The sequence below is a fragment of the Schistosoma haematobium genome, chromosome 6 (assembly GCF_000699445.3).
Source record: "Schistosoma haematobium chromosome 6, whole genome shotgun sequence".
NCBI classification, from domain to species: Eukaryota; Metazoa; Platyhelminthes; class Trematoda; order Strigeidida; family Schistosomatidae; genus Schistosoma; species Schistosoma haematobium.
Window position 1 is genome coordinate 21,376,330 of NC_067201.1, and position 128,522 is coordinate 21,504,851.

At 36.1% G+C, this 128,522-nt stretch overlaps 4 protein-coding genes across 5 annotated transcripts; 2 read left to right on the forward strand and 2 right to left on the reverse strand.

Moving 5' to 3' along the window:
- Nucleotides 1-11,947: 11,947 nt before the first annotated feature.
- On the reverse strand, nucleotides 11,948-24,792 carry MS3_00000625 (uncharacterized protein). The gene is made up of 3 exons (XM_051208322.1): nucleotides 14,386-24,792; nucleotides 12,393-14,267; nucleotides 11,948-12,129 (listed from the first exon to the last, which is right to left on the reverse strand). The coding sequence occupies exon 1, from the start codon at nucleotides 22,855-22,857 to the stop codon at nucleotides 22,531-22,533; it is 327 nt and encodes a 108-aa protein (XP_051065747.1). The 5' UTR covers nucleotides 22,858-24,792; the 3' UTR covers nucleotides 11,948-12,129; nucleotides 12,393-14,267; nucleotides 14,386-22,530.
- Nucleotides 24,793-33,777: 8,985 nt separating this feature from the next.
- MS3_00008771 (uncharacterized protein) lies at nucleotides 33,778-48,780 on the forward strand. The gene is made up of 2 exons (XM_051217114.1): nucleotides 33,778-37,560; nucleotides 47,975-48,780. Exons 1-2 carry the CDS (start codon nucleotides 37,249-37,251, stop codon nucleotides 48,341-48,343), a joined length of 681 nt encoding a protein of 226 aa, XP_051065748.1. The 5' UTR covers nucleotides 33,778-37,248; the 3' UTR covers nucleotides 48,344-48,780.
- A 7,231-nt stretch (nucleotides 48,781-56,011) lies between these two features.
- On the forward strand, nucleotides 56,012-86,554 carry RFX3_1 (Transcription factor rfx3). 2 transcript variants are annotated; one of them, XM_035733026.2, is made up of 14 exons: nucleotides 56,012-56,096; nucleotides 58,323-58,463; nucleotides 58,509-58,662; nucleotides 59,428-59,499; nucleotides 60,932-61,010; nucleotides 62,066-62,281; nucleotides 65,544-66,336; nucleotides 68,648-68,841; nucleotides 69,948-70,142; nucleotides 71,832-72,035; nucleotides 73,876-74,087; nucleotides 77,739-77,901; nucleotides 80,388-81,326; nucleotides 84,376-86,554. In XM_035733026.2, the coding sequence occupies exons 2-14, from the start codon at nucleotides 58,361-58,363 to the stop codon at nucleotides 84,754-84,756; spliced, it is 3,705 nt and encodes a 1,234-aa protein (XP_035589844.1). In that variant the 5' UTR covers nucleotides 56,012-56,096; nucleotides 58,323-58,360; the 3' UTR covers nucleotides 84,757-86,554. The 2 variants fall into 2 exon arrangements, with proteins under 2 accessions (XP_035589844.1, XP_051065749.1); XM_051217115.1 differs by lacking the exon at nucleotides 59,428-59,499 and having other exon boundaries at nucleotides 56,043-56,096.
- A 171-nt stretch (nucleotides 86,555-86,725) lies between these two features.
- Nucleotides 86,726-116,429, reverse strand: CTNNBL1_2 (Beta-catenin-like protein 1). The gene is made up of 11 exons (XM_051217116.1): nucleotides 116,367-116,429; nucleotides 116,187-116,331; nucleotides 115,162-115,388; nucleotides 112,973-113,261; nucleotides 110,161-110,533; nucleotides 108,980-109,294; nucleotides 106,601-106,769; nucleotides 105,584-105,721; nucleotides 102,472-102,544; nucleotides 98,550-100,069; nucleotides 86,726-97,060 (listed from the first exon to the last, which is right to left on the reverse strand). The coding sequence occupies exons 1-10, from the start codon at nucleotides 116,394-116,396 to the stop codon at nucleotides 99,963-99,965; spliced, it is 1,866 nt and encodes a 621-aa protein (XP_051065750.1). The 5' UTR covers nucleotides 116,397-116,429; the 3' UTR covers nucleotides 86,726-97,060; nucleotides 98,550-99,962.
- Between the last annotated feature and the right edge of the window lie 12,093 nt (nucleotides 116,430-128,522).

The following is a 128,522-nucleotide window of genomic DNA, read 5'->3' on the forward strand; positions in this document are numbered from 1 at the left end:
AAACCGAAAATAGAATTAAAATGACTGTCGTGTAATAAGGAAATCGAGCCATGATTTACCGTGTGAATTATTAGCAAATACAAGGGGTATAATAAACATTAATTAAAATGGTAACCACCAATGTAACTAAGGTTTAGAGGGTCCAGGTAACGTGGCCATTTCGTAAAAGGCTGATACAAAGAGCTTATTACCTAGCGTTAAGTGACATATTAAGTACGACAACATGTGTACTTGGGACATGGACTAAGCGTGCTCGTGTACATGCAATATGTTTTACCACAGTATGTCGACTAACGAGTCATAAATGTACATGATTTCGACTAAAACTTGACGGCAGTGACAGAATATATGACTAGTTTACATGAAAGCAACTACGAAATGTTATCACGCATCATAAATATAGTACGAAATAATCTAATGAAATTATGAAACTCGCCTGGGTTACCCTTGCCTTTAAGTAATGAAGTAGGCAGTAGTTTGAATCTGGATTATGTACGAGGTACTGTTGATTAAATTTTTCGATTAACACAGCGTTGTAGACGTGAATTTCTAGCATTCGTATCCTCTGTTTGGCCATGGAACTCAGCAATTGGAAATTAGGCAGGCAGTGGTAAAAAAGCAGAACATTCTAGTGGATAGTGGTTAAGCAGAAAGATGAATTTATAGTCGATAGTTAATCTTGTCTTATTTATACCAGTGGATAAGGTACAAAGAGATATGCGTTCGTGTTGCCTTGTGGCTATACTCACGAGTGGTTGATATTTTAACAGACATATTACACAGGAGCATTTACATGCTGCTAATGCTTGTTAAAGAACCACGATAGCCGATTATAATCGTAGTTGATTGGTTAGTTTTGTCGATTGAACGAATTATTTAGGTTTAAATGCTAATCAACATTGACATGAAGCAACGAAAGTTCACAGTAACAGATTAACATAGGCGATGATAAAAATGAAAAAGAATAAGTATAGAATACAATAATAAAGATTATAGTGATAGGTTGCGTTATTCGAAGTCTTGCTCACCAGTGTAGATCACCAACGTAGATGATCTATGTCGAAATGATTGGAGGCCTACTCGAGTTAGACGTGAATAGTGTGACGAACCAACTAACGTCGAAGTCACACCTCGTGGTCAGCACCTTACGTGGACTACCCCCATTGACGTAACAAGGTACTATAGATGCTTTGAAGACTGTACAACACAAAGGACGTTATTACAGAAATATATTAGTTAAAGTAGATACAAGCCAAAGTAAGACCACTGCCGCATGGGCCAGTCCATGACATACAATTAACTAATGCGCGTCGGTTGTACATGACCTTGGCAGGGAGCGACGATCTGTTCGACATTCAGTGATCCAACTGCCGGATGATTTGGCTGGGGCTCAGTGACATTTCACTGGCCCTACAATACTCCCCACCAGATTCAGCGGCCGTTTGAATCGGTACCAAACATGTTGGGAGCAGTCGCGCGCCGGAGAGTGCCAAACGAATATTATAAATTCTCCAGGTATTGCTTATCTGTAAAACAAATGGAAAGGAGGCGGCAGAAACTGGTCGGGAAACAGCGAGTCATAATATGTTAGTAGGTCGTTGCTTAAACGTAAATTGATTAACCATAGAAATAATGAAAAGAACAAAACGTTTTATTGTTCTATCAAGTCGCGCTGAAATATATAGCCTTGACAAGTAATTCAGTTCCTCCGATGACAAACGTTAAGTCTGCCGCAAGAGTAATGATGCTATAGCGATAGTAGGATAAGTGTATTATCAATCGATATCCATATTTGTACTGTCATTAGTTTAAAGTTGTAAGTCGGGCAGTGTCGTTGACAGCCATTAATTAGTGTCGAATTCTAGTTATATCTATATCTAACAGACTAACCGTAAGTACAGAAGTATAACAGTGAAGAGTGGTCGTTATTTCGTTGTGCGAAGCTATTGACCAACTTGTAGTCACAGTTTGAAAAGTCGATGACTGCTGTTACAGTCAGTAAGGGTTGAAGGCTACAAATCCACAGCAAAGGTGGCACGATGAAGTCTCTAAAAGATGATAAACGGTGAATGCTGCGTGTTTGTTCGGTTAGTGAACAGAAAAATATCGAAAAGAACATAAGAAACCAAGAGTGTCACTCTGGACTCATGTCAATGATACCCGTGAAAAACTCTGTCAGTGTTGGGATAGAGGCGACAATATCGTTTTCAGTTTGCAGGAGATTCGCTCGACTGCATAAACTGATGATTCGCGCGAATGATATTGTCGTCAGACCACCAATTGAACTGGACAGGTTGTAAATCGTCGAGTAGTTGAACAGCCGATTGATGTACCGGAATCATCTGTTAAATAACAGCCACGAGGAAACAATACTTCATAAAATGAAGTACGACATCGAAGTAGAACAACTACAATAGTTCAGATGTGTTACAATGTCAAGTCTAAATAACATCGTTCTTACGTATATTGACAGTTGCACTGAACGTTCGCTTAGGTATGATTAGCGTAACAGTTGGATGTGTGAATAAAAACATATACGAAACTATGGTTGGGTTCGTGGAGAATTTTCGAGGACGTTTAGATATTTTCCAAACCCGTATCGCATGTAAATAAACCGAAAATAGAATTAAAATGACTGTCGTGTAATAAGGAAATCGAGCCATGATTTACCGTGTGAATTATTAGCAAATACAAGGGGTATAATAAACATTAATTAAAATGGTAACCACCAATGTAACTAAGGTTTAGAGGGTCCAGGTAACGTGGCCATTTCGTAAAAGGCTGATACAAAGAGCTTATTACCTAGCGTTAAGTGACATATTAAGTACGACAACATGTGTACTTGGGACATGGACTAAGCGTGCTCGTGTACATGCAATATGTTTTACCACAGTATGTCGACTAACGAGTCATAAATGTACATGATTTCGACTAAAACTTGACGGCAGTGACAGAATATATGACTAGTTTACATGAAAGCAACTACGAAATGTTATCACGCATCATAAATATAGTACGAAATAATCTAATGAAATTATGAAACTCGCCTGGGTTACCCTTGCCTTTAAGTAATGAAGTAGGCAGTAGTTTGAATCTGGATTATGTACGAGGTACTGTTGATTAAATTTTTCGATTAACACAGCGTTGTAGACGTGAATTTCTAGCATTCGTATCCTCTGTTTGGCCATGGAACTCAGCAATTGGAAATTAGGCAGGCAGTGGTAAAAAAGCAGAACATTCTAGTGGATAGTGGTTAAGCAGAAAGATGAATTTATAGTCGATAGTTAATCTTGTCTTATTTATACCAGTGGATAAGGTACAAAGAGATATGCGTTCGTGTTGCCTTGTGGCTATACTCACGAGTGGTTGATATTTTAACAGACATATTACACAGGAGCATTTACATGCTGCTAATGCTTGTTAAAGAACCACGATAGCCGATTATAATCGTAGTTGATTGGTTAGTTTTGTCGATTGAACGAATTATTTAGGTTTAAATGCTAATCAACATTGACATGAAGCAACGAAAGTTCACAGTAACAGATTAACATAGGCGATGATAAAAATGAAAAAGAATAAGTATAGAATACAATAATAAAGATTATAGTGATAGGTTGCGTTATTCGAAGTCTTGCTCACCAGTGTAGATCACCAACGTAGATGATCTATGTCGAAATGATTGGAGGCCTACTCGAGTTAGACGTGAATAGTGTGACGAACCAACTAACGTCGAAGTCACACCTCGTGGTCAGCACCTTACGTGGACTACCCCCATTGACGTAACAAGGTACTATAGATGCTTTGAAGACTGTACAACACAAAGGACGTTATTACAGAAATATATTAGTTAAAGTAGATACAAGCCAAAGTAAGACCACTGCCGCATGGGCCAGTCCATGACATACAATTAACTAATGCGCGTCGGTTGTACATGACCTTGGCAGGGAGCGACGATCTGTTCGACATTCAGTGATCCAACTGCCGGATGATTTGGCTGGGGCTCAGTGACATTTCACTGGCCCTACAATACTCCCCACCAGATTCAGCGGCCGTTTGAATCGGTACCAAACATGTTGGGAGCAGTCGCGCGCCGGAGAGTGCCAAACGAATATTATAAATTCTCCAGGTATTGCTTATCTGTAAAACAAATGGAAAGGAGGCGGCAGAAACTGGTCGGGAAACAGCGAGTCATAATATGTTAGTAGGTCGTTGCTTAAACGTAAATTGATTAACCATAGAAATAATGAAAAGAACAAAACGTTTTATTGTTCTATCAAGTCGCGCTGAAATATATAGCCTTGACAAGTAATTCAGTTCCTCCGATGACAAACGTTAAGTCTGCCGCAAGAGTAATGATGCTATAGCGATAGTAGGATAAGTGTATTATCAATCGATATCCATATTTGTACTGTCATTAGTTTAAAGTTGTAAGTCGGGCAGTGTCGTTGACAGCCATTAATTAGTGTCGAATTCTAGTTATATCTATATCTAACAGACTAACCGTAAGTACAGAAGTATAACAGTGAAGAGTGGTCGTTATTTCGTTGTGCGAAGCTATTGACCAACTTGTAGTCACAGTTTGAAAAGTCGATGACTGCTGTTACAGTCAGTAAGGGTTGAAGGCTACAAATCCACAGCAAAGGTGGCACGATGAAGTCTCTAAAAGATGATAAACGGTGAATGCTGCGTGTTTGTTCGGTTAGTGAACAGAAAAATATCGAAAAGAACATAAGAAACCAAGAGTGTCACTCTGGACTCATGTCAATGATACCCGTGAAAAACTCTGTCAGTGTTGGGATAGAGGCGACAATATCGTTTTCAGTTTGCAGGAGATTCGCTCGACTGCATAAACTGATGATTCGCGCGAATGATATTGTCGTCAGACCACCAATTGAACTGGACAGGTTGTAAATCGTCGAGTAGTTGAACAGCCGATTGATGTACCGGAATCATCTGTTAAATAACAGCCACGAGGAAACAATACTTCATAAAATGAAGTACGACATCGAAGTAGAACAACTACAATAGTTCAGATGTGTTACAATGTCAAGTCTAAATAACATCGTTCTTACGTATATTGACAGTTGCACTGAACGTTCGCTTAGGTATGATTAGCGTAACAGTTGGATGTGTGAATAAAAACATATACGAAACTATGGTTGGGTTCGTGGAGAATTTTCGAGGACGTTTAGATATTTTCCAAACCCGTATCGCATGTAAATAAACCGAAAATAGAATTAAAATGACTGTCGTGTAATAAGGAAATCGAGCCATGATTTACCGTGTGAATTATTAGCAAATACAAGGGGTATAATAAACATTAATTAAAATGGTAACCACCAATGTAACTAAGGTTTAGAGGGTCCAGGTAACGTGGCCATTTCGTAAAAGGCTGATACAAAGAGCTTATTACCTAGCGTTAAGTGACATATTAAGTACGACAACATGTGTACTTGGGACATGGACTAAGCGTGCTCGTGTACATGCAATATGTTTTACCACAGTATGTCGACTAACGAGTCATAAATGTACATGATTTCGACTAAAACTTGACGGCAGTGACAGAATATATGACTAGTTTACATGAAAGCAACTACGAAATGTTATCACGCATCATAAATATAGTACGAAATAATCTAATGAAATTATGAAACTCGCCTGGGTTACCCTTGCCTTTAAGTAATGAAGTAGGCAGTAGTTTGAATCTGGATTATGTACGAGGTACTGTTGATTAAATTTTTCGATTAACACAGCGTTGTAGACGTGAATTTCTAGCATTCGTATCCTCTGTTTGGCCATGGAACTCAGCAATTGGAAATTAGGCAGGCAGTGGTAAAAAAGCAGAACATTCTAGTGGATAGTGGTTAAGCAGAAAGATGAATTTATAGTCGATAGTTAATCTTGTCTTATTTATACCAGTGGATAAGGTACAAAGAGATATGCGTTCGTGTTGCCTTGTGGCTATACTCACGAGTGGTTGATATTTTAACAGACATATTACACAGGAGCATTTACATGCTGCTAATGCTTGTTAAAGAACCACGATAGCCGATTATAATCGTAGTTGATTGGTTAGTTTTGTCGATTGAACGAATTATTTAGGTTTAAATGCTAATCAACATTGACATGAAGCAACGAAAGTTCACAGTAACAGATTAACATAGGCGATGATAAAAATGAAAAAGAATAAGTATAGAATACAATAATAAAGATTATAGTGATAGGTTGCGTTATTCGAAGTCTTGCTCACCAGTGTAGATCACCAACGTAGATGATCTATGTCGAAATGATTGGAGGCCTACTCGAGTTAGACGTGAATAGTGTGACGAACCAACTAACGTCGAAGTCACACCTCGTGGTCAGCACCTTACGTGGACTACCCCCATTGACGTAACAAGGTACTATAGATGCTTTGAAGACTGTACAACACAAAGGACGTTATTACAGAAATATATTAGTTAAAGTAGATACAAGCCAAAGTAAGACCACTGCCGCATGGGCCAGTCCATGACATACAATTAACTAATGCGCGTCGGTTGTACATGACCTTGGCAGGGAGCGACGATCTGTTCGACATTCAGTGATCCAACTGCCGGATGATTTGGCTGGGGCTCAGTGACATTTCACTGGCCCTACAATACTCCCCACCAGATTCAGCGGCCGTTTGAATCGGTACCAAACATGTTGGGAGCAGTCGCGCGCCGGAGAGTGCCAAACGAATATTATAAATTCTCCAGGTATTGCTTATCTGTAAAACAAATGGAAAGGAGGCGGCAGAAACTGGTCGGGAAACAGCGAGTCATAATATGTTAGTAGGTCGTTGCTTAAACGTAAATTGATTAACCATAGAAATAATGAAAAGAACAAAACGTTTTATTGTTCTATCAAGTCGCGCTGAAATATATAGCCTTGACAAGTAATTCAGTTCCTCCGATGACAAACGTTAAGTCTGCCGCAAGAGTAATGATGCTATAGCGATAGTAGGATAAGTGTATTATCAATCGATATCCATATTTGTACTGTCATTAGTTTAAAGTTGTAAGTCGGGCAGTGTCGTTGACAGCCATTAATTAGTGTCGAATTCTAGTTATATCTATATCTAACAGACTAACCGTAAGTACAGAAGTATAACAGTGAAGAGTGGTCGTTATTTCGTTGTGCGAAGCTATTGACCAACTTGTAGTCACAGTTTGAAAAGTCGATGACTGCTGTTACAGTCAGTAAGGGTTGAAGGCTACAAATCCACAGCAAAGGTGGCACGATGAAGTCTCTAAAAGATGATAAACGGTGAATGCTGCGTGTTTGTTCGGTTAGTGAACAGAAAAATATCGAAAAGAACATAAGAAACCAAGAGTGTCACTCTGGACTCATGTCAATGATACCCGTGAAAAACTCTGTCAGTGTTGGGATAGAGGCGACAATATCGTTTTCAGTTTGCAGGAGATTCGCTCGACTGCATAAACTGATGATTCGCGCGAATGATATTGTCGTCAGACCACCAATTGAACTGGACAGGTTGTAAATCGTCGAGTAGTTGAACAGCCGATTGATGTACCGGAATCATCTGTTAAATAACAGCCACGAGGAAACAATACTTCATAAAATGAAGTACGACATCGAAGTAGAACAACTACAATAGTTCAGATGTGTTACAATGTCAAGTCTAAATAACATCGTTCTTACGTATATTGACAGTTGCACTGAACGTTCGCTTAGGTATGATTAGCGTAACAGTTGGATGTGTGAATAAAAACATATACGAAACTATGGTTGGGTTCGTGGAGAATTTTCGAGGACGTTTAGATATTTTCCAAACCCGTATCGCATGTAAATAAACCGAAAATAGAATTAAAATGACTGTCGTGTAATAAGGAAATCGAGCCATGATTTACCGTGTGAATTATTAGCAAATACAAGGGGTATAATAAACATTAATTAAAATGGTAACCACCAATGTAACTAAGGTTTAGAGGGTCCAGGTAACGTGGCCATTTCGTAAAAGGCTGATACAAAGAGCTTATTACCTAGCGTTAAGTGACATATTAAGTACGACAACATGTGTACTTGGGACATGGACTAAGCGTGCTCGTGTACATGCAATATGTTTTACCACAGTATGTCGACTAACGAGTCATAAATGTACATGATTTCGACTAAAACTTGACGGCAGTGACAGAATATATGACTAGTTTACATGAAAGCAACTACGAAATGTTATCACGCATCATAAATATAGTACGAAATAATCTAATGAAATTATGAAACTCGCCTGGGTTACCCTTGCCTTTAAGTAATGAAGTAGGCAGTAGTTTGAATCTGGATTATGTACGAGGTACTGTTGATTAAATTTTTCGATTAACACAGCGTTGTAGACGTGAATTTCTAGCATTCGTATCCTCTGTTTGGCCATGGAACTCAGCAATTGGAAATTAGGCAGGCAGTGGTAAAAAAGCAGAACATTCTAGTGGATAGTGGTTAAGCAGAAAGATGAATTTATAGTCGATAGTTAATCTTGTCTTATTTATACCAGTGGATAAGGTACAAAGAGATATGCGTTCGTGTTGCCTTGTGGCTATACTCACGAGTGGTTGATATTTTAACAGACATATTACACAGGAGCATTTACATGCTGCTAATGCTTGTTAAAGAACCACGATAGCCGATTATAATCGTAGTTGATTGGTTAGTTTTGTCGATTGAACGAATTATTTAGGTTTAAATGCTAATCAACATTGACATGAAGCAACGAAAGTTCACAGTAACAGATTAACATAGGCGATGATAAAAATGAAAAAGAATAAGTATAGAATACAATAATAAAGATTATAGTGATAGGTTGCGTTATTCGAAGTCTTGCTCACCAGTGTAGATCACCAACGTAGATGATCTATGTCGAAATGATTGGAGGCCTACTCGAGTTAGACGTGAATAGTGTGACGAACCAACTAACGTCGAAGTCACACCTCGTGGTCAGCACCTTACGTGGACTACCCCCATTGACGTAACAAGGTACTATAGATGCTTTGAAGACTGTACAACACAAAGGACGTTATTACAGAAATATATTAGTTAAAGTAGATACAAGCCAAAGTAAGACCACTGCCGCATGGGCCAGTCCATGACATACAATTAACTAATGCGCGTCGGTTGTACATGACCTTGGCAGGGCGACGATCTGTTCGACATTCAGTGATCCAACTGCCGGATGATTTGGCTGGGGCTCAGTGACATTTCACTGGCCCTACAGTCTGTCCCAACACAGTGTGTCCTCAGAGATAGTGTGCAGTCTGCGGTCACGTAGATGTTGCTAAAATAAACATATTTGTACTTACTCAGCTGTTTCTGACGGAATCTTGAAGTTAAACAGTCAATAAAGTTATTTTAAAACTTGAAACATACAAAAGTTTACCGAAACCAGCTACAAACGTATCCACACTGACGCCACAGATCTTTTAGTCGTTCTGTTGATCCTGACGATAGATAGTGAAATCACGTGGTGATACCAAGAAATCGCCTCGCAAATCACTAAACCAAGATTCTTGAATTGTGATTACACCACAATTACGATACGTCCCAAGCTGCCAACTTTGGGGAAAATTTGGGGAAGTCGCTATAGCAAATTTTGAGGAAATTTTGTGGAAATGAGACGAAAAACCAAAATTTCCCCAGACCTGAGGATTTCCCCAAAATTTCCCCAAAGCTGGCAGCTTCGGTAGTAGGAATCGAAAATAGTCCACCTTGTAAATTAATGATCGGCAGTTGGAATTTAGCAGCTCAAGAATCGACATACGATTAATGTTCATTCTCTTCAACGCAGATTGCTAACATGCGCGATGTCTCTCATTGTACTTCATCTCAACATGTGCAGCGAAAGGTTGTAAGCTTTTCATAAACGCGCCTGGATAGGTTATACGATTATCAGGCATAATGAGGCAATAAAACAAAACAAAAAACAGATGACTCGTTGAAATAACTAGATGTTAGTGACAAGAAATAAAAATTTCGAAGCATAAGAGGTTGAATAAGTTTCCCGACTGTGTTCCTGGTGTAATGAAAGTTCACGTGGAAAGGGAAAATCGGTTGAACAACGTATAATTACAGTATCTTTACAAAATGTGAAAACGATACATTAAATGTACCATATTAACATCTTTCTTAAATTGCTTCTCTAGAACACTAACGTCCTTCCATGTCCGTTATTTAACCAGTTGTTCTCTGTTTTACATTTCTTTCTCTTCATTTACTTTTCCGTCAGTACGACTTCTAACTACATACTACATATATCTATCCGTATAAGTTGTATACATTACACTACGATCCTATGGCTGAGAGGGAATTAACTCATCACAGGTACAATTACCTGACAACTTTTGAATGGTGGACATGAAGTGAATGTAAGTAATCCATACAAAATAATCAACAAATAGCCCAACACCAATCCTACTGCATTTCGCATATACAGACAGCCTGTATCAAACATTTCCTATTCGAACTATATATACGAGAAGAAAACAACGTGTGATTAGACTTCTCATGTCATGATAACTGAGCGCTTATTCCATAACATTTATTAAGCTTTAATTTTTCAAATTACTTTGCAGCCATGCAATCTCTTTTTATGTATTTGTCATCTTCTTAGATTTATTCATGTTTACATATTTTAATAATTAAGGTCACGAGTCGATTGAAACTAGACCACCATGGAAAACCAGGAAGCACTAGATGGCCGTTTCGACATATTGTGGGATTCCTCGTTGACAGTACACATCTATGATCCAGCCCTGCGAGAACCGAATCAAGGACCTACACAACTCTTCATTTTAATCACTATTGAGTGATTATTTATTCATTTCACTAACTTTATACAATCTCCATGACTCGCAATACAATTAATTGCAACCAGAATACTCATTCTACTCCTAATTATTACTTTTCAGCATGTTTTAACGATGCTTATTCACATGCGGTGTTTCCTGTAATTCTTGATATGATGAGTTTGGCTGCGATCTATTACAATATAGAATTCTCAGAACACAGTTCCCTTTTCCCGTATCTTGATCAATCCTAACGAGTCAGTTATCACTAGCTGAATGTTAGTAGTTCAAGAATATAAATTCAAATAATGTTCATTCTTATTGAATGCATATTGTCTGCCAGCCACGACGATGTCGCGGGATGCACTTTGTACGGAGAAAGTTCGTGAACTTATCAGAAACGCAACTGAATAGTTTGCGTGATTTATCGACATAATGATGTGTTAAAACAATCAAAATCAGATAACTTGACGAAATGTCTTGATGTCGTGAACAGGTATTCCACATATTCGAACAGGCCACCAAATCATGTAGTTCTTACTATGCTAACCATTATCAAGGAATCTTCATTTATGAAACGATAATATTTGAACTATTTGTTCTATTCATTAGACGTCCATTGTATCAAACAAGTGGTCATCTGTATTTTGACTCTCATGAATATGATTTTATACAAGATTCATCATAAATGAAGAGATTTAATATGAATACAGTTTTTCTCTGCATCGTCTGGAAATAATTCACATCATGGTTTCAATTCAATATGACGGCATTGCACTCCATACAAGAATCGTCAACATCGACTAATGCATTCAACGTGAATTATCGTAAACTGATGCTCATCAGGTTAGGAGTAGAAGATGACATGTGTGAAATAAAACAATTGGAATCACAGTCACTATCTACTAATCACAATAATCTTCAACACAAATATTTACTCGAACATCTTACATGACACAATTCAATTCAGATACTATTCAATGAGAACCTCAATCGTCGGTTAAACTGCACCTTCTCTCAATACTAAATATAAACATTAAGTCCATGTTTAACCTAGAAGAAGATTACACTTCTATTCGAATAAAACCATATATAGTAACTATCTGAATAATTTACAAAAACACCGAACAATGTTTACACCAAAGTATTTCTGTATTTTTCAAAGAATACTAGTAATGTAACATACAAAATAAGCTTCTGTTGCAATCAATATTTGTCATATCCTAGAAGATGAATCTTCTTAAATGACCATTGATCAGTCCAATCACTATCATGGAGATTGATGAAATGGTTATCCAAGACACTTTCATGGAGTCTAAATTGTTTGAGAACAATAAAACACGTTTAGGTATATGATGAACATAAAACAAACATTTTGATTAATCAAAGTACAATTGGTTAAATGAATGTCATTGTTTATGGATATGTTTACTATATTTGAATGATCAACTACTAATCTATCGATGGGTTTGTATACTCTCAAAGTGTTCACAAAAGTTATTTCTAACCACAGAATTATGTAATGCATTGAAGAGAGAGTAAATGATCAACTGAATAATTTCTGACACAATCACTTACTGGCTGAACCCGTAGCTGTGGATAGAATTGTATTAAGGACGAGGAGAGTTTATATTTAATTCATGCTTTGGAAACGTTTCATGAAACTTCAAATTATATAAAATGAGTAATGATCCATATTTATGAAGTGTGCATGATTCTCTGTGCTGTTAGTCTGGAAATGGAACAGATACTCTTTGTCTTATTTGATAGTCGTCTGTTGGGTATGCGTAGTTGGGGATGTTGGTTTTTACACACTAGGATTCGAACGCGGTATCTTTCACTTTAAATGCCAGAGAGTTGTGTATTCATTGATCTACTCAGTTCAGTTAGTCACTTACTTGTTTTGAGATATAGTGTTTATATCACTTTAAGTGAAAGTGTGAATTATTCGATTTGTATTATTGAAGATTGAATATTGGTCGATCAACACACACCTTTACCAATAATCATATGAGTGAAGACTCATTGATTTACACATAGGCGATTATTCGATTTAGCATGCATTTTGCACACACACACACATTCGCATAATCAACTAACCGTTCAATCAATCAAGATAGACTAGTCTGAAATAACGTGTTCATCTGACAGAGGGAAATTCACAGGATCCTCGTTCGTGTAATAGTTCAAAATACTTGCTTTATGATGTCCTGAATACAAACAACACAAGATCAGATCTCTTTGTTAACTCTTCACTTAAAACTCTTTATCAATAACTCCAATATTGATTAACAAAACAGAACGTTGACAATTCCCATAGGTAGAAATGGTAAGGACTTAAAACTTACGCGTTGTTGAAGCTGTAATTAAAATAGACTTTCGCTTTTTACTCTATTAATCATAAATAAATGATGAGTAATTATGTAATTTATTCAAAACTGTGGTAAATACAGATGTCACATTAAATGCATCATGAACGAGTGGACAAATCTTTGATAAGATCTGCATAACTCGACATTATGATTCATTTCAGATGTTTACTTATCTTGGAAAACCTTGATGATCGGTAGTCGTAGGAACTTCATCTCTATCGGTAATCTTCTCGGTTTAAAGTCTCAAATGTGTTATTATCAAACAAAGAAAATTTGAATTTAGTTAACAGTGAATGGGTTTTTACAACTTACGTATACGTGCTTCATTAGTACGTTCTGTTTCTTAAGATGATGTTTTACTGAGATTTGGCTACCTCATTACGCCTTCGGATATCTATTGACAAGGACGAACGGATTATTTTAAGCACAACATATGCCCATGACTCGCATCCAATTGAATCCAAACCACTCGTTAATCAGTCATATAGGAATCTCAGCTTAACTAATTATATTGTGAATATAATTGCATAAATAATCAGTTATAAGACACATTCACATTAGAACTCACTTGTAGCTGAAACACAATTTCAATTATCATGTTCAGTGGTAGTTAATTTAACCACGATCAAATGTTATGTGAAAGACAACTACAAAGTATCATTCACTGAACGATTGTCAGTGGCAATGTATGTTACATTATGAAGTGAACTATAGATATGTGTGTGTTAGAATGTTTCCTGTGATAGAAATATAAATGGATTAGGAATTGATGAGTTCCTTCTTTGTCATTGAAGATCATACAGATCAATTATTGATAGACATTTATCAACCTACACAATCATGATTGTGTTTTAGAGGGATACTTGTTTAAGTTAAGAAGACTGTGAAGTGAATTATAAGTGAGTCAAGTTGATGACTTCGGGAAGATACGAAACAAGATTATCTGATTACACTGTTAGACACAATTCAACTTCATTACAACTCGTATTCAAATGACAATATCAGGGTGATTTATTCAAGATGTAAATAGGAAGTAAATGTCAGTCAAGCTTACTAGTTTCCTCTTCCCAGAAACCAGAACCTGAATGTGAGAAAAGAGAAATATTCACAATTACAATAACCGTCATTATTCTTCTCCTTCAATGTATTTACATTAACAATAAAACATTCATATTATTCATTAGATGATACATAATTACCTGTTACATCATGTACGATTGTCAGTAATACAATTGTACCCATAAAAGTTACTAGACACTGATGATAATGCATGATTGTTGTGTATATGAATCTCTAATCTTCGAACGGATAGTTCGTTGGTAGTTGTAAATGTTCGTTCATTTACTTTTTATAATGAAGAAGAAGGATATTCGAATTGTTTACTTTTGTTATGTAATCTTTATGTAAATAAAATGAAGGAGAAGAGAAAAAAAGCGATTGTATTATGAGATAATGAGACGAATGTAAGACTGATTAATTAAATTTACATTAGATGTGGAAAGTAAATTTTCGACAGGAGTAATTCTATGCTATTCTCTGGACCGTTGAGCACACAGTTTTGGTTTAGCCAGTCAGAACATATAAGCTACTTGGCTTGATAAACCTGATCTGTTTCTAATACATAAGTTAACACTGTTAATATACAAATAAACTGTACAGTCTATTAAACAGAAAAAAGGAGAGACATAAATAACATACGAAACAGTAACCAGAGGATAGGGAATATTAGTCAACGAAGCGAATAATGTTTTTTAATGAACATAAAATTGTGATTTTTCAATAAACAGGGCATAGTCATACAAGGTCAAAGAAAGTTAATGTGGTGGTAGGCGTTTCATATTATCATTGCTGGGATGGATAGTAGCTATCAGTGGAAACCAGGACGCGTGTTCCGCCCTATTTAGGACTCGTCAAGCTGGATGTACATGTATCCCAGAGTTGATGTTCACTCCTCTTTGTTTAAAAAGCTTGTGACTTAAGGCTATATCCAGGCAATCCGCATAGGATGCACATATGCCAACATGAGACTGATCAGTTGCAGTCCTAAATAACAATGGGAAGATACAAGTAAAACAACATCAAGTGAATTTATCATTGGTGGGTCTGCTTATCGATCACACTTTACATTAGATGACCCATTAATTAATACCAGAAGGGAATTTCGTGGATATTATTCTGATTTTTACATATCTCAATAGTTGAGATCATGAGTCAATTGAAGCTAGACTACCATGGAAAACCTGGCAGCACTAGATGGCCGTTTCATCCTATTGTCGGACTCCTCGTTGGCAGTACGCATCCACGATCTCGCCTGGCAACATTCAAAACCAGGATCAATCAGTCTCCCGCGCGAAGGCTTAACCTCTAGACCACTGAGCCTGCATCCAATGGTGTCAATGTCTAACTTCAACCAATCCACGAAATTCAACCACCATCAACCAATGTCTTCAGTGAGTTACTACTTCACAACAAACTCGATTCAACTCCACTGGTCACTGCTTCTCACTAGAACTCCAGGAAATACCTCTTGAAGATAGTCACTAGTTAGCACATGTTGATTAATATCAGAAGGATTTTTCGTGGATATTATAGTCCCACAACAGGACGAAATGGCCGTCCAGTGCTTACAAGTTTCCCATGATGGTCGAACTTCAATTGACTCAAGACTCATTAATTGTTTTCTCAAATTTTAATATATATACTACTTAATATAGAAAAAAACAATTATTTTCAGGATAGTGATTAATGAGGGATTATTGATTATGATTGATATTATGAAGTGAACTAAGTTAGAAGTCTATTGAAAACTAGAAAGCACAATATAGATGTATTGAACACTTGATCGTTTCTTGTAGTGGCACTCGAATATTTGATTCCAGATAGATCATATGTTTGATTGTTATGGCAATATACATATAGTCCATCCTTATGTAAAATTATTTACGTAATCCGTTTTAGTGTATAACGGAATTAAAACAAGTCGAATAGGAGAATGAAGTTTTGACCATGTATATTCTGTACATTGATTGATCTAGACAGACAATTAGAAAGACGTAGCGAAATGACGCGCGATGGAGATGGCGCATTAGCCAACTCGATTTAATCAAGCGTTAATCAATATTTATAATCACACAGATGTAAGCAATAGACATGTGATTAGTAGGATAAGAAGTGCACACACACATACGCTCATATTAGAAGAGTCAAAGTTAATAAGCAAGTAATTAACAAGGTCAAAATGTAACTCATGAAGAATGGATAAATTGGCCTGTCCAGAAGCTAGAATAAGTTATAAGGGCTTAACATAGTAACCGACACTACATTCTTATCCAGAATCCTAACACTGAGGTTTGATCGCAGGAACTTTAATCTCTCGCAAGAAAGCTTATCATCGAAATTACTGATTCGGAATCTAGTGGTTTATATGTTTAACTTCAATGGTAATGTAAAACCATGTTTAATTATCTTCACTAGGTTACTTCATCACATATAACATGGTTGAACTTCACTAATCACAGCTTTTCACTACAGTTCTAGAATGAAATCCGCAAATCGATCATTGAAGATCAAGGTACAATTATTATTAATCAGGTGGTTTATGGAGATTTTCATATGTTATAAATAATATGAACAAACCTAAGTTATCTATAGGTATCATTACCAAGGTTTAATATGATAATTTCGAATAATCATTTAAGGTGTTGTTAAGATTGTTAAGTTTTTGATTGAAATCACGAGTCACTTGAAGCTAGACCACCATGGAAAACCTGGAAGCACTGAACGTCTGTCTCGTCCTATTGTGGGACTCCTCAACAGTGAGCACCCACGGACACGTTAGCGGGACTCGAACTCAGGGCCTATCAGTCTCGCGCGAGGCGCTTAACCAACTAGACCACTGAGCCAGCATCCAGTGGTGTTATTGTCTAACCTCAACCAATCCACGAAATTGTGCGACCATCTTCCATTGTACTGAGGTAGACACCTGTTTCTACCCGAAACGGATTAGCTCCACTGGTCACGGTTTCTCACCAGAACTCCGAGAATTTTCTCACGAAGCTAGTCACTAGTGAGAACATGGTAATTATCAGTTTAGGTGTTGTGGAGATTGTTGGCATTGTAGGCCCTGGGTTCGAATCTCGCGGGGTGCAGGATCGTGGATGCGCATCGCTGAGGCGTCCCATACTAGGACGAAACGGCCGTCCAGTGCTTCCAGGTTTTCTATGGTGGTCTGGTTTCAATTGACTCATGATTTCAATCAAAAAATTTCGAATAAATTGAGCTTTGGGTAGATTGTTATGAATAAATGTATATTATATTCTCTGAAGAAGTGACTTACATTAAGTTACGAAACATCAGAAAATCTCATTTTTCTACTTATTGGGATATCTACAAATATATCATCTAAATTATTTATGTCCACCTTCATCATCACTACACAATCTCCATCGGACATTGGTTCAATTCATTGATTGTCTATTTATTCTACGTTGATTTTGAGGCGGCCAAACCAAAACGTGGCATCAGTCCATAAAGTCACCAACTTCTAGTCTTAGCTATGTCGGTAGATACAAAATACTAGGTTGGGATCGGTGTGACTATCGTAACCAATTACTGGAGACTGTGTGATATGGCCTAGAATCGATCACAATGGCGTCGGTGTATACACTCTCTGTCTTCCCTTAAACTAAGAGATTAAAATTGCTTCATATCTTTCTTTCTTCCTTTGCTATATCCTTATATACAATCTTTCTTTTATATATTAACACCACTGAACTAACTTCTTCTATGAATTTGGTATTCATGTTGTTATGCTAATGAGGTATGGCAACTTGGACTGATGCATATATGTGCCTGGTCCTACGTTGTAGCTGACTGACTGACTGACTGACTGACTACGTTGATTAATGCATAGTGATAATGTTATTTTTTATCATAATCAGTAGTATAGATGGGATACTGAAATATAAGAAATGAATAATACTTTTTTTCATAAAAGGCATACTAAAACTAATTCAATAAAGTATTATGTTCTAATTTTATACATGGGTAATTATGATAGAAAACATCTTTCATCATTTTTTGGTTGTTTACATAAAACTATTAGTAATATGATACATTTGAGCTTAAATCTTTTTTTGGAAGAAAAAAGATCAAAGTCTTGCATAATAAACAATCAATTAGTAAATGATCATATACTGAGAACGATCTGTTCATAGAATACTTTATGAATAGTGGAAGTTTCCAAATGAATGAATGAATGAATGAATGAATGAATGAAGAAGAAGAAGAAGAAGAAGAAGAAGAAGAAATAGAACTTAATGAAATCTATGGAATGGGACATAAACTGGAATCATCAATTGGTTGATCACTGAAAGCTTTACAATTTGACCTATTCATTCACAAAGAGAGAGAGTTATGTTGTGACTTTAAGTTTGACTAATTATCATATGATTTATTCGTCAATCGAAATATGACTTATGTAATCTTAGTACTGTGCTAAACCAATGACATTCGACTGATATAATAAGCCTAACATTCTTATTGGTCCTTTATCCTCCTAACTCGTCCACTTGAGTCCAGAACCCCAGCAACAGCTTCCACTATGTAAATCGTTTATTTCAAACATACTCGGTTTATATATCAGATAAACAGGCCGCATCACATCATAAAATAGGAAACAACATTTATACAAGATCAAGCCAAAAAGTAGCTGCGAACCTGGGAGACTGTCATTAATAAACTGAGTATAACTTAAGAACCGTGAATCTTACCATGATAATCTGTAGTTCTAAATGAAGCTTATAATAAGAGGAATATAGATATACATAATCTAATTACTGAATAGTTATACAATAAGAATATGTATATAATATTGGCTCATTAATAGTCCTCATAATGTACCCATAGTTTAATCTTCACTAGAATATAGCACGTTATAATACTAATATATGCAATACAATCCAATTTCGTCTTAGTTTCAATAACTAATGAAGTCGTGGATGTACATAGGCAAGGAAGGAACGAGTTGAAAACTCACTAGACAATTCTGTTTCAACGTAAATTTAACTGACAGAATCAACTTAACTGTTTCATTATTGATAAAGTCTTCAGGTTGGTTATGTATCTGAAAATGGATGCTAATTATCTGAAGAGAACAAATTCATTCTTAATTTGCATAAGAGATCTGGTTTTGTGAGGCTCTTAAATAAACGATTCCTGAATAGTCGATCAAATCACTGAGCTAGATTATGACGTCACGGTGTAGAATATCATGATAGTCGATGAGAGTGAAGTTTGATGAAACACATTTAAAATTGAGTTATTTTTCATGTCAACTCTTCAAACTACCTCATTCGACTAAACCTCCACTTTCTCAGAAGAATCTTCGTCGAATAACCAAGTCTCATATTGAACCATTTAATAAGTATATTTTATTTCTGTAATTTGAAATGTTCATATCCAATGGTGTGATTGATAAACTAAACATTATTTTATCAGAAGAGGGTTTTGTGAAGATTTTTGTAATTTAATAGTTGAATGTATGAGTCGGTTGAAATAAGACCATCGTGGAAAATCTGGAATCACTGGTGATTTAGCTTCAGCTGACACATGAATTCAATTATTAGGTTAACAAAATCTACACAAATCCCTCTTCTGATAATAATCATCATGAGCTCACTAGTGATTAGCTTCAAGTGGTGTTTCCTGGAGATCTAGTAAGAAGCAGAGACCAGTGGAGTTGAACCAGGTTTGTTGTGAGGCAGTTACTTGCTGAAGACACTGGCGGACGGTCGAGCAATATCGTTGATTGGTTGAAGTTAAGCATTAAAGCCGTTGAATAACGGCTAAGTGGTCAAGAGGTTAAGCGTCCGCACTCGAGACCGAAGGTCTTGTATTCGAATCCCGCGGTACGATTTTGGTTGCTCACTGCTGAGGGGTCTCATGCTACGACGAAACGGCCGTCCAGTGCTTTCGAATTTTCCATGGCAGTCTAGCTTCAATTGATTCATTAATTCAACTATTAGGAATCATTTGCCAAATTACATCGGCGAAATTCATTCAAGACCTACAACGTAACACGTCCAAATCATTTTACAATTCATTAATGAAATACATAGTGAAAGAAATAACACATGAAGAATTCCATGAATCCCCGGAGAAATATTTTCATAATCTGTTAAGCATATGGCTAAACAAAAACGAAGTTGGAGCTCTCTCTTTCTCTCTCTTAAAACTAATTTTCATGTTCTATATGATATACAAATGTAATTTGAAAGCAGATACCATCAATTTACTGACCTGAAACCTGTAGGTGAAGACAGAAATGATTGGATTAAATACAAACCGAGTGATATTACAAATCAATACAAATCTATACTTGTGCGACTCCACATTGAGAACTTTCAACAAAAGTATATACGTCATCGTTGAAGAACTTAAGATGTTTAAAGTAGGACCAGATAAGTATACCGGTGTTATGACAACGAGGTGACGAATTGATGTGTTCGAAATGTTCCAAATTCTCAACGATATATCAAAGTTTAAACGTTACAAATCAAGAAAAGATATCATTACGACAATCGAAAACCGAGTCACTAAACATCGTGAGAATCGTTTGAAACATTGAAACTCATTGATAATGGAACTTACAACAATCTGAAAGTAAAAGGATCACTACTGTCTTTTGAGGGTGTGTGTGTGTGTGTGTTCTACCTAAGCAACACAAACCCAGCTTATAGTGTATATGGTAAACTTACCATATCATAAGTTAGATCAGTGATTAACTGAATTATTAGAACCGATTCGTAGAAAAATGACGGTCCATAGTTTAAGATACACATTTGAGTTTTCCAAAACTAAATTTGGATCAATTGAATATATCAGATATATTAATGGTATCTCTTGATGTTTGCTCATTATTTACGAGTATCCCATCAGAAAAAACTATCGATGTACTACGCAAACAATCTGGATTACTACCTTTCACGAAAAGTGAACTGAGAAAATTACCAGTACGGAGTTGTGGAGATTATTACATTTTCGATTGATATTATGAACTGGTTGATGTTAGACCACCATTGAAAACCTGGAAGCACTGAATGGCCGTTTCATCCTATTGTGGGAGTCCTCAGAAGTGCGCATCCACGATCCCTCTAGCAGGATTCGAAACAGGACGAAAAGGCTGTACAGTGTTTGCACGTTTTCAATGGTGCTCAAACACCAGTCGGTTCAGTAAGAAAATTATCATTACTTCCCATGAAAACAGTTCATTTCCAAATCGAAAGTCAGTAATACAAATAAACAATTATAGTGATCATGAGATCACCGCTGGCGTCTATCTTGATCAATATCATCATCTAGATCATTCTAGAACAAACGAAATTCAAACACGAAATCTAGACGATGAAATACAACTCCATTTATGTCGATGAGTTATACGTTATCTGTCATCATAATTCTCGGCTGCTTTGACACTTCAGTAACTCTCATACAAAATTTACAATGAAATATGAGAGAAATAATCAACTCAACTTTTTAGATCTCAGTTTAAACAAGGAAAACGATGGAACTCTTGAGGAAGGTATGCATGGGAAGAAAACATGAACTGCAAGGTAATTAAGATATAACAGATTTTGCTCTATCTCATATAAAAGATGTCTAGCTGAAACGTTCTTTTGTATAGTCAGAATGTTATGCTCTAGTGATAAACTAAATAACGAATTGACTATTCTGGAAAAACGCAATAAATAGTGGACATCCAAAGAAATTCATTGTGAAATTCAACAATTTCAACAAGTTTCTTTTACAAAAAACAAAAAAAGAGAAAAGAAAAAGATGATAAAAAGATATGAATTAGTACAAATTCTCAATTAGACATATGCTTACGAATTCGTGTTATTGATCAGGTCAACTCTAATAACCTGTTCATCACAGAGTATATTTGCTAAGTAATGTATTACAGAACTTCCATACCTTCGCTTGCGTGCATGGGCTTTGATGTATTGACCTCTCGTTTTACCAGAAGATATACAAAGCGAAAGATGTAAACGAACGAGATGGTTAGTATCTGACAAGACAACACCTGAAAGGAATTTGCAAGAATTTAGATGTCTATCCACAAACACATTAATAATGATAGCGAAAGATTCACCACACGCCTTGCTAACTGCCTTCAGCACTCTCCACAATACAGCAAAGTCTTTTCTCAAAAGCCCGAGAAAGAATAATGTAGAACAGTGAAGAGTAATAGGCAATATGCAGGGATTGACAAATTGTAACAGTAAATGACGAGTAATCTCAAAAGCACACAACCTCTTTAAATAGTATGTCACGATAAACGTCCTTCAATAACAGTGAAACATGAGACGACCAACAGAGGGAGAGGTATCACCATGATAATTGACCTTCAACACAGTGTTTATCAAAGAGTCTCCAATGACACAAGCATTATGGGACCCAAAAATGGTGTTTGGGTGCTGTTCATGTCTCATGACAAAGTTAACAGCTTGACATTTAGACGTATTAGGTATGAGACCTTTAACAACAGACCACCATTCAATACGAGACAAAAACTCACTCATTTCTATGGGATGTGAAGAGGTAGAAATCGGCATACATACAGTGAGACCGTCTGCATATTTCACAAAAGTGTTTTCTGTGGAAGATGACATCGTGCAGAAAAATGAGAAAAGAGGTGATGAAGGAACGGCTCCTTGTGGTACACCTTCATGAGACAATAGAGACGTCGAACTCTTCCCTCTGAACACAGTGTACTGTTCTGTCTTAGAGAGGTAGGAACATAGCCAGCTGTCAGTGTTGACGCTGATTAACTTGTCAAGCAAAAGTTGTCTTGAGATAGAATCAAAAGCAGAAGAATAGTCCGAAAAAGCGCATCAAACATACTTCTTACCTTTTTCCAAGCTGAACACTACAGTGTGGTGCAGAACAAGAACGGCATCCAAGGTGTTTCTTTTGCATTTGTAAGCAAACGCATGCAGATCAACGTGCTCTTTTAGTGGAGACTGAAGTGGGAGTAATAATAATTTATCCATTGTTTTGAGGAAGGTGAAGTTATTGCCATATTCTTATCACCAGATACTTTCCTAGGTATAAGGAGTATCTTTATATTTTTTCATATTTTCAGTATGATATTAGTTGAGTAGGATCTGTTGAAGATACTCGTGAATGAACAACATAGAACGTCAGCACATTTTTAAAAAAGGGAGTTTGGGATATCATCAATTCCTAAACACTGGAATGATTTAAGTGACCGGAGACATTTTCCGACATCAGTTTGAGTAAAAATACGAACACAATTATTCTTTACACCTTTGGATATAGGGAGTATCACATCAGATGACTGACGTACAAAAGACTTATTTCAGTCACAAATATTCAGCTGAAAATCTCTCCGAATGTGCCTGTCACCTGTATGTTCTTTAAAGATTCTCCATTTAGCATTTAAACGAGTAGGATATTCTACTACATTTGGGTGACCTAGTGATGAATTGAAAGCACCACATACAACAGAAAGTGAACCACTGAATGTAGTAACAGCGAATTCAGTGAATTCATAAGAGAAAACAGATTGCGCAGATAGTGAGGCTGTAATTTATGGATGACGTCTGAGCAACGCAAACGTGACCTGAGAGAGTCTACCTAATTGTAAGGGCTAAACGAAGGTTATTAAGCAGTTCTGAAGAATAAAGACAATGATTTACAGTTAATGGTAAGGGTTAAAATTTAGATCTATGGTTTTCATCACGAAATGACATCAGCTAAAATGCCAAGACGCTATATGGACGAATGAGTGAGTGAATTTCGAGCCAAAATTTAAGACGTGTTATCCTAAATCTGATTGGTTCGTCTATAAATTATAGTCTCACTGCGCAGATGGTGTGCAGTCTGGAGTCATGTAGATGTTGTTAAAATAAACATATTTGTACTTACTCAGCTGTTTCTAACGGAGTCTTGAAGTTAGACAGTCAATAAAGTCATTTTAAAACTTGAAACATACAAAAGTTTATCGAAACCAGCTACAAACGTATCCACACTGACGCCACAGATCTTTTTGTCGTTCGGTCGATCCTGACGATAGATAGTGAAATCACGTGGTGATACCAAGCAATCGCCTCGCAAATCACTCAACCAAGATTCTTGAATTGCGATGACACCACAATTACGACATATATTTTGTCTTATAAGACAAAATATATGTCGTAATCTTCGATTCCTACTATAGTAGGAATCGAAGATAGTCCACATTGTAAACTAGTGATCGGCAGTTGGAATTTAGCAGCTCAAGAATCGACATACGATTAATGTTCATTCTCTTCAACGCAGATTGCTAACATGCGCGATGTCTCTCATTGTACTTCATCTCAACATGTGCAGCGAAAGGTTGTAAGCTTTTCATAAACGCGCCTGGATAGGTTATACGATTATCAGGCATAATGAGGCAATAAAACAAAACAAAAAACAGATGACTCGTTGAAATAACTAGATGTTAGTGACAAGAAATAAAAATTTCGAAGCATAAGAGGTTGAATAAGTTTCCCGACTGTGTTCCTGGTGTAATGAAAGTTCACGTGGAAAGGGAAAATCGGTTGAACAACGTATAATTACAGTATCTTTACAAAATGTGAAAACGATACATTAAATGTACCATATTAACATCTTTCTTAAATTGCTTCTCTAGAACACTAACGTCCTTCCATGTCCGTTATTTAACCAGTTGTTCTCTGTTTTACATTTCTTTCTCTTCATTTACTTTTCCGTCAGTACGACTTCTAACTACATACTACATATATCTATCCGTATAAGTTGTATACATTACACTACGATCCTATGGCTGAGAGGGAATTAACTCATCACAGGTACAATTACCTGACAACTTTTGAATGGTGGACATGAAGTGAATGTAAGTAATCCATACAAAATAATCAACAAATAGCCCAACACCAATCCTACTGCATTTCGCATATACAGACAGCCTGTATCAAACATTTCCTATTCGAACTATATATACGAGAAGAAAACAACGTGTGATTAGACTTCTCATGTCATGATAACTGAGCGCTTATTCCATAACATTTATTAAGCTTTAATTTTTCAAATTACTTTGCAGCCATGCAATCTCTTTTTATGTATTTGTCATCTTCTTAGATTTATTCATGTTTACATATTTTAATAATTAAGGTCACGAGTCGATTGAAACTAGACCACCATGGAAAACCAGGAAGCACTAGATGGCCGTTTCGACATATTGTGGGATTCCTCGTTGACAGTACACATCTATGATCCAGCCCTGCGAGAACCGAATCAAGGACCTACACAACTCTTCATTTTAATCACTATTGAGTGATTATTTATTCATTTCACTAACTTTATACAATCTCCATGACTCGCAATACAATTAATTGCAACCAGAATACTCATTCTACTCCTAATTATTACTTTTCAGCATGTTTTAACGATGCTTATTCACATGCGGTGTTTCCTGTAATTCTTGATATGATGAGTTTGGCTGCGATCTATTACAATATAGAATTCTCAGAACACAGTTCCCTTTTCCCGTATCTTGATCAATCCTAACGAGTCAGTTATCACTAGCTGAATGTTAGTAGTTCAAGAATATAAATTCAAATAATGTTCATTCTTATTGAATGCATATTGTCTGCCAGCCACGACGATGTCGCGGGATGCACTTTGTACGGAGAAAGTTCGTGAACTTATCAGAAACGCAACTGAATAGTTTGCGTGATTTATCGACATAATGATGTGTTAAAACAATCAAAATCAGATAACTTGACGAAATGTCTTGATGTCGTGAACAGGTATTCCACATATTCGAACAGGCCACCAAATCATGTAGTTCTTACTATGCTAACCATTATCAAGGAATCTTCATTTATGAAACGATAATATTTGAACTATTTGTTCTATTCATTAGACGTCCATTGTATCAAACAAGTGGTCATCTGTATTTTGACTCTCATGAATATGATTTTATACAAGATTCATCATAAATGAAGAGATTTAATATGAATACAGTTTTTCTCTGCATCGTCTGGAAATAATTCACATCATGGTTTCAATTCAATATGACGGCATTGCACTCCATACAAGAATCGTCAACATCGACTAATGCATTCAACGTGAATTATCGTAAACTGATGCTCATCAGGTTAGGAGTAGAAGATGACATGTGTGAAATAAAACAATTGGAATCACAGTCACTATCTACTAATCACAATAATCTTCAACACAAATATTTACTCGAACATCTTACATGACACAATTCAATTCAGATACTATTCAATGAGAACCTCAATCGTCGGTTAAACTGCACCTTCTCTCAATACTAAATATAAACATTAAGTCCATGTTTAACCTAGAAGAAGATTACACTTCTATTCGAATAAAACCATATATAGTAACTATCTGAATAATTTACAAAAACACCGAACAATGTTTACACCAAAGTATTTCTGTATTTTTCAAAGAATACTAGTAATGTAACATACAAAATAAGCTTCTGTTGCAATCAATATTTGTCATATCCTAGAAGATGAATCTTCTTAAATGACCATTGATCAGTCCAATCACTATCATGGAGATTGATGAAATGGTTATCCAAGACACTTTCATGGAGTCTAAATTGTTTGAGAACAATAAAACACGTTTAGGTATATGATGAACATAAAACAAACATTTTGATTAATCAAAGTACAATTGGTTAAATGAATGTCATTGTTTATGGATATGTTTACTATATTTGAATGATCAACTACTAATCTATCGATGGGTTTGTATACTCTCAAAGTGTTCACAAAAGTTATTTCTAACCACAGAATTATGTAATGCATTGAAGAGAGAGAGTAAATGATCAACTGAATAATTTCTGACACAATCACTTACTGGCTGAACCCGTAGCTGTGGATAGAATTGTATTAAGGACGAGGAGAGTTTATATTTAATTCATGCTTTGGAAACGTTTCATGAAACTTCAAATTATATAAAATGTGTAATGATCCATATGCATGTAATATGTATGATTCTCTGTCCTATTTGACAATCGTCTTTTGGATATACGTAGTTGATGATGTTGGTATTTACACACTAGGATTCGAAAGCAGTATCTTTCGCTTTAAACGTCAAGGAGTTGTGTATTCACCGTTCTACTTAGTTCAGTTATTCATTTACTTGTTTAGTAGGAATAATGTTAATGTCATTTAGAGTGAACGTGTGAATTCTTCGGTTTGTTCTATTGAGGATTGAATACTGGTCGATCAACTCATACCTTAACCAATAATCAAATGAGTGAAGACCCATTGATTTGCACATAGGAGATTATTCAAGTTAGCATTCATTTTGCACACACACTCACACACACCCGCATACTCAACTATCTGTTTCATCAATCAAGACAGATTAGTCTGAAAAAAAGTTTTCACTTAGTAGAAGGAAAATCACACGATTCTCGTTCGTGTAATAGTTCAAAATATTTTCTTTGTGATGTCCTGACTACAGAAAAAACAAGATCAGATCTCTTTGTTAACTCTTCACTTAAAACTCCTCATTAATAACTCCAATATTGATTAACTAAATAGAACATAAACAATTTCGATGGACATAAATGGTAAGGATTTAAAACTTACTCGTTGTTAGGGCTGTAATTAAAATAGACTTTCGCTTTTTACTCTATTATTCATAGATAGATGTTGAGTAATTGTGTAATTTATTCAAAACTGTGGTAAATACAGATAACACGTTAAATGCATCATGAACGAGTGGACAGATCGTTGATAAGACCTGCATAACTCGACATTATGATTCATTTCAGATGTTTACTTATCTTGGAAAACCTTGATGATCGGTAGTCGTAGGAACTTCATCTCTATCGGTAATCTTCTCGGTTTAAAGTCTCAAATGTGTTATTATCAAACAAAGAAAATTTGAATTTAGTTAACAGTGAATGGGTTTTTACAACTTACGTATACGTGCTTCATTAGTACGTTCTGTTTCTTAAGATGATGTTTTACTGAGATTTGGCTACCTCATTACGCCTTCGGATATCTATTGACAAGGACGAACGGATTATTCTAGGCACAACATATGCCCATAGAACCAACACTTTTTCTTCAGTTTAAAACCAAGTCACCATCACACCACATCACCATCACTCATAAATCATTTTAATACATATGTGTCATTAGTTCTGTGTAAAAGTATCTTGTCATGTTGGTTGTTGTCTCTCACTGATATGTTCACACAAATTCAGTGGTGTAATGAAATTCTTCAGTCGAGACAATCTGTGTGTTAATGATAATTATTCAGCAGCCCAATATATTGATCCATCACAATCATCATCTGTCATAGACATTCATATTCACTGCGAAAGTGATTCGATTACTAAGACTGCTGATCATTTCAGTTCAAACATCAGCGAACATTAAGAGTTGATTGGTAAGCCACGATTCTTCCTATGGGAATCTCGTTGTACGTTAAATTGGTTATCCACGTTCATCTCAAAATGTTATCCAGCATTGTCATATTGATTTACAGAAAATTGAGTTCGGCTGTCAGTTATTGACAAGTTAACTTATCAATGATTCCATCTACTGTGAAATGACAATTTGATTTGTTCAGGGATTTAATCGAATCCAAACGACTGACAAATCAGTCATGTAGGAATCTCAGCTAAACTAAATATATTGTGAATATAATTGCATAAATAATCAGTCATAAAACACATTCACATAAGAACTCACTTGTAGCTGAAACACAATTTCAATTATCATGTTCAGTGGTAGTTAATTTAACCATGATCAAATGTTATGTGAAAGACAACTACAAAGTATCATTCACTGAACGATTGTCAGTGGCAATGTATGTTACATTATGAAGTGAACTATAGATATGTGTGTGTTAGAATGTTTCCTGTGATAGAAATATAAATGGATTAGGAATTGATGAGTTCCTTCTTTGTCATTGAAGATCATACAGATCAATTATTGATAGACATTTATCAACCTACACAATCATGATTGTGTTTTAGAGGGATACTTGTTTAAGTTAAGAAGACTGTGAAGTGAATTATAAGTGAGTCAAGTTGATGACTTCGGGAAGATACGAAACAAGATTATCTGATTACACTGTTAGACACAATTCAACTTCATTACAACTCGTATTCAAATGACAATATCAGGGTGATTTATTCAAGATGTAAATAGGAAGTAAATGTCAGTCAAGCTTACTAGTTTCCTCTTCCCAGAAACCAGAACCTGAATGTGAGAAAACAGAATTGTTCACAAATACAATAACCGTCATTATTCTTCTCCTTCAATGTATTTACATTAACAATAAAACATTCATATTATTCATTAGATGATACATAATTACCTGTTACATCATGTACAATTGTCAGTAATACAATTGTACCCATAAAAGTTACTAGACACTGATGATAATGCATGATTGTTGTGTATACGAATCTCCTAACTTCCAATGGATAACTCGTTAGTAGTTGTAAATGTTCGTTCATTTACTTTTTATAATGAAATTTCTATTTAAGAAGGAGAAAAAGAAAAAGAAGAAGGATATTCGAACTGTTTACTTTTGTTATGTAATCTTTGTGTAAATAAAATGAAGGAGAAGAGAAAAAAGCGATTGTAATATGAGGTAATGAAATGAAAGTAAAACTGATTAATTAAATATACATTTACATTGATACTTTATATACTACTTAAATTAGTATAATCATTCCATTAATGTTTCTATGATGCTTTGATGAAGTAATAAACCTTAAAGTATACTGAAAAGATAAGCTAAATGAATTGTGTCAAACAAGAGTGTTCTTTTTTTCAACAAAGAATGTTATAGAGATTTAATGGTCTCAGGATCTGACTATCATTCGATTGTATGCTGATTGTCATCAAAATACCCATATTGCTTAGCCTCGTATATTTCATTGATTTAAATTGCGTTGCTGTGAATAACGGAATCAAATAAATCGAATTTGACAATGGATTCATGAATACACATAATTTGTATACTCATCGATCTGGATAAACAATCAAAAGGACGAGGCGAATAGAAGAGAGCGAAACAAGATGACGCGTAGTAAAGATGACATGTGAACCAACTTCATTTAAACAAGCGTTAATCAATATTTATAGCCAGATAAAAATAAGTTACAGATATGTGATGAATAGGATAAGGAGTGTACATAAATACGCTCATACAAAAGCAGTCATGGTTGATAAGTGAATAATTACCAAGGCTGAAACGTGACTCAGGAAGAATGGACAAATTGGCTTGTCCGAAAGCTAGAATAAGGTATATGGGCTTAACATAGTAACTTACACTACAGATTAGATACTATTCAGGCCTAATTCAGTTAAGGTACCTATGATGATTAAGAGTATTTGAATTATAGTACGAACTAAGAATCCCAGAAATGACGTGATCGGATCATGAAGTACTAGATAAGCACGAACGAATGTACTGTATTTGGAATTCGAAATCAAGCATTCAACAAGTACAAAGGAATCGTTAGTTCATTCAAACACCACAGCACCTCAAAAGCTATACCAAATTTCACGTATATATAGAGTAAGTTGAAATATAATTCAGTAGATTAGTTCCCGACATATGAACACCATGGGGAATGAAGTTCGAATACAGTGCAGTATTTATATATCTATATATAAAACCAAATGTTGACATTTGACTAGTAGATTCAATTTTTACCAATGATAGTCATGTGTTTAGACGCTGCTATAATCTGACTTGGTTTGATCGTCTCGAAAGTGTCACATACAAATAATTTAGTTGATAACATGAATCAGTAGATCAGTAAAGTAGCTGTAACCATGATGTAACGATAGGGTTTGCCTATCATGATGACTGAAATGAGTTATATTGGCTGGAACACATATTTCTTTAGGTCAGACCTCGCCAGGCAGATCAGTTACAGAACAGTTAGACTAAAAGCTATCACTTGAGATCCGACACCAAAGTCATACTGCTGAATGTAGAGGGTTGTGGCAGCATTAAGGTGTTTCCCTTGTACAACCAGCATCTTGTATGATTCTGTCTTCTCATAACAGGAGGAAAATGGTAGAAAATGTCGACCCTAAAACTGTTACAACTCGCATTACCCTAGAGACTTTATTCTCCGGTGGAAAAGCCTCTTGAACTAAAGAGCCAGTATATCAAAAATTCCCATAAAATTGTCGAGTAACCATTCTCAAGTTGTTGTCTGTCAGGCTCTGTGGTCATGCTTCCTGGTTTCTAAGACCACCACTAACCCGGCTTTTTTTTCAGGTCTCTCAAGAATAAATATCTTTTCAGGTTATGATGAGTTCGGAAGTGACAATCATCCTGATACCTCTGACAGAACTCAGGATCATCTTTCTCACGATTAAATCCCTCCTTAGCTTCTTGATAATTCTCTCATTCCCATGACTAACCCTTCTTGTATACCTTTATCACCATGCGCCACCTATGCAAATCATTTAAGTTCATGAAACATTGTCCCTGGTCCCCTGAAACCATGCTCTAAACTACATGTTGGAGCTTTTAATGTTCAAACTTTATACCAAGTAAAACAACAGGCTTCTTTAGCTAGGACTCTAGAATTCTTTGGCCATCACTAAAATGCACATACTGGATCTAAGTACAATCAGTCACTTGAACTCACCTTGTCAATACAACGAACCGGCTTAGTTTACCCTTCGAGTATCTGGAGACGCCACTGATACTTCTCGTAGCCTTGATAGTGTAAGTATGGCATTGAGTTCAGAACCATGACAGACTCTATTGAACTGAATTTTAGTAGAAAGTCGCTTGTGCACTGCCCGACTAAACAGGACAGTAAGAACACAAAAAGATGGAGACATATGCCAACGCCATTTAGTTATCTCTGCTAACTCTCCCGCTGATTCTGCATCGGATGAAGTTAAGAATCAGTTTTGATAGAAAGTTATTCAACCTCTTCTAAAAGGCTAAACGCTCTGATTTAATAATCGTGGCAGGTGATTTTAATGCTCTAAAAGGTAAACTAAACCATATCAAAACGAAAGGCACTTAGGCGAATCTTGAGATATTGCAGCTTGATAAATATATCATGATGACTGCCTTTTGCAGCTATGCCCAGAATATCATCTATTTTTGGCACACACCAGCTTTAAATATTAGGAGAAACATCGTCTGACATGACGACCGCAGTAATCAACTAACTTATAGACCTAAATTGATCACATTATCATTAACCACAGTTGGAAGGACTCGATTGTAGGCTGTCGCTTATTCTAGAGCATGTGTTTAGATTCAGATCACACTCTAGTTTTAGCACACATTCATCTGAGTCTTACTAGACATAGTAAAGTCACAGCCAGAAAATCCCTTAATGATGAAAAAGTTAAGAATATATACTATTTATTTCATGAGGTCAATGTTTTCTGATCTGAACAAATAATCACATATTATTATATGAAAATCCATTGTATTCTACCGTAAAAACGTGATTATCTAAACACTAGAGCATTAAACTGAAAACTAGATGAATCTGTCCTTCCTATTGTTAATTGATTGTACTATTATTATACTACTATTAATAGCATTATTCAGTATTATGTTTTAGGTAGAAAATAGTGTAGTGACCTACTTTTATCAAGAGAACGCGATTAGTTCAATGGAAACAAATGTTATTATAACCAATTGTACCGGTGATTGTTTTACTGTACTTGTTTGTTTAACTGTACCAAAGACATTCTTCCTTTCGTTGATTGTGACCTTGCACGACCTTACGTATGCTCAGTAGTTCCGCTTGTACTCCTTTGGCATGATCTCGGTATTCTTTCGATACTACGGGATCTCCAACAAATACATCTCGACGCCACCCAACAATAGGATTCTCAGCACAAAGTATTTCATCAAGTTTCTGTTTCTTATTTCTTAATCAATCTTGACGATAACTATTCAGTGATCACTAGTTAGATGTTAACAATTCAAGAATCAACATCTAAATAATGTCCACTCTTTTCTATGTATATTGCTAGCCATCGTGATGTCTCTAATTATACTTGTTTGTAACTTGTGTAGCAAGAGGTCGTAAACGTTTCATAGTCGCACATGAATAGGTTATGTGATTAATAGACATAATGATGTATTAAAACAAACAAAAGTAAAGAAACTTGTTAAAATATCTGGATGACAGGAAAAAGTAGCCTAGATATTCAAATAGACCGCTTTCAAACAGGTGCTCTAATTCATACCTAATGAGCTAAATCAATGTTTATCCATTTGTATGGTTCAGTTTATTTGTGATCACCATTTGAGAGATACATTACGCAGTTAGATGTATCCCTTCAAATGTTGATAAAATTAGGATAATATTCTCTAAGTTGCTCTTAAATCAGATGTTTAGTTGTTTGTATTCAACTTTTAATGGCCTCACTTTAATTATAGTCATTCTTTGAACCGATCAAGGTCCTTAGTATAGTATACTTTACCCTCACTTGTAACTGTAATATATATATATATATATATATATACCCCTTTCATTGTACAGACTCATTGAGATTGTGCACTTTAGCCTCACTTTGATCATTATATGTGCAAGTAACATTTTTGAACACCATATGAATGACTTGATGTCTATAAAATATAACTATTTTCCAGCTATCAAGCAGGATTTCCGATTGCCATGAGTCTATAGATTTGTTGTAAATTGACCTCAGTGCAAGATGAGGTTAAACACAAGCTAAATAGATCATTGATAACAGCTCAAATCATCATGGTAAATAAATTATTATCAGAAAGGGGGTTTTGTGGAGATTTTAGTAATTTAATAGTTGAATTATTGAGTCAATTAAAACTAGACCACCATGGAAAACTTGGAAACACTGGACGGTCTTTTCGTTCTATTGTGAGACTTCTCAGCAGTGCGCATTTGCGATCACACATAGCGAGATTCGAACCCTGGATCTATCGACCTCGCGCGAAAACGCTTAATCTTCAGACCACTGAGCCAGCCAGCATCAACCAATCCGCGAGATTGAGTCAATGTCCATCATTATCTTCAATGAGTTACTATCTTACAACAGACCTGATTGAACTCCATTGGTCACTGCTTCTCAGTAGAACTCCAAGAAATACCTCTTGAAGACCGTCACTAGTGAATATATGATGATCAGAAACAGATAGGGGTTTTGTGGATACTATAGTAATTTAATAGTTGAGATCATGAGTCAACTAAAACTAGACCATCATGGAAAACCTGAGAGCACTAGATGGTCTTTTTGTTCTGATATGGGACTCCTCCTTGACAGTGCGAATCTACGATCCTGACCCGTGGGGTTCGGACCCGAAACCTATCGATCTCGTGCGCAAACGTTTAACCTTTAGACCACTGAGTCTTCATTTAACAGTAATGACGTTTAACTTCAACCAATCCACGAAAGTAAATTAGAAAACAAAGTCGAACACTTTTTTCAAACTATAATCCATTCATTTGGTATTGTTTTACTTGTATCTTCCCATTGTTGTTTAAGACTGAAGTTGATCAATCTCATGTCAGCATATGTACATCCTGTGTGGATTGCCTCGATATAGCCTTTAATCACAAGCTACATGGAAACATCCAGTTGACGAGTCCTAAATAGGACGAAACGCACGTCTTGGATTTCATTACTAGCTAATATCCATATTTGTTTATAATCCATTCTTTTACATTATACTATTCCAATATCATATCAACTCAATGAATCTATTATGAAAAATCCCTATCAACTATTTCATTTCTATAAAATGAAAGAAGAAAAGAAAGGAAGAAAGGAACCCAGTTACACTTATGTACTTACTTAGAGTTTAGTGAGTTGATTTCCTCTTTTTTGTTGTTGTAAAGTTACCTATTTGCACTTATCAACTAAATTTTTTTATTTATTCTCTTTGATTAGAATAATCAATATCAGATTGTACCTTTATCACTGATTAATCTTATTGTTCAGAATGACAATTATATTTTGTACTTATGTATACAATAACAAACTATAAATAGGAACAAAATTATTACTTAAATTAGTAGTAAATAATCAATCTCAAAGTGAACATCAACTCTGAGATGCAAGTACATTAAGTTGACGAGTCCTAAATAGGACGAAATGCACATCTTGGATTCCACTGCTAATCATTATCCATCTTTGTATAATAATAAAATTTTTTTAAATGCTGAATTTTCATCTACCTAATTAATTTATATTATGATTAGAATGGGGTTTGTGAAGATTGAAGTAGTTTTTCTTTCTTTTAATAGTTGAATTCATGAACCAGTATAAGCTAGATTGCCGTTGAAAATTTGGAAGCACTGGATAGCTGTTTCGTTCTAGTATGAGATTTCTTAGAAATTAGACATTAACATCATTAAATGCCAGAACATTGGTCTAAAGGTTAAGCGTTCGCGCGCAAGGCCGAAGATTCAAAGTTTGAATCCCAAGTACGGGATCGCGGTTGCGAAATGCTGAGAAGTGTCGTATTAGGACGAAACAGCCATTTAGTGCTTTTAGGTTTTCAACGATGATCTAGCTTACATCGATTCATGAATTCAACTATTATAATTCATATTAAGCATGAATTTATGATTTTATATTATATAATGACTACTGATCCATTGATAATTAATTGTTGAATTATTATCCATCATTTAAACTGTAAGCAATTTTCAGTTGATCGTGCTTTATTAACTATACTACTATTTTAATAGTTGAATTCACTTGTTGATCTAAGCTAGACCAACAGTGAAAACCTGAAAGCACTGAACGACAGTTTCTTACCAGTATAGGACTACTCAATAGTGTGTATCCACGATTCTGCTTGTAGGGCTCGGACCCAGGACTTTCATTCTTGCACGCATACAGATAACCTCCAGATCACTCAGCCGGTATCCAACGATGTTAATGTTTGAGTAGTTCATCTGAAACTTTTATTCATACACTTAATAGTATTTATATCAACCAAATGAAAACCATATGTTTATAAGATCTTATAAAGAACAGTTTTTGTCGATTTAAAATATCTTATTAGAAATATCATATGTAACTTGAATACTTATATGATCAAGCAATAAATTTATTTTTTTGATTGAGATCGTTTAACGATTGATGTAAGACCACCATGGAAAACCTGAAAACACTGGACGGCCTTTTTGTGCTATTATGGAACTCCTCAGCAGTACGCATCCACGATCCCACCCGCAAGATTCGAACCCAAGGCCGCAACACCATACTAATAATTACCATGTGCTGATTAATGACTAACTTCGTGAGGGAATTCTCGGAGTTCTAGTGAGAAGCCGTGACCAGTGTAGCTAATCCATGTCTGGTAAAGACAGGTATCTACCTTAGTACAATAGATGGTCGCGCAATTTCATGGATTGGTTGAGGTTAGACATTTATACCGCTGTATGTCAGCTGGCCAAGTGATGTAGAAGTTAAGCGTTCGTGCGCGCGACCAATAGGCTCTGGGTTTGAACCCCGCCAGGCGGGATCGTGGATGCGCACTGTTGAGGTGTCCCGACAATCGGACGAAGAGGCTATCCAGTCCTTCCAGATTTTCCATGGTAGTCTAGCTGCAATTGACTCATGATTTCAACTATTAAGTTACTAAAATCTTCACAAAACCCCCTTTCTGATAATAATTTACTTACCTTGATGATCACTAATAGTCTATTTAGCTTGTGGATTGTGGATTCGCACTGCCAAGGAGGAGTCCCACAATAGAACGAAACGTCTGTCCAGTGCTTCCAGATTTTCAATGATGGTTTAAACATCGATCGGTTCATGATTTTAATCAACAACAAAAAAACTTAACAATCCACACAACCTTATACTGATCATAAATTCTTATTTTTTTTATAATCTACTTTACATAATCATTCATAATTATCATGATCAGTGAACTATTGAACTAAAATATCCTTCATCTAATGAGTATATAAGTAGTATCTTTTCATTTCATTTCATTATACATCTCTCATATATTTGTTTAGTATTATATATATGTCAAATTCATCAAATGAATTATTAGTTATTGGAGCTGGTCTACCAAGAACTGGTACAAAAAGTTTAAAGAATGCATTAGAAATTATTTATCATAAACCATGTTATCATATGACTGAAATTATTACAAAACAACATGATGATATTGAGAAATGGCAAAGATTATTTAATGAAGCATTAAACAATAAACCATCAAATGAAATGATAATTCATCAAGGTTTAAAAAATATATTGAATAATTATGGAACAGTGACAGATGTACCAGCATGTGGATTCTATAAAGAATTGATGGAGATCTATCCAAATGCTAAGGTAATCATAAATAAGAATTTTTTGTTTTCATTACTTATAAATTTTATCAGAAGGGGTTTGTGGAGATGTTAGACGATTCACTGATTGAAATCATGAGTCGATTGAAGTTAGGCCACCATGGAAAACCTGCTCACTAGTGACTGAGTTCAAGAAATACTCCTGGAGTTCTAGTGAGAAACTGTTACCAGTGGAGTTCAACTAGATCTGTTGTAAGATATCAACTCACTGAAGACAATGGTGTTTGGTGGCGCAACTTCGTGGATTGGTTGAAGTTAGACATTAACAGCGTTGGATGCCGGCCAGCTCAGTGGTCTATTTGGTTAAGCGTCTGGCGCGAAACTGATAGGTCCTGAGTTCGAATCTTGCGGTGTGCGGGATCATGGATGTGCACTGCTGAGGAGTCCCATAATAGCACGAAACGGCTATCCAGAGCTTTCAGGTTTACCATGGTGGTCTAGCTTCAACTGACTCATGATCTTAACCATTGAAATTACTAATAAATTTGTTAATGTTTTGGTGGATTGTTATTTTCTGAGCTGAATGGTTTGATCATGGAGCTATCATTGTTCCTCTTAACAACATCATCAGCAGAGACTTTAAGTAGAAGTCTATCATCTCTAAAGTTAAGAAACAATATCATCCTATAACAGATAGGGGTTTTGTAGAGAATATAGTTGAATTCATAAGTTTGTTATGTGGCGGTAACTCATAGAAGACAATGATGGTGGGGTGGCATAGTTTCGTGAATTAATTGAAGTTAGACATTAACACCGTTGGATACCGGTCGGCTAATCGTTCTAAATGTTAGGTGTTTGCTCGCAAGACCGAAGGTACTGCTTTCGGATCCCATGAGCAGGATCGTGAATGCGTACTGGTCAGGAGTCCGATACTAGGACGAAACGGCCATTTAATACTTTCAGGTTTACCATGATGGTCTAGCTTTAACCGACTCATGAATTGAACTATCAATTGTCATCAATAACTTCTTAGAACTTTCAAAATTGATACATGACAATTCATTGTGTATTTTAATAAGGTTTGTAAGCTTGAGAATTTTGTATTAGATATGAATTAGAACTACTGAATAGTCCTACACTACAATAAAATGGCTTTTCAGTATCTCTTCACTTTCACTGGTTATATATATACACAGTGTAAAAATTACATTCTTTTGTATCAAACTGAGAACTTGTAATTTTCCTTTTGTTGTTACTTAAAACCATAATTAACCGGTTTCCATTCCCATATTTGGATTCTAAGAGGATTGACTTGATATATCATTTACTTATTTACTTATTGACGCCTGTTACCTCGCATCAAGGAGTATAAACCGCTCACCAGCATTCTCTATTCAACTCTGTCCTGGACAATCCTTCCTAGTTGTTTTCAGTTGATGTTCATCCTTTTCTTGTCTGCTTCCGATTCTCGACTCAGGGTAATCTTTGACTTTTGTCTTTTCCGTTTGCATTCAGGTATATAGTCAGCAGTGGAATCCAGAAAGTGAGTTTCGTCTTATTTGAGACTCATCTGCTGGATGTACCAGCATCCTGACCTTTGTTAGTCACACTGAGATTTGAATAAATTTCCCATTGTTTTAAACAACAACACATTATCCACCAAATTAATGAGTTCAGATAGCCACCGATTGTAAACCTTTACAAATATCTTCATATACATTGGATAAATTTATGGCCGCCTGAACTCAAAAGCACAGTGGATAATGTATTGCCAGGATCTACGTCTGTAGGATGGAAGTGTAACCATTTAACAGGTCCACATTATAACAAAATGCACATCTTGAATCTGACTACTGGACAAATATCAAATAAAAAAAGATATACATATCGTCGTTTCTTTTTAGTCAAATTATTCATGAAACACAACATTTTGATAATTTCTTCATATTCTTATTTGAAATACACATTGTATATACTCCCTAGTATTAAAAGCCTTAGGATAACTAAAACTTATGGCAACTATGATCTGTCTGCTTATTGAGCAATATGTAACCTGTCTGACCTTACCTTATCGATGATAAGGAAGGCCTCATTAATGTCAAATAATGATCACTTATTTACTTTCTTAAGTCTGTTACTCCTCGTGGAGGAGCATAGACCGCCCACCAGCACTCTCCATCCAAACCTGTCCTGGGAAATTCTTTCCAGCTCTTTCCAGTTGTTATTCGTCCTTATCATATCTGATTCTATTTCCCGACCTAATGTGTTCTTTGGCCCTCCTATTTTTCGCTTCCCTTCAAGATTCCAAGTTAGGGCTTGTCTTGTGATGTAGTTTGTTGACATCCGTAATGTATGTCCTATTCATTTCCATCGTCCTTTCTTAGTTTCCTTTTCAGCTGGAAGCTGGTTTATTCTCTCCTACAGTAGGCTGTTACTGATGATATCTGGCCAATGGATGTTGAGTATCTTGCATAGACAACTATTTATAAATACTTGTACCTTGATGATCACAGTACTATATTATTTATTATCTATGGTTACAAAATGCACACAACTAAATACTGACAAAGATTTGAAGGAAACATTATCATCAGAAGTCCTAAAGGTCGTAGGTGTGATCCTTGTTTACATCTTCAGCGATCATACTAGTGAAAGGTAACAAAAAAAGGTGGAAAAAATGTAATTCATTATACGTAGTTCGAATATTCAACAAAATAAAAATGATCTTTTATTGATCTAAATGACAAGGTCCATGTCAATTCATGAAAGAATCTATACATTTACTTGAATGGTCAATGGTCCACATAGAATAGTTTCAAATAAAATACAACTAATATTTAGTTGGTTAGGGTTTCTTTTCTAGCAAGATTCTTTTCTACAGGATGGAGTTTCTTACTCCATGCCCAATCCTCCTCCTTTATTAAAGCTTGAAAGAGCAACAGGCGGATTGCTCAGAACAGAGTTCGATGGAGAATGCTGGTGAGTGGCTTATGCTCCTCCACGAAAAGTAACAGGTAAAAGCAAGCAATATTTACTTAGAATAAGTGATCAGTCAATATTTGTATATAATATAGAAGTAATTAATATAATGTATATTCAATAATCCTTGATGTATATTTAAAACGTTAGTGACATAGATAGTAGCCGACAGTTCACCTTTATCTACTAATCTATAGAATTCAGTCATACAAAGCATAAGACAAGCATTATACATGACGCTTTTTTTTTCTCCTTTCTTAGAACTACATTCAAAGTATGAAAGATACTTCTGTGATAACCTATATTCATGTTAATTAGAATGAATGAGAGATTAAAACATTAGATCATTCTTTAAGTATCTACATTGTCAATTTCCATATGAACTTATCATGTATAATAATCATACCAGTTTGTTTTTTTCGAATCATATGGATTAAATCATAATCTATTCAAGTAATTTAAACATGATCGAATAACTGGCATAATAATCTGTTTAAATTGAGGCCACTGGATTAGTGGTCTAGAGGTTAAGCGTTGGAGTGCGAAACTGAAGGCTTTGGGTACGCTTTTCTGAGGAGTCCTATAATAGGACGAAACGGCTGTCCAGTGCTTCAAGGTTTTCAATGGTAGTCTAACATCAAGAAACTCATGATATTATTCAAAAACTTGATAATCTCTACAACCTCATATTGATTTTTACAATCTAGTAGAATATAGATTATTTTAGGCTACGGTTACTGATTGAGCATATATTGCAAGATAAGTCATTAGAAACAAAGATGGAAAATGGCTAGTAGTGGAATCAAGAATATGCATTTCATTCTATTTGGGACTAGTCAGCTCGATGTACCTGCATCTCATAGTTGATGTCCACTCCGAGACTCGAATCTAGTACCGTTCGCTTCAAACATCACTACGTTATCCATTTACATACTGAGTCCTGATAGTCACTTGCTTGTGTGATGGGGTGAAATTTAAATTCACTTGATGTTGTTTACTTGAATGTTCCCATGGATATTTAGTACTGCAAATGATTAATCTCTTATTAGCATATGTGCATCCTGTAAGGATTGCCTCGATATTGCCTTAATCAGAAGCAGGCGGCAATCAGGACTTAGTAACTAAGCGAATAACGTAATGGCGTTTGAAGTGGGCAGTACTGAGTTCCAGTCTCAGGGTGAAAGTCATTTCTGACATGCAGATACATCCAGCCGACAAGTCCCAAATAGGACGGAACCCGCGCTGTGGGTTCCAGTGCTAGTCACTATCCATGTTTGCTTATAATGCTTGTGAATTAAGGCAATATCGTGGCCATATGTACAGTATGCACATGTACTAATAAGAGACTGATCAAATGCACTCCTAAACATCAATGGGAAGATTCAAGTAAACAATACCAAGTCAATAAGTCATCAGATTTTAACGGTTGGTTAATCTTTAACAGTCATTGACATTATGTTGCAGGCAAGAAATGTGTCATCAATATATCTCTTTAGTAGAGTGTAGTACTTCGATTGCATCCTTGAGCTTCCTCTGTTCCAGGTTTTCCATAAATATATCAGCCAGAATCGAACCCAGAGGGCTACCCATGGCTACTTTATCAGTTTGGCAGTGTATCAATCATAAGCATTTTGTGTGCCCACTCAATCTGTTTAATAAAGCACATAAGGATATAGATTTCATTATGGAACATGAAGTGGAAGATAAATTCCATTTGTTAGATATTGGAATCAAATAAACCTCAAACGGTTAATTACAAAGACACATCCACCGCAAAAATATTTGGAGTGGAGGTTACCACAATTACAACAGTTTCTGTCAATAGATTACAAAAAGGAACTGGTACGAACCCTTTTTGTTCGCGCTCGAAAACTTTTGTCGAAGGAAAGACCGGAAGGAGAGTGTGTCTTCATTAAAAATTGCCTAAGTGAAAATGAATATCCAGCGAAATTCATAGAAAGGTATGGCAAAACCAACGTCTGTGTTAAACACGATACAGTGAGAAAGAAAATCTGCTTCCTATACTTTCTCTTCAAATGAGATGAAATCATTGGAATAAATAACCACAGAATAAATACCGTATTGAAGGTTACTTATCTATCAGCAAGACTGAAAACTTTATGTTAAACGAACCGTTCACTCAAATAAACAAAAATTGACAAATCCTCTTTTCTCAGTACCTCCAACTTATATGTTGGTGCCAGGGCACATACATTGGAAGAACAGAGAGAGTAGTATGTGTTCGCATTTCCTAGCACGTACCAGGAAACTTAAAACTGAGAGGTGAAATGTCCCTAAAGAGTTTTATAGCTCTGTATTTACTTAACACCAAGCATACCATTAACATTCTACAAGCCTTCAAAATTCTTAACAGATAAAACAATGCAGAATCTCTTCAGTTTTCCAAAGCAACAGCAATCAATAAACTCAAACCTGATTTATGTATCCAGGATGAGACAATATTAAACTTATCAATACCTTGGTAAATTATTTTTATCATTATCATCATTCTATTAGTGGTTATTTTGTTATATAATCTTATTTCATATACACCAGAACCACCCCTTCACCCTTATGTGTTCATTCACTTAATTCTCTTGACACTTCAAATCCTATTTCAATTATTACGTAAGGTATCAATCTTTGATTCTAGTAATCTTATGTAAATCCTTCATAATCTTATTCGATTAATGCATGACCCATCTCTTATGTTACTTAATCCAACTTCATATGACCTCTAACCTGTTCTTCAATACATATGTATACATTCACAATATATAACTTTCGATACATATCAATGAGTGGACATACGCACAGGATGCACAAATGCTAATAAGAGATTGATCATTTTCAGTACTAAATATCCATGGGAGCATTCAAGTAAACACCATCAAGTGAATTTAAATTTCACCCCATCACACAAGCAAGTGACTATCAGGACTCAGTATGTAAATGGATGACGCGATGATGTTTGAAGCGAACGGTACTAGATTCGAGTCTCGGAGTGAACATCAACTATGAGATGCAGGTACATCGAGCTGACTAGTCCCAAATAGGATGAAACGCGTGTCAAAGTGGATTCCACTACTAACCACCATTCATCTTTGCCTAATAATATATACCAATGGCTGTAAGCAACTGATAAGAAACCACAAAATATGATGAATTCATATTATTCTGTATCATTGTTTATTCTAGCCTTATTCGAATTCATAATGGAAACTAATTGTATGAAATAAATAATGGGTTCCAAATTTTACAATTTCATACTTCCCTCATTCAAACAACAAGTAACATCAATTTTCAATATAATTAAACTTTAAGTCAATAATCCGTCACATTATTCATCATTCAATTTAGTATTATCATGTCCATTACTATAGAATGTTTGGATCAGAAAGCTTTTCATGATAATAAATAGTTAATAGTTTGATGATTAAATAGTTGAATTCATGAGTCGATTAAAGCCAGACTACCATGGAAAAACCTGGAAGTACTGGATGTCTAGTTCGTCCTAGTATGGGACTCCTCAGGAGTGCGCATTCACGATCCCGCACCCCGCGAGATTCCATGGTGGTCTAGCTTCAATTGACTCATGATTTCAATCAATATAATTTATAGACAAACTGTGGTTCGTACTATTCATATCAACATAGGTAGTATATAACGTTAGTCAGGAATAGAATAGTTGGCAGCAGAAGGTTAAGAAGATCAAGGAGGAAAGAACTAGAACAGAAAGCAATTGTTATGTAAATGTAGGAACAATGAAGTCTGAGATGATTAATGAACATTTTGCAAATAAACTATTAGAGTATGGTTTTTATTATTTTTTATCAATTAACCCTGCAATTTTGTGCTGAATATAGCTGGTTGTCCTAACACCTGTGTTCCCCTTCACTATAGAACCAAGCATATTTAAGATAGCAGGTTTTGAGTTTTGGTGTGAAATTCATTCACTCATTTAATTAAATATCATTTTAACATTATAGCTTATGTCAATTCGTGATGAAAAGATCAAATCTAATTCCTGACCCTAACGTTCAACCGTAAATACTAATCCTAATTCTTCACATTAATCTATGATCCTCATTTAATCCCAGTAATCAGCTGTACATTTCAAGGTCATTTAAACGTTGCTCAAAGGTTATCCATAAAGTATAATCTCACCGTATGCTTTAATGTTAGATAATTACATCCTTGCTTGTGTTACTATATACATCATAGTAAGTTGATAAAACGATGAAAATATGTTGGTGGCAAATATTTCATCAAGTTTAGTTACTATAAGACATAAGAATAACAGATAATATCTGACCTGTAATTGTAAAGACACTTCATCATCATACATCTCAAATCAACTGTATAATCTTCTTCTTATGTATTTGTATGTATATGGATAAGAGTAAGAAGATCTTTCCCATATACATGGGATATGATAGTGTCATTGGTTTTCCCCTTGATTAATAAGTTTCTTATTTCATCTATTTCACTTGTTTGTATATCGTGATTAATCTTTAATTCATGATGAAGCGAATATCGATATTCATATACAATTCTATTCCTCCCATTGTATTATATCTCTGTTTACCACGAATTTTGATTGAATTGACCTTGACTATGGTGCCTGTTATTATTAATCCATCGCTTTTTAATTGTATTTGCTTAAATTATTCCTTATTTCAGATGAAGTATGTACGTTTCAGTTTGTTGGTAAAGCTTTTTATTTATTAACAAGCTAATTTCCCATATGACGTTTAACTTACGCCTGTTATCCCCGATGGAACATAGGCCACTGATCAGCAATCTCCAACCCATTCTGTTCTGGGCTTTCCTTTCTAGTTCTATCCAATTGTTATTCATTCTTCTTATGTCTGTCTCCATTTCTCGACGTACTGTGTTCTTTGGTCTTTCTCTCTTCCTTTGGCATTGAGAATTCCAAATGAGGAATTGCCTTGTGACACAGTTGGATGCTTTCTTCAATGTGTATCCTATCCAATTCCAATGCTTCTTCCTGATTTCTTCCCTCGCTGGCATCTGGTTTGTTCTCTCTTACAGTAGGTTGTTGCTGATAATGTTTGACCAACGGATCCGAAGTATTTTGCATAGGCAACTGTTAGTAAATACTTGTATCTTCTTCATGATAGCTTTTGTAGTTCTTCAACTTTAATGACATTCAAGGTTTCATTTAATTGTTGTCTTAAAGTTTTACCATTCATTTTCGAGTAAATTAAACTGAAATGTTCCATAGAATCGGATTATATTTTTAACTTTACAGAAACATCATTATTCTCTGAAAAGTGATTATTTTTATAGTTATTCATGTCCTAGTAACTGATATATTTATAGATTGGTTATATCCAATTTCAGAAATGTAAATTAAGAAAGGGTTTTGTGGAGATTTTAGAAATTTCACTGATTGAAATTATGAGTCAATTGACGTTAGACCACCATGGAAAACCTGGAAGCACTGGACGGCCGTTTCGTCCTAGCATGGGACTCCTCATTAGTGCGCATCCACGATCCCGCACCCCACGAGATTCGAACCCAGGACCTATCAGTCTCAGCCAGGCGCTTAACCAACTAATTATCTGCTCACTAGTGACTAACTTCAAGAGATACTCCTAGAGTTCTAGTGAGAGGCCGTAATCAGTGGAGTTCAATCAGGTCTGTTGTGAGATATCAACCCACTGAAGATAATGGTGTACAGTGGCGCAACTTCTTGGATTGGTTGAAGTTAGACATTAACACCATTGGATGCCGGCCAGCTCAGTGGTCTATTTGGTTAAGCGTCTGGCGCGAGACTGATAGGTCCTGAGTTTGAATCTCGCGGGGTGAAGGATCATGGATGCGCACTGCTGAGGAGTCCCATACTAGGATGAAACGGCCGTCCAGTGCTTCCAAGTTTTCCATGGTGGTCTAACTTCAATTCACTCATGATTTCAATCAGTGAAATGTAAATGGACTCTATATAACATTTCCTATGGCTGTTCAAGTATATCATACTACTTATTTCTTTATAATTATTTTAGATCAAATTATTACCAATCTATTTTGCTGAACCATTATATTTTGCCTATATTAACCGATGTACTGCACTAACTAGTAAATTAAGGTTTTTTAACTAATAATTTGTGAACTTGAGAGTTCCTCGTCGTTACAACAGTTTCAGATGGAGTGAATGAGAACAGAAAATGGGACAATTGAATGTATTTGAATACAAAATCACAGAACATCTTAGTAAAATCTGTGAACTATACAGTAAATACTTCATTCAGAAAATGCCAATCAATTGTCTCAGACTTAACTGTTTCTTTTGAAAATATTAGTTGGTCTCTCGGACTTCATTGTTCCTACATTTCCATACCAATTGCTTTCTGATCCTATTCTTTCCTTCTCGATCTTCTATTTCTGACTAGAGTTATATACTACTTATGTCAATATAAGCAACACACTACACACCAACTAGCACCCCAGTTCCAGGCCCTCATCCATGTCCGCAGCACAGCACCCTTCTCCCTCCTAATTGGCAGTAACACCAAATGTAGTGAACAAGAACACAAGTTTGTGGTAAGCAAATGTGTCTGAACACAAAATTACAGAACATCTTAGCAAAAATATGAGAACCATACAGTAAATGCTTGATTTGTAAAATATCCATCAATTGTCTCATATTTCATTGTTCCTGCATTTCCATACCGATTGCTTTCTGTTCCAGTTCTTTCCTCGCTGATCTTCTTGACCTTCTACTGTTAAACATTCTATTCATGACAAGCGTTATATACTACTTATTTCGATATATATAGATATAGCACATACCACACAGACCATATTGTAGATATAATCAAATGATTTACTCCGATTGATCAACTGGCAGAACAAATTGTTCGACTAGATTATCTACGGATTGAGTTACATTACAAGTCAAAATCTTAATTATTAACACTCTCTATCCTTTCTGAAAACATAATGAAAATGTTAAGTTATTTTAAGATTATTTAAGAATGATGCATTGCTCAAATTGTATTAGTCACTTATATAGATTGTAGTGTGGTGTCGAGTCGCGTTTCACTATTGACACCACTACAAGAAATCAGAAGGCGGTTTCAGGTTGTAACGAGATATATTCATTGGCGACCTCGTGGTATCTAAAGAAAACCGAGATAGTTCCAAAAAAATACAAGTGGAATCAGTGGGCGAACGTAAGAGCGTACAAGGTCACAATCAACGGAAGGATAATGGAAGATTAATGGATGTCTTTAGTACAGTTAAACAAACAAGTACAGTAAAACAATCACTGGTACAATTGGTTATAATCATAATTGTTTCCATTAAACCATTCGCATTCTCTTGATAAAAGTACGTCACTACAAGATAACACAAGTATAGATGTATGGCTAATTTTACAACGAATCACTTATACATGTTTCCTCAATACATTCTACACTGAATAACTTCATTTCTTTCGTTATGTTAACCAGGTTATATTAACAATACGTGATAAAAATGATTGGTTATCAAGTTTTCGGCAAACATTAATGCCAAAATCAATTGATTCATTTAATAGAACCATAGATGAAGCTGATCAAATATTGGAACTTGGTCCAAAATTCATTCAAATGGCTGTTGATTCAATGAAATTATCATTTCGTAAACTTGATTTTGATATAGATAATGATGAAGAAATGCTTAGATGTTTTGATGAATATAATAAAATTGTAAAAGAAACTGTACCACCTGAACGTCTTTTAATACATCAACTTGGAGATGGATGGGAACCTTTGTGTAAATTTTTAAATGTTGATATACCAGAAGGTATATCCTATCCATTTATAAATGTTCGTAAATAGATGAGAAGATTCGGACATCATAAATCTTTCTACTTTATCATGATATTAAAATATTCAAGCTAATGAAAGCATTACAAAACGGTTGTATTCTTTAATATTCTGTAGCCTTTTTCAACATGTACGCTTCCAATATTTTTACTAACATTGAACAAACTATTGCTATTCGTATTGCTTTATAGATAATACATTTGAATAACAGACTTTTGAAAGTTTCCTTCTATTTTCATTTCTCTTATTGTCAATAACCTTGTTGTGTGGCGTCGAGTCGCGGTTGACTATGATCACCACTACAGGAAGACTACATGCCAATTAACCGATAAGATCCCCCGTAAGTCAAATATCATAAGGCAGTCGATGGCTGTAGTCGAGATGTATTTGTTGGCGATCTCGTGGTATCGAAAGAATACCGAGATCATGCCAAAAGAGTACAAGCGGAACTACTGAGCATAGGTAAGTTCGTGCAAGGTCACAATCAACGGAAGGAAGAATGTCTTTAGTACAGTTAAACAGACAAGTACAGTAAAACAATCACCGGTACAATTGGTTATAATAATAATTGTTTCTATTCAACCAGTCGCGTTCTCTTAATAAAAGTAGGTCACTACAACCTTATCCCGATAGAGCTTAACAACTTACTTACTTAAGTCTGTTACTCCTCGTAAAGGAGCATAAGCCTCCCCCCAACACTCACCAACCAGATTAAATCCTATTAGAACGATAGGTTGATTTTACTTATATGTTCGTTATTCAGTTGACAATCTTCCATTGACGACGACATACTCGTCTCGAAAATCCAAGATTCTATAACAAAATCAAAAATCTTACAATCATGCTAGTAAACCATATCTACAAATGACATATTTTATACCCAAAATGATAGAATAAATGAGATTCGTAATAAAAAGTGGATCTTTAAGGTCTGTAGCAAATTCCCTCTAGGAATAATATAAAACTCAATGTGACCAGTGACAAATCTTAAGGATTAACGGTTGATAAATGAACTAATTATTAGTTATGAGGCTTTACTTCTTACATTTATAAGTAACTATAATAAAACAATACAACTATTCATGTTGTTATTCATTTCAACATTTACAATGTTGACACAAACAAATTGCCATATCACGCTAAGGTGTTTGCTGATAAGTCTGACTATCTGATCTTATTTCGAGGACTTTAAATATATCGATCATTTGTAGTGATCCTGAAATAAAACTGAATCCTCACCACAAATCATCCTTGAAGCTGGATATGCACTAACATGAAGGATTCACAGAGCCTATCGAATACTTGATAAATAATAATAGGTCAACTTGGTAAAATGACCATAGCCCGTTCATGAATAAGGTGCATGTAATTGCATAATACAGTTTTCTTGATTCATTGAGAGTAGATATTATTATTTTCGAAAAATAAATATTCGTCCAACCGACTTCTCTTAGAATATAGCAAAGAAAATATTTGTAGCCAGGTTATCCTATATGTTGACAGATAGATACTGTTGGTTTGTTCTCTCACAAAGTAGGTTGTTTTTAATGGTGTCCAGCCAGAGTATATATTGCTTTGAGTCCCATATGCTCTTCAAATGTAGGTATGCTGTTCTTGATTTGCCAGTCCGTGCATTTATATCTGTATCTGATCCTTCTCGTTTATCAATGGTGATGCTCGTATACGTAAAACTTTCCAAATCTAACAGGGCTTCTCCATCAAGTGTCCTCCGATCAGTATCCTCCATGTTGTACATCAGGATCTTGCTTTTGCTCTGGTGTATATTGAGACCAGTAGCTTCAGGGGTTGATGCTGCACTAGCTGTCCTCACCTGCACTTGTCGCTGTGTATGTGGTAAAATATCTAGATCATCTGCGTACTCCAAATCCTCTGGCCCCATTCAAACTGATCTGCTTCCTCGTAAATATGGAGAAAGTTAGCAGTCTTGCCTGGCACAAGTGCTAACTTAAAATGCATCTGTCAGAGGTTCTTTAAACACGACTTTTCAGTGTAGTCCATCTTATGATTTAGTTATGATGTTGACGATCTTATCACGTACACCACACTATCGAATAAATGCCCATAAGGCTCTCTTATCCACACTGTCCAAATCTTTCTCGTTGTCAAGGAAGTTGATGTACAGTGACGAGTTTTGTTCAAATGATTGTTCAACGATGATCCTTGGTGTCAAAGCTTGGTTTGTGCATGACCGACTCTTACGGAATCCCTCCTGTCGACCTCCACGTTAGGCGTCTACTGAGTCTTTCATCTGGTTCAGCAACACGGTTGAGAACATTTTCTGGTACCGATATTAGTGTGCTGACTCTGTAGTTCCCACACTTTCTGAAATCTTTCTTTGGTATCTTGATGAGGTTTCCTCCAACAAGTCCATCGGCGCTTGTTCGTCCTTTTGAATCCTCTTGAATATAACGTGGGGCATCTTGATAGTTAACTCTCTGCCCACCTTCAGTGCTTCATTTGGTATATCATCTGGTCTTACAGATTTTACATTGTTGGTTTGTCTGATAACTATGCTTATTTCTTCCCGTACTGATGAGGTAAAATGTATGGGAAGGTTTGTGAGTGCTTCTACGACATCTGGTGCGGTCAGTGGGGCTGATCGACACCACCCGTTCTGGTATCCTTGAATCTCAGTTATTGGTTCGCTTTCTTTGTTTTGACTGATCGTTCTGAGTTAATGCGTTTTCCTGCTAACGTCTTCGTTGTATCATATAGTTGTTTCAAATTTCCTTCCTCTGCAGCTTTTTTCACAGTCACTGCCAGGCCTTCCACATACTTCCGCTCATTAGCTGTAATTCTTTTCTACACTTCTTTGTCTACTTCTGTGCATTAGGTCTGTTCTTTGGCTTCCTCCGCGCTAGTTCGACTACTGTTAATTGTTGTCTTTTTGTTCTTCCTTTTTTTGTGTTCGGCCCAGGGTTTCTCTACAGATCCATGCCTTATGATGATGCTTGTTGCGGTCGAGTACCTCGTGACACATTGAATTTAGTTCTTCTCTAGTCACTTTCCGGCTTTCCCCCATATTAGTTTCATCTAGTTTCACCAGATATTGTAAGACTTAAGTCTGTTACTCAGAGCTATCCATTCCGACCTTAGTGTTTAGGTCTCCTATTAAGATTGTCAGTCCGTTTCCTGAGCATATTTTTACGATTGACTGAAGTCTCTAATAAAACTGATCTTTATCGTCTCCACCGCAGTTATTGATGGTTGCTTAACACTGGATAACATTCGTGTATTCCTTTTCTGAATTGTTTTAAGGAACGTTTTGATCGCCCTGAATACGTCAGACCCTACCCCATGAATGCTTTCAGTACAACCCATATATGAAAGCATTTTCTTCTTCAAAACCAGAGTCCAACGGCGCCTCTGCCTCATACCTCTCTCGGGTGAAAATGCCTACACTTCAAAGGCATATTCTCAGCGACTCATATTGTTTTTATCGTTTGAGTCCCTTAATAATGGTCGTTTTATTTGGAATAGGGTTGCAAATACAATGGTCAACCTTTATCCTCTATCAGGGTTCGAGACAAGCTCTAGTTGAAATCGATTCTGAACATAGCTTTCTAAAAAGGATCAAAATAATGATAAATGCAACCAAAAATCCACACGCAATTTGAAAGTTAACTCAACATAATACGATTGGGGAAATGAACTAGGTTACATTACTCTGAAAGTTCGATCTCCCGAGTACTCATCAAGTAGTGGCTATTTACTGCTTCATATAATCGTTCGAATATTGATATGATTAACACAAAACAAATGCCAGGAGGCCAAGGCAACAGTCGAATAATTATTGTGGAATTGTATATTAAGGAAAGTCACTAAGAACAGGCTAATGTTGAAGAACCGTGGAAAAATGATTCTTTGTGACATTTCAGATGGGCACACATTCAAAACAATCCTTCATCCTGTAAGCCATATAGAGTAGAGAACAATCTGAAGAAGAACATACTAGTGTGTTTCGCCTAAGGCCAAAATTAGATGAACTTTGATTTCTCACTAAACCCTACATCTCGCTTGTTAACGCCAGATAAAATTATTTATACCCTTATCCAACAAAATGCCGCTTGTCGCAGTTACTAGAATTTCCACAGAACTTGAGATATACCGTGCCAGTGCAGTCTATAATATCTTAACGAATCAACCAACCCATCACACTTAACTGTAACTATAAGATGAAAAGTCCCTCAGACTGACATCCCACCGAGATGGTATAGCTCTGTCATGCAGACATAGTCATCCTATATAACCTCTTTCTTTATAAATTTTATTCTGCCCCCAGCCTTAATGTGTTATGTAAAGGTTCGTAAAACCTATATATCTGACTATCACGATAGGACGAGTCTGTATAGACAGTGATATGACTACGACGTAAGATTATGTGGTTAAGTAGTCAAATCATGGCAAATCCACACTGCTAAATTAGATTCAATGTTCTAGTGACATAGATATATTCATTAATATTAGCCTAGACCTACGTTTCACGTCATTGTGGTAAACTCTAACGGATTACAAGGATGCCTGTTGGTCAGTAAATCCACTTCATGATTTTCAGGTTAAATGTTAAGTTCTGCTCAAAACTCTACGATCTACATTCTGGCGGAAAACAACATTTTTAGAGGCACTATTTTGCCAGCATACCAGACAGTTAAGACTTATGAACCATGGATTAAACATCGATGCATTATTATACAATAGTATAATGTGTGAGTTTCCAAACGAAGTATCAACAGTGCGGTGTTTATCGATGCAGACTGATGCATGTGAGAATATAAGTTACAACTATTCTTCAACGTTAACTAGGCAAGAGTTAACAACAAAATAACGTCTAGTCACGAACTAAACACACCGTAAACATACAGCTTCTGATGACTCTGTACAACATTAATAGATACAGTGGTTCATAAATTAATCTCCATTCACATTAGGTTCTAAGTTATAATGCTAGTGGACAGTTGGACCCTGAATTGTGTAGACCTCCGTAGATTCAGACTGTTAGATTATCCTCGAATTTTCAATTTCCATCATGATGATCCCATGCTCCCAGTATCTCCATTTCTTACTTACCCATCAATAACTTCAACAACTCTGGTCGCTTACCATCTCAGAGATAGCGGATCCTACCTTCTAGTATGGTTTATAGGCATTTGTGGATCTACTCATTGGTAGTTTTCTATCCGTGATTATCAGCTCGCATGTTATTGAAGAGTCATGTAACAACAGTCTGGAGTATTATCGCTACTTAACTGCCTTCCTTATTCCTCATGGCCAGTTCTTCCATCGATATTTGTCTGCACAGTTATATATGGAACTAAGCATTATCTAGTGGACGTAATATTGACTCCTGATGACGACGGATATTCATTTGCTTATAAACCATGGTTTAATGATTGTCAGAGCATTTAGTGTTTTTTGATGTGTTTTTCAAAAGATGCTTGAAAAGTGCTAGGCGCGAGTGTTATTAGTGACACCTGATCACAAATTTGTCCATATCAAGCCAGCAAAAATTCTGTGAGGTTAGCATCATTGGTAGTTCCAAATACAGCAGAAGGATCGGCTAACTCTGATAAGAGCAAGACAGGTGAAAAAAATCATGGTTATAAGAGGGAATAAAGCCTCACATCTCAGACGTAGATTTTAAGCATCCATATTGGACGATTCAGAATACAATATTCATAAGTTAGGAGAAATGTCAGTTAGCCGGTATCATGAAGCATAGGACTGCGCGCTCCATCGTCGGCCAGAAGTCACCGCCATTTTATTGTTATCTCCTTGTTTGATTTGGTTTTACTTCAAGCATTAAAAAATTTAGTCACTATCTATATATAATAGTGCTGGTGACTACACAAATTATTTGTTCACTTACGCCTGTTACCCCTCAGAGAGGAGCAAAAGCCGATCACCACCATTCTCCATTCATCTCTGTCTCAGGCAACCCTTCTCAGTTGTTTCCAGTTGTTATTCACTCTTTCGATGTCTGCAGTGTGCAGTGTCTTCTTAGCCCTTCCTCTTTTTTATTTGCCATCAGGGTTCCAAGTTCGTGCTTGCCTCGCGATGTGATTTGATGATTTCCGTCATGTATGTCCTATCCGCTTCCAAGGTCGTTTCCAAATTAACTCCAGCATGAAGATTGTTTATCCTCTCCCACAAAAGGCTGATGGTATCCGACCAATGGAAATCGAGTATCTTGTGTAGACAATTTTTTGGAAATACTTGTACGTTTTCGATGACGGTTGTGGTATTTGTCGAAGTTTCGGCTCCATACGGTAGAACTGTCTTGACGCTTGCATTGAAGATTTTGACTTTGATATTGGTCGACAGAGAGTTTTTTAGTTCGAAATGTTCTTCAACTGTAAGAGTACTGTACTTGCTTTGTCGATCCTCGCTTTTACGTTTGCATTGGATCCTCCTCCTTCATGGATGATGCTTCTCAGTTACAAGAAAGATTTCACATCTTCCAGAGTTTTCACATCATGTGTGGTTGGGTCGGTGTTCTCTGTGTTGTGTTTGAGGATCTTTCTTTTTCCCTTGTATATGTTGAGGCCTACTGATGCAGAGGCTTCTGCCACAATTACTGTGTTGACCCTCATTTGTCCGTGTGCAAAGGAGACTACACAGATACTTAGTAGATAAAGTTGTATTTCACTAAAAAATTGACAATACAGAAATAAGTACGAATGGGGTGAAAACTTTTACTGATAGCCAGTTAGAAAGTCATATAATGCAGCTTCAAATATCTGCGACCTAACTTTCCGAAGCAACCATTGATAAAAAAGTTGAAGTTTTGAGGCACTAATTCTTTTCAGCATTATCTATGTAGAAAAAGATGAATCATTAAACCAATATCTCGAAAGCTAGACGTTTAAAAACCTGTCGCATTCCCTGTGGACTTTTATGCTCCTCTCTATGTCAGACTTCGTGTTCTCTAGTCGACAAAAGTTCTTGAGACTTTGTTTTCTATATGTTGATATGAAATCCTATGTTCAAAATGAAGTTCGAAATTTTTCCGATTATTTGTCTACTATGGTTTGATCGGCTCCATATTGATTATTAATTATAATCCCGGAAATGATCGATATGACTGTATACCTACTTACAAACCCATATTAAAGCTTTTAGATATAAGGGATTGGTAATGTTTTGGGCCAGAGTTTTGAACTTTAAAGGCTCTAGCTGTTCGCTAATATGACTCAGAAATTTTAACCATGAATTAGCACTTTTTGATTTCTTCTCCTTAATATCAACGTTTGACAGGCCGATATTGTGATATTTGTATGCTGACGTCTTCGCCCTATTTTCATTACATGTTGAAAACTAGTTGCTCCTTGCATTTAGATATTAATCTAACATTAAAGTCTACAAAAAACATGTGTAGCTTCTGTTTTTAAGCACAATGAGACAATAGTGTTGACAGAAATTATATTTTAGCACCACCAAGTTGCCAAGAAAACTCATCAATAACCACCAAGCTATTATTTTCATGTCCATATGAGAGTTTTTGCAATTGTACACTGTACATTATCAATAAAAGTATGGTGTCTTAAATGGTATTTTAGCTTTCACTTATATATCTTAATGTTATTTGTGTTCCGAAAGATACTCAATGATCATCAGGAGTTTGTATGACTTGTTCGTTAAAACAAGTCATATTTTGTGACGCTGGCAACCGTTGACATAACGCTTTACCGCCATAGTGAGCGCCATAGTCACCGTAGCTGTTGGCGACTGTTTCCTGTCAACTGAGGTGGGATTTTCATTTTATGATTTAAATAGTAGTTTGCGGCCTTAATGGTGTAATCCTAGTAATAAAAGTCCAAGCAACATGTAATAAGTCAGATAGATGTTATTTTATATTTCGAGCTATTGTAGTCATATAATCAGTCCAGTCCTTCCAATATATTTGTGACTGTTGACCAGGACGGTGAATGACGAGTCTCATTATTGTAGCCTGGTTTCAAAGTATACCCGGTTTATAGAAAGCTCCTAAAGTTCCATAGAATTCTCTGTGCCTAGTTAAACATCACGAATAGCTTTTTCTGCAATAATCCGTGTTGCACTCCTCGACCTGAAATTCGTTCTCAAACAACACTCCAAGTACTTTAGTTACAATAATACAAGAACAAAGGAAGATTCATGTGCTTCGTCTGATTATCTTACTCGAAGTTTACCTAGGAATTCACCTTTTATCATATCTTGATGAAAATCAATCCGCTTGCAAGTCGACTTGGGTACTGTTGTTGTTATGGTGGTTGGTATACCACTATCCCTGGGTATTTATCCATCAGTAGATAGTATAAATGGTTATCCATACTACAATCATGTGCAGATTCGGCGGTCTAGAGTTTTGTAAAAGTATATTTTGTCAGTTGACAAACTGGAATAATAATATTTCGGTTTCGTTATCAACCATACAAATTAGTGAGTGTTGCTTAAGCACTTTGCTCCTGTTAGCTCTCAGTCTAGAGAACCTGCAGTTTCCTGTAAAGCTCGTATTCAGAGAATTAGTCGTTTCTAAGACACTAATACTGTTCTACTCCAGTTCGTGACACATTCTCCGTGTTTATTTGTTCAAAGAACTTCCCCATCTTTTTTTTTCAAGTAATGTTAGTCAAACAAGGCTGCTTGTCGTCCACTCATTACCCTTATCATTTTGAACCAATTAAGTTTTGAGTTTAGAGTCTTCATTGTAATAATATACTTCATTTGTATAACTTTCGCTAATAGTTATGGAAATAATGGCTTCAATCGATAGTCTAACATTACCTTCAAGTCAAAGAGCATAGCTACAGATGAGTGTCAAAATCTAGATATAACATTGTTCAAATGACACATTATGCTCCGAAATAGGCCTAGTTTTATGGGTTAATTGTTATCGAGCACTACTAAAGCGTAGGATTGTACTTCAGAAAAAGTGGAAATCTTTGACTATCTTTAACCGTATATAGTGATTAATATATTTTATTTACATCCATCGTACGGAGTTATCTAGTTTGATTTTCTCTTTATACATTTCCCGAGTTGTCACTTGATAAAAATAAACTATCTACAATGTGCATTTGCTGTAAATAGTTTACACTATGTTGTCGGGTGGAATCCTAGAAGACCTAGTTGTTTATCTTTTTGCGTAAATACGTCTACTTGGTTGTTAGTTACCCATTACGGTAACTATGATTAGGCCACGGTCATCCATTTAGTGCTGGTAACTTCTAAGTTCAAAGACAAATAACTATCAGATCCTTGGTTGTCTTATGACTTTCTGCACGGAATTACATTTGTAAGGATATTAACATAACATCATAGTTTACACATTGTGCGACTTCGTAAATTAACCAACAATTCGGAACGTAGTTAAATAAAATTTCTTGTATTCTGACTAATTTCTAACCATTACATAACAAATTGATCCTTTATTTCATGAAAACTGGATTATGATGTGAGAATCATCATGTTTCTGTTGGCTATTATGTTGTGGGCGTTGCTATAGCTAAGTAGTTATAGACAATCGACTCATCAGTTTAGGCGCACCTCACCGAAATGTTTGACATGTGATACACCTAAAGGTGTGCACTAGAAGCAGGTCAAGTAAAAGTTTATGGAAATCATAAAAATTTGTAACAGTCTCCATCATGTCCACTAGTTATTAGTGACTATAAGTATATTTTCATGAATAGTAATGGATCAAACCTAAACTCACCCGTGTTTAGAAAAGAGACTGTCTTTTCAATATAGTATGATTAGATTACTTTAAAACTGCTTTTATTGTATTTTTCACATGGTAGCTTCCATACCCTGTAATTTATTTCCGTCGTAATCTACTTCAGCGTAACTATTAAGTATCCTTTTATTTTGGCGTAATAGGATTGCCCAGATTCATTTTCTGTCCACATAACTTCATCTAATTCCGATCTACTTTTCACTAGTATATCCTCTTGGGGGAGATTACTCGATTTAATTTATTTTCATGTTTTAGGTGCACAAATTTTCACATTTTCACTTACAATCAAGACCATGCAATCAGCGTCTGGTCCAGGTACCACCATTGTTCATCTATCTCCGAAAAATCATACAATTTTACAACAAGGTGGTCAACACGTCCTACTTAGTAAAATTGGTAAAGTGAAATATACTGACAATTAATATTTCATTTTAACGATAGCTTCCGACTCTACTAGTAATCGTCCACCAACAAGTGGAGTGGAAACTAGTTTATTACAAACAGCACATTCAAATAACTCACAAACTATATATCCAGCACATTATATTGAAGCTATCGCTGAACAAACTGTTTATACTGCAAATGGAGAAGGCGGGTAAGTATGTTCTTTGATTGTATTTGTATGTTTATTAAACGGTTAATGCACTTTGTACTATGTAAACAGTTACAGTGTCAAAGGCTTTCATTTCGTTACGAAAAATACCCTGAAAATATTAACAAATGGATTATCCATTTTCAGTCTGTATTTCCATTCCTCAGAAGGTTTTGTATTGTTCAGTAAATATACTCTGATGGGGAATTATTTTAGCTATCAGTAATATTAACCTTGTTTGTAAAAATCGTTCCATCTGTTGTTGTAATTGGCTTACTCGACTGACTTCAGCCAGTGAAGTATTATAAACGAAGAATGGAACTTAGGATCTCCAGGTCTTGTGGTGATTCTATCACCTTTAGACCCACCAAGTCGGAGTCCAGCTGTCAACATATCCGACTTTCATGGTTTCACAATAAATTGTACTATTTATGAAAATTGTCTTAATTCTGATATGAACGAGCACCGGTTGTGACTTCTTGCCACCACATCTGAAATCCGTTTCAAAGTTAGTTACTAGCGACCATGCTATTGGTATTTGGTCTAGTAGATTGTGGAGATATTTCCAAAGTTTTATATCAGATGGAATATGAATTAACTTTTATGTGAACGGGTGTATATATATACCAGATACCTCATTTTTACACTGATCACAACAATAAAAATCCTCTCCAGTTTTATGTATTTTAATTTACATCACAGTTTTCTATGCTTCTACTGCTCTTCTTTCATTCTCTTTGGGTTCTTATCAAATTTCTTGATTTTCAGTGGGATTCTCGAAATTAAGTCTGGTACGCCATTAAGAAAACTATTTGCATCAGTCACGAAATCTTTGTCTGGGTAATTTATGCTTGATCCATCTCTCTAGAGTTTCGTTTGTTGTTATAAAATAATTGAGTGGTTGATTTGGACAATGGAATGAGGAAATTATACTGCTATCGCTAACCCTTTTTCTCTCCCCCAAATCATCATTATTTACTCGTTTTAAATTAATCTAATTTTACCCTCTTAACCCCCCCCGTGCTTGTGTGTGTGTGCTTTTTGGTACTCCTAACCCCCGTTTTAAAGTGCTATGTATTCTATATTGTATGTTTGAATATTATGGAATGACATTTAAGTGCATGTTTTTTGATAATTAGTTTGTTAATTGGAATGGTTTATTAACAAAATGACAGTAGTTTTGTTTGAGGTATAATTGGTAATGAATTGATATTAACATGTATTATTTTATAGGCATGTTGGTCGGTGGTATATGTCGACTTGCATGAATTTTACTGATCCGATTGGGTACAGTCAAGTCTTTATTATATTGCCTTTATTTTTTAAATTTGTTGGCTATTTAATTAGTTTGCTTTTAAGCTGTTCAGTTATTTTATTGAGCTATAGTTATAGTTATGCATGATCTGTCCAATATACATATATATTTACAGAAACTGATCTATTAATAGTCTTTAATGAAACCGAATGGTGCACATGGGCTCCAGTATCCTGAGGGAACAAATGGCGTATGAACCAATTGTTGGTCACCGGCTTCCATGGGACTGCATCTCCTTACGATGCTCCACTGCCTTGCGGATCAGATCTTCAGGTCGGAGGCTCGGGGAGTGGCCCCCTAAGAAAACTACCTGCTTCGGTTTGGGCACCCGAGCAGTATCACAGCTCTCACACATCGAATGAGATTTGTGTGGCGCATATGTATTTGGTGCCTCCTTGTACCAATATCTATGTGCCTCCTTTAATGAAACATAAGAAGTACTCTTAGAAAATGTATCAAATACTATAGATCATTTATTGAGAAAAGAAAAAACAGCTGTTTACAAAGACTGGATCAGGTAATTGTGAACGAAAACTACAAAACACTTCAATTTTAACTGAAACCCAGAAATAAATCATTGGTGTATACAATTCTATAAAACATGAAATGATAAAATAACTGGAGAGTTTAACTTCTATGAACATCCAGGAATATATATATATATATTTTAACGAATCAATTGTGAATGTATTTTCATGAAATAAAGGAAATGTCAAACAAAACAATATTATTGACTTTAAATTGGATCAAATCATCATAAATTGTTTGAACAACCGCTTCAGTTCATCTATTCCATTGAACAGACTGTACAACAGTAATATGATTTTGTTTGAGTTTATCTTATTGGTTTTCGTTTGTTTTTCTTTTCTTTATTAAATATCTAAATAATATTTTACATTGTATTATTACTAACAACGTATTTGTTGAATTTTTTTCTCCATTTATTTCCTTTATTAGACAATATCAAGAATATACACCGATTATTTATGCTCCTGTTTCAGGCGGACCAACATATTATCAAACAGCTAATGGACAAGTTAGTATTTTCTTCATTATTATGACTGTTTTGAATAGTCATCAAAAGTGATTTTCATTTTGATCTAATGTAGTGGTTTCGTCGGTCAGTAGTGAACATTCATTTACGACTCTCTGAGACATTCTCAAATCTTGTAGTGATAATTATTTTTAGTGTGTTCAACTTCAATTTTTATACTGTTGTACAATTCTTATCTGAAGTTATTAATGATATGTCTCTCTGATTGGATTTCATTGATCACAATTTCTCATTAATGTATTCAGAAATCTATTTTGAAGTTACCCACGGATAATCAAATGATTATTAATATTTTTATTATTTCAGTTGACATTGCTCAAACAATTTCGAGGTTAAATGCTACGTAAAAAAGTGCTGAATCAGTCAATAAGATTCTAAATTATTATCGACTGAGACCACTTGGATATGTGTTATATATTCCCAACCACCGCCTACGTATCTAAACGCTCAGTATTGTCAGGGCTAGGAGTGATTGGTACGTTGAATGAAAGTTAAAGGCGGTTATATAAACACAGGATTTCCGTCCATTAACCGCTTGTCAGTGTGAATAGGCTTAGACTAACTAGCTGGGGTTCACGTGATGACTGTATTTTTGATTTACGTAAACATGTGAACGTTGGTACAAAGGGGCCCGATTTCGTAAGCAAAACCTCTATAGTATGAAGACAGTGAATAGAAGAGAGTGAGATTTAAATCCATCCACCCTTGGTTGTACTTGGAAATATCGGGGCATTTGAACATCACTAGTTATTGGTGATCTTGAGCTGTTAAATGGTTAATAATCAGTCACAGTGGTATAAATGCATTCTGTATCATCTTCCCATGCATTCCAGTTTCGGCTATCCTCCTTCCCTCGAATCTTAAGGCACTATGCAGTTTTTGGGGATGTAGGGTTTTATCCATTGTTCCCTTGTTGAACTGTATACTTTTTCCTTTCTGTTCCAAAATATGATGAATTACTGCGTCATAGTTTAATACGAAATTTTACACCATCTTTATGTATTGTATCTGTCTAATTTATTTTGGAATTTTTTTAGGTTTTAGCTACTGCGTTTGGTGCAGCGAATAGTGCAACAGGTCATGTTGGTGCCTTACATACTGCTGCGGCGGCACATGCAAATTTAACTGCCACAGCTGGTGTTGGTCACGCTCAATTAGTTACACATCAAGGTGCAACATATTTAGTACAAAGTGGTCAATTAGATGATGACGGATCCTCCATATCCCATACAGCAAAAGCTAGTCCTGTCACTGTAAGTAGATATTGAGTACTTGGTAGTGATTTCATTATTTATGTGTCTATATTTAAACACAGAAATATTGGTACTAGTCCTAAGCGATAAGAAAATGAGTTTTTTAAGAGGTGGAGAAAAAGTGAGTATAATTGAGTCAAAAGAAACACCAATTGATAAAAATGTGAATAGGTGAAAAAATCAATGAAATAAGCAGTTCATTTAAGAAAAAAATATAACCAGAAAGGTTTCTCCTAGTTGAAGTTCTTCACCCTCATATAAAGGAAGTAAGAGGAAATCACAACACAATCGCCAGTGACTTCTATTTCGAGCCAAGTTACTGTGTTGTATTGTCTCTAAGACCCCGACCAAGAAGTCGTGAAGGTCTGACGGATGTCACTTCTGTACAGCCTTTCATGCCACGACACCATATCATAAACTGACCACTTCTTCGCTTTTTGCAGTTAATCCTAGCGTCGGCAAATAATTCACGATGTGAAATCAGCTGAAGCGATATTGGTAGCATACGTCTAAGCCATTGAGGCTGGTGTTTTTTTTGGGGTGATGACAGTAACTAGATTATTGCCACTTTACCCGAATAAATGTTGGTGAACCTCTGCAGCACTAAAATGGTGTCACCATTGAGTGTCAGTAGTCGTTCGGATACAACGATGGTTGAACACAAAGACTTGCCTAACGTTCTCAACTCGGAGAGGCTAGTTTTCACAAACATACAGCAAGCCTCTCATCGACGCGTTGTAAACCTGACCTTTTACAGGCAAACTAATATCACAAAGGCACTAAAGATGGCTCAGACTGTCATAAGCCGCTCTGGCTTTCACTATACGTAAGTTGACCTCATCAGTTACGCCACCACCAGCACTTACACAGCTACCCAAATACACAAACTCTTCAACTGATTCTAACTGCTCACCATCAATAATTGGTTTTATTCCATTGTTTAATCGTTAACTTTTTGTTCAATATACCTGTAACTCAATTTCGTAAGCTCTATGGACTCTTACGATGGGATTGTCTTTTAAAGAATGCTACGCTCATGAAAATTTTACCAACATTTTGAAGTCTATACAGAAAAAAACAAACTTAGGCAGAATTAAGGCACACCAATACGTCTTCTCATTATTACAGTCGAAAAATGGAGTTGAACAAACAAGTTTACTTAATTTCACCATCCCCTTTTAATCTTACAACTAGTTATGATCTCTTATTGCTTAGTATTCCTGGACACTACTTCACTTGACAAGTCGCCAAACCAGAACACGGTTGAACAGGAACGTAATAATATTCAAAATAAACAAGGTTGAATGGGAGTAAGAATCGCAATAAGAAAAATGTTAGTATATTTATAATTTTGCACGATATTCTAGAGTCTTCTTCAAGTATCCGCTAACGTTGATTGACTAATAAATGATCAATCGACGTACTCCAACTCAATCCTGCCCCCAAATGCCCTGGTATGTCCGAGAGTGGGGTGGGCCCTCCCTCCCTCTTGAAATGCTCTCACACGGCCACGCGTATACAGCCTCTGCCAGGGAAGTCCTACCCGCTGCCTTCTCGTGGCGGGGGGTGTTGTTTACGAAATTGAAAGGACGAAAAGCGAATGTCCGGCGCTTTAACCGGATTCCAAACCAATGATGCACATGGGCTCCAGTATCCTGTGGGGACAAACGGCGTATGAACCAATTGTTGGTCACCGGCTACCATGGGACTGCATCTGTTTATGATGCTCCACTGCCTTGTGGGTCAGACCTTTAGGTCAAAGGCTCGAGGTGTGGTCCCCTAAGAAAATCACCTGCTTCGGTCTGAGCACCCGGGCACTATCTCAGCCCTCACACAAACTTAATGATTTATGTAGCGTATATGTATTTGGTGCCTCCTTGTACCAATGTTTATGTGTTTAAATGAATAAATAAATAAACAATCCTGCACGGAATATTCTTTAATCCAATCAATATCTTGCTAACACGATTGATGTTACAGGAGATTGCTCTACATATAATGGAGTTTGAAGTAGTTTATGTGTTAATGTAGGCCATCTCTAATGCCGTCATAATATCAGTTTATCTGTAAGAGGTTGAATATACAATGCCTCACCGACCTTTGTTCTGCTATATGCTTGTAAAACTTGCTCCCTCCGATCTGATGATATATATTGTTTTGTGTGATTGTTTACATTCAATGACAAGAGCGTGGAAATAATGTCGAGGTCCAACATTGAGCATTTTCGCAAACTGATTATGATAATGCACTTAATTTCATTATCTACAAACAACAGCTTTAGTATTTCGAACATGTTTTACGAATTTTGTTTCAGCAGCTTCACTGTGTATTCTTTACCAATATTGGAACAATGTAATTCGAGAAGTAAGAATAAGAGGTATAAAATAATCTTAAAACTCAAAACCTAAAGGGTTAACAAACAATGAATACATCTGTGGCACTGCGACTGACTTTTAATCATTTCCCCCAACGTCTACAACCTCAGACCATAGTTACCACTCGGATCCCAACCACATCTGCCTCAGAATACCGTTCGATAAATTCATGCACTAATCCTATGTTCTAGTTCAACCACCCTTTGCTATCTTCGCACTTAACCCCTTACTCTGCCAAACCAAATATCAGGGTAGGCGGTAGTAGGTTATATATAATGCATTTATTAAATACCAATCTAGTTCACTGATACAGATGTTGATAATACAATCAATTCCATCTCTTGTTTCTTTACAAAATTTTGTGTGACACCTTATTGTTATTACCTTACTGTATCATAATGTCTTTTGTCTGTTTTATTCACACAAAAATAAACTCTTACTCGATAAATCTTAGATCTGGTACATCTTACATAATCTTCAGTTAGTTAATCAATGAACAAGATGATCTTAAACGGTGTTCAAAATGTCGGTAGCTGATTATCGTTTCCCAGCTGTATACACACTATTCTTAAGGGATCTGAAAATGAGACTAGGTTACTAGTAGTAGTAGTGGTCTTACTGATCTAGGAGAATGATAACAGAGCTCAGACGACAACAGCTGCTGAAACCCAGCTACATACAACTTTTTCGTCAATAGTACTTAATGTGTTAGCTTCGTATATTGATATACATTACAGCTGGCGACTGAAATCCATATGATGTACTATTTATAAAGCTTACAATCTAATGGTATATGTATGTTGCATTTGTTCCTTGACCTATATTAAACTTGTTTTTTTTTCAACATTATTCACTAATAAAGCAAATTGTTTCTTATCATATTTTAGGTTCAATGGCTTGTTGATAATTACGAGACAGCTGATGGTGTTAGTCTTCCACGTAGTACATTATATTTTCATTATTTACAACATTGTAATGAACATAAATTAGAGCCAATGAATCCAGCATCATTTGGTAAATTAATACGTTCAGTATTTTTTGGCCTACGTACACGACGACTAGGTACACGTGGAAATTCTAAATATCATTATTATGGTATTCGTATTAAGCCAAACTCACCTTTAAATCATTTTATCGAAGATGCTGGTTTCTCACTTCGACATTATCCTAATTATCATCGTCAAACAATGGAAGCTGCAGCTGAATGGAAAAATTTCACAAATTCTTCGTTAAATCGATTGAAATCTTTAAGTACAAATGGGAATGGAGTCAATAGTGGAGGTGTTGGAGTTGGGAACACTTCTTTTGGATTAAATAATTTAGCATCTCATGTTCATTCAACATCACATATCTCATGCAGTAATGCCAGTAGTAATATTAGTAGTAGTAATTCTCAGTTATCATCTCATTACGGTACCAGTACGACAGTGACAACATTCCGTTCTTCAGATAAATCAATGTTAAATAATAATCTTTATGTTGGTAGTGGAAGTGTTTCTTCACATTCCACTAGTCAAAATGTTGATAGTGTTACGACAAATTCAGTAACAAGTCCTTTATTATCTTCTAGTGGTGTTGGCAATGGTCAACATCATGCACATTTTCTTGGTGAAGCTAGTTCCGCATTGCCTAATCTAGATGAAATATGCCGATCATCTGGTCTTCCTGTGCCAAGTGAAGGTAAGAAACACAATCTTGTTTATCTATTTATATATAAATTCATAATTGATTCATTTCATCAAAAGAACTAACTTATATTTAGTAGACTCGATGAATGTTCGTGCGACATTTTTCCATCAGGATCCTGGATCACATGTACACCATTAGTTTAGAATTGTGGTTTTCCAACCCCTAAGTGGATCCTCCACATACACCAACCCGGTTAAAGCGTTAGACATTCACTTTTTGTCCTCTCAATTTCGTAAAAAACCCTCATGCCGCGAGAAGGCAGTGAGTTAGACTTCCCTAATAGTGGCCGTGTGAGGGCATTTTGAGAGGAAGAGTGGATTCTCCTCACCTTCGACCGTACCAGGATATCTGGAGGAACGATGATCACAATGTTCTATCAAATCAATTCTTCCGTCATAACACTAGGTTAGAATTGATTTGAATATGCGATTACTCATTCCTGACCGCTGACAATACCGTGACTTAATCAAGATACATCCACACCTTTTTGAAATTTATAACCCCCCCCCTAAATAGTCTTATTTAACAAAATTTCACAGTCTTATCAATCGATCCACCTTCCGTACGTTTTATTATTCTAATCAAAACCTAACCATTTAGTCACCCAATGTGTTCCACTATACGTAGTCAGTATTTTGTAGATACGTATATTAAAAGGAGTTAATAGCATTCTCATCACACCTTCCCAAAGCATATTCCACAGCAGTTCTGTGGACACCGCCCTCGTTACAACCAGTTAGTCGCAACGTAAAACCTGGTACGTATGCACATCAAGTTGCCGTACCTTATTAGCACAGCGAGATGAAATCCTGTAGGTAAGCTCCAGAGTAGTGGGGGTAGTAATAATTGTAATAGAAGAGATCAGAGATCAGAAAAATTATGCGGAATCTCGAAGCTTAGAAGACAAAAAATTGATACAACGGCGCCTTTGCAAATAATTTTGAGTGATTTCATTGAGTCTCTAACCATTCATTACGATAATCATGCGGAACCCAACCAGGTAGCCTACACATATTAACATCACTCAGTCCAGCTTCTAGTGGCTTTATGGATCGATGCTACGTTTTGAATTATCTGCCCCTAGCTTACTCTTACAACGTACAGCATCGCCCATCTAAGTAGGTGGTGGTTGAGCGTACGTAACACGTATCCAAGGGATCGCATTTGATGAAGATTTACTGCTTCACTAGTCGATTTGTTATCCCTACCCAGTACCCCATGCCTAACCTCGGGGTTGCCAACTCAGTGGTCTCGAAATGCTCGACCAAGATACCTATGATCGAATACTAGTAATCTACAATTATGTTGATGGCGGTTTCACACCCATAAAGTAGAACGGAGCGAAATGCTGGGCAGTAAATTCGTCCTTCGGTTGGTAGATGTATATCTCGCTTACATTACAAGTAACGCAAGTTGGCAAAGTTTAATCGAGCTTTCATGATCCGAGATGAGATTTCGTCAAACACCAGCCCATCAGGATTGATGAGATTTCCAATTTAAGTGAAGCATTCGACACCCTCAACTACTTCACTCCCTATCATTAATTCAGGTGCTGACACAAGCTAATCCTGAAATAATATTTTGTATTTGGCGCGAGAGAATCGCATTCTAAACATGCTTGCATTCCTGCTTCAATTGTTTATGAGACTGGATTTTTGAGCATCTTCACCCAACAGAACTATTTCATCTGCGTATTCCAAGTCAACAAATAAGTCTCCTGATAAGAGATCAACCCATTGAAAAATCTGACAATGAATGTCGAAAATATATAACAAAAACCAAAACGTGTATGTGTGTCCCCTACTTAAATTTATTCAGTCATCATCTACTAAGGTGTGATTTAAATCACAATATTGATAGTGATCACCGATCACCATGTGACCAACTACTTTATTTTCTGTGATCAAATTAGGCATTGGCACATATCTATTCCAAAGTAATGTTTTTCATTTGAGAAAAAACATAGGAGCACAGATCTTGGATGTCCTTGAGGTATTCGGAAGGTAGTGGATTTCATCTCCATACTTTAAATCTTTCTTTCCCTATGTGTGTATCTGAAAGTGTCTATATAGAAGATCAATCTTTGGAAAGTTTAACATAAATTATTCACCTTCAGAACCACGTATTGAGGATAATTTTTGAATATAAAAATAAAAGGGAAATTAATTGACAGTTTACCTTTATCTTTAATTCATCATTGTTAGTTGAAAATGTTCAATGACAAGTACATTACTACATAGAATGAATATTCTTCTAAATGATGTTTCTTATGTTTTATTTTTGTTTTCTTACAATCTATCAGTTGATTTGCCAGAGAATAAAAGTCGTTTAAAAACAGTTGAAACATCGAATAATTTATCAACAAATGAAGATGTAATTACATTTTGTCGTCTTTACGCTTTATCCGCTGGTTATATGCTTGATGCTGTAGTAAATTTAGATTTTACTTCAATTGAAACAGTATGGAAAGCATTTTGGTGCACTGAAGAAGTACGAGTAAGTATTAAAAATACTATCGATTTTTTTTTCGACTATTCAATTGTATTTATATATATTCATGTATTCACAATATTCTCAATCATCAATAGGGTAGTATCGTTAAAAAAGCAAATTTCTCAGAGACTGTGGTACATTTGAATTTCAATCACTAGCACGTTATGTTCAAACCCCAGCTCAGGTGCTTTAGACTAAGCAATTCTCACACATAAAAGTATACGTTAAAGTCAAGTCTATGAGTATATAAAACTTCATCGACTGAGGGATGCATCACAGTTACATCAGCCTTCAAGTTCTCCGACGAGCAATATTGGGTTGAAAAGAGCCAGAATGGTAATATCATGTCAGCGACTTTTGATATAAAATTCTTGGTTGGGCCCCATGCGTTTCCTGTAATCAGTGATTGATGACTGACTGAATTGCATTATCTCAAATCTTTCACAACTGCTTGGTTGGGACTAAGTAGGTTTACTTCGCTTTTCTGTACACGTGATAGCGATGGCTTCTAAAAAGCAGAGTAAAGGCTGGATGCATTGCTAATCAATTGTTATGAACACCTTTGAGATATTTCATATCCATTATCTGTTAGATCCTTGATAATTGTATATGCAAAGATCTGACGTCAATTACACTTGATTGCTTATTGAGCAGTTAACTATGTTATATATGTATGAGATGTAAGGTGATGATGATTGGAGGTAGACGATAGGAAATTTAACCTAGATTTCGTGCCATTAGGTACTTATCACCAAGGTGTATCTGTAACGTCTCTTACTGAGGCTGAGTGACATGGGGTCGAACCCTCCAGGAAGTTCCCTTAGGATTATAAGTACAATTTTCTTGTCATTCCCAACTAGCACGAAACCTAAGTCGTGCAGGGTTTCCTGTCAACTACCTGCAACCACCGCCATACATGACTACCTTTCAGTCGCACATTCCCCTCTACAAGTACGATTGACCAAGACAGTTTCTTCGTTTGAGGATTTTAGTCTTTACAATCTTCGGAATACTCTTTCATCTAGTTCACCTAATTATTATTTAAATAATTTCAAAGTCTAATATTTATGTTAGTTTTGTTTATTGTGTTTATTTTTTGTTATTGGTAGGATTCTCGGTTAAAACAAAGTTTATCACAAGAACGATTATATTCACTCGTGTCCGATCCGGCCATTTTACAATTTATTCGACTTTATGATCATACATTCTATCAATCATTAGCTGAAGTTTTAATACCAAATGTACTTCGACCTATTCCGCCAACTCTTACACAAGCAATTCGTAATTTTGCAAAATCTCTTGAAGTGAGCCAATTTTTTTAGAAGGAAGACTATTATTACTTCATATTACGATAAATTAGCAGTCCAATGTTCCCTCCCTCTTCTCTTGGCATCTAATATTCCTTAACAAATTGACATCAGCTTGTGATGAAAATCCACTGAATCTGTCGACTAGATAACTATTGAAAACTAGGAAACGCTAACTTTTGTTTTGCCCTAATATGAGGCTCTTCATAATTGCCGACGCAAAATCCTACCAGAGATTCGAACTAATCACTTTCAGGCTTCTTGGCGAGTATATGTTAGACCGCTCACTGAGTTGGGATTAATTGATGTTAGTTAAAGTCATTTCGTAATGTAGTCTACAATTTTATTTAGGATATATTCTACAGAACACTTAATGCAAATGTTTATCAAAAGTAATGTAATTAAATAGTAGTCCAAGAAAAGTTCCTTTTTAAAGGAAAAGATCGTCTACATTAGCTAGGGTTCCAAGAGCAACTCATTGCTCTCCATAACTTACATCCTGAAGTTCCTTCCTTTTTTTAAGTGAATGAAGAAAGACACTTTTGATCTTGTTATTCGAATAACCCCACCAGATACCTCTGAAAAAAAACTTTAAGGCTAGACACACGATGTTTTTATATTATCTCCATAGTTTTCAAACCTTGTCATCTAGACTAGGAATCTGTTAAGTATTAATAAGTTTTTTTTCAGCACAGATATGTTTTATCTTCTGTTCGTATAGAAAAACACCATCGCTGAAAATGTTAATGCTGCTACACTCTTCATTATAGTCAACAGCGATACATCATTATTCCTATTCGCTGTTTAATTTACTACTTTCTAATGGACTTACCTACATCTTTTACTAATAGGGAACCTCAAACAACATGTGTTCAATTCATTCACATATGTACCATTTTCTACATTGCATATGATTCACTAAATTATCTGGTACATTCAGATACTGTAATTTGTATGTTGCTAAGTTATGAACTTTTTATTGGTTGTTAATAATAATCACCTACTCCACGGGGGTTAATTTCAAGAGATAATTCTCAAATTTCTAGTGAGAATCGACGCAACCAATGGAGACAGTTATCTATTAATGGTTTGTTTCAGAGAACAACTGAGCTATATCACGAATAAACTTAAGTTAGGAATATAAATTGTAATGAGTGACTCAGGTGGGGACGACCAATTGTATTTTGATACAAAATTACAGAGTTTATTAGTAAAATATAAGAACCATACACTCAATACTTCATTTGCAAATTTTCATCATTTACCCTTCACATTCTGTATGATTCTTTCAGTCCGCAATTCCTTTCTATTTTCCCTTCTTTTCTCTTTCACTCGATTTTCTTAGCCTCCTGCTGCCAGGTTTTCCACTTCACATTAGTCTTACGTACTACTTATATTGAAAGACATAAGTAACATACACCACTAAACCTTTGAATACTGACTCAGTGATATAAAGGTTAAACGTTAATTATAAGACTTGGAGATTCTGGGTTCAATTCCCGGTGAGTTTGTAGATGCTCACTTATAAAAAACCCCATGCTATGACAAAACAGCTGCCCAATGCTTTTTGGGTTTTAGTATTTGTTTAACTAAATTGAATCTGTGATGCAAGCGATACGATTCATTAATCTTCACAAACTTTATACACTAATACAATTTGTTCTCTCCTATATATTTTTTTACAAGGGTTGGATGCGTCAAGCTATACAAGGTTTAGATACAGATCTTGTTAATTTAAAAATATCCGCTGTGTGTGCATTAGCACAAACTCTTCGACGTTACACTAGTTTAAATCATTTAGCTCAAGCTGCTCGTGCTGTACTAAAAAATGCTAATCAAATTAATCAAATGTTGGCCGATTTAAATCGTGTCGATTTCAATAATGTACAAGTGAGTATTTCATTTGTTGTCGTAGTATGTGGTATCATAGTAAAAAATGTGTTTCATTAATCATCAGTTTATGCGTCTTCATTATTTAATTCATGAAATTTATAGTAGTAATAATCGTTCTTATGTAAGGGATATTATTCAGTTGAATTCACTAATCCACCTAAGCTAGACTACCACTGAAATCCTGGAAGCATCGGACATCCGTTACATCCTAATATGGAACTCAGCGTTGCGCATCCACGATCCTGCACGCGGGAATCCAGCCCAGGGTCTTCGGTCTCGCGCGCGAACGCCTAACCTCTAGACTACTTAGCCGGCGCCCAACGCTGTTAATTTCACTACAAATTATCATCCATCAGAATACCATTGAGAAAAAGAAGACTAGAGGACACTGTTTTTTGTCATTCTAGTTTAGGAGATTCATTAGAAGTAAACAAATTGATTACAGTTGAATATATGAAATCATTGTGATTTCGATGCACTGCTAAGGATTCTCAAGCTATGGCACAAAACATCCAATATTTCATACTTTTCAATATTATCTGTAATTTAATGTTCATCTTCGACAATTACAACGTACATAGGTTTCTGTCAATGGTCTTCAATCATGCAGCATGATTGAAATCTTGGTGAAGATTTATAGTTACAGTGGTTGCTTTCAGTGTTATTAAGTTCTCTGAGATTAGACGATTGATATATGGAGCTTTCATTTCTGTCCTGGATATAAACATTATCAGCTTCCTATTTATTTCACAAGCGTTAAATCAGTTCTTTCTGTTGGCTTTGCTTGTGATGGGTTAACAGAATCATTAGTTATAGGAAATAATGGGCATAGAAAACTGTATGAATTCGTGGAACAAAGGATATAAGATAACTCTAAAACTTAAGATTGTCCTTTGTTTGCCTACATCACAAGTGACGTAATTTGTAAAAAGCCAACCATGCTTTTTAAATTCGTGTTGAGATTCTATACAACAATTAGCTCCGTTCTACTTTATATGTGTTAAATCTGGCCATTAAAATTAAAAGATATCTGTAAATTTCTTGTATTCGATCATAGATGCCTTCGAAGTATTGCTCGTACATTTTTGAAACACTGATTGAGCAACTCTCGCGTTAGACAGTACTAGGTAGGGATAGCAAATCGATTGATAAAATAATGGGTTATTATCAACTGAGATATTTGTGACATGTATTGCGTTTGGACATCAACGGACCTAATGCCTAATAATGGCCGATTCAGGAGTTTGCTGGAAGAAGTTGGAGATAGTCAAACGATGGTATGACATCAGTCCATCAAAATACTAATTGTTGAACGGAGTCTTGTAGGTAGGTCCAGACCACCAGGTTGAGGTGGGCGTGATTATCGTGAGCAATGTTTTGGGTGACATGGCTTGAAATTGTTCACAATCACTTGGATGAATTCTTCCAGAACCTGATCCCGAAATATTATACCCTATATTTTGTTTTTCTCCACTACTACTACTCTGGAGTTTTTCTTGTGGTAGTTTTTATCTCTCTGTGTTAATTTGGCATGGCAACTTGAACCGACACACATACGTGTCAGGTTCTACATTTTGTATGACTGACTGAGTTGAATACATATACGTAATTGTCTACATGTATCTGTATTATCATATTAATGACATATCATGCGAAATAACTAAAAACTCTCATTTCCATATGAGATAAGCGCTAATGATAAAGTTTATTTTGTTGTAAACTACAACTCCACCAAAGTACAGCATATTTTACCGGAAATGTTATCTTCACTTTTCCTCCATAATATCTCTCCTATCAAATGTTATTTACTTTTCTTTCTTCCTCTCTCTATCTACAGGAACAAGCTTCATGGGTATGTCAATGCAGTGATTCTACTGTTAGTCAGTTAGAGCATGATTTTAAACGTATTTTACAAAAGCATGCATCACTGGAAGAATGGGCTCAATGGTTAGATACAGTAGTGACTAGCATCTTACAACCACTTGAAGGCAATAGTTTGGCTTATACAAGAGCTGCACATCAACTAGTATTGAAATGGTCTTTTTACAGGTAAGTTTTTAATAATGGAATTAAGAAATCCGAAAATTTTCATAGTTTAAATTACAAAGTAATCTTCTTGGTAAGCGACCATTGGAGACCTGAAATCACTGAACAATTGTTTGATACCTAATATAGAACTCTTTAAAAGTGCTCATCCACAATCCTAACCACAAGGAATCGAGCCTAAATCGTAAATGCTTGACCTCTAAACCACTGAAACGGCATCCAATAAAGGCAACCCTTATTCATTGCCTTCAATAGATAATTAATCGTTTCTTGCATGTCAGAGCTGAACTGCGTTGGTTACGGCCTCACCAGAACTCCAGAAGTTCCATCTTGAAGCTAGTTCGTGATTTAAACTATGAAAATTCTTCTATACTAGTAAAAATCTGAAAACATTGATTATGCGACTCAAATGTTTTGCATAATCTGTGAATCGTATCTAGTTTGATTGATTCATCAATGGAATGATGATTTTGCATAAAATCCTTGTATTTAACCCCACTCTCTTAGAAATTGGATGATAAGTAACCAAAAAAACCTGAGCTATGTTAGTTTTCTCCTTAGTAGTAGTAGAACCTCGTATCCAAGCTATTCTTAAATCACTAACATCCCGATTTTCATATGCCTCAAATTAGCCAATAAATAAAAGGTGGACAAAGTACACACTTTACTTGACAACTTTCAATAGCTTATAAAATGACTCTAAGAAAGTGAATAATTTATTACATAAAAAACCCCTTTAAAATGCTTTGGTTAAAGTTATAAGGCTTTCGAGTTTAGATGTTAGGATTATTGCTATGTTTGAAGTGATTACGAAATCACCTAAAACCGGCAAACGGAACAAAAGTCAGAAACACAACAACAGGATAAATTAAATTATTCCATCCCCCCCCCTTAGTTATAAAAACTAGAGGGAAAATACCAGATTCAGTATATTCCACAAACAGTCAGAAGCACGAAAGAATAAACACACAACTCATACGTATATATATACAGTACCAAAATGTCCTCGAAAAACGTTACAAAATAGCATACTAAAATAGGAGACGAACCAATTATATTTAAAGTCAGTCCAAGTGATAAATACAAATTGAAGGTAAAAGCGGGCGCTTTTGGCGCGAAAATGAGAAGTCCTAATTCCCAAAATAAGATTGCAAAAATGAAATGTTTACCTAGTGATTTCTGGGGACTTAGCATCCTTAAGAAGGGTTAAAGTTGAAATATTCTTTGTAGACATATGTAAATAAACATTTAACCAGTTAGTTTTTTTTCATTTTTTAAAAAGAAAAGTACCAAGATCTCTTCTGTTGTCTTCAAGGTTTCATAAAACATGATCCTTATGCCTCACTCCCGTCATTCTTTTCAGTACTACTTATTTATTAGTTATTAATTTTATTAGTAGTATATTGTACTGGACGAGAACTAATTTATCGTTTAATGCAAAATTACAAAGTGTATTCGTAAAATATGAAAATCAGTACATTAAATGACACTATTTACACATCTTCCTTTTGTTGTCCTTTACATACTTCATAATTCTTTCAATTCTGTTGTTATTCCAATTGCTCTCTATTTCCTCTCCCATTCTCTTCAATTCAATATTCTCAATCATCTGCTGGCAACTATTCCACTTCTGATTAGTGTTAAACACTACTTATATTTGCCAGCATAAGTAGTATGCACCACAATATAACCCCATCAATTCATGACACTCTAGCTTTCATGAAAATATTTTATAACCACCATCTCAAATCTGATTAGTCAATTTAGAAAATGTATTCTTATCATAAGATCAAATTGAATTCCAATGGTATCTACTTTGAACATACGATCCATCCTAAAGAACGTGATATACATAGATGTTATCATGAAAATATTGGTGTATGAGGTGGCGTATTTCTCCTGCAAAAGAAATTCATGCATATATTTTTATTTAGATCGTTTTGTTACTTCATCCCTTTACAGGATAAGTAAGTGATAGATTAAATAGGATAGGGATGTCTTAGTCCTACAAGAAGAGATTATTCAGGTGTTGAACAGCTCAGTGTTATGCTTATGAGTTTGAACACATCCCACGAGGTGAAATAATAATATATGCCGTATGAATAAGTGTTGAATAGTATCAAACTTATGTCTTTAGGACTTATTGACGGTTGTTTTTGATCAGCCAACATACTGGTATTACGCTGGTTATATTCTTTGACTAGTGTTGTTTTCTTTACATGTGCTGCTTAAAACATACTATTTATTACTTACCCCACTCTTTCAAGTTGAAATAGTTAAGCTCCCATATACTATATGGGTCAAGTAAACGATCGGTCAATCAAAAGCAACATAAAACTTGGCATATGTGTACATCAGTTCAAGCTGCTATGTCCCCATTAGCACAACAAGATGTAATTATCAGGTCAAACAAATTCCAGAGTAGTAGCGGTAGTAACAATATTAATTGTAATAGAAGCGGTTAGGCATCGCAGATATGGTTCGGGAAATAAAACAAAATTGATGAAGTACTTAAAAACTTAGGATGTAAGGGAAGATGAAAAGCAAGTGCACCCACGCTATTCCGAAAATGCCTAGCCATGTTACCCAAAACATTGATTATAATAATCACTCTGACCCCAACCTGGTGGTATGGAACTACCCATATGGCTTAGTCCAGTTGTGAGTGTCTTCATGGACTAATGTCATGTCTTGATTTAATCATCCCTAACTTTCTTCCTATCCATTCTTGTACTACCATTAACTCGCGTCGCATTCGCAGGTGGATGTCCACACGTAATACTTATCCCAACCATCTCAATCGATAACGATTCACTAACTAGCCATTGAATTTCCCACCCTCACCTAATACTCTGGGTCTAACATGAAGGTTGCTAACTCGCTGTTTCCAAAATATATGATCGATATTTCGAGGAGACTTTTAATCAAATAATAGTAATCAACAAGTATCCTACTTTTCATACCCATAAAGTACAAGGTAGTTAAGTGCTGCACCGTATTATCATCCTTTAGCTGGTAGACGGATAACTCACTTGCACCACAATTGACACAAGTTGGCAGGGATCAGCCGAGATTTCGTCAGACATCAACATACCAAAAGTGATGAGATTCCTAAAATAAGTGAATTGGTGAACAATAGTTTACTTATCATTAATTTAGGCGTTTACTCAGGCCAAACTTGAAGTAATATTTCGAATCAGAAGGGAGAGAAACACATTGAAATCATACTTGTATTGTTGCTTAAGGTGGTCAAGAGACTGGAGTTTTTCAGCGTCTTCACCAAAAATAACTATATCAACTGAGTATTCTAAATCAACAAGAAATTCTCCTGTTAGAAGATTCATTTTTGATATGTATACTTATATGTTCTTACAAAACTTCCGTAAGTTTAATCTGAACTTTATTGAACTGTATCATTTGTTTTAAGGCTATTAATACGACACTATCTGGTTGCTGAAATAGGAGTAATTGAGCTGATGGTGTCGTAATCTGAAACTATGGTTACTGTACATAAATACATATTTACCACATCTTTAAACGACTAGTCTTATTAATCTTTTCTATATTCTTACAAGTTGTAGTTACATTTTCCTTGTGTATATATTGTCGTATTATTATTACTGTGTTTTCTTCTCTTTTTCCCTCACCAATCAGTTCAATGGTGATTAGAGATCTGACGTTGAGATCTGCATCGAGTTTTGGCAGTTTTCATTTAATTCGACTATTATATGATGAGTATATATTTTATTTAGTTGAACACAAAGTCGCTGCACATTTAGGCATGACACCGGTCGCTGTTATGGGTGAAATGGGTAGAGTAAGTATTATTATTATTGTATGCAAATTATTAGTCATCAGTACTCAATGGCTCAGTAGGTAACGTGTTGGTGTATTTGCTGCAAAAAAATCCTCATTTCTAGTCTCAATGCAAGTATCAATACTAACGAGTTTTAAGTAAGACGATACTCATACATTGTGTATTCAATAAATACGTGAACTGAATTACCATGATTGTTAGTTATATAGTGATAGGTAAATAAATCTGTTTTGTAAGTAAATCAATCATTTCATTAAAAGCCGTGGAGACTTCAAGAATAATGAAATTCACCAAGCTCATATGTTGATGTAATCATTTACCATTCAGCTATCCAGACAAAACTGTAATTTGATTGATAGAATTTGTCGGTTCTAAAGACTAGGCAAAGATAACATTGTTCACTACTTAATAACCAATCTCTATAATAAACATCTTCGTACAACAGGAAGTCAGTCATGACTTGAATGTTCCAGTGGCGACGTTTCATATTGTAAATCTGGGTGACTAAGATTTTAATCTGTTACGTAGCGTCAATTCCTTAAAGATTACAGGCGCAACGTACAGATGAATACCAACTAACAAGAAACATAGGTCCTTTGTTTTCTACCGACTGTTTGTATATGTCTTTAAGCTGCACGCTAGTCGTACTAATTAACTATCTCGACTTAAATAGAAAAAGTGTGATTTCCCAATTAGATAATTGGAAACTGTTTCCTTTTACTATTAACTTACATAAACGTCTGAGATTTTGATTCGACCAAATACTACTACTACTTAGAGATATAAGTAGTCGAATACTACTCACTATTTTGCTTTCTTGAGCCTCAGAATCATTATTGATGTTTGTAGAAATTCGTTGATGGCGGTATGGGCAGTATACATTGTTGAGTTTGATTGATAACAACGTAATCTCCGGTGGATAAAGTTGTAAGGGCAGTTTTTAACTCCTGAAGGTTCACATCGTGAAAAGATATTATTGAGCTACCTGAAAAAAGAACTAGATTCTTAGCAGTGGAATGGTCTTGTCACCCTGGGAGCATAACTGAGGCTTCCAAAAACAACTTCTTGAAACTAGTCACACGTGGTCGTTTCGGGATTAGTTTTTGATATGTTAGCTCTATATATCTCAAACTTTCTGGTAATAGGAATTTATGAGGCAAAGTGAAGTGTATTCTTTTTAGGTTTGATTTTTCTAACCTCCTTACTTTATGGTATTGTTAAGTCGTTACAGCTCTAAGCCATCTAAGTGAAATTTTTGTAACTTATTTATAATGATGATGTTTTCATAATAGACAGAGAGTTTTAATCAGCTCTGGGATTCATTATTACTTCTAATGGGATTTTTTATTCTCTCGTTACTACCGACATCCAGAATTTGATTTTATTTTGTTTAAATTAAGCAATATTACTTCTATACTACCTACATTTTGAAGTTTTACTATGATCTGTTCAAAACGAATAGCGGATAGTGGAATCCAAAATGTTTCATTCAGTTAATTAGGATACATCACTTGGTTATCTTAATGTAGTACTTCTCATACACTGAGAGATTCAATGTTTGAAAATTGTAAACATTCTACAATGAATACTCGTAAATTAAATTGTATTGGCCTGTGTGATTCTGTTATGGTTCAGCATTTGAAACCCCCATGGATCAGTCACTCAAATTCAATCTAGAACCTGGTACATGTTGAATTTGCCATACCACATTAGCGCAACGAGATGAAGTTTTCAGGGTGAATCCCAATTTAATGCAGGTAGTAACGGTATTAATGGTTAGGCATTGGAGATTCGATCAAAAAAACTGATGATGAATATGGAAACTTAGGATCCAAGAAAAGATAAAGAGTAATTGCGCTTGTGCCATTGCGAACGATTTTGAGCCATGTTACCTACCTCTACTCGTTGGTTACGATAACCAGGCGGAGCTCATCCAGATTGTCTGCATCTACCTACATGACTCGGGCCGATTGTTACAGACTTCATGGACTGATGTAATGTCTTGCTTCGGTCACTCTTAGATTTCTTCTGACTTACTCGTACACTAGACAGCATCACGTGTTGAGGTAATCGGGGGATGGTTGTATGTGATACGTGTTCTAAGCATCTCAGTCGATAACGACTCACTACCTAGTCAATGGATTTGCCACACTCACCTAGTACTTTGGGTCTATAGTGAAGGTTACTAACTCTGAGCTTTGTCATTCAACTTGTCCAACCACCAATCGCGGTTATCACACGCAGTTCAACCACATAATCTGTGCCTATCAATATGTTACTGACTAAGTAAATTGATGTCATCTCTTGGTTTATTCACCCCTAGTTTTCTTTCAACTCCTTACTTTACCCAACATTGTATCATAAAGTTCTGGAGTTTTTATGCTTTACACTTCTGATCATTAATCTCTGACTGATAAGATCCTTAATATGTTAAACCTAAGTCAAAATAACTGCTTTTTTATCTTTTAAATGTTATTACCCTACAGGATATTACTCAACAACATTGTGCTCAAAATCGATTACATTTGGACAATCGTAATGTTCCTGGGAAATCTAAATCTATTCACAATAATAATAATAGTAATACAACAGTACATGATTCTCCACAACATGATAATTCGAATTATTTGCCGTTTGTTAATGATGATAATAATAATGATAACAATAATAATGTAGATCATACAAATCCTATATTTCATCAACAAAAACACTCAATTAATTTAACTAAAGACCGTGTTGTTGTTGTAGGCAATGATGATTGTAATCCGGACACTAACACTAATAATGTTATTAGTCGCGAGAAAAATAGACGGGAACAACAACAATTAGACAGTGACGGTGTCATTGTTGACGAAGATGTCATGGATCATCATCATGACGATGACGAAGAAGTGGATGATTTCGATGAAGAAGTTGATGAGTACTTAGACGATGAAGATGAAGTGGATGATTCATTAGGTGATGAAAATGCCATGTTAAAAGAGGCACATGCTTCAGCACAAGCTTATTGTCGAAACTCTTCAATCGCTGCGACTTCTACTTCTACTGTCCTGATACCTCAATCATTAGATTCAACTGATGGTATGCCCAATACTACTGGCATGAAGAAAGATACTTTGAAAATGGAAGATGAAGCAAGCCATGAAAAACAGTCAAACATTCAAGATGTTATTGTCAATGATAACGATAACAATAATGATATTGTTGACGACGAAGTGGTAGTAGAGAACACTGACGAAGGAACCGATAACAATAAAAATAAATTAGAGAAGTTAACTCAAAAACATCCGAATCTACTCAATAATGATAAAATTAGTTCGTCGACACCTGTTGAATTAACTGTTCAACAATCCAATAAAGATAAAATATCAACCAGTACAACGACAACCACTGGTAGTTGTTCTCCACCGTCAATCGTAACAATGGTAAAGTAGAATATATCATATATGTATATATATTTACGTATTAATAGTGTTATGTACTCAGTTAGATAGTTTAATTACGGATCTCTTATTGTCATTCTGAGTACCAAATCATTTCGTTCCGATATCCTACCTCCTTTGTTTGTAATTGGCCTTTCAAATCGATAGGTATAATAATTACAGAGTTGCTAAAAAGCTTACTTTTAAATAAAGTAAACTCCGATATCGTTGAACGGAATGATATAAGAAACTTCGTAATTATACTATCATCCAGCTCAGAGAACATATCCATCAAAGTATCCATCTTAACAGTAAATTCCCCTCGTTAATTCAAATGTAAGGTTTGCATGAAGATTTAAAAATAAACGAGAACAGAAAATCCGGCAAAATTTGTAGGGCATTATGTCAACAGAGGATTCTCATTATAAAATATACAATACTTCATAATAAACTAGTTCTCTTATATATCTGTTCAAAGCATAAATATTTAGTATTAGAAAATATGGAAGCACTGGACGGATGTTTCGTCTCAGTATGGAACTCCTCAGTAGTATGCATCCTCGATCCTGCATTCAGAAATCGAACCCAGGACTTTCAGTTCCACATGCGAATGCTTAACCTTGTGAATTCGATTGTGAAAACACTACAATCTCCATAAATCCCTATACTGATTAGAAAATGTATCAAAATAATGGTGCGTAACTGTTATACATCTCCATCTACCTGTAAACGTTTACAATACTTATAAATGACCTTCTTGTGTAATATACCATTTAGTGCATAAATTCCATCATATCATCTTTCCGTTCAAATCGATGGACAAGTAGAAAACTACTAATTAATCACCGAGTAGTAATGATCAATGTCGAATTGCGTAATATTGTTTTATGCAATGTTAAACCACTTAAACGAGTGACGTATACATTATAATTTGACTGATAGGCTTCGACCGTCAATAAAGGACTAGATAAATATGACATTGGTTAATACTTACTAACTACTCAATGATCAATCAATTATAAAGTAGGGAAATATACAGTCATTGTGTTTGTAGGTGTAGTTTTTTCGTTTGAAATTATGGATTGAAATACTTTTTCTGTACGTATGTAGATGTGTATGACTTTTACAAAGTCAGTATAGGATTGTTGAGATTATGAACCGATCAATGTTAGACCACCATTGAAAACTTGGAAGCACTGGACGGCCGTTCTGTCCTACTATGAGACTCCTTAGCAGTGTTCATACTAGGACAAAATGGCCATCCGGTGCTTCCAGGTTTTCAACGGTGGTCTTACACTGATCAATTCGTGATCTCAATCAAAACTTTTATAAAGATTATTTAAGTACACAGAACATAATTATACGGTGAATATTCCTAACTAATTAGTTAGAATAAGTCAAAAACAATCCTTAACTATTAATGTCATGAACGTTTTACAATATTTTAATCCTAACTCATTCGTTAACTAACAGTGTCTATGTAATCAGCATTGAATTATAGATAGACTTACAAGTCAGACATCAACATAGAGAGCCTGCCACAAATCTGCATTGACACAAGTTGCTATACCAGCTTTTAGGAAGATGAGATAGGAATGGAAGAGATCGAAATAATATAGTAGCAACGATAAAAAAGAAAAACTAAACCTTGAAAATATGGTTTGAAAAGACAGAATATAAGGTTATACATGAGGGCGTCGTTGTGACTGATAGTGAGCCATGTTACCCGACATCTGCAACCATTAATTACGATCATCTCGTGGACTTGATTCAAGTAGTCTTCACCTACCGTCCTAGCTCAGATCAAGCCAGTGGCTTCACATGAACTGACGCCAAGTTTTGGTTGGTTCTCCCTTAGATTTCCTTCAGCCTACGTCCGCACTAGCAAACATCATCCGTTAAGGCAACATATGTATCAAATATACATAGTATATCTGAAACTAGACAGCTTCTATACAAGGCCACAAGAACTGAGTTGCGATTTATCTTATCTTCTGTTTCAACAACAATGTTAGGTCATGGAAGGAGTTGAGTTTTTAGATAAGGTTTAGATACACTCACCAGATACTTGTTAGTAAGCCACACTAATGCTCCGTTTCCCGAATCGAAGCGAATTGTGCTTCGAACCTGGAAACTATTGACTACGAGTCGAACCCCACTTCACAGGTCTTCAGACGTTTTTCATCTGGGCTTATTAGATCATTTGATTGTATTTTTATTTGTAACTATTTAAGTACATATTCAGCCGAACTGACTTGCGAACCACAATTACTGTTCCACCAAAGTATGTATATCCACTCACATACACATAGTTGTGAATTGGTAAACAGTAAGATGTGACGCATCTATTTACGTGCCGTTTAAGTTCTTGGTGAAGCAAGGATATTGTTTTGTTGTTCACTCATAATCATTGTGAATGGGTATATTTCGCTTACATATATGTGTCACATTTTTTCTTTTTTATTTAAACACATAAACATTAGTACAAGGAGGCACCAAACAGATATGCGCCACACTTCATCATTCGATCTGTGTGAGGGCTAGGATACTGCCCGGGTGCCCAAACCGAAGCAGGTAGTTTTCTTAGAGGGACACACCCGGAGCCTTCGACCTAAAAGTCTGGTCCACAAGGCAGGGAAGCAACGTCAGGAGATTCAGTCCCATGGTGGCAGGTGACCAACGATTGGTTTGTACGCCGTTTGCCCATATGCACCATTGGTTTTGTATGAGGGTTTTTCAACTCGCCTAGGTGGACCCTCCGTGTTTACCAACCCGGTTAAAGTGCCAGACATTCGCTTTTCGTCCTCAATTTCGTAAACAACACCCACGAGAAGGCAGTGAGTAGGACTTCCCTGTCAGTGGTTGTATGCACGTGGCCGTGTGAGAGCATTTCGAGAGGGAGAGCGGACTCTCCTCACTCTCGGCCGTACCAGGACACATTAATTCTGATAAATACCGCCTTCTTAGTGCATTATTTAAATTGATCAAAAGGATTATTGTCGTAAATAACTGATTTTCCTGTTTGCTTTTATTATTTTTAAAATTTTTTTAGCCTAATCCTGTACGTAAAGTTGTCCGTGTCACTACATTTTGTGATGCAAAACAACCATCAGTAGTTGTAGAGTCGTCATTTGCTAATTCTACACCATTTACAACTACTGTAGCTACTACTACTATTGCTTCTACTACTACTCCACGTTCAATTAATGTAAAACAATCACCACCTGGATCATCAACAATATCAACACCAACACTAACAATTAATTGTAATAGACCAATTGAAATTCATCCTTCTTCTTTTCATATCACTACTACAACTCCATCTTCTATTATTAATAATGGTAATACAACAATAGTAAATAAACTAACTGTTACTACCAATTCAACTATTCCTACTGATATAATCTATGCAAAACGACCAAAATTATCCTAATCACCATGTATACCTTCCTATTTGTTTCAATGAAAGAACCTCATTATTAATATGTGCATTACAATCATTAATTATTGCATATCACAAAACTGGTGAAAGGCAGCAGTCATTAAAGATAATAAAGTGTGTGCTTTTTTCCACAGAATTTTCTATTCCGTCTTTTACACTTTCATAACTATCAACACCTATGTTTGTGCTTGTGTGTGTGTGTATGTATTGAATAAACGTTTAGTACAATTTAATAATTTCTTGTGTGCACAATCATTCCATTTCTTTTTTTTGTATATTGTCTGTTTATTGATTATCCAATCACTAAAGTTTGTGTTTTAATGGTGAGACTCTGTACACATTTATATGTTGAGAGAGAGAGAGGGGAATGCGCACCTAAAAGGAATGGGACAGATCATTTCCATTCTCTATGATAATAACTCCAATTGAGTATACCTTTGCACTATTCAAATATTCTTGTCAATATGACAACTGTTTGCAGTATGTTCAAGTGTATGTATGTATGTGTGTGTTTGTTTTGGTTATTGTGTTAGATTGTCATGTTGTCTGTTTTGTGTATATTAATGATTTCTGTATAATAAAATCAATAATCTTATGATTTTCCATTGTGTTGAGTTGTAAGACACAATGCATTTGTACTGAAGTTATAATGACTACTACATTACAACTTGGTAGGATTTGATCAGTGTTTATTTCAATCGTATCAGATGTGGTGGTCGTACCAACAGATTGTAATGACCCAATCGAGTTATTTTAAATGATACCATGCCAGAGTGATCGGATGAGGATATCGTCAAGACTCAAACATAACTTAAGGTTTAAAGGGAGAAAGTCACAGTACTGGCTCTACAACTTATCTAACAGCAACAAGATATAGCTTACAAATAACATACGGTTACTACCTTCCCACAACGGAAGGAGGGAGTTAAAATTGGTCGATCCTAAGAACGGCACTCATCTCTTTCAACCAGATATTTGGTCCCTTAGCTCTGTCGTCACACTCCTCAGTCATCATGAACAATCCTAACCCAGTTTTCTTTTTATATCCTTCCAATGTCTAGGCCAACTTGAAGTGATAAATGCCCGAAAACCTCTCACAGCACTCAAACTCACTACTAAAACATATACATAAACATGACGTCGATGTTACTAGTACTGAAGATCGGTCGCAAATTGAATAGCTTAATTGTTATGTCTCAGACTGAAATTGAGTAATGCTAGTTAAAACCCTACAGATGATATCATATCCCTCAAAACCACATGTTTGCCTTGTCTCCTGTCAACATAAAGATGAACTACCAATTGGAACCAAACTAGGTGCAAGATAACATTTCAACTCACGACCCAGTAGGGTTAACTGAGTCCTTATTTATACGATTTAACTCATTCGCTTGGTAAGTAACGACAAATCTTTTGCTTCCATCCTTTACCATTCAAGATTTGTATCTATGTAAAAGCCAAAGCCGTATGACATCAGAATCATATTTGTGTACTAAATTGTAAGGATTTGAATCTTTCCATTTATGTTAAGGACTCACTTTGTAAGTGAATAACGCGTTGGACGTTTGAAGCTAGAGGTGGTGTGTTCTAGTTCCAGCGCAAGCATCGACACAGGTGCAGTTGCATCCAGCTGACAAGTCCCAGATAAGAAGTACACATCTTGGATATCACTCCTAGCCATTATCAACCTTCGCATAAGAAATCCTTGCTCCAAAGCATTCTACTCTGTTATAGTTATTATCTTAGATTGACGTTGAAAATATCCAGTATTTAATGAGTATTAGATATTAACACACAAACCGAAGTACCTTGAAAAGTATATATATATATATATATATATATATATATATATATATATATATATATATATATATATATATATATAAGGTAAGTCTCATTGCAAAGCACGTGCGAAACCATGGTTATCATCCTCGTGACCAAACTATTATCATTATGATTGAATGATAATAAAATATTTTAAGTGAACCTTGAAATCAACTAGGTACCAAGTTTTAACAATGTTATAAGTCACTTTAAGATGTGTATGTGATATGAACAGAGGAACAAAGAAGTCTTGATGTATCTTTTTACACTAATCTGAACTGGAAATAAAGTGAGTAGTGTTCTAGTTGACTTGTCTTCTCTTTCTCTTGTGTGCTTGTCAGCCAATCAGATGATAGGATAGTTTTTGTCTCTCTATTTCAAATAGTTGATGTCACTTAGATCTCACACATACTAACCTCACAAAGTCAAGCCAGTCAGTCTATCACGTCAAGATCTTAGTCTAGATTTAGACAAGTTATCTTCTCTGCATAAAAGTGGGTAGGCAGGTCAAGGATGTAACACTATGTTATTTCTGAATATTATTATTACTGAAAAGAACTTGCTTTTCATAGAAAATCATTCAATTAAATGTAAATAAGTATCTTTTTTTCTAGATTATGTATAGTTTCGTCGGTGATGGGTCCAATCTATCTAAAAATTTCTACAGAGTTTATGCGCACTGCTGAGGAGTCTCACAATAGGACGAAATGGCCGTTCAGTGGTCCCAGGTTTTTCATGGTTGTCTAGCTTCAATTGACTCATGATCTCAACCATTGAAATTACTACAATATCCACAAAACCTTTCTGATATGAATTTATATTACCTAGAAAGAAAATGAAAAAGTTTCAATTCAGAGAATGTAACTGCACTAAAACAACTTTTGGCGAAACTATAATTTATGGACAAATCAATCAGGCTTTGGGATAATAGGTCCCAGATTTTGGCACGAAATTCACTCATCCAAAACAGAGTTTTGGCATTATAGCTTATATCAGTTCGTGATGAAAACTCTAAATCTAGTTCCTAACTCTGACCATCAACTGTAAATCATAAGTCTAATTCCTCACATCTTCATTTGATCTTAGTTACCAGGTGGATACACCTAAGGTCACTACTCTATCGTTGTTTAAAAGTCGTCCATAAATTATAGTCTCCCCTATTCACACTTTACCTTTTGGCTTGTTCATGTATAGTTATTTTTTTTATTTTATGGTATGATATGGTCTGGTATGTCAGTGTTTAGTGTCCCTAAATTTGACTCCATATTGGAAGGCTGCGTGTTCACATATCACGTCGAGCACACCACTTTAACGGCACTAAATCTGACTCCAGTTATATCGTATGAATGATTGTTATTGAAATATACATATCATCAATCCTCGCATTAGTGAACAATGGAATTAAACAAGTCAAATACGAGAATAGATGTTTGAATACGTATATTTTTTACACTCACTGATCTGGACAAACAATCGAATGAACGAAGAGAAGAGAGCGAATCGAAATGACGCGCAGTAAAGAAGTCGTGTGAGCCAACTCAATATAGCCAAGCATGAATTGATATTTACAGTCGAACAAAAATAAGTTACAAACATGTGATGGGTAAAATAAGAAATGCACACATACACTTACATAAAAACAATCAAAGGTTAATAAGCGAATAAGTGACAGAGTAAAAATGTGATTTGAGCAGAAGGAATAGATTGATCTGTTCAGAATCTGGAATAACCTTTGTAGGCTTAACATAGCAGCCGACACTATTTTTTTTCTGGATTATAAATATTCTAGAGGTTGGTTGCAGACTTTTAGACTCAGGTGAGAAGCTGGCGAATCATGAACCAATATTAACTTATCTGTTAACTCAAGGTTAATTGTACTGGTTGCCATGTCAGAGACGCTAAGTTATACAGTAAATAATGGACGAAAAATAGACCAAATTCGAATCAGGCTTCGGATTGATGATCTATCATGTGATCTTGGTCAACAGTCACGGGATATACTCTACATGATATTATTTTCACCAGTTCTAACAAATGTTCACACTGTATACATGAAGGGGTTTTGCATATAAATTAAGATAAATTACATTACTTACCGAATTTCCTGTGCAAGACAATGGAAGCTGTGACCAGTGGAGCTAATGCATGTCGGGTAGAGACATGGAAGTTGGTCGCTCAATTTCGTGGATTGGTTGATCTTAGACACTATCACCACTGGATGCCGGCTCAGTGGTCCAGTAGGTTAAGCGTTCGCGTGCGAGACCGAAGGCCCTGGGTTCGAATCTCGCGAGCGGGATCGTGGATGCGTGCTGCTGAGGAGTCCCACGGTAGGACGAAACGGCCGTCCAGTGCTTTCAAGTTTCCAACGGTGGTCTAACATTAGTCGGTCCATGATCTCAACCAAAAAAATAAGGAATTCTCTTGATCATGTCTAGTTTGACAGTAATGGTAGAGTTTAGAACTATTAAGTATCGCTGATAAATGTGTAACTGCTTATTTTTCTGGTTCAGTATATTTCATAATAATGTTCAGCTTTGGGTAAATTTGAAGTCATACAATCAACATTTTACCATTAACTCAATGAGACAGAGTTCTAATAATCAGGTTTTTTGATAATGTACAGTTATCATACAAAATGTGGCATCACTCTACGAAGTCATTAATCGCTTAACTAAGTCATGTTGTTAGGTAAACAGTACGTCGTTGAGATCTGTATGATTATCATGGCCACTAGTCAATCACATGACGAAAAATCGGTCACGATCCACATTCATCCACTTTTAGTGTTCTCATTCAATTCAGTCGATCTAGATCTACATTCATCACACTGATAATTCCAAGACATTAGGTGAAACCGGTTCGCCAATTTCTTCAACAAAAGAACGTTCAATTCCTCTTGAGCACCAACGGGACATTAGTTTGCCAAGGAGGTACACTGAACGATTTTATTGCATACACGATCGACTCTGTCTCTATTGTAGATACTCATCCGAAGACTGATCTATCAATCGTCAACACAAATCAAGTCAGGAGCACGTGAATCACCTGACAAACCCATACAGTAATCAATAATTTATTAAATAATAAAGGCATAAACAAATTAGGAAATCGGCTTGTTGGGTCAGTACAAGTCGTGAATTGCAATTCGAACTACTGACTGTTATTTAGTAGTTTGTATGTAAATTACAAAAGCAGGTGAGAAACAGCTGATGGTAGGAGAAAAACACATAACTTAAATAATGGACCGACAAATCCTAAACAAATTCGGCTTTCATCGATACCACAGTGCCACATTAGAATCAAGCCTCTCTATTCGTTTTTTACACCCCCCGTGCTCTGATGGAAAAGCATAGTGTGGAAGATAGTTGTGATGTTCTACCCAGATTGATTGGTAAAAATTTTACCGGGGAGGCCTAAGTAGACCCTTCTGGAATGGACTCCATGTTTTCAAGGCTGACAAACCCACCGCTTGAATATGATTTCGCTGGGAACTGCGGTCCCGAAGGTCTTTGCATGCGTATAGATATTGTATCAACAAGAGTAAGTGTAGAATTTTTTAAATATTTCCTTGCCACAGTCTACATGCAAACTAGTTAACGCACGGACTTTCATTCGAGTTTTTCTTGGTATACATACAGATATACCTAACTTGTGAGCAAATATATGTTACATGCGTACCGGTAACACATAGATCTACCTCATGCATCCCATATTATACATATAGGTAAACCCACCCCCTTGGGAATGTAAATCGTTCACCACTCTCTTCGAAACATATTTGCCACAACAGAATGCATCTTACACATTACATGCATATCATTCAACCCATATTTATTGCTTCAGTACTTCATGACATACACATAATCATTCTCTCAGGGGAGGTTGTTGGTCGCTTCTCCCTAATATTTACTATCATATACTTTTATTATATCATCGACCTGATAGGTTAGGCCGCTGATTTTATTTGACATCGGGCAGACAGTATTCCAGCTTAAGTTTTCTTTGTACAACACCACACACACAGCCTTTGCATATACCTACATATATGAACCATACAAGTCCGTGGACTACTGCAATTCTTATATATAAGTATATATATCAATAAGACCGGTGGGGTTAATTGAGCCCCGAGTTAATCACAGATACAATGGAGTGGGTAATTATTCCGATCTCCGTCGACCACCTAAGCACAGCGAAGAGGCCTTAATGTGGAGGGTGTCGGGACGAATTTCTCTAAAATGCTCCCAAGCCACCAAAGTCGATGTTTTAAGATGGTGAAATGAGTTGGATTAGATTTATTGAGCCTAAATAATCATAACTGGACCTCAAACTTCAGAAATAATTTAGAAACAACGATGATCAGACAAACAAAACTTATTTTAGCTTCTAAACAGGCCAACTTATCCATTCTTCTTGAGTCACGTTTTGACCTTGTTAATTATTCACTTATCAACCTTGACTTCTTTTAAAAGGGGGTATATGTGTAGATCTTAACCTACTCATCACATGTCTGTAGCTTATTTTTGTATGGCTATAAATATAGATTAACACTTGACTCCACTGCTCGTTCTTTCATTTCGCTTCATTCGCTACGATTCCCTACTTGTCGGATCCAATCAACCAATGTACAAAATATACGTATTCGAACATCCATTCTCGTATTTAATCCCGTCATTCACTAATGTGATTTAAGTTGATAAATATATATGAGGATTGATAATATGTATATTTCAATAACAATCAATCATACAATAATATAACTAGAGTCAAATCTCAGGCTATTAAACAGGTTTCACAAGATAAAATAAGGACTTGACACGCATGACATTGATCACAACACAGTGATCAATCAATTGTGATTACATCTCAGTCCTACAGGAGGTCAGTCGCGGCTCGGATAGCTCAGTAGTAACATCTCTGACTGTGAAGCTGGGTGACACGGGATCGAATCCGCCAGAGAGCACCAGTTCCCTTAAGATTACAAGTACACCTTGCTGACGAGTGGCAAGTAGCACGAAACCCGGGTCCAAGTTTCCTGTCGACCACCTCCAACCACCATCTAATGTCAATATATAGTGCACGCAGTGTCGAGTCACTTAGACTGGTGGCCACATTGCAACATGATCGATAGCATTTGATCTGCACTAAATAAGGACTTGACACACATGGCATTGATCACCACCCAGTGATCAATGAATTGTAAAGTGAAACTACTCTAACCAACACATTCCTAATTCCAGATCTTTACACCCAAACTAACATCATAATAACGTTGACCCACAAATAGTAACAACAACAAATTACCTTAACAAGAACTCTTATCATTGCACTTAACCTTGTGATTTATATATGATTACACTTACCAACTAAACCATTGATTGGCTGAAAAAATTAGCCAATCAAAATCAACTTTATAAAAACAGCATGTAGATTCTATTGGTTCATTAATTAAATCAACCAACCAACCAATCACCTACCCACCCACTCACTCACATTATTGATTGATGAAACTGTAATAATAAAACAAAATACCAACACCAAAACACACAAAAAAATGCACAAAAAAAGGGACTGGTTTGTAAAAATACAAAAATATTTCATTCATATATATATATATATATATATATATATATATATTTGAGTAAATTTTTGAGTATAAAAAAGAACAAATGCATTATTCAACTAAACAATTTGGATTATTTACATTTAGTTGTATTCTATTATTACATTTATATTTATTTAAAGATGAAATCAGATTATACTTTATCCAGTGGTATCATCAATTGATTTCATTATTATTATTACAATTACATAATGATTCAATAATAATAATAATTGGATTCATTTATGGGATATTCATCATTAGTGGATTATATATCACTTATAAATTATGTAATTGGATATTATGTAATCTTATATATCATGTATATAATAGTCATAATGAACATGTTAAAGTTGAATGAATTAGAGAAGGAATAATAATAATAATGAAGCGCTCTTTTCACCTTCATGTGGTATTTCCCATTTGGGAGGATCTTAAACGCTATTGGTCCGTTGTATCTTATACTATGTTACTTTGTAACGCTTCCCAAGGACGGTTTTGTGCTGTATATATGCGTTTTGATTTGTGTCTGTTGTTATCGCTTGTACTTTTGGCTTTTTGCGGATTATACTTCTCCGTTCGGACTTCAACTTCTCTCTCTAGTTAGCGGGGCTGGATCGCAATAGAATAGTTTATTATTGGTCTTGGGTCACAAGTCTTTGTTCCGTTCGCAGTCTAAGTGAACCTGGAAGTATTGGATGACCGTTTTTATCCTATTGTGGGACTTCTTAGCAGCAGTGAGCATCTACGATCTCGCATCGCGAAATTCGGACCTAGAACTTATTGATCTCAGATGCGCGAACACTTAACCTCGAGAATATTGAACTAGCCGGCATCTAATAGTGTTCATGTCGAACTTCAGCTGATCAATAAAATTGCGCGACCATCTTCCATTGTAGATACTTGTTTCTACCCGACACGGATTAACTCCACTGGTCATAGCTTCTTACGAGAACTCTGAGAATTCTATCACAAAGTTAGTCATTAGTGAGCTTTATTAAATATTATATTTTTGATTGAGATTATGAACCGATTGGTGTTAGATCACCATTTGAAAACTTGGAAGCATTGGATGGCCATTTCATCTTATTATGGGACCCCTCAGCAGCGCGTATCTACGATCTCGCTCGAGGGATTTGGAACCCAGGACCTATCGATCTCACACGCGAACGCTTAACCTCTAAAACATTGAGCTAGCGGACATCCAACGATACAAGTTAGAATTTTCAGCACAAAGTATATCAACAAGTTTCTATTTCTTATTTCTTGATCAATTTTGACGATAAATATTGAATGATCACCAGTTAGATGTTAACAGTTAAGAAATAGATATCTGAATAATGTACATTCTTTTCGATGTATATTGTCAGCCAGCCATCAAAATATCTCTGATTGTACTTTTTTGTAAGTTTTACAGAGAAAGGTCGTAAACTTTACTTAAACGCGACTCAATAAGTTATGCGACTAGATGGTGGTTGGAGGTAGTCAACAGGAAACCCTGGACCCGTGTTTCGTGCTACTTGGCACTCGTCAGCAAGGTGTACCTGTAACCATGAGGGAACTGGTGCTCCCTGGCGACTAATAAAAATATTGATATGTTAAAACAAACAAAAGTAATGTGATATGTCGAAATATCTAGATGGCAGGAAAAAGTGGCCTAGATATTCAAGTAGGCCACCTTATTACCAAACCTTGACATTAAATTAGTACGCATACATCATACCTATTATATTGAATGCAGTTGTATACAGCAGGAAAAAACACAGTACATTTTTTATAAAAATTTTAAATTCATTCAGTTCTATTTAACTGCTAGGTTTGAAGCGGTTACGAGTTCACTTAAATTGCGGGCGGAACAAAGACTTGTGACCCAAGACTAATAACTAGGTATTCTATTGCGATCCAGCCCCGCTAACTAGAGAAAGAAGTCGAAGTCCGAAAGGAGAAGTATAATCCGCAAAAAGCCAAAAGCACAAGCGATAACAACATTCACAAATCAAAACGTATATATACAGGAAGCGTTACAAAGTAACATACTAAAAGATACAACGGACCAATAGTGTTTAGGATTCTCCCAAATGGGAAATACGACATTGAGGTGAAAAGAGCGCTTTTGGCGCGAAAACAAAGAACTTCAAATTTTCAAAATAAAATTATAAAATTAAGACCTTTTTCAAGTGAGTTCTGGGAATCTAAAGTCCCGAACATTAACATTAACTTCTTTCCCAATGAATCATATGTTTACAAAATACTTATCACTTCTTCAAATGATGGTGAATATTTGTAGCCTAAGTGGATGCTTTTGGTTGTGTTGTTTTCTTTTCTAAGCTCGATAGTTTTATTATGAAGGTTTTATTGTCGTTCTAGATATCGTCAATGATTAAGATACTTATCTTCAATCTATAAAGACATAAACACAAACTAACAATAAAACGACACTATTTTATCACTAATATCAACGTATGGAGACAAACATGGGAATTTCTGGAAGTTTGGAATTCAAATTTAAGCTGCAATCAATAAGTATATCGATATGGAGCCTAGTTACCGATCTATATGGTAAATGTAAAACAATCATGAAGGAAGAGGCCAGCCAAACAAGACAGTCAACAGAAATACAAAAAGAAATGAAGCTGATAATACCTCCAAAGATGACTATTTTTAAACAAAGTTATCGGAACAAGTTTTCTTATCACTTGTGGAATAAGTAAACATATCAACCCTTCGTGTGTTAAGCGCTAATGATTTTGCTCAAAATCACAAGGAAAACTTCACCAGTAAACCATCGAGGTTGAAGTTAACAGCACAACTGATCTTTTACACTTCATTTCAATAAAGAAGATTACATCATTTATATGTTCAAATGAGAGTTCTAAAGACACTTGATCATCTTTAGAACAGCTTAGTAAATGGTGATGCATAGAAAATATCACTTTCCTTTCAAGATAGTCCTCTGTGATAAATATATCTGATAGCTTTTTACAAATATCCCAACAACTGTGATGTTTTCATTTAATTATACATTATACAGTTATAATTCATAACTCTTCAGTTCAATCAAATGTAAAATAGGAAGGTTGACAGTAGTATTACAGCAGTTAATACAAACATCTGATTACTTACTTACTCACGGCTGTTACTCCTAATGGAGCATAGACCGCCGACCAGCATTCTCCAACCCATTCACACTGTCCTGGGCCTTCTTTTCTACTTCCATCCAATTCTTGTTCATTTTTCTCATGTCTATCTCCATTTCCCGGCGTAATGTGTTCTTTGGTCTTCCTCATTTCCTTTGGCCCTGAGAATTCCATGTGAGGGCTTGTCTTGTGATGCAGTTGGATGCTTTCCTCAATGTGTGTCCTATCCACTTCTAGCACTTCTTCCTAATTTCTTCCTCCACTGGGATCTGGTTTGTTAATACAAACATCTGATTAGGCTCCCTTTATTTAATAGAGGAATGATGATAATGCCTTTTCATTGTGAACTGACTAAAATCAGAAAACACCAACAATATGGTTTTGTGTTTTCTTCAAAACTTGATGGTAATCAATGAGACACGTTCGATACTTGGAACTAAACAGCGACCTCTATAAAATTAACATGAGACTATGTTATAATTCTTGACTTTTAATAAATTTTAATAGTTAAGATCATAAATCAATTGAAGCTAGACCACCATGGAAAACCTGGCAACACTGAACGGCTGGTACATCCTATTATGAAACACCTCAGTAGTTCGCGTTCACGATTCCACCTCGCGAGATTCGAATCCAGGACTTATCGATCTCACGCGACGAAGGCTTAATCTGTAGACTACTGAACTGGCCGGCATCTAACGGTGTTAATGTCTAACTTCAACCAATCCATGAAATTGAGCGACACATTGTTAGGTCCCGATAAACATAATGAATGGTAACTTTGGGATCCTTCTATGGACCAATACTAAACGTATATTTTTATCGTATAATTGTGAAATAACTAAACTATTCATATTCATATTCCTCTTATTATAAACTTTATTTTGACCTATTAAACCATTATTATACGTTTTACCATTCTTGAATTATGCCCTGTCAATTAGTTACTGCCTCCCACATTCACAGCCACATTTGGCCAAACTTGGTACAAATGTTATTCTCCATTTATGCTACGTTGTGGCCTGTTTGATTGATATACAAACTCAGTATGTTTGAAATATAATGATTCATATTGCAGAGGCTGCGACTGGTGTTCTGGACTTAACTGGCTGGACTAGGAGGAAAGCAGGACCAATTAGGACTCTAGGCTGCCCGCACGTGTTTTACACGTCCTTGGTCCGATCGATAAGTCACTACCCTCTAATCGGCGGTCAAAAGTTATAACACACATCTACTATTTTCTTCCGTGAATTACTATCTCACAACAGACCTGATTGAACTCTATTGATCACTGCTTCTCACTAGAACTAGAGGAAATACCTCTTGAAGCCAGTCAATAAATAATTCTTTAACTAACTCATACACTAAGTATGTATTTAGATTCGAATTACATTTTAACCAGTACCCGTAAACTGAAACAGATAAACCAGAGTTCGAACCCAAGCCATAACAAATATACTATCTTTCAAATGGATAGCAACCGTTATTTTAATCATTACAATTTATCAATCATAACAACAAAGAAGTATGTATAATATGCATAATCATTTACCTTTTACATTTTATAAACTAATACACTTACACAGAAAAGAGTTCTTGTTACTATACAACATTGATAAGAATGAATAACTTAACTTTATTATCACTTCATTAGAACAATATACATACAACTACAATATTGATGTATAGAACTATCTATTTACAACTCATACACATTCATGAAGATCAGATTCTAATGGAATTAAGAGAGAGAGAAAAGAAAACGGATCAATAAAATGAAGACAGAAATAGTTTACATTGTTTCATAATGTGAAAATTACACTTTATTATATTTGGATGAATAAAGCACATTTGGTTTAGAAATTTTTCCTACATTGATTATAGAATTCAAGCTTTTCTAATTAAAATCTAAAGTCAGTTAATCAATTAATCAGTCAGTCAGTTACAACGTAGGACTAAGCACATATGTGGATTGGTTCAAGTTGCCATATCGCATTAGCACAACAAGATGAACAACGAATTCATAGGAGTTAATTCAGTGGTGGTGGTGGTAATATACATAGGAAGAAGATCATGTATAAGGATATAATACAGGAAGAAAGAATTAGTTGGTAGAAAGGAAGGTATAGGGTATATAAATGTAGTTTCTAATTCATTTATCAAGTACACATTTACATAATCGATTATGACGTATCATTATTCTATATGTTTGTGATAATAAACTGACAGTGTTTACTTACTTACTTACTTACGCCTGTTACTCCTAATGGAGCATAGGCCGCCGACCAGCATTCTCCAACCCATTCTGTCCTGGGCCTTCTTTTCTACTTCCTGGTTGGGGACCACGAGATGATAGCAACCGATGGTTAGAGACCCTGAATGACATGGCTCAAAATCGTTTGCAATGGCGCAGGTGCATACACTCTTTGTGTTCTCCCAAATTCTAATCTTCTAAATTCTTCATGTCCCTTTTTTCCTCTTTCCAAATTTATTTCACTGGATTATACTCTTTAGATAACATCTCCAAACCCTAATCTTCCCGATTACTGCTTATACTCATATTACCTCTACCACTACAGGATTTGAATCGACAACTGCATCTCTGTGCTAAGGTGGTGTGGCAACTCGAACTGATGTACGTACGTACGAAGTTCTACGTTGTTACTGACTTCCATTCAATCCTTGTTCTTTTTTTCTCATGTCTATCTCCATTTCTCAAAGTAATGTGTTCTTTGGTCTTCCTCATTTCCTTTGGCCCTGAGAATTCCATGTGAGGGCTTGTCTTGTGACAAGCCCTCACATGGAATCTGGTAGTGTTGATGAGACTAAAATAAATAGAGTGGAAGAGCTCGAACTTGGGATTTATTGATTGAAAGTCATGTAGTGTTTACCCACTAAACAACCACTACCCAATTACCAATAATACATAGTGTAAACAAGATACTAAGCTGGAATTATTTATAATTATTTGTTTTGGATATGTTGTGTATATAGAACCTTGAGAAGCCAGGTGAAATACATAGATTTAGTAAACGCCAAGACTTAAAGTGAGATTCCTAATGGAAATTGCTCTTTAATTTGCAGTACTCAAGCACTAAATGGAAGAAAAAGCAACTAACAGTGCTGGATACGAGACACTTAGTGTTGAAAGCAACGTCAAGGATAAATTATTGATTACTCTTCGGGAAATATATCTATTGTGGATTCCAGTGCCAACTTACGTCATTTATGGCGTAGGCGAGACATCCATCTACCAACCAAGGGACGGGTTTACTGCGCAGCAGTTCGTTCTGTCCTACTTTATGGCTGTGAGGCATGGCCGGTAGGAGTAAAGGATATTCGTAGGTTACTAGTATTTGATCATAAGTGTCTTTGAAGCATTGCTCGTATATCCTGGGACCATGGAGTAAGTAACTCAGTTGTTAGGAAACGGGTACTAGGTAAGGATGGCAAATTAATTGATAAAGTAGTGAAACTTCAATAGTTGAGATCGTCTGCTTTTGAAAAGATTGATATGTGAGAATGAAGTTTTTGTTCTAAAAGAAAATTCTACAATTACTTTTAACCATCAAATTTTAACAATTGATGTACAAGAAGCAAGATATTTAGTCTAGTAATCATATATTTCAACTTGGTCAATAGAATCTGATTAGAAAATAAAGTAATTAGACAAGCATGACATTGGTTATTCTTCAGACATCAATATGTGTAAATATTCTGATAGCTAAATAGATCAGCGATAATATCTTAAACTACGAAACTGAGTGACGCTGATTTGAATCCCATCAAATCCTTGAATATTACACGTACACCTTGTTAAAATGTGTAAACAGGCACGAAACCCGGATTTGAAATTTTTCCTGACAACTACCTCAACTTTATTTATTTTAACACATAGATACTGGTACAAGGAGGTACCAAATACATATGCGCCACACACATCTCATTTGATATGTGTGAAAGCTATGATACTGACCGGGTGCCTAAACCGAAGCAGGTGGTCTTCTTAGAGGGCCACCCCGGAGCGTTCGACCTGAAGGTCTGATCCGCAAGGCAGTGGAGCATCGTAAGGAGATGCAGTCCCATGGTAGCCGGTGACCAACGATTGGTTCATACGCCATTTGTTCCTTCAGGATACTGAAGCCCGTGTGCACCATTGGTTTGGAATAAGGGTTTTCCCACTCCATGTTCACCAACCCGGTTAAAGCGCCGAACATTTGCTTTTCGTCCTCTCAATTTCGTAAACAACACCCCCGCCACGAGAGGGTAGTGAGTAGGACTTCCCTGGCAGAGGCTATATACGCGTGGCCATGTGAAAGTATTTCAAGAGGGGAAGCGGACTCTCTCCATTCTCGGCCGTACCAGGGCATTTGGGGGCACTGCCTCAACTACTTAACATTAAACTAATAGTTCTCATGATGTTGAGTTACTCAGATTAGTGGTTTTATTCTAATTTGATCGATAAAATTCGATCACCATTATCATGATTACATAATTATAACATTGGTTATTACTACTACTAATACCAATAATCAATGACTAATGAATGTAAAATTTCATTATATAATTATGATATCATATGTATATTTTTTTAATGAAATTAAATTATGAAATATAAAACGTCAACGTCAATGTTAACTTGTTAACAGTTCTTTAAATTTCTTTAAGAGATTCATAACCCGAGTTTTCTCAGATAATGATGTGCCCGTAGTTGGTTCTTCGCCTAAATTACTCACATATGCTGAAATTAATGAAAAAAAATGAAACGGAATACTAATTAGTTATATCTTAATAATAATAATAATAATGACCGGTTTATCCAATACCTTATGTTTATTACACTACGGAATACTCTATAGAGAGAACTATATTGGTCGACTCATCTCAACTAACTTACTTACTTACGTCTGTTACCTCTCGTAGAGGAGCATAGACCGCCCACCAGCACTCTCCATCCAACCCTGCGTTGTGAACGAGAACACAAGTGGGGACAACCAAAATGGTGTTAAACACATAATTACAGAACGTCTTAGTAAAATCTGAGAACCATATAGTAAATATTTCATTTGCAAAATATCAATCAATTGTCTGAGACTTTATTGTGCCTTTGTTTCCACACCAATCATTCTCTGTTCTCGTTCTCTTTTCTTCGATCTTCTTAACCTTCTGTAGCCAGGTATTTCACTTTCGACTGATGATGCATACTACCTATATATGTCGACACCAGTAGCACACATAATACACGTTCTCGCTTTAAATAAGTTGTTCTTGCGGTGGTTCTGCTCGTCGTGCCACTTTCTCCTTCTCTACAGTCTATGTCACGCTCTCCGCCAAAATGTCGAGTCTGCGGGGCGCTGACCTCTACAGTTCTGTCGATCCGCCAGGCCACCAAAATCCGATATCCACCCGACACATGGGACGTTCAACGCCTGTACTCCAGAGACCTGCTGAACCATCTACATCCGATGTCCGCCTAGCAGCCGCACGTCCCAGTGCTCCTCTGCGTCGACAGCGCCAGCTACAGCCAACGCTGTCCCGCCAGAACACTCCGCTCGACGTCACCCCCCCACACCAGACCGCCTCAACTAGTACCCCAACTCCAGGTTCGCAGAACAGCACCCTTCCCCGTTCCTGGTTGACAGCGACACCTATCCTCAGCGATCCTTTCCAGTTCTTTCATCTCAACTAGCAAGTCTGTATTTCAACTGAGGATTGGTCGTATTATGCGGTTGGTCAGAGTGAAATAAACACACACAGCGAGTTCCAATCTGTAATTAGGTATCAGCAGTGTAACTACCAACCCTTCATCAATTTACGTATGGTGAGAGCCAGAGTGGTCTATGACAATCTGGACTATCTTTCAAAACGTTATAATGTTAGTCTGATCGGGTTTACAACGCGTCGATGCGAGGAGGTTTGCTCTATGTTTGTGAAAACCAGCGTCCTAAAGTTGAGGATGTTAGGCAAGTCATTGTGTTCAATCATGGTTGTATCTGAAGGATTGCTGACACTCGAGAGTGACGCCGTGTTAGTAATGCAGAGGTCCACCAAAGTTTTTCCCGGTTCACTTGTAGTGAACGAAATCCAGGTGGAGAAAACTAATCAATTATTTAGTTTAAAATTACAGATTGCTGTCACCAAATATGAAAACTATACATTAAATAACATTATTTCCACATCTCCCTTCCGTTGTCCTTTACAAACTTCATGATTCTTTCATTTCTGCTGTTATACCAACTGCTCTCTGTTTCTTATCCTGTTCTTTTCAATCCAACCTTCTGCTGATGTTTCATACTACTTATATCTTTGGACATAATTAGCATGCACCACACAGTGACAATAATCCAGTTTTTGTTATCACCTTAAAATACCGGCTTCAGTGGCTTGGACATATGCCATCGATGCCGTTCCAGTCAATTCCACTTTGTGAATTATTTGCCCACGGTAGGACTAACTGCAAAAAGCGAAGGGGTGATCAGTTTATGATATGATGCCGTGGCATGAAAGAAGGCTGTACAAGAATGACATCTATCAATCCTTCATGACTTCTTGGTCGGGGTCTTAGAGACAGTGCAACAGTGACTTAAGGCATTATCAGACATGGCTCAAAATATAAGTTACTGGCGATCATGCTGCGATTTTCCCTTACTTCCTTTATATGAGGGAAAGGGACTTCTTCAATTGAAAGAAACCTTTTTAGTTGTATTTTCTTAACTTCCATTGGGAAATAAATGTCCTACAATAGTTATACCCTTTAATCGTTCATTTGTTCAATGACTTTTAATTATCTTGATACTTGTGTCCAATACCTTGTATATAAGGGTGTTATTTTGTTAAAAGAGTAAACCTATTCCACTGGGTAGCTAGCTACTTTATCTTCCACGAGCGGGGCAGAGATGTTTTATCCCAATAATCCAATCACCTGAACAGCTATCACTGAGTCATACTGTGCACTTACATATCACCAGTCAATTAGAGCCTTTCATCTATTAATTTAACAATCCTCGAACATCTTTTCATCGCACATTATAAAATATCTAGTCCATGTATATTTGAGGACCCTTTTAATGAGAGCAGATGGAATGTCTAAGTTTTTTTCCTTTAATTCAACAACAACAAAAACGAAGCTCAAAATAAACAAACCTTGGACTGTATCAAGTACGGAGTTTATTGAAATGGATCGCATTTTCAATAGATGAAGTACACGTTCCAAAATCTATTTTTTGTATGATTAAAAATAGGAAAAATAAATACAACAATTATTATATACATTAATGTCGGAGAAAAGATCAGTTTCTTTCCTACACAAAAAAAGAAGCTATAAATTCAATATACGGTAAAAGTATAACCCATCTACTGACAACCTTGAATAGACTGGTCGAGAATTAAAATAACAATTTATGGATTTTTGTGTAATATTCCAAATCACAAGAAATATATGCTGTTAATGAGGAGAGTGTTGATGTGACTCAAAGCATAGTCAAGAGTGTTAATATAGCTAGATAGTTATCCTCCACTATAACTTCTAATTATTTTTGAAGTTTGTAAACAAAAAAGCGGAAACGCATCACTGTATGACATATGATGCTAGTTGGTGACAAAAACCGTCTTCTCGTAGCGGGGGTGTTATCTGCGAGACTGAGACGACGAAAAGCGAATGTCCGGCGCTTTAACCGGGCTAGTTAATATGGAGGATCTGCTTAGGGCACTTAGAAAGCCCTGATTCCAAACCAATGATGTACATGGGAGGAACAAATGGCATGTGAACCTATTGTTCGCCACTGACTACCATGGGATTGTATCTCCTAATGTTGCCCTACTACCTTGTGAATTAGACCTCTAGGTCAAAGGTTCGAAGAGTGAGCCCATAAGGAAGCCACTTGCTTCGGTTTGGGCGTCCGGGCAGTATTCCAGATCTCACACATACCGAATGACGAAATGTGGCGCATATATATTTGGTGCCTCCCTGTACCAATGTTTCTGTGTTTAGATAGATAGATAGATATTAGGTAACGAAAACCTTATAGTATTACAAAGTTAACACTCACTCCTAATGTGTAAACTTCTTTTCTTTTATTTATAAAGGGTAATTCAACAAGTAGGGATTAATTATTCATATGAAAACCACTACTTCATTGTAATTCTATTTCTTTTTATTGTTAATTGCCTCATAATTAAACACTGTTTTTTAATTGACTGATAAATCGGTCAAGGTCGTCAGGATAGTATAATTTTATTAAATGCACTTTTTGTGCAATACAACCTCTCTCACTCTTGTGATGAAAAGATTTTAATTAACAAATCTAATTTCTCAAGTATATGGGAGCATTTTACAATTAATTCATCATTTTGAACCTAAATCTCGAGGTTCCTATTAACTAACTTGAACCACCGACTCGCACCTCAACACACTGAACGTGATATTAAGTTATCCAGGCTGATGGCTACAATGTAATATGACCGATAGAATTGGATCAGTATTAAGGAGTTGACATGGATTATATTGGTCATACTCAGTGAGCACTCGGTCGTAAATACATCGAAATACTACAAGAGGTCATTCACAGCCTGAGTACGTCTCAGACTGTGAAGCTGAGTGACACGGAATTGAATCCGCTCCATAGAGCATCATTTCCCTTAAGATTACAGGTAGAGTTTAATAACGAGTACCAACTAGTAAGAAACCTAAGTTCAGGGTTTACTATCGACTACCACCTCACATATAAAGATGCTATTGTGAACTAACTGCTCGACAGTAGATTCATCTAATTTCCTAAAAGCTGGAAAGGACCACAATTTTGTGTAGCATATGCACCTGTAAATATCTATGGAGAATAGTAATGATGTACTACTAGAGTAACTAACGAATTCCTATGGATTAAGCTATATGTAGGATGCGGGAATTCGTACATATAACCCCAATTTATGTGTACAGAAAAAATTCGTAACCCCCCCCTATCCTTTCCATGGCCACGATTTTTCTAATTTTTATTATCATTAACCTTATTTTCACATCCTGTATTTGTTTGTAGTTCTCCGCCTCTTTCCGTTTGTATTCTTCACTATCTAATTTGTTACATACTTCTTATTACGTAATGGTTTTAATGTTTTGTGATGACTACCCATGTTTGACCCTCTATTTCCAACGTTTAACTATTGATAAGACTTTTGTGATCATATTTTATTATTCTTACTACTATCAGTACACCTATCTTCCTACTATCAACATGAATTTTACCTATTATGCGTGGTAACTTATTCTATTTCATTGTGATGATTGACCCATATTGCCTTGATTGGTTTAACATTTTCGTATAACTATTCATGTATATTAGAGTAAAGCCTGATGACGATCTAATTGGAAACAATTGTTCGCTTATATGTGTTGTTCTAATGTTCACAATGGGAACCAATTATTGGTCATTGACTACCATGGGACTGCATCTCCTGATGACGTTCCTCCACTGCCTAATGGATTAGACCTCTAAGTGATAGGGTAGGGCAGTGGACTCCTAAGAAAACCACCTGCTTCGGTCTGGGCACCCGAGCAGTATCACATACCAGACACAAATCAAGTGACTTGTGTGGTGCATATGTATTCGGTGCCCCTTTGTACCAATATTTATGCGTTTAAATAAATAAATAATAAATAAAACTCATTAGATACACCAGTACACAAATTTATACAACTTTACGACTGAATTGTGATATTCTCTCTGTCACAAGTTTATTGCTTAGAAGTTAATATTTAATACATTCTCGGATATAAGATTAGCTAGTGAGAGATATACAGACTCGGAAAATAATTGAACAAATATTGATTTAAAGACATTTTACATTACCAACTGAATTTAGTTAAACAACCACTGAAAATCGAAAACTACTGGACGCTTATCTTTTTTAATATGGGTTTCTTCAAAGTTAGATAATCAAAAACCCAGTGAGGTGGAATACAAGACCTCGTCGCGGCAACTAAGTACATGATTTCGAGAGCATTGAGTTGGAGTAGATCACACTAGTTAACGTCTGATTCTTATTGTTAAGATGGAGAAAATGTTCATAGAGATTAATTAATTCGGAGAAAATTCACATTGTGGATTGATCAACAAATTAAAAACAACTATTGAAAATGAGAAAGCATATGGAATCAGTTTTATTTTAGTGATTTCTAGCATTATTTTAAGCATACAATACATGCTACTAGAACTATTTAAGTAATTGAAAATAAATTATAGAAAGGAAAATAAGTGCTCACCGTTGGTGCACCGTTAACACAAACATCGAGAATTATAACATCCAAAACTTGTAGTGGCAATAGTCCACCTTCTAGACGTTTGAGCATTAATTCTGTTTCCACTTCTTCCCGAGTATAACCGATCCACTTTTTCTCGTTCTAGGAATTTTTTTAAGGAAAGATTACAAACATGTTTCAAAGTTTAACAGTGGTATTTGAAGATTATAATTTAAGTGAACAAATGGTAGGTTAAGATAAAACATTTTTAAAAGGAACAGTCAATTAGTGGTGGAGGCATTGATTTTCTAACCAAAAGGTTGTTGACTGGAGCCACGCTCCCTTACATACTTTGAGTCGAATGAATAAGTCGCAAAACATCTCCCCATTAATAATCCATAACCGAAATTCCCGTCTTGTATATATGATAACCCCATGAGTGAACTCTTAGAGTCCCAGTAAAAAGTCGTGCAAAATCGCGAAGCGACTTAAGTTAAAAATGTAGTCTACTGGGTTCTAAATCAGTGAACTAAAGGTAACACACTTGCTTGAGAGCTTTAGGTTCAATCTGATCGGAACTGTGCACTTGATATCCAAGACCCTCCCAAACAGGTCACTAGTTTCAATGTTAGACAAGTTACATGTTGTCCCAAGGCCAAATGATAAGTATGAAACGCAAACTTGAGTAACCTAATGTGAATTAATTACTCATTTGGCTTATATCACCATTCATATATACCTGTTGAGATATCAGATGAACATGACATATATCTACGTGTGACTAATGTACACTACTGTTTCCCATTTGGCGACTAAAGATTCCTATGCATCTTCGACCTTCTTATTCTTTATACCTGACAGGGCAAGTATTAGGATGTGTGTACTATCACTGAAACAGACTACAGAGCATTGATGAAGAACCCCATTCTGGGGCGAAATACTTATCCCATGCCCGATGAGTATTAATAGTTGTTTAGCTACCAATGACATCTACCATAAATACAAAACGCACTAATTTGAAAAACTGAAAGACATTATTACCCTTCGCATTGCTTCAACTTTACTATTGGTTGCTTTAACAATATCTAAGTATTTCAAATGTAATTCAATTAGTCGATCCACTTTTTCATGATCATTCTCAACAAATTTAGCCAAAACGCGGGATTTGAAAGTTTCCGGAGGTGAATGACGTAGCAAAGCGGAAATAATACTGTATAAACAAAAAAGAAACAAAGGGATTAGTAGAATGATAAAGCAAAATCTTCGTATCTGCGAAGAGTAGCGGTGAGAAATGATTATTCAAAAAGTTCAAGATATTCATCCACATATATGGGTTGAGATATTGCCTGGACATTTAGTTAGAAGTAGATAAATTTCTTAGAGGATCACACTCAAAACCTTTGGCTTAAACGGTCAATCCACAAAGTAGTGTGAGTGAATCTGAGAAACGCAGTTGCAAGGTAGCCGGTGACTAAAACAGATACGTAGATTCATTCTTTCCCTCGAGATCCTGGAGCTCATGTGCTCTATTGGTTCAAAACCAGAGCTTTTCAACTCGGTTATCGAAAATTAACAAAGCATCAACTGCAAACATTCGTTAGTCCACCACTGAGGCGTTCCATACAAGTCTGGTCGGCACTGATTAAGTGCGGCGAGACGTAATTCAGCACATTCAGAATACGATGAACAAGCAGAAAAACAGTGAAACATAGGTGAAGGGCTTAACACAATGATTATGTGCATTACTGTTGGAAAAAGTGGAGCTATTAAGTAGAACACACACTCACTACTTTGTTATGTTTCTAGAGGTAATCGACAGGAAATCCTGAACTGTTTTCATCCTAGTCTTGAGAGAACCTAACCACTTAAGACTCGAATACTCCTTAGCCAATGTTACAAGGAGGATCTGATGCAGACGTAACGGCGATGACTGACAAAGCAAGGGCAGCATCCCTACAGTTCGAGAACACATGGAACTCAAAACAACTGTCAACCAACATCAAAGTCACAATCTTAAATACGAAGACAGTTGAAACTTCGACACCTCAACAACCATCATCAAAAACGTACAAGTATTTATAAACAGTTGTCTATGTAAGATACTCAATGTCCGTTGGCCCGAAATCATCAGCAATAGCCTACTGTGGGAGAGAACAAACCGAATTCCAGCTGAACAGGAAATTAGGAGCACACGCTAAAAGTGGATAAAACATACATTTCAGAAACCAACAAACTGCATTGCCAAGCAAGCACTAACTTGGAATCCTGGAGGGAAATGAAAAAGAGGAAGGCCAAAGTACAGACTGTCGAGAATTGAAAGCAGACATGAAAAGGATGAATAGCAATCGGAAACAACTGAAAAGGACTGCCCAGGACATAGCTCGATGGCGAATGGAGGTGAGCTGCCTATGCTCCTTTATGAGGGATAACAGATGTAAGTACGTAGTGTTACAGCCTGAAACATTACCACCGAGATAGTCCGGCGCCGACTAACATTGAAAACTGATCAACAGAATTCGATCAGTATTAAGTGCAAGATAAACACGACATTGGTTTTTACTCAGTAATCAGCCGATATAAGCTATTACCTCGTTAAGTTTCAAGAAGTTCATTAAATAATAGTAATGTCATCTGTAATCAATAGTTACAACTGGCCAATCAGTTATATGAAACGTAAAACCTGGTACATACATGCATCCGTCCGTTGCCATATCACATTGGTACAGTGAGGTAAAAATTACTTCAGTCAGTCAGCTACAACGTAGGACCAGGCACATATATACATCGGTCCAAGTTGCCAAAATTAATTCAAGACAAATCCGAGTAGTAGAGGTAAGAAAAACTAACCACAGTGGTAGTAAAAAAGATTAGGTATAGAAAAGGAAGACAGGGTATAAGAAAATTTCGGGACTTAAGTTGTAAGGGAAAACAACGAGTGAATGCATTTGCCCTATTGTGAGCAACTCTAACCCATGTCACCCGAAGTTCCTAATCAATTGTTACGATTACCACGCGGACTCCAATCAGTTAGTTCACGCCTACCTACATGACTCAGTTCAATAATCAGTGTCTTCATATCTAGATTTGGTTGTCTCTACCTTCCTTCCAACCTACTCCTACACCACACAACATAGTCCGTCGAGGTAGGCGATGGTTAAGCAAACATAACACATGTCCCACCCACCTCATTCGATCAAGATTCACTACCTGATCAGTCGATTTGCCACTCTCGCCTACTAATCTGGGTCTGACCTCGGCATTACTCACTCGGTGGTCCCAGAATACAAGACTGATCCCTCGAAGATACCTATGATTGAATACTAGTAACCCAATATTCACTATTCTTAATAACCTTGGTTCGTACCCAGAAAGTAGAAAGGAGAGAACTGCTGCACAGCAAACTGAATAGTGTACACTTACTTAATTACATGTTCTTCCATTTCAGCTGCAGTAGGACCACTAATAACTTTCACCTTGGTTTTTGATCCAGACGAAGTTGATCGAAGTGCATGTTCACGTGGACAATGCATAAATAATGGGAAAATAGTTCGTAAACCTAAAATTTCAATGAACTTCGAACAGTTAGCTATAACTACAGCTTCAGGGTCCACCGTATTGATAGTAGACTTTTGATGTGATTGTAATTCATTGGTATTTTGATCCATTAATTGTGAAACTGGACATAAAGTATAATCAAGAACACGTAGAGCACTGTCGCGAGACATGTGTTTTTCACTAGAATATACACAAAGAATAATGATAATTTTACAGAGATAAAAAATTGAAAACAGATGTGTTTCATTTATCACATACTGATTTCAGTTGGGTTGCCATTGGAAACCAGGGAGTATCGCACAGTTGTTTCGTCCTAGTATGAGACCCCTCATCGGTCCCCATACACGACACCGCTATAGATAGAGCACAAGACTTTTGGATTACGTAGATATTTCTTAAAAATTAGAGCCGCTATTTCGGCATCCCATGGTACAACCTCAACTTTAATCAACTCGCGATGTAACTCAGCGATCATCCAACGACACTGGTGACAACCGTCATATTCCCGACATGCCTGTACACCACCAGACATGAAAGAACGTTAGTTCTAGAAGTATTGGTGGATGTACACTCGGTCTGATCAAGATTCACTTGTTAGAGTTTTCAGGTGACGTGATTAAAACTCGATGACCATAGTACAGATGGACACAAATTCTGGCATGACATGGAACCAAAAGAAAATACGCAGCGCACAAATGAAGTGAAACTAATTCTGACACTAACAATCCTTCGGAGATAATGATAATCGAATACCAAGCGTCATCGAACACCCTAAGCTAAGAGTGGGTAGGTTTCACAAACATAAACTAGAACTTTTCTCACAGACCCATCGTAAATCCGACCGTTTTTACAACAAGAACTGAAGAGCCAGTTTCTGACTGGTCCAATGTATCAAGAACTACGTCACTGATGAAGAGTTTAGGATATAACATATATCCAACGCAATCTAGTTATCGATGGTTTTCTAACTGAGGTCCAGAATGCAATGAAAGTATTAACTGAATAAAATAACCACCAATAAAACTGATAAAAACTATTTAACTTACCGAAGCATTAAATTCATTAGCTGTATACCTTCACCTTTTAAAAATCTATCTTTATTCTCAGGCAACATTAGTGAACTACAAAGACAATCGAATAAATTAAGCATTAATTCAATTTCTTCTTGACTTCCAGGATCATGTCGTTTATAAACAGATAATTGTTGCAACAATATATCAATACCGTCTACTTCACCTAATTGACGACGATTAGCTTCATCCATTTGTAATAAGATTGATAATAGCTCACTAACGTATAATTTATTTTTGTCAAATACTGGACGTTTTTGTAAACGTCGTAAAAGCCATGCAAATAAACCTTGATTTGCCATTGTCACATTCATATCTGGACGAATTTCTAGTAAACTTTCAACAATTCCTATCAATGAATTTAGAAATAAAGTGAGAGAAAAGTTTACAGTGGATTAAAAAGAAAACAAAGTTGTTGGTAAAAAAACAAAACCTGAGTAAACAATCATCAGAATTGGATATTTGCATAGATTGTGTAATTTGAAAAAATAGTTTACATCATGGACTAACTTTACTTTTAACCAGTCAATCATAATCAGTATGAGGACCTGTCACAGCTACCATACCATATCTATAAAATAAGATCAAATTATCAAGATGGATAGCAATGAAGCGATTGTAGTAATATTATCAGTGACAGTGGAGAAAATAAGAAATAGAGAATAAGATTCGAGAAAAAAATTGCGGAATAAACAGTTTAAAATAAATTTTGAACTCGGGGGTAGGAAAAGATTGAATGCATCTACGACAATGCGATTTTGAACCATATCACTCAGCATTTCCAACCACTGATCGAAGTTACCACGTGGATCCTAGCCAAGTAGTCTGTACGTACTAATGTGGCTCGGGCTAACAATCAATGATGCTATGTATTGATTTGGCAGCCCCTAACTTTCAACTTACTCCCAAACACCAGCAAATATCGCGCACCCAGGTAGGTAGTAACTGAGTGCACGTTCTACATGTTTCAACTAACTCCATTAGTGAAGACTCACTAAGTCATCAACCGAATTATTATCATTACTTAGTAAAAAGTTGTTTCGATACATGTTAGGTGGTGAACTAACAATCTGTCGACCCAGGCTTCGGCGATAATAAGCTGGTTGCTAACCATCACTTCTGGGTGAAGAAATGTTTATTCTTATATCTTAAACCATTTATGACTAATATAAATCTCTTTACAATGACTTCACTCTGCATAGGAATTTACTTGCATGTCACTTTCCTGTATTTATTTCGGGGAGAGTCAGTTTATATATTCCCTATGCATATTTTTATATTATACTAAGTTTCTATTAGGCTCATTAACTGTTGAGAAATATTTTCCTATTCATAAATTACAGTTAATTAACTATGAAGCTGTTATTCAGCTTTGTACTACAAATTTTCCAAGTTATGTATTTATTGAGACTTAGTATTTATGGTGTGCTGTGATTTCACACCACATGTGCTTAAACATGAGAGTTTCTGGGTTTGGACGACATATAATAATAATAACTATTATTATCATTATTATTATTATAGAGAATACAAAATGTTTGATTGGCTCCTTTAATGGTACATTTGCATGTACGATCAGTGGTTCAGTGTATGTAGTATCTGTGTAAGCAGAATTACTTTTATTTACGCAGCTGGGGAGCACAAATACCTGGGCTTGAGAAATGTAAACTATTAGATCTAAATGTGACGTGGTGGCTGCGAGGCCTGTAGGTCATGGACTCGATTCCTGATAAGGTCACAGGTGATCACTTCTGATGCGGAGTTTCATGCTAAGATGAAGCAAGCTTTCAGTGCTCCGTGCTGAAGCTAATGTTAGTATACATGATGTGCACTAAAAACCATTTAAATAGAATATTTAGGGGATATCCTGTCTCATACACTGGACCAATCAAACAAATAGCTTCCATTTTTGAGGGATTGGTTTCCCAAGGGATATATATATATGAATCCGTACACGTACAGTCGGGTCGGTTTCGTCAACAAACTTTCTCAGTTTCAGTTTTTTGCTCGAGTAGCCGGTTGGGCTGATATAGGCAGACTAGGTATCAGTATCAACTCTTGGACACATGGCGTCACAACACTGTTAGTTACAGACAGAATGAATGACAGGTGTATACGAAGCATTACTCATGTATTTTGGGACCACGGAGCAAGCAATGTCTGGTTTAAGAAGAGTACTAGGCAAAGGTGAGAAATCAAATGATGAGGTAGTAAATCGTCAACCAAGGTGTTTGGAACATGTGTTACGTATTCCCAACCACCGCCTACCTCGACGGGCTATGTTTAGTGGTGTAGGAGTAGGTTGGAAGAAAGTTAGGGGCAGTCAAACCAAAACATGGAACGAGTCCATGAATCCACTGACAACTGAACCTAGCCGTGTCAATAGGCGTAGACTACCTGGTTGGGGCCCTCGTAACTATCGCAACCAATGTTGAAAGACTTTGAATGACATGGCTCAAAACTATTTGCAATGGCATAGGTGCATCCGTTCTTTGTCTTCCATCAAATTCTGAGATTCTAAATTCCTCATAACTCTTTTTTTGTTTTCTTTCACTAATTTATATTTCCTTGTCGGATCGTATCTTCAATGCTTTATCTCCCCCATTACCAATCATACTGTTACTACCTCTACTATTCTGAGATTCGGCCTGACAATTTTATCTTTGTACTAATGGGACATAGTAACTCGAACCTATTTACATGCGTACGAGGTTGTACGCTGTAACTGACTGACTGAGTGATTTTAATTTAACCAATACCAATAACCAATCTAACAAGTTAAACTCACCAAGTGTTTTATGCACACCGTCAGCTTCATCTTTCTTCGTCTCATCTAAACGTGAAATATTCTGTATAAGTGATTGTATCAATTGTCCAGAAAACAAAACTTCTAAAAATTGATTAACTTTGTCTAATCCAGCTTCTTGTAAACAACTAGATTCAAGTAATTCATGCAACAAATCAATAACAGATAAACTAATATCTGTATTTTCATGAGCCAATAAACCTAATAATAGTGATATGGGACGTGTTTGTTCTGCTAAGATTGGGTATAATTCTGGATTGGCTGCAAGCACCTAAAACATACGTTAAAACAATAAATCGATTTTTGGGGAAATAAAAACTAATGTCGGCTATTAAATTTTTTTAAGTAAATCTGTCCGGACAAACGTTAATAATTTATGTGGACTCCAACTAACTCACTATAGCAACATGTCCGTCGTCCTATGTTCGAACATTATCCGACCTGGTTGAGCAATGGACAGTTAAAGACGATCAAGAGATGTATTCCTATTCACTTTATTACCATAGAATATCAAATAATTGAATAAAACTTTTCAAATTATTCACCGTATTTTATATAACATACTGAGTACTTTGTATTTTTCTTTAGAACACCATCAAAGCAATTAAAATCCGCATCTACTAACTGGACCTTTGTGTCCAAAAAAATTTGTACAACCCATTTCTCTGCTTCGGTCATTGATTTAAGCTGAACCAGTGCGGAGTGAAAAGGAATTTTTATTAACTTCTTTCTCTAACTGCTCTTCATCTTTATGTTCCTATAAAATGTTATCTCTCCCTTAGTCACATTATCTACTGAGTCGGTGTATTACAAAACTGTAACTAAACATTCGCTGAATTTTTTAGTCTGTCTTTTTATAATTACTATTGTAAATAATATACATATCAGTGGAAATCGTTCAAAAGATTTATTTCTTTATCCTATTAGCCTTTTTATCAAATTTATGAATGGGAGTTTTAACTCAATCGACAAGGCACAAAAATTCACTGATCGATAAGTAGGCACTTGTGATTAGTAGCACAGTTAGAGGGAATGGTAACATGTGAGTCAACAAAAACGAATTGAGAAAAAATGGAAGTAATGAAAAAGTAAATGGAAGAGGATTTGTACTATTACGATCAATTTATAATCATCATAATTGTATGAAGAAAGTTAAACATGAACACAGTTTTGTTTAAATTGTGCAGATCAGTAAGTAGTTATGAACTCTGAAAGAAGTGGCTAGAGGACTTGTTATACATGATAAAATAATATCGACTAATACATCCATTAATAAATAAAAACAGAAGTAGGTTGACAGAAGGCTGTGTTCAGTCTACCATGTGTAATCAACCTATAAAGTCTCTGAGTTATCTACGAGGTATGTACTTTATTTATTTAAACAAACATTGACACTAAAATATACATGCTGAACAAACTTTGTGTAGGGGTTCGGATACTCCCCAGATGCCCAAACTGAAACACATGGTTTTCTAAGGGGGCCGCTCGTCGAGTCTTTGACTCAGATCTAATCCATAAGGCAGTGGGGGAACGTTAGGAGATAAGGTTCCGTGGTAGCTGGTGGCCAAGAACAGGTTCATACGCCATTTTTCGTCAAGATTATGGAGCCCATGTACACCGTTCATTTGGGATCAGGGTTTTCTAACTCCGCTAGATGGATACTTCGTACCCACCAAAGCTATTTAAGCGCTGGACGTTTGCTTTTCGTCCACTTGAGTTCGTAAACAGCATGGCCACCGCGAGACGTCATGTAGAGACTGACTAGTAAACAATGGATAAACTGTTACGAAATCCTGGAAACTAGGGAGAACAATAATTTAAAACTCAAAAGATGTTGTTAGTCTGAATGAATGACTGATATTACGACAAAATAAGAAAGCTCACAAGTGAACCAACTGTCATATAACCCAATTATATCAGACATAATCAATAACAACTTATTAGATATGTGCACATATATTTTAACGCTCTTGAATAAAAATGATCAATGTAAACAGAGAATATGGCACCTGGAAGTTGGCCATAACTACGCTTTCCTTAATTATGAACTGCATAACATCAATGATAGAAAAACATAATTTTCAATATTTAACTCGTATAAAACTCCCCATAGTAGTTAAAAATCAGGTTTTTATTACTAAGAACCGCCATAAACACTACAGGATACTAACTTGCATCTCCTCTAGTGTTTCTTGTAGTTCCAATTCTGATTGCATAAAACGCTTAGGTTGGTCAGGGAACTTAGTTCGAGCTTCCTGGTTGCTTAGGGCACGTTTTTCAAGAAGAACGGTAAGTCGACGGACAGTAGTCTCAGTCACTTCATTTGCTCCAACAGTAGTAGGCCCATTGTTTGTTTCCGAATCCCACGAATCCGGTGCATTGAAAGGACGTGAAAAATCTGAAATACAAAAAAAACACTCATAAGAAAAACATTTGTTTAATTGGAGATGGAATACAAGTAACTTGATAGATAAGTTCGTTTGACATTAATTCGCACTTCTTACTACTGCTAAGTTATCAGTAAGAATCGGAATTGTTACTGGTTGTTATAAATACACCTTGAGTGGGAATAATACCAAATTCGAACAGTAGGTTAACAACCTTTTTTTCTAAATTCAGTTTGGTTGATACGACCTCATCGTCTGTCCGACAATACGCTAGGGACGTTTTTACCGTATTGAAATTCCTTTGATGGAATAACACATTAAGGAAATGAGGAACAAACGACCACTGCGATTCTTTGTAACGGTCAAATAATTGTCGCCTGAGCTTGAAGTTCCTCCTTAAGTAACCATCAGTGAAACTTAAATCACTTCAGAAAAGCGTAGTCGCTGAAGAGTGATTTCATGAAGACCTTACTACATTATACGTAATGCGTCATTTTAAGCTCCGTAGACAAGCAGGATATTCAAATCACAAGTCAGTTGACGGGCAGTATAAGTGCCAATGTCACATTTTTGGTGCTACCAAAACTTAAGGTGAGTCTGAAAGGCGGACAGCAGCTTGCGTCCACTCTCATACTTCATGGTGGTGCCATATATATATATATATATATATATATATATATATATATATATAGTTTTCACTAATGGACGAAGCAGCAAGCTACTTTCTGAATTCGCCACACTTGTTTAGCCATAAAAACACAAGTTAATAAAATTTTGTATTAATTGTGGGTTTTAAATAAGGAAACTACCTTCGAGATCACCAACATCGGATGAAGTGTCAGAAAACGCGGATATGTGATCAGCGCTGACCTTAGGCCGTTTTGCATCTGCTTCAAGTTGAAGAGATGGTGGAGGAGGAGGTTTCAAAGACCGCTTTAACTGAGGGCTTGGTGACTGAATAAATATATAATGTAAGCAGTAAGGTCTACCGCAAACGACAAAACATCTCGGACGTCCATCCGCTTAGGTTAAATCGCTAACCATTTCAAGGTCCAAATTCAATACTCAATTCCTCAACGACTAGATAGCATAAAACAAATGATTTCTCTACAATCTCTTCCGGCTATTTAGACACAGTCAAAATACGGCCATGGACTTGAGGCTTAAAAATCTGTTAAATAAAATAGCAGACAATTTAGTCTATGCGATTTAAGACTTGTAAACGAGATGACTTTACCTCTAATGCTAAATAAACCGCCCAAATAAATAATTTTATTAGTCTTCGGAACCTATCCTGAACATACTATTTTTGCTGAACAAAGCCGTGGTTGAAGGTTCTCGATCAAGTAACCGCCATACATATATATATATGCTTCTCTACTCATCAACCATTTTCCTTATAAACTTTTAAGCCTCTTCGTTTTCAAATTTTAGTTTGACGGGCCTTTGTATCCTCGGCTAAGGTGTTATAGACAACAGCTTTGCTAAGTGTTTAATATCAGAGGCTTCATCCTACCCTTATTTTAATGCTTTAAAAGTCTGAGACAACATATATAGAATGGGCTACAAGTAATATTACATGGAGTAACTATACCCATCTTATCCTTCTACACAAAACAGCTACCACATTTATTGCTCCGGAGCTGACTGAATTGGGAGTTTTCCTGAATCCGATGTCCTGTTTATTTACTCCTTGAAGTAGGGAAACTTGCTGAATTAGTTTAGTCATAAATGGAGCTTCAAATATGTCTTAACAACGGTATTAGGTAACTCAGAGGTCACTTTATCCACAGTTCTGGAGAGAAACCATAGGACATAGCAGCCTTCGGAAAACTGGTTTGGAAGTCAACTAGCGAACCTCAAGAAGGCTTTTTATTACCAAACGACTGGTGATTATATCTTTCAGGGAGTTAAAGCTAATTGCGTCAATGCTATTCTCCGATACCGCCCTTCATTAACCAGTACTATGAGGTGGCGTGTTTCTAATAATCCAGGCATACATTCTGCTTGATTCATGTTAAAGATTAGTTACCTTCGTAGAACCGTTTATCTCATCGTTATAGGAGGCCGACATGACAATACAACAGTCTACTTGGAAAGAGAGAATGTTGATAGTTGACCAAGATGAAGTAAGTAAAAAGTTTCATAAAGAAGAAACGAACTCTCCCTGAACTTAAGTTTGGTGTAACTAAAAGTTTCGAAACTCAATGCTGCATACCGTTTTTGTGACTCATCTAAGGATGAGCTCAAAATCCGTTTATATTTTTGAGAAAGAAGGAAAAATGGTCTTGGATTATAGATGATTCGCTGTCCTTACTTAGTCACGAGCTGAATTTGGATTCTTCTGAAGAACTTACCTGTCACTTTGAATGTAAAACGTTTCTTAACATATTATGTGGCCACCAAATAATGAGTTTTGAAAAATTAACCTTCCTGCCGAATAGTGACAAGAACACCCATTCTTATAAGGCAGTAAAAGTTTATACTACTTTACGCGAGTTCTCGCCAAAACAAGCCAATGTTTCCTATTCATAAAAAAATGATAGTAAACAGTGATCTTGTCGGATAGAAACTCACGAATTGATAAAGCCGTCATGATTCTCAGTTTTCCAGTTGAATGATATAGATGATCAGTTATTAGTACTGATCGGGCTAGTAAACTATGAGTACTAGACAACATTACAATACGATAATACATGTGACAACTTATCAACATACTAGCAGAAAGATGAATTAACATGATTAGAAATCAGTCGATCAATGTAAAGTTGACGTGAGAATTAATTACATGCTGGGTTTCTGTAGACGGTCCCACCAATGTAGGATTATGGTCTAATTTGATATTACTACATTTGCCTTTGTTACTATTGTAGCGTGGTGTCGAGTCGAGATTGACAATGAGCACCACTACAGGGAAACGCATACCAAATAAATCAGTAGGCGAAGATAGGGCGTAACCAAGTTTATTTCGTTGGCGATCTCGTGGTATCGAACGAATACCGAGATCGTGCCAAAAGGAGTACAAGTGGAATCAGCGGGCAAGAGTACGAACGTACGAGGTCACAATTCGCGGAAAAGTAATGGAGGAGGAATAGGGCTGTCTTTAGCACAGTTAAACAAACGAACACAGTAAAACAATCACCGGTACAATTGATTATAATAATAATTGTTTCAATTAAATCAATCGCGTAGGTCACTACACTATAATGATAGACCTAACCCCTAAATTGTAGATTTGTCATGATATGACTGCCTAATCTATAAGATTTTGCATGTAAGTCACACTACTGTCTATACTTACTCGTCCTATCCTGACGTCGGTAATATGTCTAACGCTTCTTAAAAAGAATTTGGGCTGGGGATAGAATAATATATTTAATGTGAATAGGGATTAGGTACAGGGAATGATCACGCCTGGAAGTCTGAACAATTTCATACCAATCGGGTGTTCCCGTGTTCACCATTTCTGGCCTTCCTAAGTGCCACATGTTGAATGCTAATCGTCCCAGTAATTATGTGCTCGGCTTCAATTATTGCGTCGTCAGGACCCAATACCACTCCAAGCTCTCCAAAGCTCGACTTTCTGAAAATCTTCGGAAATTATATTTCTGTCTTGAGCATAAGTGACATGGAACTCATCTCAATAAGTCTTTAGCAAGGTGTCCCAGGAGTTTATTGTGTGAGATACTTTTTGTACAATTACTCCAGGCTCAGTCATCTGGTCGTCTGATGAAACACATTTCATTTTCTCGGAATCGCAAAATGTAATGCGACAGTGCCTTGGCTGACCTACCTATAACCAACTATTAGGCCTATGACCGAATTCAGAAACAGAAAACAACATAGTGAATATTCCAATGGTTGCCAAAATCAGGACAAATGACCAGTAACATAGGCACTAATTAAAAGTACCAGCCATCTGTACACACTAAAGTTTACTCCGTAATAAGTGTAGATCCAAACTACGGTTTGGAGTGAAGGACAGCTGTCTGGATGAGTTAGATACGCGCCCTCGCCCGATTGAAACCAAAACAAAGTAATTGGGTAAGATGACGATTCTAAACAAATATAACCACTCAGCTATCCAACCAATAATTGTTCAACTGATCAAATCTAAACAATCACCACAAATAACTGTTATTCTATCCTGTCTGGATAGATCACGTACAGATTCGTTCAAAAGGTAATAATTGGTCGCTCTATAACACAGAGTGTTTTCAATTCTGGAAGAGTGCTTCAATTCACAACCAAAATGCACAATTCCAGTCAACACAGGTCAAGCAATCAAAAGCAGGGATAAACCAAAATGGCTGCCGCCCAGACTTAGTATAAAGTAAAACAACATAAGTGCAGTTCGGGAAGAAACATGGGGAATTAGTGAAGGTGTAGTAAAAACGAAAACTATAATAAAATACAAATATTAACAATTCAATTGTAGCCAAAAAGTTAACAATGTACAACTAAAAGGATCAATAGGAACAAAGTGCAAGTATATACATGGAGGGATTTTCACAAACACACAAAGCATTCAAAATGGATCTTACGTCGGCCCCCAAAATCCCTCCATATCACACAAGCTACCTTGATGTCTATGGTCATGGTTCATTATGTAGCATATGACACTATAGGAACGAGTAGGACTTACAACAGTACGCCTACTCGACCTACCTACATTAATGACAATAAAGACTAATCCGAAGTTTCAAGGAGAACTGTTTCACTTGTTCTCTGGTGTTCAACAATAACACTCGTGGTATAGACCTAGTCACTCTTCCCCAAACTCCACCCATGCTGTTGGATGAGGGCCTCGCTGACAATTCACTATTTATCTTCTGCTGATTCGACTGTTGCACAAACTTCCTTAACTCAGAAACTGCCCACACGAAGCTTGACGCACTGTCACTGTAAATCTCCGGAGGTTTCCTTCTTCTTCCAATACAACGTAATAAGGCCATCATAAATGAATCAGTAATCAAACTACACATCATTTCAATATGTACTGCCCATGTTTGCAAACAAGTAAACACATATCCATACCCTTTTTCTAATGATCTTCTTATGTGTTCTTTAGGACAATGTCTAATTATCATTTCCGTCACTAAGTGTCGACTGGGTAAAATTACTGGATGTTTAAAAGCATTTGGGAAATCTGAGTATCTTAGTCGACCTCCAACGCAGAGTAACCCATCAAGCATTATCGGTGATAAGCCCTTCAGATTATTGTGACTAACTACTTTACCATTGTTTTTAAATCCACTAAGTATTTCTCCATACACTTTTTTCTGAACCATCAATAAAATCTTACGCTTGGCGATGTCAAGCTCTTTGACCTTTAAACATCCTAGATGAACGGATCCTTCACAACTCGGTAAACGAAGTACCACCAGGAATTCGATGAACCTTCTAAACCAAGTTACAGCTCTGACTAATTTCAACCACTCGGAATAATAAGAGAAAATGGGTGTCATGTTGTACTTTATACTACTGAAGTTAACCACAGCAGTTTTCCTAAACTCAATATCATCAGAGAATATTTGGGCCGTCTTATTCAAGGCAAAGTTCGCACGAAACGGCGATGATGTGGCACCAAATGCATGAGTTGTCATTTGAAACTCAGATGGTTCCCTCGACATGTCCCCCTCCTGCCACCACAGAAATCTTGAAGCTCCTCGACCACACTCAGGGAACTTCACTTCCATGAACATTTCTTCAACATCTGCAGGGATTGCAACTGTCTCCTTGCGAAAACTTAATAATATGAACATTAACTCAGCAGTGGTATTGGGTTCTTGATAAATCATATCATCCATGGGAACCCCTGCAAACTCGGCGGCACAATCAAGGGCCACTCTAAGTTCTTCTGGTTTCTTGATGTTTAACACTGCATGATGAGGTGGATACCCTCGAGGGCGATAATTAGGCTGCAAATATATTTCAAGGACCCTCTCCGCATAAGTCTTAGTAAATTTACTCTCAATACTGTTGATATACCTGATGTGCAGACTGACATCCTTCGACAACATACCCTTCAAACTTTGTAATATACGGTTTGCTACTTCATAATTATCCACTTTCATATTTGGATTCTTTTTCCACGGTATAGAAACTACAAAATGACCGTTGTCGAAGCGCGTGCCCCCTTCCACAATCTTTATAGCCGCCTTGTCGTCTACTGATAATGATTTATCACTTGAATAAGCATCTGAAAACTCTACATCATAAAGCTTACGTATTTCGTTCTTCAGTGTCTGTACCTTACTGATATGATTAACACCTCTTTTCCTATATTCCGGGCATGATGGCTTATCATTTACGACGTTGCTTGTCGAGTCAGTGTGCAGCAGAACGTGATGTCTCTTCTCACGACTGTCAACGTTACAGAGCCTTGTCATCTTACATTAATTAACCTTATGTCCTTGTCTAAGACAAACAAAACAGATACCCTTGCTTTTAGCGTGAGACCATCGGTCTTGAACTGTAAGCGCCAAGAACTGTGAACATTTATCAATAGCATGGTCGTAGGAACACATACTGCATTTAGTTTTCGTTGTCGAACTATTCCTTTGCTCCGATTGCATGTGACAGTTCGTCTTTACGTTATGTCCTTTTCTTGAACGATTTGCTAACCATCCAAATCTACTACAAGCCACTCTCGCACGCGATGCGATAAACTGAGTGAGCTCGTCAAAGGTCGGTTTCCTGTTATCTTCAGTCAATTCGTCCACCCAGTCCGCCCACTGGGTTTGCATAGGCTGAGGCAAGAGTCTCACTATTCTTTCCAAGGTAACTAAGGAATTTAGATCAGAGACATAATTCATCTGTTCCAAGATCATAGCACAGTTTTCCATTTTAATAGCCAAGTTTGTTAGTTGCTCTCCGTCAGTATAATCAAAATTCACGGCACTGAATAAGTCTTCTAGTGTCTCTCGAGCGATTACATGCGCCTGTCCGAATAACCGTTTTAGAATCTCTTTGGCCTTCTTGTAACCAGAAGAGGCTTCCAACATAATACAACCCTCAATGGCTGTTTTCGCTTTACCCTTACAATAATGTATCAAATAAAGCAAGCATTGACCATCATTCTTGACCCTTGATTCCACATAGGTCTCAAACTCCCTTAAAAACCTCCAATAACCTCTAGGTTGACCGTCGAAATAACTTAACTCAACCTTTGGTAACTCTAGACCTACGAAAGGCGCCATAGGCACCGCGCTTTTCGCTTGCTTTACGTCTAAACTAAGGTTTTTTATGCCATCTGCCATTACATCACAACTAGATTCACTATAATTACAATCGTCCCTATTAGAATATGAACCATGACACATAGAAGCATCATAAGGCACTTGCCTTGATTGAGGGGATCCATCATTTTGTTCATCTCTTCTAGCTTCCACGAGTCTTGGACTTAATTTCCTTCGACGATTGTTTGGCATCGCAAGCGAACGACCAAATATTCCCAGAGACGATGATTGAAGTCAGCGAAACGAAAACCAAACGAATTCGACCAAAATATTTGTTTAGAACTGTAAGATCCAAACTACGGTTTGGAGTGAAGGACAGCTGTCTGGATGAGTTAGATACGCGCCCTCGCCCGATTGAAACCAAAACAAAGTAATTGGGTAAGATGACGATTCTAAACAAATATAACCACTCAGCTATCCAACCAATAATTGTTCAACTGATCAAATCTAAACAATCACCACAAATAACTGTTATTCTATCCTGTCTGGATAGATCACGTACAGATTCGTTCAAAAGGTAATAATTGGTCGCTCTATAACACAGAGTGTTTTCAATTCTGGAAGAGTGCTTCAATTCACAACCAAAATGCACAATTCCAGTCAACACAGGTCAAGCAATCAAAAGCAGGGATAAACCAAAATGGCTGCCGCCCAGACTTAGTATAAAGTAAAACAACATAAGTGCAGTTCGGGAAGAAACATGGGGAATTAGTGAAGGTGTAGTAAAAACGAAAACTATAATAAAATACAAATATTAACAATTCAATTGTAGCCAAAAAGTTAACAATGTACAACTAAAAGGATCAATAGGAACAAAGTGCAAGTATATACATGGAGGGATTTTCACAAACACACAAAGCATTCAAAATGGATCTTTCAATAAGTGTAAGAAGAACACCATGAACCTTCCACCAAAGTGATCTGTTGGATAATACTATTATGTTTTTATTTTCGCCCTGCCGTTTTAATTTAACTCTTGCTGAAAAATTTTGCAATCATTTTTTATGTTCTTCAATCTTCTTTGTCTATACCCTGGACATTTTCAGTTTCACAGTGTTTCGGTCATGTATTTTGGAAATCTTGCTTCAGAAACCTAAAAATTAAAGGTTTGTTGTGAATTTTCTTATGATTTCTATAATATATATCTATACTCGTTATTTCCGAATAAACGTTTGGTGTATGAAGTGGAATTCGGTTTTAATGCTATTTGGGTCGTAATTTAAACGAATAAGTTGATCGCGTTTAAATAAAAAAACTGGAATAGAATTAAGTGCACCTCTACCTACAGTGAGGACTCTGTCAAAGGAGCTGAAGTACCGAATGATTACTTTGTTTGGCTTTATCAAGTTTCTAGTCTTTGATACCAGTACACAAGTCTCGGGAATTCTAACCTTGGTGAGCACCATTGGAGCTGCTCCCTTAATTATTGGTCGGAACAGTGTTAGTGAGAATGTTAGAAAGAAATATACATACTTTTTGTTATTACCACTGATTTCTGAACATCTGTTTAACCCTCAATGTAATGACCAAATTTCAACATTTGATCCGAACGCAGAACTAACAAGCCAAAATTTATTTAACTAGACCGAATCACGTTCTTCTACATAGCATACGAAAAGTTTTTGTGTGATTCGCATCAAATTATATAGAAACACAAATTCTGTGCTCAATTTAAACGGTCCTAATTTAAGAAAGAAAAAACAATACTTACAAAATAAAAAATAACCAAAACGCTACAGCCTGTGTTGTATAAGCAAAGATTTCTCTATCAAAATATAACGTGATAAACAGCAGAAGTAACGTTTTATAAATTGGTGTTCGGTACTGGAGAATCAATAAGAGTATTCCCAACAAGATATGATCAAGTATTTATCTGCAAGGATTCGATGATAAGGTATCCTTCTTTGCAGTCAATCGGCATTTGTTCTCCCTCAAAATTCTTCATGATTAAAATATGGAGTAAGTTTACAGTTGCCTTTATATCTGACTTCAGTGCTTCATCCAGTATATTGTTAGGTCCTTCCGCTTTCCTACTCTTGATTTTTCTGATGGTCATCCTTATTGCTTCGATCATTGGTGGACTGACATCTATGGGGATGTTTGTAGACGCTGCTTCAGTATCCGACGGATTAGATGAAGCTGGTTTATTTAAGAGTTCCCCGAAGTGTCCCACACATCTGTTCCTCTGTCCTTGAATTTCAGTAATTGGTTTACCTTGTTTGTCCTTGGCCGATCTCTCTGGTTTGTGATATTTTCCTGTTAGTTTCTTTGTCATGTCATATGTCTGTCTCATACTTCCTTTTCTTGAAGCTTATTCCGCTGTCGTTGTTAGCCCCTCCGCACATTTCTGCTTGTCAGTTCTAATACTCTTCTTTATTTGCTTGTTTGCTTCTATGTATTCAGCTTGTGCCTTGACTGTGTCTGTTCTTTTTGGGTTGGAAATTGTTAATTGCTATCTTTATGTTCTTCCTTTCTTGAATCTTGTCCAGGGTTTCGACCGAGATGATGGTGCTACTTGCGGCCCAGAACCTCCTGACACGTTGAATTTAATGCTTCTTTGATCCCCTCCCAATTGTTTTCCATAACAGTTTCTCCTTCTTCAGTACGTCCTGTAATACTTGAAACATGTTGTTGAGAGTTATCTCGTATTCATTGAGTTTGTCAGTATGTTGAAGGAAGGCTGTATTGAACCATTATGATGCCGTTTCCCCAGATGTCCAGAACTTCTTTAGCTTTAGTTTCATCTTGGCAACCACAATCAGGCGGTGATATGAAGTTATGTTAGTCCCTCCCTCATGTTTCTCATGTCTCCTGTTGACCTTCTGAATTTTTAGTGATGTAAAAATGATCGATCTGACTCTCTGAAGTGTGATCCGATGAGACCCATATAGCTTTTTGTATGTGTTTCTGTGGTAATATTGTGCTACCAGTAACCAATCTGTTGAATGTGCGTAAGTTTGCAAATCTCTCGCCATGCTTATTTCTCTCTCTGTCCAAGTCGTCCAATGATATCTTCATGCCTAGTACTGTCCATTCCGACTTTGGCGTTGAGCTCTCCCTTCAGGATGGTCAGGTCCTTTCCTTGGCGCTTCGCTATGATCGATTGCAGTCCCTCGTAGAACTGATCTTTACCGTCATCATTGCTATCATTGGTGGGTGGATAACACTGAGTAACATTCATTGTAATTCCCTCCTTCCTTGTTTTGAAGGGTACTTTGATGATCCTGGGTTCATGAGATTCTCATTCTAATAGTGTTTTACCTGTTTCTTTGAACATCATCAGAGCAACTTCCTGAGTGTGTGGAGCATTTTCCTCTTCGTGACTAGGGTACAACGGAATACCTCCCGATTTTATCCTATTCTATCCATCTTGGGTTCAATGGATTTCACTGATTCCGAGAACCACCAAGTGTTAACTCCTCATTTCTGCAGAAATTAACCGGTTCTTCAGATCTCAAACATAATCCAAACATTTCAAGTAACTGTATTATTTGTTGCTCCGGTTGTTGGAGGGGACATCGGCTTCATGACTGCTGAAGAATCTCGGCTTCTACCATAAGGTATCATAAGTCTTATGAATGAAGACCATTCAACTCCCAAGGCAGAGATTAAGTGGTTTAAATTGTTTATTCTCGTTGGTGCTTTTTTAGAGAGGTTACATTCTATGGGATAGGGTTGCTGACCCCATGTCCAGCTCTTCTTCTTTACCCGGTCTTGAGACAGACACTAAGGCTATGAGAGTCACCATTTAATTTAGATATGTAAACCTTTGTATGTCAACTCATTGTCCTGATATTTAAGTTCTCACATAGAGGTCTTAAGATTTTGAGTTTGATTCTTATATGAATTATTATTATTAGCAACTTTGTTCAATATTATGGATGAGCACTTCTATTTGTCATGCTTCCTTGTTTTCAATGGATGCTTAAAGTTATTCTGTGCTATAAAGCTATTAAATTACATGACTTCTACAACATTTTATACTAAAAGCTTCATTAATCAACAATCACACATGAACATAACCAACTGGATATAAACAATTAAATGTAGATTTGTTTAACTAACAAAATCACATCAAAAACTATATTTTAATTTATACTGACTAGTAGTTTACATTTTAAATCAACTTCAGCTTTATGGTATTCATCATTAATTAAAAATTAAACTATGAATACTTTAAGAATATTAGTAACATAGTCAAGTGAATTAAACAGTATAACAGTGTCTAACCTCCTATTCATATAACCAATAAACGATTCAATTTGCAAAAACAGTCTATTCTAAATAAATTAACATAATAATTATTGATAAGTCGTGTAGGTTGAACGCTATATTAGTTTCCTAAGCTATTCCCGTAACCCGCAGTTTAGATCTACACAGCGACTTGAACACCAGGGAGAAGACACAAGTATGAGAGAAAATACTTTATCTTAAGGTTCATTTTAGTACAGAAAATCAAGGGTATTTATAGATGTTGGCGTCTGTTAAATCAACATCATACTTTAGCCAATCCGTTAACGTCATATTATGCTACCGACCAATGGTAGCACGCAACGCTGGAATTCCCGAACGTTCCATCGTACTCTGATTGGCTATGATCCTTCGGCTCCTTTTGGGCCTCTGGAGGCTCCGTCGAAGTTTTCCGGAAGCCGATCCAATAATAATAATAATATGATTGATTACATCATTGGCTAGTACATAGTTCAAATCCCATATGAATAACATTGAATTTTCACAGATTGAAATCATGAGTCAATTGGAGCTGAACCACCATGGAAAACCTGGAAGCACTGAAAGGTCATATCGTCTTACTGTGGGACTCCTCACCAGTGCGCATCCACGATCCCGCACACCGCGAGATTCGAACCCAGGACCTACCAGTCTCGTGCCAGGCGCTTAACCAACTAAACCACTGAGCTGGCATCCAGTGCTGTTAGTGTCTAACTTCAACCAATCCATGAAGTTGCGCTACCGTACACCATTGTCTTCAGTGATTCGATATCTCACAACAGACCTGGTTGAACTCCACTGGTGACGGCTTCTCACTAGAATTCCAGGAGTATCTATTGAAGTCGGCCACTAGTGAGCAGATGATTATTATCAGAAGGGGTTTGTGGAGATTTTGGAACTTTCACAGATTAAAATCATGAGTCAATTGAAGCTAGACCACCATGAAAAACCTGGAAGCACTGAACGGCCGTTTCGTCCTAGTATGGGACTCCTCAGCATTGAATTTACATTCAATAATTAAATGATTATCTTTATACTTTGTTTATATGTTTAAAAGAAGTTATAAAACGGTACTAATAATAATTGAATGGATTTCAATTATCGTACATGATACAGTTGAAAACAAACAAACAAACAAACAGTAAAATGTAGGTCATTATGTATAAGAATTAAATTAAATTTAATGTTTTAACAAAAATGATAATAATAATAATAATAAAATAGTAATGAAAATTTTGTATACAAACAGCAAAAAAATAAAATAAAATAAAATAAATTGCCATAATCTACAATGAGAATTCTGAATGGTAACAAAGAAAAAGAAAAGCAACAACGAAAAGAAAAACAAAAACAACAGCAACAACAACAGAAATCATTAAAAAAAAGAAAGAAGAAAAGATTAAAGAATTAATAATGTAAATAAAATTAAGGTCACGATACATTATACTTTTATAATTGAATAATAGAACTAAGCATATATTGTTATGGTTGATAGAATTGAATATAAATAAATAAAAGTATCAAGTCAGTTATTCATTCATAATCAGTCAGTCAGCTACAATGTAGGATCAGGCACATATATTAATCGGTTCAAGTTGTCATACCTTATTAGTATAACAAGATGAACACCAAATTTATCAAAGTAGTTACTTCAATGGTAGTAATTTATAAAAG

Coding starts and splice junctions, on each gene's coding strand:
- MS3_00000625 (XM_051208322.1), bottom strand. CDS start 22,857: ATGTCATCTTCCACAGAAAACACTTTTGTGAAATATGCAGACGGTCTC.
- MS3_00008771 (XM_051217114.1), top strand. CDS start 37,249: ATGTCAAATTCATCAAATGAATTATTAGTTATTGGAGCTGGTCTACCA. Junction 37,561..47,974: donor AGATCTATCCAAATGCTAAG/GTAATCATAAAT, acceptor TATGTTAACCAG/GTTATATTAACAATACGTGA.
- RFX3_1 (XM_035733026.2), top strand. CDS start 58,361: ATGCAATCAGCGTCTGGTCCAGGTACCACCATTGTTCATCTATCTCCG. Junction 59,500..60,931: donor GTCACGAAATCTTTGTCTGG/GTAATTTATGCT, acceptor TTCCTTTATTAG/ACAATATCAAGAATATACAC. Junction 62,282..65,543: donor CAAAAGCTAGTCCTGTCACT/GTAAGTAGATAT, acceptor ATCATATTTTAG/GTTCAATGGCTTGTTGATAA.
- CTNNBL1_2 (XM_051217116.1), bottom strand. CDS start 116,396: ATGGACGTCCGAGATGTTTTGTCGTTTGCG. Junction 116,332..116,366: donor GAGATGTTTTGTCGTTTGCG/GTAGACCTTACT, acceptor ATATTTATTCAG/TCACCAAGCCCTCAGTTAAA. Junction 105,722..106,600: donor AAGTTGAAGCAATGCGAAGG/GTAATAATGTCT, acceptor AAAAATTCCTAG/AACGAGAAAAAGTGGATCGG.